This window comes from Anas platyrhynchos, chromosome 3 (assembly GCF_047663525.1).
Source record: "Anas platyrhynchos isolate ZD024472 breed Pekin duck chromosome 3, IASCAAS_PekinDuck_T2T, whole genome shotgun sequence".
Classification (NCBI taxonomy): domain Eukaryota; kingdom Metazoa; phylum Chordata; class Aves; order Anseriformes; family Anatidae; genus Anas; species Anas platyrhynchos.
In genome coordinates, this window is record NC_092589.1 from 35,398,256 (window position 1) to 35,515,730 (window position 117,475).

At 58.7% G+C, this 117,475-nt stretch overlaps 9 protein-coding genes across 23 annotated transcripts; 5 read left to right on the forward strand and 4 right to left on the reverse strand.

The window, feature by feature from the left end:
- The first annotated feature begins 1,902 nt into the window (after positions 1 to 1,902).
- On the forward strand, positions 1,903 to 15,750 carry LOC101804927 (uncharacterized). 4 transcript variants are annotated; one of them, XM_072035687.1, is made up of 31 exons: positions 1,904 to 2,695; positions 4,022 to 4,129; positions 4,996 to 5,130; positions 5,453 to 5,584; positions 5,671 to 5,862; positions 5,940 to 6,023; positions 6,138 to 6,256; positions 6,342 to 6,456; positions 6,627 to 6,713; positions 6,924 to 7,039; positions 7,290 to 7,443; positions 7,657 to 7,748; positions 7,826 to 7,916; positions 8,189 to 8,302; positions 8,389 to 8,645; positions 8,753 to 8,876; positions 9,034 to 9,219; positions 9,318 to 9,473; positions 9,822 to 10,042; positions 10,226 to 10,403; positions 10,493 to 10,621; positions 10,741 to 11,049; positions 11,292 to 11,414; positions 11,636 to 13,120; positions 13,328 to 13,408; positions 13,585 to 13,671; positions 13,789 to 13,880; positions 13,961 to 14,046; positions 14,542 to 14,733; positions 14,920 to 15,072; positions 15,309 to 15,750. In XM_072035687.1, the coding sequence occupies exons 1-31, from the start codon at positions 2,279 to 2,281 to the stop codon at positions 15,542 to 15,544; spliced, it is 6,051 nt and encodes a 2,016-aa protein (XP_071891788.1). In that variant the 5' UTR covers positions 1,904 to 2,278; the 3' UTR covers positions 15,545 to 15,750. The 4 variants fall into 4 exon arrangements, with proteins under 4 accessions (XP_071891789.1, XP_071891788.1, XP_071891790.1 ...); XM_072035688.1 differs by lacking the exon at positions 4,022 to 4,129 and having other exon boundaries at positions 1,903 to 2,695; XM_072035689.1 differs by lacking the exon at positions 11,292 to 11,414 and having other exon boundaries at positions 1,905 to 2,695.
- Positions 15,751 to 16,345: 595 nt separating this feature from the next.
- SLC29A1 (solute carrier family 29 member 1 (Augustine blood group)) lies at positions 16,346 to 36,982 on the forward strand. 9 transcript variants are annotated; one of them, XM_038176684.2, is made up of 14 exons: positions 16,346 to 16,879; positions 19,657 to 19,741; positions 32,552 to 32,607; positions 32,895 to 32,976; positions 33,110 to 33,282; positions 33,417 to 33,556; positions 33,697 to 33,831; positions 33,920 to 34,017; positions 34,285 to 34,375; positions 34,466 to 34,557; positions 34,670 to 34,778; positions 34,901 to 34,986; positions 35,858 to 36,057; positions 36,312 to 36,982. In XM_038176684.2, exons 3-14 carry the CDS (start codon positions 32,579 to 32,581, stop codon positions 36,421 to 36,423), a joined length of 1,347 nt encoding a protein of 448 aa, XP_038032612.1. In that variant the 5' UTR covers positions 16,346 to 16,879; positions 19,657 to 19,741; positions 32,552 to 32,578; the 3' UTR covers positions 36,424 to 36,982. The 9 variants fall into 9 exon arrangements, with proteins under 9 accessions (XP_038032612.1, XP_038032615.1, XP_038032613.1 ...); XM_038176685.2 differs by lacking the exon at positions 16,346 to 16,879 and adding an exon at positions 17,306 to 17,462; XM_038176687.2 differs by lacking the exon at positions 19,657 to 19,741.
- Positions 36,983 to 37,389: 407 nt separating this feature from the next.
- On the forward strand, positions 37,390 to 40,161 carry HSP90AB1 (heat shock protein 90 alpha family class B member 1). Its single transcript, XM_072035103.1, is given in 7 exon segments — positions 37,390 to 38,025; positions 38,305 to 38,361; positions 38,363 to 38,465; positions 38,670 to 38,803; positions 39,245 to 39,264; positions 39,266 to 39,480; positions 39,711 to 40,161. Coding segments are annotated over 6 exon segments (1,008 nt in total). The 3' UTR covers positions 39,324 to 39,480; positions 39,711 to 40,161.
- A 599-nt stretch (positions 40,162 to 40,760) lies between these two features.
- Positions 40,761 to 45,084, reverse strand: SLC35B2 (solute carrier family 35 member B2). The gene is made up of 4 exons (XM_038176682.2): positions 44,963 to 45,084; positions 44,167 to 44,360; positions 43,897 to 44,057; positions 40,761 to 42,844 (listed from the first exon to the last, which is right to left on the reverse strand). The coding sequence occupies exons 1-4, from the start codon at positions 45,028 to 45,030 to the stop codon at positions 41,906 to 41,908; spliced, it is 1,362 nt and encodes a 453-aa protein (XP_038032610.1). The 5' UTR covers positions 45,031 to 45,084; the 3' UTR covers positions 40,761 to 41,905.
- A 752-nt stretch (positions 45,085 to 45,836) lies between these two features.
- NFKBIE (NFKB inhibitor epsilon) lies at positions 45,837 to 53,754 on the reverse strand. The gene is made up of 6 exons (XM_038176692.2): positions 53,298 to 53,754; positions 47,474 to 47,576; positions 47,021 to 47,234; positions 46,838 to 46,926; positions 46,454 to 46,702; positions 45,837 to 46,329 (listed from the first exon to the last, which is right to left on the reverse strand). Exons 1-6 carry the CDS (start codon positions 53,630 to 53,632, stop codon positions 46,264 to 46,266), a joined length of 1,056 nt encoding a protein of 351 aa, XP_038032620.1. The 5' UTR covers positions 53,633 to 53,754; the 3' UTR covers positions 45,837 to 46,263.
- Positions 53,755 to 60,438: 6,684 nt separating this feature from the next.
- On the forward strand, positions 60,439 to 73,616 carry TMEM151B (transmembrane protein 151B). Its single transcript, XM_027454009.3, has 2 exons — positions 60,439 to 60,770; positions 65,280 to 73,616. The coding sequence occupies exons 1-2, from the start codon at positions 60,678 to 60,680 to the stop codon at positions 66,714 to 66,716; spliced, it is 1,530 nt and encodes a 509-aa protein (XP_027309810.1). The 5' UTR covers positions 60,439 to 60,677; the 3' UTR covers positions 66,717 to 73,616.
- Positions 73,088 to 85,968, reverse strand: TCTE1 (t-complex-associated-testis-expressed 1). Of its 3 annotated transcripts, XM_072035699.1 has the most exons (7): positions 81,470 to 85,968; positions 78,924 to 79,183; positions 77,507 to 77,649; positions 77,081 to 77,398; positions 76,219 to 76,668; positions 74,291 to 74,493; positions 73,088 to 73,693 (listed from the first exon to the last, which is right to left on the reverse strand). In XM_072035699.1, exons 2-6 carry the CDS (start codon positions 79,096 to 79,098, stop codon positions 74,317 to 74,319), a joined length of 1,263 nt encoding a protein of 420 aa, XP_071891800.1. In that variant the 5' UTR covers positions 79,099 to 79,183; positions 81,470 to 85,968; the 3' UTR covers positions 73,088 to 73,693; positions 74,291 to 74,316. The 3 variants fall into 3 exon arrangements, with proteins under 3 accessions (XP_071891800.1, XP_027309812.3, XP_038032517.2); XM_027454011.3 differs by having other exon boundaries at positions 77,081 to 77,649; positions 81,470 to 82,195; XM_038176589.2 differs by having other exon boundaries at positions 73,088 to 74,493; positions 77,081 to 77,649.
- A 124-nt stretch (positions 85,969 to 86,092) lies between these two features.
- Positions 86,093 to 102,370, reverse strand: AARS2 (alanyl-tRNA synthetase 2, mitochondrial). Its single transcript, XM_027454008.3, has 22 exons — positions 102,167 to 102,370; positions 101,864 to 102,052; positions 101,060 to 101,205; positions 100,255 to 100,449; positions 99,746 to 99,890; positions 99,195 to 99,340; positions 98,780 to 98,888; positions 98,127 to 98,165; positions 97,304 to 97,415; positions 96,562 to 96,689; positions 95,719 to 95,869; positions 93,797 to 93,966; positions 92,819 to 92,932; positions 92,275 to 92,415; positions 91,869 to 92,006; positions 91,369 to 91,478; positions 90,048 to 90,156; positions 88,474 to 88,596; positions 88,028 to 88,138; positions 87,133 to 87,216; positions 86,912 to 87,022; positions 86,093 to 86,628 (listed from the first exon to the last, which is right to left on the reverse strand). The coding sequence occupies exons 1-22, from the start codon at positions 102,329 to 102,331 to the stop codon at positions 86,464 to 86,466; spliced, it is 2,901 nt and encodes a 966-aa protein (XP_027309809.3). The 5' UTR covers positions 102,332 to 102,370; the 3' UTR covers positions 86,093 to 86,463.
- A 10-nt stretch (positions 102,371 to 102,380) lies between these two features.
- RNF8 (ring finger protein 8) lies at positions 102,381 to 114,968 on the forward strand. 2 transcript variants are annotated; one of them, XM_038176588.2, is made up of 8 exons: positions 102,381 to 102,509; positions 104,120 to 104,248; positions 105,831 to 106,571; positions 107,760 to 107,822; positions 109,487 to 109,576; positions 110,420 to 110,527; positions 111,466 to 111,677; positions 113,585 to 114,968. In XM_038176588.2, exons 1-8 carry the CDS (start codon positions 102,432 to 102,434, stop codon positions 113,622 to 113,624), a joined length of 1,461 nt encoding a protein of 486 aa, XP_038032516.2. In that variant the 5' UTR covers positions 102,381 to 102,431; the 3' UTR covers positions 113,625 to 114,968. The 2 variants fall into 2 exon arrangements, with proteins under 2 accessions (XP_038032516.2, XP_038032515.2); XM_038176587.2 differs by having other exon boundaries at positions 111,466 to 111,670.
- The last annotated feature ends 2,507 nt before the right edge of the window (positions 114,969 to 117,475 follow it).

The following is a 117,475-nucleotide window of genomic DNA, read 5'->3' on the forward strand; positions in this document are numbered from 1 at the left end:
TCCTCCCGCTCGCTGGTCACCCCTGCTGGCACAGCTGCCACCAAGAGAGGGATTTGATGAATTCCTGGGGCTCCGGGGCTGTCCCCGCAGCTGGCAGCAGGGGGAGGTGAGGAGGGGACGCAGCCATCCCCCCGCACCGTGGGCCACGGGATGGGGCCCTGCGTGTCCCCGCTGGTTACGTGGAGCACGGACGGGTGACAGCAGGGCTCTGCGTGTCCTCAGGGACCTGATCCAAGCCATAGGTGCCACCCTCTGTTCCAGAGGGGTTCTTCATTCCCCAACCTCCGTGCCACGTAATGTCCCCAGCGTCACCTCCGTGCCTGGTCGCTGCCTCCCTTTCTCCTGGGACTGAGCCCTGGGGATTGTCCCCGTGGGCACCGCTGATGGGAAGCTCCCCGTCCCCACCGGCTCCGTGTCCCGGGCTGATCCCAGCGATGGGCAAAGCTCCCCAGGGAGTGAGATCTCTGCTCTCTCCCCTCGCCACGTACCTGCTGGGGAAATCGGGGCACGGAGAGAGGAAGCAGCCCGGCTGGGGTCAGCCACGGAACAGCAGCCCCAGGAGCCTCACCACCAGGCCAGGCGCTGCACCCTCCGCTTCCCCGATAAAAATCGGGGCCGGGATCCCTCCCGAGGACACACAGACCCCATCGCAGCTGCAGTGAGGCTTCAGGTCCCGCGTCCTCCACCGGGGCTCCTCTTGCTGCTGGCGCAGGAGCCCTCGGAGCGCAGCGGAGGCTGGTCCCGGGGGCTGACGTCAGCCCCGGTCCGTGCGGCTCCGGGACCCGGAGCTGCTTCTGATTCAGGCACGTGGCATCTCTGCGCTGAGGCACGGCCAGCCCTCCTCCCTCATCCGTCCCCGGCTCCCCAGGAGGAATCTGTGGGGCTGGGAAAGGTCACCCTGCCTGCGCCGCCCGCATGGGGCTCTCCGGGCACAGGCTGGGGCACGGGGACAGCGTTCAGGGCCTCGCGTCTCCCCCTTCTCCTAAATTCCGCTTGACCGGGAGCCAAGAGCAGGGGCTTGCGGGCTGGGCTCTTGCAGGGAACAACGAGGGGAGGAAACGAAGCCAGGCAGCCACCAGGAACAAGACACAGGCGGGAAGGGGAAGGGCACGGACTGCTTGGTGCTCGCTGCCTCGTGCCGCCCCCTGCCCCGGCACTCCTGTCCCTGTGGGGATGGCAGAGGCGTCTTTTGGGGCCGGCTGCCAGCTCGGGGGTGAAACAGGAGCCGGGAGCCTGCCCCGCAGCCCACGTCGCTGCGGTGGGCAGATGTTGTCCCACCCCACCACTGCCACCCCGACAGATGGGGTCGGCGGTGTGGCTTGCAGGGAGGAGGGGGCGTTTAAATGGGCGGCCGGCTGCGGGGCTTTTTTGGGTGCTTTTTTTAATACCGTTGTTATCCCTCGAAGCAAAGGCATCCAAGCCACTCAGGCTGGCAGCAGGTCCGCGTGGGGGCTGCTGAGCGGCACGGGCTCCTCTGGGAAGCGAGGCAGAGCGGGGACACGAGGGGGGAAAGCTCCCCAGGACGCGGAGAGCCTCGGGGAGCCGGGGTGACCCCGCTCCGCGCTGCGCCCTGCTCCGAGCCGCCCCGGAGCGCAGCATCCCCGCCGGGCAGCGCTTCCCGGAGCCGCTCCCGGTGCCGCTCCCGGTGCCGGTGCCGGTGCCGAGGGCTCGCCGTGCCGCAGCCGGGGGGCAGCATGCCCGCCCCACCGCTCGCCGCCCCGCTGCTGCGCGCCCTGCTCGGCCGCCTGCTGCTGCTGGCCCGCAAGCGCCTCCTGCCGCCTCTCCGCCGCCTGGGCCGCCGGCTGCGCTCCGGGGAGAGCCGCCAGGCCCTGCTCACCTGCCTGCTCTGCATCCTCAACCTGCACAAGAAGGTGGACGGCTGAGCTCGGCACGGCCGAGGGGGGGCCGGGCGCGGAGCCGCCTCCCCTGCGCCGCCGCCGGAGGAGGGACCGGCACCGGCACCGGGGAGGGGAAGGGAAGGGAAGGGAAGCGAAGGGACGCGCCCCGCCGGGGGCGGAGGGGCCGGAGAAGCCCTCCCGAGCCCCGGGCCATGGGAGCCGGGTCCCCGGAGCCCCCCCCGGCCGCCGCGGGGCCGCCCCGCTGAGCGCCCCCCCGGCGAGGGGCGGCCCCGGCACCGCCGCGCCCGCTCCGGGGCGGGCTCCGGCAGCGGGGGAGCAGCGGCGCCGCTTCGCCCCGAGCAGCCCGAGCAGGATCCCCGGGACCCCCCCGGTTCCCCCGGGCCTCCTCCCCGTGCCGGAGCCCCGGCCGGAGCGGGAGGATGTCGGGCAGCACGGCGAGGAAGGTGCAGCCCTTCACCATCAGCACCAAGCTGTCCCTGCCCAAGTGCGCCGCCGAGTTCGCAGCCGACGCCTGCCCCGGCATCGCCCTGGCCTCGGCGCTGGACAACCACCGGGGCCTCCGGAGAGACCTCAACCAGCGCATCTCCCTCTACCTGGCCCAGGCCAGGGGGTCGTCCTCGGGGCCCCCCGGCCAGCCCCGCCGCGGGGAGGAAGGCGGCGAGGAGGAGAGGCTGAGCCGGGGCTCCCTGGCGCGCTCCATCAAGAAGATCACGCTCTCCAACTGGCACGGGCAGGCTGGCTCCGGGGATGCAGGGGGGTCCGGGGAGCCCGGGGGGGCCGGAGGGGAGAGGAACCACAACAACAACAACAGCAGGACCGGGAAGGCTCAGTTCAAGGTAAGCGCTCCCCTCAAACCCTGCTCCCCGTCCCGCTTTGGGGCCGGATCCCGGTTCAGCTCCCGCAGCGGGAGGGCTGCGGGGTGCTCGAGGGGATGGGCGAGCCCAGGGTGAGCGTGGGTGGGAAAGCTCGGCCCCACAGATTGAGTCCTGGGGGGCTCAGCCCTTTGGATGCTCACGGTCGCGTGTGGGGAGCTGGGAACTCGCCCCCCGCTCCTTTACCAGAGGGGAAACCGAGGCTGGGAAAAGGGAAGTGACTCACGAGGGGCCGTGCGGTGCGGCAGAGCCAAGACAAGGCTGCTGCCCGCCTGGCCCCCGCCACGGGACCCGGGAGCCCTGGCAGCCTGCCCTCTGCGTTTCGGCCCCGGCGGATGCGGGTGTCCCCAGAGACCCCCCTGTGGGGCCGGGCTGGGGAGCGGGGCGGCTGGGAGACCTCGCCAGCAGCTCCTTGTGCTTTAACCCCGAGCCGCAGCGGCTGCTTTCGCAGCGGGGTAGCGCCGGGGAGAGCCGCGCAGCAGGCTGCCAAAACCCTCTCCTTCATTGCCAATAAAGGCCAGGCGCAGCCTCGCAAGAGCTGCCGGGCCCTCGGGCACGCAGGCAGCTCCTCTCCTCGTGGCACGAGCAGCCTGCGCAGCCCGAGGGGCATCAGCCGGGGGGCTCCCCTCGTCCCTACAAGGAGCGCTGGAGGTGCTGCTCGGCCAGGAGCCTTTGCACCTCTGCTTCGCGTGGGAGGCGCCTTCAGCCTGCAGGGCAGCGAGAGGAAGGGTTTGTTCCTCCTGAGCGAGGACCCAGCTCCGGCCAGAGGGACCGGCCCCGTGCGGGAAGGATGAAGTCATCTCTGTGCCGCCGGCCCTATTTGCCTGCCGCCGGCGGGGCGCAGGACAGGGCCCTAAATACAGCTCCCCTGCCACCCGCAGGCTCGGCGAGGGGCTCACGGGGTCCCAAAAGGCATCCGATGGGCATAGAGGGTCAGAGGGACTGCCCTTGGGCACGGCCCGAGCTATCCCGCGTGCTTCTTGCCCTGGGTTTGGGCCACGGGGAGGCTAAGGGAACGCGGAGTTCATCCCAGGCCTCCTCGCCGTGCCTCTCCTGCTCACACCCCGGCCCCTCCATCCTGCGGGAGCCCTTCCCGGTGACTCAGCCGCCCTCTTAACTCTCGCCTCCCGGCCCCGGGTGCTTTCAGGTGCCGGCAGCCCGCGGGGCTCACGTTTTCCTCTGCCCTGCTGTGGCTGCTGCAGGGGGGGGTGCAGGAGCGCTGCCAGGCTCCCCGCCGCTGGCACCCAGCTCGCTGCCAGGCTGACGGGGCTGCGCCTTCCCCGCCTCCAGGTCTATCTCAGGAAGGATGTGGACGGGGAGGACGACAAGCAGGAGGCTGCGAGCCCCCAAGCCAGCGGGTTCTGCTCCCCGCTGGACAGAGGGTCCCCCTTGGAGGCGGTACGTCCCCGCGCACGCTGCCGGGAAGGGGTGGCCGAGGGCTTGAGGCTGAGCAAACGGGGCTGGAGGGGTTTGCACAGAGCCCGGGGGTGCACGAGGGCGTCTGCCCCAAAAAAACGGGGTGCAGCTATCGCCAGGGGGCACAGGGGCTGGGGTTTAGGGTTCGCAGGGGGCTGGGCACTTCCAGTGCTTGGCTGTGTCAAGAGGCTGGGGATGACGGAGTCGCGGGAGGGCCTGAGAATCTGTGTTGCTATTTAAAAAAAAAAAAAAGCAGGAAAAAAAAGAAAAAAAAAAAAGATTTCTCTAGTTCTTGTGGTTAGGCAGAGAGAGACTCTCATGTCATCAGCGGGGCAGCGCATGCCAGAGTGCTTAGAGAGCCTGACGCTTGCCCCAGCCCTGCAGCTCGGCACCCAGGAGGTGGCACCCTGCGGGTATGGGTGCGCCGAGCCCCCCCTCGGGACCCCTGCCCCCTGCCAGCCCCAGGGAGGGCAGCGGGGGGCATTTCGGGGCCCCGTGCTGGGAAGCAGCGCCTGGGAGAGGCCGCGCTCCCCCCGGGCTCTGTGCAGCTGGGCCCAGGGCTGCGTTTGGAGGGGGGCCAGCTCCTTGTGCTGGCTGACCTTCGCCGTGGCCCCCGGCGGAGCTGGAGCCCTGACAGAGCATTTCGTCAGCCCGGGGGCCATGCTGTGTTTCTCCCCCCCCCTCTGCCACCCCTTTTGCTTGGGCTGAGGGTCTCTCTGGCTCGCTCTGCGCCCTTCTGTCCCCCACGGGGTGACCCAGGGTGGCGAACACCGTGGGCACGTCCCCTCCTTGAAGCCCCCAGGCAGCAGGGGGGGTGACCCGCTGCCCCCCTGGCTCTGCCCCCCCAGCTGGCACCCCATAAAGACAGCCCCGGGAGCAAGGAGCCGGCGGCCCCCAGGAGCGTGGGGCGAAGCGTGCCGGGGGCACCCACCCTCCCGGACCCCAGCCCCCTGCTCGCCCAGTTCAACCGGGAGATGCTGCAGGTGAGCCCACCCGGGGGGAATAGGGCCGGGATGGGGGCCGGGAGCGGGAGCGGGACCCAGGCTGCCTTCCTTTGGGGCTGCGGGTGGGGTGCGCCGCGGGGAGGGCTGCGCGGCCGGCCTCGAGCCGAGCCATTGTTGCGGCGTGAGATCATCTTTGGCCGCCTCCGCCTGGCTGTCAGCCCCGGGGAGAGGGGGTCAGCCCGCACCGGGGCCCTGCTTCCTCCTCCTCCTCTTCCTCCTCCTCCTCCCGAGGGGGACGGCGACGGGAGAAGGGAGGAGATGGGGGCCGTCGGGGACGGACGCGGCTCCTGCCACCCCGCAGGCGGAGGGCTGGGTGCGAGGCAAGCTGCGGGACCTGAAGGACGGCTGCGAGCTGCAGGGCTGGGAGCAGGTGGCGCAGGCCCTGCAGAGGGAGATGAAGGACTTCGACAACACCCTCATCAAGCTCAGCCAGGTGAGGCTCGGGATAACCCGCGGACCCCCTCGCCGGGCGATCCGCGAGCCCCCCAGTGACCCGTTTCGGGGTCCCCATCCCCGCAGATGGGCGAGCAGCTGGCGGGCAGGCCCAGCCCCGGCGGCGAGGCGGTGCGGAGGCAGCTGCAGGCGCTGCGGGAGCAGTGGCAGCTCCTGAAGCAGACGGCCGCCAGCCAGAGCAGGGCCCTGGGGGGGCTGCGCAGCCTGCAGGACTTCAGCAGGAAGGCGGAGAGCCTGGAGGCGTGGATCCGCAGCAAGGTGAGGTGCTGGTGGGCGCAGTGCCCTAGGGACGGGCTGCCACGTCCCCACCTCGCTCACAGCATCCCGTTTTCCAGGAGGAGAAGCCCTGCCTGGCGGCACTCCTGCAGGAAAGCCCGGAGAAGATCCAGCTCACCCGCCGCATCCTCGACTTGAAGCAGGTGGGCACAGCTCGGCTCCATCTCGCAGCCCGTGCCCACCCCGGCTGCTCCCCGAAACCCAGCCGGAGCCCCCGGGGGTTTGGGGGTGCTGATTTCTGCCTCTGCCCGCCCCAGGAGGAGCAGCACTTCCAGAGCCTGCACGAGGAGCTCAACAGCCTGGCCCAGAAGCTGGAGAAGCAAGGCAAAAGCGAGAGCCGGAGTGTCTCGGCCCGGCGCAAGCACCTCAACAAAATGTGAGCGGGGCGGCGGGGCGATGGAGCAGGGGGGGCCGTGGTGGGCACGAGCCGCCCCTCACCGCCGCGATTCCCCCCCGGGCAGGTGGCTGCGGCTGCAGGGCACCCTGAAGGAGCACCACGAGGCCCTGCAGCTGGCCCTGGAGGTCACCGCCTTCCTGCAGCAGGCCGAGGCCCTGCTGGGCGCCATCCACGCCAAGGTAGCGGCCCCGGGCAGGGTGGCACGGCGGGGGGAGGGTCCTCGGGGTGCGAGAGCTGGGGGGCAGAGCCAGGGCAGCAAACGGGGCCGGGCTGGGGGGATTTGAGCATGGCAGAGCTGAGGGCAGGGCCCTGTCCCCCTCCCTGTGCTGAGCGCGGCCTCTTCTCGCAGTGGAGGAGCGTCTGCGGCGTGGGGAAGCACGGGGAGGCCGAGGCCAGCCGGGATCGGGATGTCAGGGACATAGCCAGCCAGGTGATGGTAAGTGATGGTGCCACCCTCGTCCTCTGAGCCCTGGGGGCACCCTGGGGACGGGGGCTTGCATGCTTTGTGGGGTCAGCACCGGCAGCGGGGGGCTGGGGGCTCGGCGTGCACCCCAAACCCACATGGGGCAGCTGGGGTTGAGGGTGGGGGCAGGCAGCCACCGCGTGTGGCTCGTCCCGGCCCTGCCACCGCTCCCCTGTCCCACAGATGCTGGACGTGACCGTGTCGCAGCTCCTCAGCCTGCAGCCCAGCCTGGCGGCCCGAGTCACCCCCAAGCACCGGGACGTGAAGGAGAGCTGGGCCCGGCTCCAGCAGGCGCTGAGGTGGGGCAGCCCCCGGCCAGGCTGTGGGGAAAAGGGGTTTGGGGTTGCAGCTTGGCTCTAGGCTCCTTGGTCAGGCTCACAGTGCCGTGACCTCAGAGGGTTCCCTCCTTTCTCCATTTCCTCGGTGGAAAATGGGGTGATCAGGACCACGAAAAGTGAGCTTTAGGGGCTCTCTCCACTTCGGGGCTCTCTTTTCTCCATCCTCTGCCCCCCCCCCCCGAGCCTCCCTTCACTCCCTGCCCCTTCCCAGGACCGAGAAGGCTCCGGCAGTGGCTGTGGGAAGCGGTTTCCCAGGGGGAGAAGCCTCGGCTGCGAGCCCTGAGCCCCGCGGAGACGGCAGCAGCCGGGAGCTGGTGGGAAAGGAGGCAGGAGACAAGCAGAAGAGAGATCCCGGCGGCAGCACGGTGAGCACGGCTCAGCCCTGCCTCCCCCCGGCCTCTCCGGGGCCTCCGTGGTAGGAAGGCGGCCGAGCTTGTGGGAATTTGGCCGCTGGCCCAAGCCCAAGCCCGGCGCCGTGCCGTGGCTGGGATGCAGCAAGGAGCCCTGCACCCGGCCCGCGGCGAGGCGAAGCCCTTTTGGGGCCGGGCGGAGGAGGCATGGGAGCCTTGGTGCCGCAGGTGCCGAGGGACGTGTCGAGGAGGCTGGTGGAGCACGTGCGAGGCGAGGAGAGCGGCCCTGGCTGTCCGGCAGCGGGAGGGGACGGCAGGAGGTACGGGCTTGCGGAGGAGGCTGCGGGGAGTGGGGCGGAGCGGGGGTCCCCGTGGCTGACCGCCCCCCTCTCCGCAGGAGGAGACAGGGTCCTGGAGAGGTGGAGGCTGAGAGGGGCACGCGGCCCCCCGAGGCCCTGGCGCAGGATGTCGGCCGGGTGCCAAGCACGGTAACGCCTCCCCGAGAGCCCAGCCGCGTCCCCCCTGCCCCTCTATTCCCAGTCCATTCATTTTTGGGGTCCCTTTTCCCACCCCCTGCGAATTTCGGGTCCCCGTGCTCCTCAGCAGGCTGCAGCCCCGCTCGAGGAGAGCCCCCCCAGCTCCCGGGGGGGATGCAGAGAGCTGGGAAGGGCGGGCTCCAGCATGGCTGTGCCCCCGCTGAGCCCCCTCCAGCCTGGGGACACGGGGTGGGAGCCACCCTGAGCGCTGCCCCTGCCTCCAGGAGGGCGCGGGAAGCCCCCAGGTGGAGGCCATGCTGCGGGAGCTGGGCGAGCTGTGGGAGGACCTGCAGAGGAAGCACCAGGAGAACGGTGCCGTGCTGAGGGAAATCGATAAGGTGAGTGGCCGGCGTCACCCTCACGCTGCTCCTGCCCCCCCTGGGGGGCCAATGGGGTCGGTCCCACCTCCCCGCTGTCCCCGCAGGCGCTGAGGCTGGTGGGGGAGCTGGACCGCGCCGAGCGGTGGCTGCAAGCCGTGGCGGGGTCGCTCTCGGAGCCAGCTGCCATGAGGAGCCCCGCGGAGCTGCGCAGGGACCTGGAGGGGACAGGCCAGCTGGAGAGGCAGCTCCTGCTGTGCGGCAGCAAGCTCCAGGCGCTGCGGGAGGAGGCGGCGGGCGGGATGCCCGCGGAGCGCGAGGGAGCGAGGAAGATGCAGAGGAAGGTGGAGATGGTGGAGGAGAAGTGAGTAGCAGGGGAGGCCGCCTCCTCTCCGGCCCCAGGGTGCATGGGGAGGAGGATGTTTCACCCAGGGAGGTGCCGGTGTCCACGAGGGCCGCCTGTCCCCGTAGGTTGGCACAGGTGCAGGCAGCCCTGCGGCGCCGAGCCGCCGACCTGCGCGACTCCCTGGTGCTGTCCGAGTTCCTGCAGAACCTGCAGGAGGAGGAGGAGCGGAGCCGGCAGGGAGCCAGGGAGGTGAGCAGCGGGGGTGGCAGCCTTTTGGGATCGCCCAGCGGCTGGGCACAACCCGAGGGTTGGTCTGAGGCTGGCAGGGGGGCTGCCCCTCTCCATCCCGGACGCTTTGGGGGTTGCTCCACACCTCCCTCACGCCCAGCGGCTCTGTTGGTTTCAGCCAGGGAGCGGGCACCGTGGCTCGCAGGGGGCTTTTCCCCTGCTCTCGGCCCAGGCTGAGGACGGCGAGGAGGCGAGCAGCCCCTTGGGAGAGCTGCAGGAGGCCGTGGAGATGCTGAACGACGCGGCCAAGGAGCGGGAGCGAGTGATGGAGGTGGCGGCGGAGACGGAGAGCCTGGAGCGCCTGGTAGGGGGGGCTTCGGGGACACGACCCGGGTGGCCCACCCACAGCCGTGAGGGGTCCCGTGGTGGGACTCACCTCTGCCCTCCCTCCCTCCTGCCCAGGTGGCAGCGGTGTCCCCGCGCCTGGAGGCCCTGCGGCGCAGCGCCGAGGCCCTGGCTCGCGACACGGCGCAGGCGGAGAGCGGCTTCACCACGGTGAAGAGCGAGAAGGACCTGCCGGGGCTGCAGGGCTTGCAGAGCCGCCAGCAGGAGATGGAGGTGAGCTCCGGGAGCCCCGCGGCCGGCCGGGCACGTGGCAGGGAGGTGCCCGGGCAGGATGGGGCCATCCCGGGGAGGCGCTGGCCCCCGGGGGCCCAGGTGTCGTCAGCCTTGGCACGCGGCGGTGTCTGGGCTGGAATTTTCCAGCCTGAGCCAGGGAAGGGGAGAGAGCTCGCCTCAGCCCCCCCGTGCCAGCGCCCGGCTGCCAGCACCTCGCTCATCTTTCCGCCGGCAGGGTGGTGACTCAGGCGGGCAGGCGGGGAAACCACGCGGGGAAAACTGCCCGGCCATGGCACCCGCGGCATCCTGAGGCTTTTTTTTTTTTCCCCCTCCCCTTTTGGTCTTCAGCGCGAGGTGTCGGAGAGCCTGCAGGGGCAGCTGGAGGAGCTGGAGCGGGGAGCTGCCCGCTTGCAGGAGCTCTGCCCTGCTCGCCTGTGCCCCATCAGCCGGGAGGTGCAGGACACGCTGCGGGCGTGGGCAGGGCTGCGGGAGCTGCTGCGGGAGACCCGTGGGCACGTGCAGCAGGCCGGCCGGCTGCGGCACTTCTTCAGGGATTACTTGGCCATGATGTAAGTGAGGAGCCGGCGGGGTTGTCTGGGGAAAGGATGTCGGGGAGACCTCAGGCCCTGCACAGCCATCAGGGACAAAGGGTGTCTTGGGGTCCCCGAGGTGCCACATCGCGTGGGACACAAGGGCAGGTTGGGAACAGCTTCCCTGGGCTGTCCCCGAGCCCGTCCTTCGTGCGCCCTCAGCTCCTGGACGGAAGACACGCGGGCTCAGATCTTCTCCGAGAGCCCGAGCGGCCCCGGCTTCCTGGAGACCCAGTGTGAGGAGCTGGAAAAGAAGATCGAGGGCAAGCTGCAGGAGTTCGAGGAGCTGGCGGCGGCGGGGCAGCAGCTGGTGGCGGAGGAGCACTACCTGAGCGCCACGGTAAGCGGCGGAGAGCCGGGACGAGCGGCACGGGGCCCTGGAGCCGCTGGGGTCCTGGCGGGGGCCACCCAGCATCTCCATCCCCATAGATCCAGGAGCGCCTGGAGGAGCTGCAGAGCATGCTGGGCTGGGTGCTGGTGCGCTGGCGAGCGCAGAGGCACCAGCGGGATGAGAGGAGGGACCCCGAGAGCCCGCGGAGAGCATCCCCTGCCGGCCAGGTGAGCACCCAGCTGGGCTGAGAGCCCCGACGGAGCAGGGGGCACACGCAACGGGGGACGTGTCTCATCCTGGCAAAGTGCAGCCCGTCCTCCAGCTCCCCTCCTGCCTCATTCCCCAGGAGCAGCGTGCCCCGTGCTCTCAGGAGAGCATCCTCAGCCCGGCGAGGCTCCCTCCCTGCTCCTTCCCCATGCCCGCACAAGGACCGGAGCCGCGGGTGCCGGCAGGGGCAGCGCTCTCCCCTCCAGCATCACCTCCCTGCAGCCCAGGAAGCCCCGAGCAGGCTCTGGCCTGGGATCCCTCCGAGACCTCCACGCTGCTGCTGCCGCCGCGGGGCCCCGGCGGGCTGGGGGGCACGGTCAACCTCATCCTGAGCATCGGCAAGAAGGGCGAGAAGAAGAAGGTGCAGATCGAGGAGACACCACGGACGGTACGTGGGGCTGGGCGGGGGGTTTGGAGGGCTCCTGGGTGTCCCCCGTGGTGGCACCCGGCCGGGCTGTCCTCAGGAGAGCTGCCCGGCCTGCGTAAAGCTCTGCTGGATGTCGAGCACCTCCCGAGGGCTAAGGACCAGCTTGTGCCACCCTTTTCCTGCACTTCCCTGGCTGCAGCTCCTCACCCCCGCGCATCCAACCCGCCCCCCATCTCTCTCTGTCTCTCTCTCCCCCTGCTCAGCTCCCTGCCACTAAACCCTCGGGCTGTAAAACCTTTTGGAAGCGTTGCCAGGGGCTTGTAGGAAACACTTGGGGTAGTTTAAGGCGCAAGAGAAAGCCGCCTCGCCAGCCAGCGGCGGAAGAGGTAACGGCCCCAGGGGCGGCCGCATGCGGGGCGGAGCGGCTGCATGGTGTGAACCCGCCTGCTGCATCCAGACCTGGGCTGCCACAGCCTCGCAGGGACACGGGAGGGCTGTGTGTGGGGCGGCCCCGAGGGCCAGGAGGTGCTCTTCCAGCTCGAGGGCTGGGGATGCCGGGCGAGGCATTTCCAGGAGCCGGGGGTCATCGCTCTCTCCGTGCCCGCAGGTGCTGCTGGAGGAGAGCTACGGGGAAGGGGCCGGGAGCAGCTCCGGCACGCCGCAGCCAGCGAAGAGGCCGCCTGCCGCGTCCTCCCGCCCTCCGGCACCCGGCTCCGGCACGCCGCCAGCCTCCCACACCCTGCCCAAGGCCAGCACGGGCTCCCTCTTCAACAGCCTGCAGAGGAGGGAGCGGGCCCGGGCCGAGCAGGCACGGCTGCTGACGCTTCAGGGGATCATGGGCGCCAGCTCGCTGCAGCCCCTGCCCGAGGAGCGGCACGGCCCCAGCAACACCTGGCCCCTCAAATGCGGCTGGAGGAAGGCGGCGGGGCCCCCCGGCCCCCAGCTCGGGGAGCTGCTGCTCTACGTGAAGAACCCCCTGGTGCGGGACATCGACGCCGAGTGCGGGGCGGCCCCCCGGCACCCCAAACCTCGCCTGGCTCCCCCCGGAGCCGCGCGGCGCCCGGGGCCCAAAGCCACGTGCCCTCACCTTGCCCTGGGCTCCGTGCTCAGCCTGGAGCTGCCCAAGGATGTGGCCGTGCTGGGGCGCCTCCGAGACACCGCGCCGCCAGAAGAGGAGGAGGAGGAGGAGAGGAAGGGCAGGGGGGTGAGGTGGTGGGAGCCCCCTGGAGAGGACACGGGCGGGCACGGTCCCCGGCAGCCCGGCAATGTCCTGGGGGCGTCCCCTAAAGCCGAGCGAGGAACGTGGCTCGAGGAGGTGAGCTTCAACCCCAGCTCCGGCCGGCACAAGGCGCGGGGCCCGCGGGCTGCCCACGGCACCGGGGAGGAGCGCAGGAGCCCGCGGCACCCCGGCAGCACCAGGCAGCACCTCCCGGACTCGAGGCCGGGCCGGCAGTCCCACGAGCAGGACCTGCTGCCCACCCTCCTGCAGCAGGGCGGCAGCCCCAGAGCCAGCTGCAGGGCCCGGCACCGTGAAGCCGCTCACCTGGAGATGGGGACGTCCCCCCCCGGCACCCCGCACAGGGCAGGAGCCATCCCAACTGCTCAGCACCCCCCCAGCAGCAGCACCCAGCCTGTGGGGTTCCCGGCTTCCCCCGCCGCTCCCACCCAGCTCTCCGTCTTCGAGTGGGCGCTGGGGTCCCCGCAGCCCCCCAGCCCTGTGCGGGGTGCCCAGGAGATTTGCCACCCTGCCCACGGGCAGTTCGAGGAGGAGGAGGAGGAGCTGCAGGCCATTTGGGATGGGGTGGGTGAGCGGCGTGCGCCCAGCCACCCGCCAGGGAGCCCCCCCAGCTCTGACACCACCGGTGGGCCCCTCATCCTCTCCTCGGCCAACAACGTGCTGGTGGCCAAATTCACCCTCCCCAGCGCTGCCCGGATCCTGCAGAGCCCGGCTGGAGGGAAGGGGCACGCGGGCAGCCCCCAGGGGCACGGGGCAGCCCCCTGCCTGGAGGGGACGGTGGCCGTGCCCCCCTCGGACAGCCCCGCTGCGTGGGATCGGCAGAGGCAGCGGGACGAGGAGAGAGAGGGCGGCCAGGTCAGTGTGGGGAGGAGCAGGGGGGAGGAATTTGGGTGTGCCAGCTGCACGGGGCTCCCCAAACTGCTCAGCCTTAGCAGGCAGAGCTTGACCCTAAAAAAAAAAAGGTGCCCTGATGTAGCCGCATTTGGTGCTGCCTCCTCGGGCAAACCTGCATGTCCTGGGGCTGATCCGGGGCTCCCTCCCTCACCTGCTGTCTGCTTGCAGGCTCCTGCTGGTAAAACGGAGTTCCAGATGATGGAGGGGACGCTGGAAAGGAAGCACGTGCTGCAGGCAGGAGGGAGGAAGGTACAGTCTGTGGGATCAGGGTGCTGGGCATGGGGCCGTGGGGGCTGCTGGAGCGGGGCGCAGCAAGGGGACACCTCCGTGCACCTGTGGGATCCTAATGGGGGCACCCCACAGCGTCTGACGGATGCTGACCCGCCATCCCCATGTCCCCTCTGTCCCCTGCTCGTGTCCTGCAGGCCAGCTGCCGTGCCTGGGGCCTCTTCCACGCCGTGCTGATGCGGCAGACGCTGTGCTTCTACCAGGACCGGAGGGACAGCCTCAAGGTACGGCGCCCTGAGGGGGGCTGTGTGTGACGGGGGGGGGTCCTCGTGGCCGGCTGGGGAAGGGGAAGCTGCAAACCCCGCCGTGCTTTTTGCTTTTTGCTCTTCCCCGTGCTGCAGAGCTCCGTGGTGGCCCTGCCCCTCAACCTCGCCGGGGCCGTGTGCGCTCCGGACAGCGAGTACACCAAGAAGACCAACTGCTTCAGGCTGCAGTGAGTTCTCCCGGGAGATGGGGAGTCACCCACAAGCCACGCTTTTCCTGCTGCTTCACCTCTTCTTCTTCCCCCGGCAGGCTGCGGGACGGCTCCGAGTACCTCCTGCGGGCCCCATCGCAGCCCCTGATGAACGAGTGGGTCTCCAAGCTGCAGCAAAACTCAGGTGAGCGGCCCTTGGAGCAGGCACCTCGGTGCCGCAGCCCCTTCGGAGCTGGGTATGGGATGGGTGAGCCAAAACACGGCTGCCTCCGGATTATGCAGGCTCCTGCCCTGCCCTGGGAGCTGCGTGTCCCCGCCAGCAGGATTTGGAGGCTTGGTTTTCGCACCGCGCACACACAGTTGGGAATCAGGAATAACAGGGCTGACGTCAGCCGAGGCTCAGCAGCAAAAAAAAAACAGCCTCAGGAAGATTATAAATGGGCTCTGGGCTTCCCATGCCCTTCATCTGCCATTCCTGTGGGGCTGGGAGCCCCTTCCTGGCGAGGGGATGTGCCAGAGCGGCGTCTCCCCGCTGCCACAGCCGTTCCCTGGGGGGCTGATTTGCAGGAGCCAGCCCATCTCCTGCAGACCATGGTTATGGGTGGTCACCCCACGGGCTCTTTGGGGTGTCCCATGTGCCCCCCCGTGCCACAGCGTGCCCCTCTGCCCCTCTGCCCAGGTTTCCCCGAAGTGGATTACTTCCAGGCGGCCGCGCAGTGCGTCGAGGGTGCCAGCTTCAGCCCCCTGCAGGGTCCCCACCAGGCTGTGACCGCCAAGAGCCCGGAGATCGTGGTGCTGCCCCGCTCCAACGCCCGCCTGCAGCTGCCCCAGGACGCGCAGGACGGCCCCGCCGATGGCACATCGGCAGCAGGTGACTTCTTCCTCGCCCCTGTGTCTCCGAGCCCTGTGGGGTTTCCCCTACTTGCTGCCCAAACGCAGCCCCAGCGGTGGCCATGGTGGTGTCTGTAGGACATCCTGACCCGGGGGCAAGGCAAGGCGCTGGTGGAGAGCCTTTCCACCTGGCCGTGTGTCCCTGTAACGCCTCCTTCTCCTTCAGAGGATGTCTGCGGGGCCGCCAGCCCCACAGCCGGGCGCAGGGAGCAGCAGCGGTCCCCCCGGACGCCCCCCGGGCTGTGGGACAACGGCTGCCCAGACGAGGACGACTGCGGGCTGGTGGCCAATAAGCGGCGCTCCTACTCCTTCACCTCAGGTACGGTGGGGTCGGGGCACACCTGTATGGGGCAGGAGGTGCTTCACCCACCGCTCTTTGTCCCGGTGGTGTGGTGGTGGCCGTGGGATATGTCCCAAGCCCCCCCAGGAGGCATCTCCCACCCCTTGTGCCATCCCTCCCCAAGCGCCCCGCGGGGTGGCCGTGCTCAGCACCCCGTGCCCGGCTCGGGGGGGGCTCTGGGGGTGCCTGCAACCTCTCCGTGCTCCCTCCCGCAGCCACCTACCAGAAGATCACCCCGCTGGCCGTGCCCCAGGAGCCGCGGGAGGCGGGGGGCAGCTACTCGGTGACGCTCTACATCGGGGAGCAAGCGGCGGCCGTGCCCAGGGCGCGCTGCCGCTCCTTCGTGGCCCGGCCGGGGAGCCCCCGGGACGCGCTGGGGGAGAAGCCCCCCGGCGCCCCCCGCCCCAAGAACAAGTCCGTCTTCAAGAAATTCTTCGGCAAGAAGGAGTGAGCCCCGGCCGAGGGCGAGGAGAGCCCCTCGCCTGCCCGTTTGCCTGCCCTCCTGGCACCGGCTGCGCCCCCAGCACCCGCTCACCGCTCGCCGCCTGCCCGGGGGGGGCTGCACCGCACCCTGCCTCCCCCCTGCCCCCCCCGGGCCTCCCCCCACACGCAGCACAGGCAGGGCCGGGGGTGTTTTTATTAAAAAACAGATCGACACGCCGGCTGGGAGCTCCTTCCTCCAGCCCCGAGGTGGGTGGGGGGCTCCGCTCAGGGACATGCTGCCTGCTGTGGGGGTCGGGGAGCGTGGCCGGCCCCTGGGGTGCTTCCCCTGTCCCCAAAATTTTGCGATAACTTCGCCAGGTTCCAGTCTGTGCCGGGAAGGGGAGGGAGCGCAAACCCTGGGCAAACAGGGCAGGGCTGTGAGGACGCTCCCGGCAGGCTCCAAGGCTCAGCCTCTCCTCCGCAGGCGCAGGATGGGGCTTAAAATAGCCGGGCTGGCGGCCGCCCAGATCCGCAGCGAGGGCTGGCAGCGCGCACAAACGCGAGCAGCGGGCACGGGGCTGCTCCCACCCCCCCCGTGTCCTGCCGCAACCCCCAGCTGGGGACGGGGACGTTGGTGTCACCCGGCGAGGGGCTTCGTGCTCCCGGAGGGGACCTGGGGGGGATTTGGGGCCGCAGATTTCTCTCGGCTCGGTGCCTTGGCTCAGGCACCTGTTTTCCTCCAGCACCCGTGGAGGAAATTCCTTAATGGGAAGAGAGGAGCGGGGCGGCTCTCCCGGGGCTGGGGGGGATGCCCTGGGAGGGGGCCAGCTCTGGTTGTGCCGTGGGGAGGCACTTTTAGCCCCAGCAGCCGCTGTGTCCGGAGCCGCCAGCTCATTCCCGAGCTGCTCGGGGGCCCACGGAGGGGCGGAGGGGCTGGGGCTGCACTGCTTGGGGTGCGGGACACGTGGAGCCACCGACCTGCCCAAAGTGTCCCACGCTGGCCCAAATCCAGCACAGCGGCGTGGGACGGGACGTGTAAAAGGCAGAGGGGCTGGGGGCACCTGGTGACCCCAGGCAGAGCCCCTGGCACGCTCCCCGTGCCGCGGGGTGCCGCGGGAGGGCTCCTTCCCCTCAGCCTCTCCCCCTCCTCGCCCTGGCAGCAGGCCCGCTGGCGGTCTGGGTGGCAGGCGCCGCTTCCCCCCGCTAATCCCCGCGTGCACGCAGCCTCCACCTGCTGAGCCAGCGGGAGCCAGCACCCGCTGAGGAGCTCGTGGTGTGGTGAGGGCTCCGCAGCCCCCATCCTCCCGCTCTTGGAGGATCCCCGGCACCAGGCACGGCGGCGGCGGGGAGCTGAGCCCCGGAGGTAACGAGCAGGGTGGCGAGAGGGAAAGGAGCCGGGCTGGGGGCTGGGGAGGGGACGTGGCTCTGAGACCCGTGTACAAGGTCACCCCGCAGCCAGGGGGGCTGCCACCCAGCGCCCCGTCCCTCTGCCCCCGGGGCTGAGCGGGGAGCTGGGGACAAGGACGATCCGGCTCCCGGCCACGCTGCGGGTGGCAGGGAAAGGGCTGGGGGGAGCGGGCTCTGCAGGGCCATGCCTATAGGGCAGGGCCCCCCGCTTCACAAGGCCTTTGTCCCCAGGAGGGCATCCCCGGGCGGGGGCCGAGGGCTGTCCTGCGGCCGGGTGTCCTTGGTGCGGCCGGCAGAGCGCTAGGACCTGCGGAGAGGCAGGCAGGCAGCGCTGGCAGCTCTCCCCCCGAGCAGCGCAGGATCCGGACCCGGCAGCCAGCAGCAGCACGGGGAGAAAAAAAAAAAAAATAACAAAACAACAAAAAAAATAAGCCAACAACATGTAAGCGTGCGTGGCCGTGCCCCGGGCTGGCACCGTGCGCCACGGACAGCCACCGAAACGAGGGCACGGGGCTGAGCGGCGGTGCCGGGGACAGCAGGTCAGAGCTGGGGCACGGGGACACCGGTGGCGGTGGCTTTGCTCTGCCTGCTGGCCCACAACGGGGCAGGGGTTGGGGTGCTGAGGGGGGGAAGGTGGTCCCATGGGGGTTTTTTGGCCCCAGGGTGCTCGTCCCCGCGCTCCTGGCCATACTGGGGTGGTGCCTGGTGCTTCTGTAGGGTCCTTGGGGTGCCTGCAGCGCAGGGGACGCAGCGGGGAGCCCTCGCTCGGTGCCTCCCCGTTGGGGTTTCTTCCCCAGCGCTGCCCAAACCTCGCCAGCCCTTTGTCCCCATAACCAGACTCTCCCCCGTGACCCTTCCAAGCTGTGGGCTGACCGCTGGGCGACCGCCCTCGGCCCTCGCTCCGCTCCCTCCCCAGCTCCTTCCTCCCCAGGCGCTGTCCCCGTGCTGCCCTCGGCCTGATTCGGCCGGGACGGGGTGGCCCCAGGTGCCCCTTGGCTTGTTTGCAGGGTCCTGACCCCACGCACGGGGCGCGGGGGCCGGGGCAGGGTCCGCAGCTTGGCCCTTGCCCCCAGGCTGCCTCTCGGCCTGGCTGCCCCGGCCAAAACCCCACAAAACGGGGACGCGGGGCGGGGTGGGCAGCCCTGGCTGCAGCCCCCGAGCTGCTCCGGGGGGCTCCTCGGGGAGCTCCTCCTGTTTTTTTGGGGCTCCCATCACCTCCACAACCCCATCCGTGACGCACCCATCCCGGCTGGGAGTAGCACCCCAAAATCTCGAGGGGAGGGCGCAGATTTGGGTTCTCGCCAACCCCCCAAAAAGCTGTTGCTTTGCTCCCCAAAACGCACAGCCCCGAGGCGCTGGGGACGGGCGCGCCGCCGGCTGCGGCCAGCAGAGGGGAGCACCGCGCTGCGCTCCCCGTGCCATGAGTTTGTCGGGGCTTGGGCACGGCCCCACGATCAGCACCGCTCGCCCCAACCCACCCCAAACCCAGGGAGAAGCAGGCGGTGCCCCTGAGACAGCCCCCTCTCCACGTCTGCGCCCCAAAGCCCGGTGGCACCCCAAATTTTTTCCTTTGCCCTGTTTTTTTAGCGCACCCCCTGCCCATGGGGTGGCTGGCACTCACTCGGGGTGCGCCCCATGGGGGGCTCAGGCTTTTTTTTCCTCCTCTCCTGGGCAGTCGGCGTGCCCGGCGGCCAGCTTTAGGTTTGGCTGGCCCTCGTGGTGATGCCTCATCGTTGCTTGGCCTCGGGGCCACGTCGCGGCTTGGGAAGGCGAGCAAACAGGGCTGGCAGGGAAGGGAAAATAATGAGCGGCTCGAGTGCTGGGAGCTGTGGGAAAGGGCCCTCCCGGCCGTCTCCCCGGGAGATGTTTGGGAGCATTCAGCCACAGCCCCGCTGCCGAATCGCCCGCGGGGGGAAAGCGTGACGGGGCAGGCTCCTCTCTCCAAACAGGATTCGGTCGGCCGTGCCAGGCGTTTACACAGAGCTGGATTCCTCCGCGCCAGCCGGCAGCTGGCAGGCTGGGCGCGCGTTTGGGCAGGCGCAGATTTGGGCAGGCAGCGCTGGGAAAGCTCCCGGGGCTGCGTGAGGTGCCCTCTCTGCCCGTGGCCCCATGGCAGGGTCCCCGTGGTGCCATCCCCGGGGTCCCCGTGGTGCCATCCCTCAAGGAGCGGGGTGCCCTTGGGGATTTATGTGGCTCCCTGCTGGCTCCTGCAGGGCCGGGAGCCCACGCCACGTGTCATGAGCTCCCCCAGGTCTCAGCCTGGCCCCTTGCAGGCAGAAGCAGCCTGTGGGTGTGGGGGGGGGAGAGGACAGCGCCGCACGGGACGTCTGGTGGCTGCCGCTGTCACTCAGTAACCAGCTGCCCTGCGGCCCCGCGCCAGGAGCTGTCATTAGGCAGTAAAAGCTTGTCGGAGGAGCAAAGGGGCAGCTGGGGGGGAGCAGGGGTGCAGGAAGGGAGGCAGCAGGGGTGGGAGACCCTCAGCAGTGGGTTTGGGCCCCTGAGCCCGCACCCGAGGGTGCCAAGGGGAGCACCGGTACCAGGTCCCAAAGATGCTGCTGTCCCCACGAGCACCCGGCCCTGCTGCCCCTTGGGACGATGGAGGGAACGGGAGGCCTGCGAGCACCCGGGCCCCTTGCTGAGCCCGTGGACAATGGGTTTTGTTCCTGCTTGCTGAGCTGGAAAGGCACCCACGGCCCCATTTCAACCGCGAGCAGCCTGGCTTTATCCCGGCAGGTCTGGCCGTGGGAGGAGGCGGAGGGACGGCGGCGTGCCGGCTGACGGGCACGGCCAGAGCTCCGGAGAGCATCACAGCACGCAGGTGAGCATCCCCTCCCGCCCCAAATCACAGGGCAGGCGTCCTTGGGGTCACCGCTGGGAGCCCCGTGAGTGATGGTGGGAGAGCCCTGTCCCCAAACGGGGCTGGCAGCCAGAGGCTGAGGACCTCTGCTGATTTTCAAAGCATCCGGGACTGCCGCAGCCTCATTACAACCGGCTCTCCAGGAGCCTGTAGGGTTTTTTTTTTCCCTCTGCCATTGACCGAGAGGTCCAGCATCTTCTGCGTTTCCTGATGGGGTGTGGCAGCAGGATGAGAGCTGGTTTCCCCCAGCCCCGCCGGGGGCCGAGCAGAGCAAACCAGCTCCGCACGTGCCCGGGGAGAGGGAGACCTCCACGCAGTGACACGCATGCCTGTGTTTTATGGCCCTGCCTTTCCGCACACGGGTGCTGCAGCTGGCCGGGGCTGCCCTCGCTGCTTGGCTTGGATTTGGGATGGCAACATGGCTTTGGGACGGGTTGGTGCACAGCCCCGTGTCCTCACGCTGCCTCCGTTCCTCCCCCCTCGTCTGCAGCAGAGGCAAATGAGGGGAAAAGGAAAATCTCAGTGCCGGAGGAGGAAGGCTCGTGGGTTAATTAAGGTATGGATGCAAAGTGCTTGCAAATCTCCGAGGGAAGCATTTGCCGTGGGTGCCAAGTGGCAAGGATGCTTGAAACACTGAGCGCATACAAATAGCACCTCACTCCTCGGGCTCTGAAAATCAAACGTTGCCCAAGAGGTGCAGAAAATATTTCCCCAGGTTATGCCCGGAGTAAATCTCACGTTTTGCTCTTGCTTTCCAAAAAATCAGCCGCTTGTTTGCCTTCCCCTTCTGGATTTAGTCGCTTTGGTGGATGCGGGGAATTGCTACAAGGAGAAAAAAGAAAAAAGAAAAAAAAGAAAAAAAACAGCTTTTGTGAAATGTTTGGCAGTGAGCGTATCTGAAAGTGGAGCCCTTCTGTTTGTTCTGCCTGTTACAAACCGGGGAGCGAGGCTGGAGGCCAGCCTACAAACTGGGCTCCAGGCGACGGCTTTGGCTTGCCTGTGGCACACACCTGAGGTTTCGGGAGGAAAAACTCAGCCAGCCTCTGCGGCAGGCCCCGGTGAGGGGACTCCCGGCGTTATATAAGGGAGAGGCTTTGCTGGCTGCCTTCCTCCGGGAAAGTACAAGCCTGCCTTCTCCCTTTGCTCTGGCGAGCGAAGCAAGCTGCCAGCAGCACTTTGGCAGCACGCTGCTGCTTCCCGAGCAGGAGGGTGGGAGAGCAGCAAGCCCCCGGGCTCGCTCCGGGCTGGCTTTTCCCAGCACGAGGGGGAGAAATCCTGCTCCGTGCGCCGTTTCAGGTTCGGGGCCGAAGAGGTTTCTGGAGCTGTTTGCTTCTTCTGGGTGGACTTGTTGTTGTGCTCGCAGGAATGAGCTTGATAACACACGAGCCGCTTGGGAGCAGAGGGCTCGGCAAAGGCCGTGCTTGGCCTGCACGAAGCAAAGAGCTCGGCCCTCCAGCTGGGGCGCAGATTTCTTTGCGGGGCGATGCGCGAGCCGTGAGCAGCTGAAGTTTCACAGCCCTGAGCCGCTCTCACGTCCAAGCACTGTGCCTTGCTCGCCCCGGGCCACCTGCTTGCCCGCAGGAGGACACCTCAAGACCCTGTCCTGCAAATTGGTGCCGGCTGGGTGAGGCTCTGTGCGCCGAGAAGCAGCCAGGCTGGGGCTGCCTTCCTCGCCGCGCCCCCCCGGGCACGCTGCCTGCGGTCACTGATGGCTGCGCTCGGTGCTAATGGGTTTTCAAGCTTCACCGAGAGAGATGGCTGGGAGCAGCCGTGCCAATTCCAGTCCTTGGGAGTGTCGTCAGGAGCAGCGCTGTGAATTAGGCAACATTTAATCCGGTAGGTTGGCGATGCTGAGCGCTGTGTACCCTGCTGCTGAAAGCTCCGGGGTGAGGCAGCAGCTACACCCACCTGCTCCTCAAGTGGAGGCTTACTGGAAAATCGGGTGGGAAGGAGATGTGCTGGTGGCTTTCCTCCCGGCAGGGCCGGGTCTCTTAATGGTGCCGAGAACCTTGCTACCGGCTCCTGGAAGCCCAGAGGTGGCTCGAGCGGGCACCCAGGGGGCCCTGGGGGATCGGTTCCCGTAGCGTTTAGCTAAAATTGGAGCTTATAAATAACAAGAACATCTTAATGAGGCTCGAATGCTGGCTTGTGCTGCTGAGCTGCGGATGTGACCTCTCCAGGGGAAACGCAGGGCCCAGGCCAACGCAGCACCAAGGTCCCCACGTCTTCCACGGGGGCTCGTAAGACTCCGCAGGTGGCAGCGTGGCCGATCTCACAGAGGGGTGACTGTAGGCGTCCCAAAGCAGGCGACGCTGCAGCCTGCCACTTGGCTTTCTGTTTTTCCCCTCCCTGTGTATTTTGAGGTGATCTCGGTGGGTGTTTTTCCCTCAGTGGGGGAGGGAAGGGAAGGGAGAGGAGCTCACCTGGAGCAAGACTTTCCAGACCGGAGACGTTTGGGGAAAGCAGGCTGGGGAAAGGCAGGCCCCTGGGCTCGGATCCGGCACCGCCTGCGAGACACAGCGGGAGCCTAATTGGAGACGGGAGCTTTGAAATTTAATTTGAGCCGATATGAATCTCACACTTAGTGCAGCAGCCTCCTGCCTGGTTGTCCAACAACGCTTTCTGCCGCTCGCTCCGTGCTCCCAGGGCTGCCCACGGGCAGATCCCAGCAGCACAGGGCTGTGATAAATGGGTTCCTCCGGCACCGGCAGGGCTCCTGCAGCACTGGTGTCACCGAGCAGGGCGGTGGAGAGGCCACCTCATCGGGGTGACACACTGCTGTGCTTCAGAAAGTTCAAGTAGCTGTCTCTCATGTGTCACTGCTGCCTTTTTTTTTTAAGGCTTTTTGATCGTTTTGCTTGCACACAGAAGTTCATAGTCGGGATGTGAAATAAAAGCGTGATCTTTGTGCCTGTTTCTGCTCGGGAGGCGTGTGGTAGAGCATCTTGTGAGCGTCACTGAGGATGGGGATCTGCACTCGGGGTCGTTTAGCTTCCAATTTTTGTTCCTAACCCAGCTGATGGCTGGCTGCAGGGTTTCCTGAGGAAGTTTATCAACGCAGAAAACACTCGAGCAGTCAAATAAGAGGAAAGTTTATAAGCTGCGGTCACCTCCTGGGGCTGTGACTTATAGGTGAAGAGATCCAGCAAGGAGGGTGGCGTGTTTGAACCAGTGGCCAAACAAAAAAGATCCCCAGCCGCCCAGATACGAGCTGGGGTTTGCGCCCACACCCCTTCGCCGTGGGACAAAGTACCCTTAGCGCCACCGTACCTTGGCACTTAAGCAAAAAAACAAGTAGCCTTTGAATGCCAGCTATCTATACCGATCGATTAATGTGAGCTGTGCAAAGAAAAAAAAAAAACAACAAATCACCTCCTGAAGCCGGTGCGAGCGGGGAAAGGCGCCCGCAGCCTCCCGCTGCTCGCCCTTTGGCCACCGGGCGCAAGGCGCACGGGCGCGCCCCGCATCCCGGGGAGCCGGGGGGGGGACCCCGCATCTCCGCGCCCCCCCGGGGCCGGGTGTGGGGCTGCGGGGCACGGCTCCCCCGCGTGTCCCCCCCGCCGTGGGGCGGAGCGGGAGGCGGGCCGGGGCGGTGCGGAGCGGCTCGGCGGGGAGCGGAGCGATTTGGAGCTGCGGAGCGGCGCCGGAGCCCGGCCCGGAGCGGGGTGCGCCGCAGGTGGGTGAGGCGTGGGGGGGCGCGGGGGTCCCCGTGGCCGTGGGCGCCGCGGTGGCCGTGGGGAAGAGGGGACACCCCGGAGTGTGGGGACCGCGTGGCGCATGGTGGCGCCCAGCCCGGCCCTCTGGGGGCTGGAGGCGGTAAAAGGAAGAGGCGGCAAAAATGACTTGGGGGGGGTGGGGAGGGGGGAAAAATTGGGGGGACGGCTTGCGAGCGGCTGGGGGGGCCGGGGATGGCGGGGGGGCGGCGGCAGAGGGCTGCCCGTCGGGGGGATGCGCTCCCCCGAGCGCTCCGGGGCTGCGCGTGGGGCGCGGAGCTGCCCCCCCCCGTAGGGATGCTGCGCCCCCCCCCTCGGGTGCTGCTTTTCTCGGGGTGTTTTCCACCCTCCCAGGCTCCCACGGCAGCTCCGAGCCCCTTCCCCTAACTTATGGTAGGAGTGCCAGCCGGTGCGTGGTTTTGGGGCCGCACACCCGGTTCCCGGACACGAGTGGGTGGGGTGCGGGGTTTCACCAGGGCACTGCGTGTCCCCCCCCCCCCCCCAGCCATGTGGCCATCCATCCACACATGGCACGGAGCTGCAGGAGGGCGCGCGGGCTGAGCCCCACGTGCCACCCAGCCCCACGTGCCACAGGGTCCCCTGGGCTGGTGGCCCTCCACCAGGAGCCCCCGGCCGTGGTGGCGGCGGGTCCCGCTCGGGGGAACGCTCCCGGCTGGCTGTGGGATGCAGCAGGAGGTTTCAACACGTGTTTGCCCGCTCCTCCCGAGCAGATCGGCCGCCTTAGCAGCACGGGGAGCTCGGCGTGGAGCCCGTGCCATCCTCCCCACCCCTGTGGCTCAACCCGAGTCTCTTTTTCGCCCCTGCTAAGCGCTGAGGCCAGCTGGGCTGACACAGCATCTGCCTGGGAGACGGGCTGTCGGCTCGTGGGAAGGCGGCGCGGTGGCCAAGCCCTGAGGCTGTGGGATCGCAGAGAAGCGAGGCTGTGTCCTTCGGCCCAGCGGGTTCCCCAGGGCTGCAGGCAGCAGGAGGAGTTCGTGCAGCTGGCGGCCGCAGCTGGATGCGCTTCCTCGCGGCTCCGGAGCAGGAAGCAGCTCGGCTGCCCCACAGTTGCCTGTTGCGAGCAGACACAATTGAGGAGACTTCTGTGGATGCCGACGTGGGAAATCCCACTCTCCTCTTGCACCCCAGCCCGGCCTGGCGGCATCGTTTCCGCTCCCCAGCCCCTTGCAAGCTGCTCCCTCGGGCCTGCCTTCGCCACAGAGCTCGGCTGCTGAGCTCTCCTGCTCCCCGCAAGGAGAGGTAGGCTCGCTCTCGGCTCCCTGAGGCTGCGTTTGAGGAGCAGAGGAGCTTTCGTGTGGCTCCGAGGGCTGTGGCGTAGGCTCCAGAAGGTGATTTGCAGAGTGGCTGCCCCCCAGGCTAGCGCGGATGAGAGGCAGGGGCTGTGCCAGGTGCCTGGAGCGAGGAGGAGGAGCGCAGAGGATGAAGATACCCACCTCAGCCTGGCCCAGCAGTCGTGGCCCCGGCACGCAGGGCAGTAGGGCACCTCCCCAAGCTGCATAGCTCGTTTCACCATCACGGCATCCCTGCGCCCATTATCACGGGGTGAGATGGCCTTAATGAATCCCGGCCGCTTTGAAGCTGAGCCCTGGGCTTCGTCCTTGACCCGTGATGACCGCGCTCCCTCCTTGTTGTGGCCAGGGAGGAAGCCAAGGTGCAGAGGCACCCGTCGGGCTGGCACGGCACCCTCCTCGCCTTGCCCTGCTCCTCGCAGCTCCCCGGGCAGAGGCAGGGCTGGATCCAGCCTGCAGCCATCCGGGAAGGTGCCGAGGCTGGAAGGCAGCGAGTCCTTGGGAGTTGTTAAGGAAACTGCGAAACCTGCCCTTATCAGCCACTGTTTGCTTGCCTTTGTTACCGGCTCAGCACTGACCCCAAAGTGCAAACTCCATGCATTGTCCCCCCAGCACCGAGCTCTTCCCCTCTCAACCCAGCACTAACCCATGCAGGGCAGCGAGAAAACCTCAAGCTCTCGTGGTGTTTTGGCCCTGCTGTGGCTGGGAGCAGGCTTTTCCCTGGTTTCCCCCCTCCCTGGGGAAGCAGAGGCTCAAAGAGGTCCAGCAGTGGCACAAACAGGTGACCTGGTGCCGTGCGTGCGGTGCTCGGGGCTGTTTGTCAGCTTTTAGCTGAGCTGTGGGTGCGCACAGCCGGGCTGTGCCTCCAGGAGAGCGCATTTCTCCGAGGCAGACGGGGAGCAGAGACTTGGAGTCTGCCTGCTGGGTGGCGGGGAGGCAGCGAGCAGGAAACGGGGCCGATCGCCTCGGCCTTGCCTTCTTCCCAGCAGTGCCGGGGGGGATTGATTTTCGTCCGTTTCCTCTCGGACTTGTCAGATGGGAAAGCACCTCGCTGCGAAATTGCCAGCGCCTCCGCCGACAGCTGGCAATGTGCTGAGCGAGCAGCCCGTGGAGCCGCAGAGGGAGGCACGTGGGGGACACGGCGGGGGCGTGCAGGGCTTTGGGGCGTGCAGCCCGCTTTAAAGTGTGCTTGTGGGACACCCCGGGGGCTCGGGGCCGCGATTAAGAAGCAATCCGCCCTCTCCTACAGCTTCTCCTTCCCGTCTTCACCTCTGCTCCTCGTGGCTTTTTGGGGTGACCGCGCGCCGAGCCACATCAGGAGGCGATCTGCCGGCACGCTGCCGGACAGGGCTGCTCCCTGGGGCAGCAGGAACGGGGTGCCAGGGCGTTGTGGGGCAGCAAGACACAGATCTAATCGCAAAACCCCAAAACAGATTGGGCTGCGCCTCGCACAGCAGCTCCTAGCGTTACTCTCCACACTGCTGGAGCAGGTAAGAGCTGTCCCCGAGGAGCAGCACGAGGTGCCTGGCTGCTTGAGCAAGGCCAAGAGATGTACCCAGCACCCGTGTCCCTGAGCCTCACCGGGGCTGCCAGCTGATTTTCGCATTAACGGTGTCCTGCCCCTTCTCCCCGCAGGGTTTTCTTGACTCAGGAGCGGAAACCTGGCTTCCTCCCATTGTGCCTCTTCCTGCTGTGGCCCCCGGGACGACCCCTTTCCCCCAGCATCCCTCCACGGCCCTTGGGACCTCCACGAGGGTGGACCTGGAGATGGCTTCCTTTAGGTTACGCGCTTTATTTTGGAGGTTTCCGCAAATGCGGTTGAGTAGAGCCCTGCGCAAATCTTTCATCCTGCCCTTGGGAGAAAGGGCCTTGATTTTTCCCATTTTCCAACCCACTTCTGGAAAACGGTGCCCTCCTCCTCCCGAGCCAGCTCAGGGCGGCGACGTGAGGCGGGGTGGCCTTCTCTGGAGGTCATCGCTGCCACCTCACGTCTTGAGCGCATCAGCCAGCTCTTGCCTTGTTGTCCCTTCCTTCTGGGGTGACAGCCCGGCTGCCAAAATCCCCGCGGGGCCCCTCTGCCCCGTGACGGCATGTAGGGGTGGGGGGGAGGCTTGTGCCTGCGGCGGTGTCACCTTATCTCAGCTTATCTCTGTCCCTCCGATGCTGGCTCTATCTGGGGAGCTCCCTCTCCCTGCGCAGCGGTGACGTCCCCCCCAAACTGCTGCCCTCTCCGGGCACCCTATCTCCTCTCCCGTCCCCAAACCGCCGGCCTCGGAGCCAAGGACAGCTCAGATACTTGTGGGACCAGGACCCGGGGGCTGGGACCACCCTGCCCTTCTGGTAAGCTTCTTGCCGTGACCTTAAAATGCTCTCCCTGGGAGCAAGGAGGGGAACGGCCACTGCCTTGGGGGTGCAGCGTTTGCTGGGATGCTGAGCAGCAGCGCCCATCTCTGCTGTGTGAAGGGCTCTGAGGGTGCCAGGGGCAGCCCATGCCCAGCGTGTTGGGGAGCGGTGTCCAGAGGGAGGGATTTGTGGGCAGCAGTGACCACGCGTGGTGTCAGCGCCGTGCCGCCGGGAGCTGCTGCTTGAGGCAGAGCGAGTGACCTGACGCCGGGCACGTAAAAGGGGCTTAATTGCCAGGTGCAGGGCAGCGCGTGGCTGGCTTGTCAAATTAAGGACGTAAGTGGAGGGTGTGAGAAGAGCCTTCCCGGATGAATTTACGCACCCGGGCGGCTCTACCTGCCGGGGGCCCCCGGGGGAGCCTCTCGGGACTCGGTGAACCCTGCAGATAAGGGGCTTGCAGCTGGCTGCTGTGCGCGGTTCAAAACACGCCGCAGGGCTGGACGAGATAAGGGCCGGGGCGGCTGCCGGCAGCGGGGACATCCCCTGTGTCTCCTGCTCAGAGCTGTGGGAATCCCGTGTAAGTGCCGCAAACCCGAAGGAGCAGGGCTCAGAGCCCACCTTTCCTTTCCTCGGCATGGGTAGCACGGTGAAGCCGGGTGCAGGCCAGAAGTGGAGGTGTGGAGGAGGCGTCACTGCTGCACGCCGGGCAAAAACCCGCGTGGGGTGAGGGTGCCTGAGCGGGGAGCCTCCCGGGAGCATTTTCTGCCTGCCAGCGCCTCGCGATGTGACGGGCAGCGAGGTGATGGGGAGGCCGAAATGCTTCGCCGAGCTCCCTCCTCCAGGGGCAGGGGCAGAGCGGCGGTGGGGGCTGCGGTGAGGTGGTTTGCATGTGGAGGCAGGGCTCAGGAAGCACAACAACAAGCGCAGTAGGAAGTGCCACCAGCTCGCTGGTGGAAACGGCGCGTAAAGCACACCGGGAGCAGAAAGCCAGCCACAGGCTGCTGGAGGGGATCGGAGAAGAGGATGCAGAAGAAAAGCCAAACAGAGCTTGCTTGTCCTCTGCCCTCCGGGAGAGCCCGAGCTGTGTCCTTCTGCCAGGGGGCTCAGCGAGCGCCCGAGGAGCCCGGAGGAAGGCTCATAAAGCCAACGTTGGTAACGTTCAGCGACAGGAAAGGGAGGGTGAAGCAGCCAAGCCTCGTGTGCGGCGTGCTCGCTCATCCACTGCTGCCCCAGCCCACCAGAGACCGGGAAGGGGGAAGATGTGACGCTGATTTCTAAGAAAGGCTGGGGGGAACTTCGGGGAAAAGCTGGCTGGGGAAGCTGCTGCATGTCGCGTCCCACCCACCTGCACTGCGACCCGAGAGGCCAACCCAGCCCGTGGGGAGCTGGAAAGTGCTGAGGGTCCTGCATGGGCACCCCGGGTCCCCAAGCTGGGAGAGTGCTTCGGAGGGAGCCTGGGCTCGCGGTGGCCGCACGGCTTGCCAAAACGCACCCAACGAGGTCTTTCAGCCCAGTTTTTCGGGAAGCTGGCGGGGCAAGAGGGAAGGTCCTTGCGTGGCCGGGTAATTGGTTCCAAAACAGGAAGCAGGGCGTAGGAGGCCGTGGTCAGTCCCTGCGGTGGCAGGAGATGGCTGCGTCCAGCTCCGTGCTTTTCCAGCGCCTTCAGGAGCGACCTGGAAAAGGGAGCGAGTGAGCAAGGAGCTGAGGGTTCGCCTGATGCTATCGAATTACGGTGCCTAAAGCACAGAAGAGCATTGCGACACCAGGCAGCTGAAATTCGGTTTAGATAAAAATCAAGTGATGCACGAGGGGGAAATAATAGTCCCAAATCTGCAGAGGAGATTACACGCTGAGCTGGCCGCTCACAGCGAGGCCTGGGGCTGTTTCAGATAGCTCGGTGTGCAGCCAGAGTCACTGAGTGCATCAAGTCGTTAAGAAAGAGCCTTTGTCACTCTTTGCAAGCCACCAGGAGCACCAAAGCAGGAAGGGCTGGTGCCATTGCTCAGATCCATGGCTCATCCACTCGTAATGCGGCCCCCTTACGGCCCCCTCATCTCCGAAAGGCTTCGGGAGAACGAGGGGAAAGATTTGGAGGAAAGCAAAGAGGAGGATCAAAGGCGCAGAGCTGTTGCTGTATGACTAAGTGAGCTAGAATTTTTCTGTTTGGAAAACATGATCGAGGGTGGCTAGGATCCACGCCTGGAAAGTCATGGCTGGCACGAGAAGGGGTCTAAAGTGTGTCCAGGCTTTGGATCCGAGGGCGAGGGAGCCTTGGCGATGCCGTGCGGCGGAGGAGTTCCTTGCCGCGGGACACTGCCCTTGCAAAAAAGGGCTGTTGAGTTGCAGGGGAAGTGGAAAGTTTCACAAAGCGAAACCCTCAGCGAGTTACAAAACACGTACCAAGGCTGTCTGACTGAGGGGCAGCAGTGCTCGGCGGCTGAGAGCGCACGCACGGAGCTGCTCTCCCTGCTCGTGCCGTGCCCCTTGTTGCCTTTGGCCCTCCTAGAGACCCCGTTTCAGGCTGGCCGGGCTCCGTGTCGCGCCGGGGCACCTGCCCTGCGTTTCTGAGGCCTCACGTTCATCCCAGCACCGTGGTGAGGTGCGCCGCCACGCACACTCATGCCTCTTGCAAAATGTGCCAGGTGTGCGCGCAGCTGAAGGCGGGGGCGCGTGGGACAGACACGACTGCAGACGGAGGCACGGCCGCAGCAAGGAAGGGGCACCCCGAGCGTGCGGGTGGCCTGGCTGGGGACGAGATCTCGACGCCTTTCCCATCCTCCAGCTGAGCCGAGGTTTCATGTGACTTGTTTTCACCGGACCTCCGTGCCCGTAGGTAAACTCCGGCGGCCCCAAGTCAGCCTTCCTGCTGGCGCAGGGGGGACAGGACGGAAGAGGGAAGGGGGCGATGGCTGGAGAGGCAGCTGGCCCTGCCCCGTCTTGGCTGCGGGGGCAGGAAGTGCTGACCTTATCCCTGCAAAGCGATCCGGCGCTGGCCGGCGGCAGGAGGATGCCAAGGTGCTCGCCAGAGAGCCTGCCAGCCGCCCCTTGGCTGGGGTGGCAGAAAGGGCTTCTCTTTAACGGGCTGGTGTTTGGGGACGAGGCTCATGGCATCCCCATCCCTCGCCCTGAAATGGCTCCGTGGAGCCGGACGCGCTCTTTGTTTGCTGTTGGCGAAGGCGGCAGGAGCCAAAGGGAAGGGGGTGAGTGGGAAGGGAGGGGTGAGGAAGCCTCCGAAGCGGGTGACAAAGTGCCGCCTGCAGGCGTGGCGCTCCTGCAGTGCCAGTTTTTCTGCAGAGCTTGGGCGTTTCGCTCACATCCCTGCCCTGGGCTGCCAGGCTCGGCCCGACACAATCGGTGTCGCCTAAGCGCGTGCCTGAGCCTTTGTGCCCAGCAAATGGGCAATTAAAATTGTGCTTCCTCTCATTCACGTGTGGTCAAAGGGGATAACTCCTCGCTTGCTGAGCCCGTCCGACTCCTCATCCTGCTCCTTTTGCTCACGCAGCACTTCAGAGGAGATGGGGAGGCCAGGAACAAGAGTCCTTACTCTTGCCCTGCGCCCTCCGTCGCACCGGTGGCCACGGTGAGGTCCCCAGGAGGTGGCAGAGGTTGGAGGTGGGCTCCATCCCTGGCTCATTGTCGTGGGGTTGCTCGCAATCTGCCGTCGGATCGCTCTCGCGTGGTTGCCACCTGTTGCTTGTGTTGCTTTGTTTGACCTCTCGTGTTTACTGGAGGGCCGTTTGGAAGAGTTGGCAGCTGGACGCGTTTCCTGCCGTAATGAGCTCTGACCCGCGCGCCCCTTGGCAGCCACCGGCTCTTTGTGGAAAAAAAAAAAAATAAATAAATGAGAAGGCGCTTAGCAAAGTGAGACAGAAAACAAACAGAGCAGGCAGGAGGCTGCGGCTGGGCATCACCCGCTGAGGTCAGGCTCCTGACGCAGGGATGCTGGCGCTCCGCGGACGGAAGCGGGAGGTGTCCGGGAAGGGGCAGCGTCACAGAAGCGTCCCCAAAACCCCGATCCCGCCCCCCCCCCGCATCCTCCCTGCCACCGGCAGCCCCATGCCACCTCGTGCACGGTGCCCTTTGCCTGCTGCCTTCTCCTGGGCAGCGGGACCCGGGCTGCCTGCCAGCCCCGGTACCCGACACCTCCGCCACGGGTGCCACCAGAGCCACATGGCCACGTCCCCGTGACATGAGCCGGGGCTGAGCACTCGCCCCCATTAGCAGGAGGAGCACGTGCTGCCTTCAAATAGGCTGGACCCGGGGGTAGGATCAGCAGCTGGGGCTCTGTCCTCCCCAGGTATGTGTGTGCCACTGGTTCCTTGGCTTCTTGGGACACCAGCATGACCCAAGGGAAGCTGGTGGGGTTTGTCTGGGGAAGGGGTGGCTTACTGGGGACCTGCTGGGCGAGCTGGGGCTCTGCTGCCTGTTTTTTGGGGTCAACCAGCCGCCTTGGTGGTGTTTCTGCACATGGGGGGTAGCAGCCACGCTCTCACCCCCCTGCTAATCCAGCGCCAGCCGTGCCCGGAGGCTCCCCTCCCGGTTGCCTTTAAGGCAGGCTGCCCTCGCAAGGACTACAGATCCCGGCATGCTGCTTCCCTGCCAGCCCCCGCGGCCGCCCTGGCTGGCAGGGTGCTGCAGGCAGGCAGGCAGGGAGGGATGCTGCAGCAGGACGGGAGGCAGGCGAGGCCGGGGGGCGGCGGGGGGCTGAGCTCCGGGAGCCCCGCTGCGGACCACGCGCCCCTGGAGAAGCGGCCGGGTGCCCCATGCGCCGCCCCGCCTGGAGAAGGACAAGGCAGGCCTGTGGGGGAACCCTCTCTGCCCCATTGAGAGGGAAAAGGGACGGGGGGCAGTGGATGGGGTTCAGTTTTCCCCCGCAGGGGCTGTACCCACAGCGGTGGGTGCCGGGGAGGGGAGGAGGGATGCCCTTGGCTCGCTCAGGAATGAACCGTGAGAGCCTTGGGGAAGGGGGGATTGGAAAAAGGGTTGTGGGGGCTGACCCGAGAGGCCACCATGTCCGAAACGTGCCCTGTGTCCTTTGTCCCTCCGCACCCCCGGCGCTGGAAGGATGCGGGGAGGGCGGGGGGAGCGGCCGCAGCCCAGTGCGCATACGCTTCGGGGATTCCTGGGGATTGGGGGCAGAGCTGCAGGCTCACAAATCCCTTAAGAGCCCGCAGCCGAGCGGCAGGCGGCCGGGGTGGAGCAGCGTGGGCATCTGGGGAGGGCAGCCCTCCCGTGGGAGGACAGGCGGTGCCCCCCGAGCAGCGGCACGGAGGTGGCACAGCGCTTGGGCTGCGGGCAGTCCCGAGGAGCCGCTCGGCCAGCGGCACGGCGCCGGGGTGAAAACCTGCAGCGGGAGGCCCCCGCCTGGCCTCACAGCCCCATAAAATCCTCTGTTTGCTTCCCAGGACCCGCGCTGAGCCTCGCTGCGGAAGATGACAGCAAGAGACGGGCCACAGGACAGGTAATGCTGAGCGGGCGCGGGGCGCGCGCAGGGGACCGGGACATTTTGGGGTGGGCAGCACGCAGGGGGGACCCTGGTCCTGCTATTTAGTGGGTTACGGAGCTGTAGGACGCCAAAGGGCCCGTACGGGCTGAGCCCCTGGGGAGTGCTGTGTCTCTGCTGGCCAGCAGTGGTTGTGGCAGAGGCTGGGAGCAGCAGGATCCCTCCCTGCCCGTGGAGACCGCTCCCTGAGGGGCTCCATCAGTTTTTCCACAGAAAAATGTTTTTTTCCCACACACCTTGTGCAGGTACAAGGCTGTCTGGCTGATCTTCTTCATCCTTGGGCTGGGAACGCTGCTGCCATGGAATTTCTTCATGACTGCCAGGGAGGTGAGGGCTTGCGGCACCGCGGGGGAGGCAGAAGCGGGGGTGAGGTGGCAGGAGGAGCCCTGGGCTGGCTGTGGGGCAGGAGGGGGGACAGGGATGGCCTGGGGAGGCACCTCATCCCCTCCTTCCCTGGCAGTATTTCATCGGCCGCCTGGAGGACGCGAAGAACATAAGCCAGCTCGGGAATCAGAGCACTGGGGCTGCCTTGTCCCACTCCTACCTGCACTCCATGTTTGACAACTTCATGACTCTCTGCGCCATGGTGCCCCTCCTCGTCTTCATGTGCCTCAACTCCTTCATCCACCAGCGGTGAGCACGGCCCCATCCTTGCCCCCGCCAGCCCCCTCCAGGGCCAAACTGCTGGGTTTTGGCTGGGACACCCCGGGGAGAGCTTTCAGGCCTCCAGGAGCTGGGCTTTCCTCACTCGAGGCCCTCTCTTGCAGGATTCCCCAGCAGATCCGCATCCTGGGCAGCCTGGTGGCCATCGGGCTGGTGTTCTTGATCACCGCCGTCATGGTGAAGGTCGCCATGGAGCCGCTGCCCTTCTTCATCTTCACCATGATCAGCATCGTCTTCATCAACTGTGAGCGAGGCCGCGGGGCTGGGACCGGGCTCTGTGGGAAGGATGAGGACCCTCCGTGGCCCTGCGGGGGCTCCCCACAGAAGCACAGCGTACCCTCGCCTTTGGTTTCTCACTCCTGCTTCTCGTTTTTCCCCTCGCAGCCTTCGGGGCCATCCTCCAGAGCAGCCTCTTCGGCCTGGCGGGGCTCCTGCCCGCCAACTACACGGCTCCCATCATGAGCGGGCAGGGCTTGGCGGGCATCTTCGCCGCCTTGGCCATGATCTTCAGCATCGCCAGTGAGTAACCCCTGCCCTGTGGCCCTGCGGGTCAGCAGGGTGCTGCTGGCTCCTCATCCTCATCCTTTTCTCCCCGTCCCTTCCCCAGTTGGCGCTCAGCAGCCAGAGAGCTACATTGGTTACTTCACCACGGCGTGCGTGGCCATCCTGCTGGCAATCTTCTCCTACATCCTCCTGCCCCGCACGGTAAGGCTTCGTCTGCTTGGTGGGGAACCTCGGCCCCATAGCACCCCTGCCTTGGTTCCTGCCAGCCTCCACCTCCTGGGGCACCTCCCCGTGGCACTTCCCACCTCAGATACCCTGGGGCTGCGTGGAAATGAGCCCCAGACACAAGAGGAAGAAAAACTTGGCCCATCTGGCACGATCTGCTGTTACCTCCCGGCCCCAGGTGCCGGTTCCCTGGCAGGCTTCTTTCTTCATGCCTGACCGAGCTCCCTGGCTGTGTCTCTGCAGGATTTCTTCAGGTACTACTCCATGAAGGACAAGACGGAGTACCACGTGTACAACGCGGAGCTGGAGACCAAGAGAGACCTGATTAAGAAAGGTGAGGGGCTGCGAGGAAAGACGAGGCAGGGCTAAACCAGGGCTGTGCTGTGTGGGGTCTGCCATGCCCTATTTTTGTCTCTCCCCGCAGATGAGCTCAACGGGATGGAGCAGAATAACTCAAAGATCATCCCCGTCCACAGCCCTGACGAGAAGTCCTCGGTCATCTCCATTTTTAAGAAGGTCTGCGAGCTGCCAGCAGCCCCTGCCCTGCCCCTCGTGTCAGGAGACGGGCGCAGGGCATGGAAAAAGAGAGCAGCCCAGCAGCACCAACCTCTTTCTTTCATCTCCCCAGCTCTGGCTCATGGCTGTGTCTGTCTGTGCAGTCTTCACTGTCACCATCGGGGTCTTCCCTGCCATCACAGCTAAGGTGCACACCAGCCTCGGAGAGGAAAACGAGTGGGGTAAGCGTGGCCGGGCTGGGAGGGAAGCGGCAGCAAGTTAAATGCCAGGAAGGGCAGTGGGGCTTGTGGAGGGGGGCACCCCGGGCACCACTGATCTGCTCCTCCTCCTCCTCCTCCTGCAGGGCTCTACTTCATCCCCGTCTCCTGCTTCCTGATGTTCAACGTCTTCGACTGGGCAGGACGGAGCCTCACTGCCCTCTTCACGTGGGTAAGCTCTCCATCACCCCGTGCCCACAGCCTGGGGGAGGAAGGAGGCACAGAGCTGCCTCCTGCCCTGGCTGGAGGTCCAAAGTAGAAATTTACGGGTTAGAAGCAAAAGCCACAGCGTTGTCCTGCCCTCCTCCCACCCCCTCTCGCAGCGGGGCTTGGATGAAGCTGTCTCCTCCGTTTCCAGCCTCTTTGTAAACAACCCTGCGCTCCAGCTATGCAAACAGCCGGGCAGGATGGCGGCGGTGGAAGAGGGTGAAAGGCAGGGCAGCCCAAAATAAAACCTCTGGCCCCCGCGCGGGGTGCAGCTGCTTTAAAGAGCCCGGTCCTGGGAGCGGAGCAGAGCCCTGCAGGTCCCCCCTGAGCTCTCCTCTCCTGGTGCCGGGGTTGAGCGGTGGGCGAGGAGGGGGCTGTCCTGCCTGCGTCCACCTCCCAAGTGCCGTTTCCCTTGCACGGTTTGGGCTGTTTGTTTGGAGAAGCTCCTCACAGCCTGGAGCTGCTTCTCCTTGGAGCTGCCTGGGCTGTGGCGGTGGGATGAGCCAGCAGGAGCCGTTTCCAAAACAGAGCTGTGTGGAAAGTCTGACTGACTGTGGTTTTGGGCCCCGCTTCCCTGGCTGGGGCCCTCCTCTCTGCTCTGCAAACAAAGCAGGCAGCTGCTCTTGCTGTTTGCCCGCGGGCACAACAGTTGGTATAGCACCCACCACGTTCAGGAAACATCCCTCAGCTGCACCAGCCCCAGAGTGCTGCCACCTCCAGGGTCTGCTCCGACCCCAGAGCATGAAGTCCTCTCCAGCTCGGTGTGGCTCCTCTGCAGCCCTTGCTGCTGTGCCAGCCACCTCGGAGCTGCTCAGCGCCCCGTGTTTCTCCCCCAGCCCGGCAAGGACAGCTGCCTCCTGCCAGTGCTGGTGTTCCTCCGCGTCGTCTTCATCCCCCTGTTCATGCTGTGCAACGTGCAGCCCCGGCACTACCTGCCCGTCTTCTTCTCCCATGACGCCTGGTACATCATCTTCATGATCTTCTTCTCCATCTCCAACGGCTACCTGGCCAGCCTCTGCATGTGCTTTGGGCCCAAGTGAGTACGAGCTGGGGATGGGGGAAGAGCCGGTTACAGCAGTGGGTGCCCCGTGCGCTCTGCCTCTCCTACCAGCCCGGGGTTTGGAGGTAGATGCTCGGAGCGAGGCAGGATTTGTTCTTGCTGGCCTCCTGCCGTGGAGGAGCACAGCCTCTGCCTCCTCGGTGGCCTCCTCTCAGCAGAGACGATGCCAGGGCACGGGGCATGCGTCCTGGGAAGGGGTCTGACACGTGTTTTCATGTTTTCTCCCCTAGGAAAGTGCTGGCCCACGAAGCAGAGACAGCCGGCGCGGTCATGGCCTTCTTCCTGGCGCTGGGCTTGGCCCTCGGAGCCGCCGTCTCCTTCCTGTTCCAAATCCTCATCTAGCAGAGGCACCCCGAGGGTGCAGGGACACCGCCACGGCTCCGCATCCTCCTCCTCCTCCTCCGAGGCCCTGGCCACCTGAGCGCTGCGGGGACAGAGCACCCCGCGCCTGCCCCTCGCCACGGCAGACGTGACACCGGGGGACGGTTCCACTCCTCCAGGGCTGGCCTGGCTCCTGCCACGCTCGGCCGTGCGCTGCCTTCAGGCCTCCGTGCCTTCGCCCCCCCCGTGCTGCGTGTAAGACTCTGGGACCTCAGCCGAGGTCCTGCTGCCTCCCGTGCCATGTAACTCCCCCAGCCTGACCCCGACAGCCGTGCTAAGCCTCCTGCACCTGTGCCAGGCGGCCTGGAAGGCTGGCACCCAGTGTTACCGCCCCTCCTGCCCCCACGCCTCGCCTCCTGCCCCGCTCCCTGCCTTGCTGCCCTCCCCACACACCCTGCACCCCCTTTCCAGCTCCCCCCGTGTACCACGCACCAGGTCCCCCCTGCAGAGAGGGCAGGGGGCAGCTCCCCGCCCCGTGACTCTCCGTGTACCCGTTTTCTATAAAAAAGACCAAAATCTGTGTCCGTCTGCATCACTGCGGGGGCTTTCCTCTACAGCACCCAGCGCTGGGGGGGGCTGCGAGCACCCCGAGCGCCCCCTGCCGACCCGGAGCCCCCCCTTACAGGGCCACAACCCCCCAGCCCGCCCCACATCGTGCCCGAGCCCCTCGCAGCCCCACGGGGGAGCCGAGCGCCCGCAGCAGCGAGACCCGACCGCCCCCCACGGCCGCCCGCGGCCGTCTGAAGGGCTCTGCGAGAGCCGCGCTGCTCTTATTCCGCCGCTGTGCTCCTCCGCCGCCGTCCGCGGGAAGTAGTCCCTCGCCCCCCGCCGGCTCGCCGCTGTTAAACAGGCACTGGGGGGGCCCACCGATAGCACTGCCGCGTCGAGCCGGGTGGGAGCGCGGAGAGGAGGGCAGCAGAGTATCTGATGAGATATGAAGAGGAGATAAGGATTGGGAGGCCGCGGCGAGGCTCCGCTGAGCGGCGGCTGGGAGCAGCGCGGTGCGTGGCCGCTTTAAGGCGGAGGGAGCCGGCGGCTGGGGCGGGCCGGAACCCAGTCTATAAAAGGGCGGCCGGGGGGCTCCGTTCGCTTTTCGCGGCGGGCAGTCGGGGCGGGCAGGTAAGGAGCGGGGAGAGGGGGGCGGGCTGGGCCTTACCCTTCCCGTCCCATTCCCCTCCCTATCCAGTTCTAGCGCCCCTTTTAGCCTGCGGGAGTTCATCTCCAACGCCTCCGACGCGAGTAGCCCCCTGTCGGCTGGGGGCCTCTGGGAGACGCCTGGGGCTTGTGGCGGTGAGGGCAGGGGGTGCTGAGCAGGGAGGCAGCAGGAGGAGCAGGAGGCACCGCCCTGGCCCCAAGGCGCTGGATGAGATCCGCTGTGAGAGCCTGACCGGCCCCTCAAAGCTCGGCAGCGGTGAGGACCTCACTACCGACATAGTGCCCAGCCCCTGGGAGTGCACGCTCACCCTGGTGAACATGGGTATCAGGGTGACAGAAGCCGATCTCATCAACAACCTGGCCACCAGCGCCAAATCCAGCACCAAGGCCTTCATGGAAGCCCTGCAGGTGGGTTGTTTGGGGCTGTCTGGGATCCCAAGGGCCTGGGCACAGTCTGGTGTTGTTGTATAACCCCAGCCCTGCTGCCTTTCTGGCTGTGGGAGCTGCTGGTCTCCTGCAGTGTTTCTCCGCCTCTACAGCAGCAGGGAGGTGCGGAGGGTAGGGCTGGCTGCCTGCTGGCACTTGCTCCTTAATGTGTGCATACTGATGCAGTTCTTTGTTGGTTTAATCAACTGCACACCTTTCCCATGTCCTCCCTGCTGCATTAGCATTCCTCTATCTCCACAGGCTGGTGCAGACATCTCCATGATTGGGCAGTTTAGTGTGGGTTTATATTCTGCCTACTCTGCCTACTGAGAAGGTGGTTGTCATTACCAAGCATGACAACAATGAGCAGTACGCTTGGGAGTCATCAGCTGGGGGTTCCTTCACTGTCTGGTCTGACCATGGTATGTGTCACACAAAGCCAAGTGCGTCTTGCTGCTAGGCATGACCCTTTTCTTAGTGCTCCATAGAGCTGGGCTGTCCTGTTAATCACCTGTGGTAATTTTGAGATATCAGGCAGTGGTTAGGCTCAAGGGGTTAGTCCCTGTTGTACTCTGCCCTTTAATGCAGTGCCCTGAAGCACAAATCTTTCTCCTCTCATGCTACAGGTGAGCCCATCAGACGAGGCACCAAAGTGATCTTGTATCTGAAGGAGGACCAGACAGAGTACTTGGAGGAGAGGCGGGTCAAAGAGGTGGTGAAGAAGCACTCCCAGTTCATCGGCTACCCCATCATGCTTCATGTATGTAAGAGAAGAACTGGGGGACCCCAGAAAGGCTGGAGGGAGGAGTGGAGTGAGGGGGGGTGAGAGGAGGGAGCAGCCATGAAAGAGCAGCTTCCAGCTTGTGTTGCTAGAGGTAGTATGAGGCTGGGGGCTAACTGGAAGTGACATGTACAGCCACACTGTTGGACTTGTATTGGTGCAGCTGGAGGTCATCCAGACCAGCCACAGAGAGAGGAGGGTTTCTTGCCTGCTATTCCCTTGAACAAGTTCTTGGTTATGTAGATCCTGGAAGGGCTGTGAGGGCTGCTTTGGTGATAAGCTCCATTTCCAGGTGTTACATGGGTTGGGCCCTGTATTGCACCCAGGAGAATACCTCACATGGAGAAGGATTCCTGGTGATGTTTGCTTGGTGCTAGACCTGGGTTTGTGGTGATGATTTTCTTGTCCCTTCCTCCACAGCTGGAGAAGGAGTGTGAGAAAGATCAGTGATGATGAGGTGGAGGAGGAGAAAGGCGAGAAGGAAGGAGTCCAAGGATGAGGAGAAACCCAAAATTGGGATGTGGGCTCTCACGAGGAGGAAGGAGACAAAGGCAAGAAGAAAAAGACCAAGAAAATTAAGGAGAAATATGTTGACCAGGAGGAGCTGAACAAGACCAAGCTTCACATGCCACATCAATGTGCATTGATGGGAGAGGGTAAGTGTGGGGAACGCGCGGTGGGTGCTGGAGGTGCTGGCTGAGCTGTCCAGGCAGTTCTGTATGGCAATCCTGGAGCTGCTCTGAGAATCCCTGCTTATCCTCAGCACTGAGGAGAAGCTCAGTGTTGAGCTTATTGCGGGTCTCCTCATAATGGGGTCTTCTTAACCTGCTGCCAGTCACTCTGAAGGTGCTGACCCCCCTCTCCTGTCCCTCTCCTCTCCTTTTAGGTACTGATGAAGATGAGGTGACTGCAGAGGAGCCCAGCGCAGCTCCCCCCGATGAAATCCCTGCTCTCAAGGGAGAGGCAGACGTGTCCTGTGTGGAAGAGGTGGACTAAAGTAGGGGCAAACCTCCTGTGTCTCCTGCCAGGCCTCCACCCCACCTCACCGCTGGGAAGGGGGCTGATTCCCCCTGGCTGCTGCTGACCCCTTGGGGGTGTCTTTGGATTCCCTTTGATTTGGGGGGGGAGGAAGGGAGACACGGTTCCCTGTCTGAGTGAGTGCCTCGGGCAGCTCTAGGCTGTTTGTCCTTGGGGCTTTCAGCCCGTCAGCTGGGGAGAGCCCTTCTGAGCTGCTGCCTCCCCGGAGCAGGATGTCTTTTGGTCGGCTTGGTTCTCTCTCATGTATTTTTCTGATGTTGTTCTACTGGAATTAAAGTACCAAATGGGCTGGGTTTACAGAGGGGCCCCTTGTGTTTGGTGTTGGTGCCCGAGCCCTGCGGGGCGTGCCATGCAGGTAGGTGACACAGGCCCTGCTGTGCAGGGCTCATCCCCAGCTGGGCAGCAGCTCGGCCAGAGCCCTGCAGCCTAGGAACAAACATTTTCAAGCTGTGCCTGCCAGCTGGGCACACTGAGCCAGGCTGTGAGCGCATGCTGCTGCAGGCTGGCCTCCAGCTTCCCTCCCACCCGTGTCCTGCTGCTCCTGGGCTCGGCATCTCGCTGCTCCGTGTCTTTTTCCAGTTTCAAGAGGCAGCACCTCCGGTTCACGTGCCCTTCGCACTGCCCCCACTGCTGGGCCAGCTTCTGGTTTTGGCAGGGGAAGGGACACCAAGTCCCAGGGCTTTCGCAAGGCATGCGCTGGGCAGGTGGATGGGGTGTGTGGAGCTGGTGTTGGTGCGTGTGTACCCTGTAAATTCTGTTCCCTGACAGTGCTGCCCAGCTGTGCCTGCAGGGATCTCTCTCTGTGGTCCCAGAGAGACTTGGGGAGGGTTGCTCCCCTCCTTCCAGGTAGAGAGAATAAAAATAATTAAAAAAAAATAAAGAACATTTACCCCCAGGGTACTATATGCAGCATATCTTTAATTTAATAAAATAGAGGAAAAAAAGTTGCCTTTCAAAAGTACCAAAACCTGCTGGCTTCTCAGTCAGCTCATGTGGGGGAGGCCGGGGGCAGCCACAAAATGCCGGGCTCCTGGGGAGAAAAGAGCGCTGGGAGTGGCCCCCCTGCCCCTTCCCTGCTGGTGCCCGTGTGCTCCGTCCCCTGCGGCGCGGGGACAAGGCACTGCAGCGGGCTCTGCCCCCTCCTGCAGGCCTCCAGGCACTGGGGGGGCTCTGGCAAGACCCTAAGAAAGCCGGGGTCAGTGCCTCCAGTTGGCAGGGAAAAGAAAAAATGATGAAAAATGATGAGGAGGGTGGGTGGTGGTTGTGCTTCTCCGAAGGGCAATGACGCAGCCCAGAAGCAGCCTGGAGGTGCCCCCAGGCTTCTGGGCGCTGCGGCCTTTGGCCTGTAACAGCAGCGGCTGGAACCGAAAAGTAACCTACAGGGCTCAGCAAGCCTGGGCAGCTGCGAAAAGGGACGTGGAGCTGGGGCGAGGGACTGCCGAACCCAAACTCTGAGGTCCTGGCCTCGACTCCAGCTCTCCCGGAGCAGATCCCAGGCCTGGGGTAGGACGGGCTGCCTCAGAGCTGCGCCTGTCCTACCTGGAGCACCTCCTGGGAAGGGGGCTGGAGGGGCTGGCAGCTTCTGTCCTCTGCTCCCAGCCCCAGCACAGGCTCAGCTCGGTGCTTCCCTCGTCGTAGGGATGTCCCCAAGGCAGCGCTAGTGTTTTGCTTCCTCCTGCTGAGCCCTGGAGTAGTGACCGAAATGTGGAGACGTGCCAGCCAGAGGCAAGACGGGGCTGGGGAAAAAAAGCTCCCTTGTTCAATCTGACCTTGGAGGGACGCCACGAGGCGCGGGCGGGGCAGGAGCACCAGCAGCTCCGCGCTGGTTTCCCCCTGTGCCTCGGCTGGAAGCCTCTGACCCATTAAGGCAAAGAAAAAGGGTTGGGGCTGTGGCAGCCTGGCCTCGCCGCAGCCCCTTCCCTGGGAAAAGCAGTTGGAAAAGCGAGTCACTGGTCCCGCCTGCCCCTACCCCAACCCTGCTCCTCGGCGGGGTCCCCCGGTGGAGGTGGGACAGCGGGCACAGCTCGGAGGGACCCCGGCTGCCTAAACCTTCTGCGCGGGGGTCTCGCCGGCGGGCAGCTTCTTGCTGCGCTTCTTCATGCGGCTGCGGGCGTAGACGCGGAGGAAGAGGGCCAGGAAGACGACGGCGACGCCCAGCCCGCCCACCACGGTGACGGTGTGGCCGTAGATGAGGCAGGAGAGGAGGATGGCGAAGGCCTGGCGGAGCGTCATGATGATGGTGAAGACGGCGGCGCCGAACTGGTTGATGGTGTAGAAAATGAAGAGCTGGCCGCAGGCCGAGCACACCGACAGCAGCACGGCGTGCGCCGCGAACTCCGAGTGGCGGGCCATGAAGCGCAGCGACTCCAGCAGGGCGCCCTGCTCCAGCAGCGAGCCCACCGTGAAGAGGCAGGAGAAGACGTTGACGCCGAACATCATCTGCACGGGGGACATCTTGTAGGTGAAGAGGGCGTCCTGCCAGTTGGAGGTGAAGCTGTCGAAGACGATGTAGCCGGCCAGCAGCACCACGCCCGAGAAAGTGGTGACGGTGGAGGCGTGCCGGTGGGGAGCGCTGGACAGCAGGAACATGCTGACCCCCACGGAGATGAGGGCGGCCGTCAGGTACTCCCAGTACTCGTAACTCTTGCGGGACACCAGTTTGCCCATCATCATCACCGGGATCACCTTGGAGGCCTTGGCCAGCACCTGGGTGGGGAAGCTGATGTACTTGAGCGCCTCGTACTGGCACCAGCTGCTGAGGATGTTGGAGAGGGAGGCGAAGGAGTACTTGTACATGGGCGCCCCGTGGCGCGGCTGCTTGGTCAGGGCGCAGTACAGCCCGGCCACCGTGAAGGCCAGGATGCGGTTCATGAAGACGAGGAACTGGGAGTCCTTGAACTTCTCACCGGGGTCCGTTTCGGTGGCGCCGTACGTCCTCGTCATCACGCGCTCCTGGAGGACGCCCCACGTCAGGTAGGAGGCCTGCAAAGCGGGAGGAGCACGGACTCAGGGTCCTGCTGGGGCAGGAAGGACGGAGCCAGCCCGCTGTTCCTTGTGGTCACAGCTGGGAACAACCAGTCCCAACCTGAACCAGCCCTGCCCCGTTTTCAGCCTCCTCCCGGGAAGAGAAGCCCACAGAGCGACACCCCAGCGCACAAGGAGCGGTTGTTCCGAGCTGCCTGCTGAACCAGGTGGGCAGGGCTGGGGGACGTTACCGATGCCTTGCCGTGGGTTCGGTGCCAGCTCCCTGCAGTAGGGCCTGGCGCTTCTCCCAGTGGCCTCCGCATCGATTTTCACTTCCAACTGCCCAGGCCCATCCAAATCAAACCGAGTTTCAAACCCAGCAGATGAGATGTTCCTCTGGGGATGATCACTGGCTGGCACCTCTGCTATTTGTGCAGCCCTGGTGCCACAGCCCCTCCCAAAAGGAGCACAGACCTCTCCCATCATCCATCCCCTCCCGAGAAACCGCGCTGCAGAGACACGAAATGACTTGGGGGTGTCCTCGCAGCACGGCTGCGTGGGCACCGAACGGGAGGCCAGGATGTGGGTGTCTTCTGCTGGCTGCAGGTTTCGTAGCACAGAAATTATTTTTAGTCCTCACAGACCCAAAAAGCTTTGGCTGTAGATGAGACCTGAGGAAGCTAAAATTAAAAATTCCTCTTTTTTTTTTTTCTGTAGCTGGAGGGCAGCAGTACGAAGCAGCCCCCAAAGTGACCCTGGGAATTAAGCGGGCTCAAGCTACCTGCTGCTCTGATAAGGGCCAGAACAAAAGCAGCCCTAATAACTCCGCTGACACTCAGAATTTTCCCTATTCATGGCTCAGACAGACGAGTTGTCCCAATGCAGATGATGCCAGCTGAACAGCTCTGAGGTGATGCAGCAGCCCCGCAGGAGAGGCTGTGCCCCAGCCTCCAGCCCAGCCATCAAGGACAGCGCTGCATCCTTGGCCTTCAAAGGGCTGGGGGCACAAACCCAGTGTCCAGCTGCCCCTCCCGGAGCAGGAAGGCCATACAAACATGCAGAACCCTTACCTGCAGCCCAGCAGCACAGAAGAGCAGCTTCAGGACCTGTCGGGCTGTGGAGGACTCCGCGGGCTCTGCTCGGGGCGGCAGGGAGCCATCGTCCGGGTGTGCGGACTTCACCTCGGAGCCGAACACACACGACTTGATGACAGGGAAGCAAATGCCTCGGCCTGGAGGGGGTAAGAGAAGAGAATTCACCACCAGAGCCGGAGAGGCACAGCCTCCCTCCTTGCTGACCTCGGGGGAGGCAGGAGGTGGAAGGGAAGCCGCTGCCCTTACCTGTCTCCAGGTAGTTCTTTCTCTTGAAGTACTGGATGAGGAGGAACCCTGGCACCACGATACTCGCGTAGCCAGCAGCGTTGACGAAGAAACGGAAGAGCCAGAAGTCCCCCCAGGCGTCCTGCAGGGCAGGGGGGAACCCTTCCCCTGCAGCCATGGCGGGGAGCGCAGCCAGCACGAGGGGAACGCAAAATCTGCGGGCACGGAGAGGCAGGCGGTGGGCTGCCAGCACCCAGATCCCACCCCAGAGATGTCGGGCAGGAAAAGGTCCCTGGGGCTTCGTTAGCAGCTGTTAATTGTGTTTGCTCTGGCTCGGCAGCACTCGGACTGGGAAGCCTGGGCTCCCAGGATGGGAGAGGGTGTTTGAAGATAAAGGGCTGCTTTGGGGCAGAAAGCAGCTCCGAGCCCAGCCTCCCCAAGGGCAGCCCCTCAGGAATCCAGCAGGGCTGGGCGAGGCTGGGGTTGGGATTTTACCAACCCCCCGAAATCCTGCAGCTTTAGCCCAGCCCGGGGGGAGCTCACCCTTTCTCCGTCCCATCTCCCAGCCAGACCAGGACCCCCCCAAACACCCCCCTGCCAGCCCCGCCGCCAACCTCAGCGCCTTGGGGTTGGAAATTTGGGGTTGGAAAGCCGAGAAAAGCCCCACACCCTCCCCGCCGGCCACGTCTCCCTTCCCCACACCGGGGCTGGCAGCCGCCGGGCCCCGCTCGGCTCCGCCGTGCTGCCGCCACCCCCTCGGGTCCCGGAGGAGGAGGAGAAGCGGCCCCGGCCCCCGGGCTCGCCCCCCGCTGCCCACCTGCGGCCCGCTGCGGCCCGGCCCCGCTCCCGGCCGCCTGCCCTCGGCCCGCTCCCGGCGGCGGCCATGGCCCTGCCGCCCGCCCCACACCGCCCCCTGCCGCCGCGGAGGGGCCGGGCACCGCCATGGGGAGGCCTCGGGCCGCCCGTCAGGCCCCACAGCCCCAAATCCCCCCCAAATCCCCACACCCCCACACCCCAAACACCCCAAACACCCAGCACACAGGTAGAGGTGGCCCCCACGAGGCCGCCCAGAAGCATCTTGTGACACTCGTTTAAAAAAAACACCACACTTTTATTAAAAAAAAAAAAGAAAATTCTAAGTGCAGATGGCTTGATTCTGGGTTTTTCCGCCTCCCTCCCTCCCCCCCACCCCAAGCTGGTGCCGAGCCATCTCCCCCATGGCTGCTGAAGCGCCCTGGGCAGCTGTGGGGAGGTGCTGCTGTTCCCAGCCACGTTCCCTCACACCCATGGGGGACAGGGGAGGGAGGCGAGCAGCTGGAGGGATGTGGGAATCAGCCTGCCATGGGGGAACGCAAAGCTTTTAGACAACCTCCTGTGCCAGGAGATGGGTCGGGATCTTTCACACTGGGTCCAGAAGAGGAACCGTGGCAGCGGGACGTCAGGCGTGGCAGCAGAAGCAAGGATCCGTCACCCCATTTCTGGCACCTCCCGTGCTCTGTGCCTTCAGCCCCCATGGCGAGTGCTTGGTGGGGGGACAGAGCACCAAGCAGCGGGCTGGGCCCCCCCGTGAACCCAAAACAGGCTCTGCAGGCGGGGATCCCCCCTCCTCCCCGCTCCTCTCTGCTGCCCGCTGCCCCTCACCGTGCTGCCAGGCGGGGAGCGGGGTGGGTTGGATCACACGAGACCTGGGGTGCCCGCAGTCAGAACAAAATTTATTAGAGCGAGGGGTTCCTGCTCACCCCACACTTGTTCTGCTGGTGTTTGGGGTGCCAGGGGACGCTCTGTCCCCCGTGCGGTGTGATAAAGGAGTCCTCTCCTGCTCCATCCAGGAGCCTGCAGAGCCCAGCAATTCACACCTGTGGCAGGGAGGGGAAATTCAGTCCTGCTGGGCACGAAGCCTAGAAAAAAAAAGCCTTCCCCATGTGTAGTGCTCATGGTGCCGCCTCCCACCGTCCAGGAAGGCAGCCTGAGGCCAACAAAACTTCTCTCCCGGGAGGGTGAAACATCTCCCAGCATGGCTCCGCGCCCCCGGCACTGCGGGCAGGCAGGGTCCCGGCGGGCATCAGGGCAACAGCGCGGGGCGAGGAGGCTGCCCGCCGGGCCAAGGAGTCCAGCCGCTCACTCAGAGCACACCACGGGCTTCCCCGAGATCTTCAGGTCGTCGAAGGGCAGCAAGGCGAGGAGCTGCAGAGACCAAAGGTTTTTTTGTGTCAGCATCCAGGCTGCTTCTCCGCCGGTCCCCTCCAGCCACCCGCCTCCCCGGGGAGGTGCCGCCCCACGAGGGGCTGGCAGCGCTGCCCGCACTCACGTCGTCGTTGCCGTCAGCCAGGTCCTGCGCCGTCTCGTTCTCCATGTTCCTCAGTAGGGTGTCAGCCCCGGAGTGCGAGAGGATGGAGGCGATGGCAGCATCCCTGTGGCACACGGCCAGGTGCAGCGGGGTGCAGCCGTTGTACATCTGGGCGTCCACGTAGGCCCCGTTGAGCAGCAGGAACTGCACGGCCCTGCGGTTGCAGCACTCCACTGCCAGGTGCAGCGGGGTCTTGCCGCTCGTGCCCTCCTGCGGACAACAAGGACGTGGGTGTAGGGTCCCCAGAGCCCCCCATCTGCCCTGATCCTTCCTCTCCACCCCATCCAAGCGGAGCGCTTCCCTGCCCCAAAGCCGGGGGACGTCCTCTTGGCAGCCCGTCCTCACCTGAACGTCGATGTTGGCACCGCTCTGCAGCAGCAGCGACATCATCTCGATGTTCCCCTTCAAGGTGCTGATGTGCAGACAAGCCAAGCCTGGGGTGGGGAGACAGGAGAGAGCCACCCTCAGCACCCTGCGCGGCCGGCTTCGCGCGTAGGCGACGCAGAGCCGTCACCATCTAGGTCTCACCTTGCCAATTCTGCAGCTGCAGGTCCTGGTGGTGCTCGGGGGGCTCGGCCGTGCCCTGCAGCAGCTGCTGGGCGCAGTAGAGGCACTGCTGCTCGCAGGCCAGGTGCAGGGGGGTGTTGCCGTTGCGGTCCTGCAGCCCCAGGTTGACTCCCTTGCGCATCAGCGCCTCGACCACAACGGGCTGCTCCAGGTACACGGCCAGGTGCAGCGGGGTCTGGCGAGGAGCAGGGGGCAGAATTAGGGGGCTGGAGGGGCATCCCTTCACCCTCGGTGCTGGGAGATGCCGATTCCCTCCCCCTGGGTTTTCTCCTCCCTGGAAAGGGACTGCTCACACGGGACCGTCGCCGTGCTCTGTGGCGTGTGGGTGGGCAACCCCCGGGGAAAGGGCAGGTGGATTGGGTGCCTGCTCGGGGTGGCACCCGCCCTCCTCTTCTGCCCATCACAGCCACATACCTGGAAAAGGTCATTCTGGGTCTCCAGCATCTCTGTGGGCAGGTGAGCAATGCAGAAGAGAGCCACATCGGGGGCGCAGTGGATAATGGCCAGGTGAACCAACCTGCAGCGGGGAAAGAGGTGGAAAAAGAAAGGAAAAATCAGTCCCATGTGACCCATCTGTCCGCTCTGAGCACCGGTGGCTCCTCTCCCTGGCCCCATCACGCAGACGGGCCTCCAGCCCTGGGAGGATGGAAGAGGCCAGGAGGTGTAACGGAGAGCCTGAGGGCTGGCTTTGGCCACTGGGTGGGAGGCTTGGAGCCGGGTGGCTGCCAGGGGAATTCCAGCTCCCCGCTGCTGGCCATGCAGGACAACACTTCTGTTTTCCCCTGCACCAGGGTGGTCAGCAAAAGCCAGGCAGGAACCCGGCAGCGATCCAACTCCACCTGTGTGGCACAATCCCCGCGCCAGCCCACGCCGATTTCCTCTTCTCCCTTCCACATCCTTCCCCTTTGGCAACGCCGGCACCGGGCAGAGGGACACCAGAGCTCCCCGCAGAGCTTGGTGGCCGGCAGAGAGCCCCAGTCCCCGGCACCCATGGCTGTTCGACGCCCCGGCAGCCTGGGCTGCCCCAACCTGCGGGCAGATTTCCTTCCCATCCCACTCGTCCCTTCCCCTTCCTGCCGTGATGCTCGTGCGGGTTTCGCCCCGGTCCTCGCTGTCCACGCGCAGTCAGAACAGAAGTGAGAGCAGCAGCAGCGAGCCCGGAGGGAGTTTCCAGCCCGGCAGCGCTAACCTGCTGCGCCCCAACCCCTCCTGCACAGGGGTCTGGGCCCCTGGAGGGTGTGGGGTGGAGGTGCAGGACAGCTCTTGAAGGCAGGAGGGAGGTGGAAGGGCGCAGGGCCCAAGCAGCCCAGCAAAGCCACCTCCTCCACAGGCCAAACCAGCACCTGGCACCCCGGGCACCCTCAGGCGAGCCCCATTTTTGGTGGCGAAACAAGCAAGTTCCTCTTCGCCCCACTGCCTGCGGAGAGGCTGTGCCCAAAGGGCTGCGTCCCCGGGGAAGCCCCGGGTCACGACGCAGCAGGGAATTCCCCGTGGGAAGCAGAGGACACCCACGTTTTGCCTCCACGAGGCCACCGAGTGCACCCTGCACCCCCGATGCTCATGGGGAGGGCAGGGGGCTGGTGGAGTCCACCCCAGGACCAGCTGCAGGTGCCCACCCTGCCCTCAGCAGGGCTCCCACGGCCCTGAGGGAGCAATTAGGGCAGGGAGATGCCCCGATGGGTTTGCACCTGCACGAGGGTGGCCTCTGCCCGCTGCCGGGGACAGCCCCTGCTTCTCCAAACCCGCTCCCGGGCGCCACGTGCGAGGGGAGGGCAGGATGTGTCGCTCGCAGGTACGGAGCCCTCAGCTCAGCCCGGGGACTTTCCGAAGCCATTCAGGTTGAACTTTAAACCCCTGCTGCTTTCACTTTCCAGAGCCCAACTTGGCTCCCGGGGGAGAGAGCTGTGCCCAGAGGCGACGTGCCGGAGGGGGGGGAGCACCCCTTAGGAATCCCCCGCGCCCCACGCCACCCCGTCCCCACGTGGGCACAGGTGGGGCGGCCACACGGGGGAGGTGGAAACCCCAGCCCTGCACCAGCAGCACCTCCCTCGCCCCGGGACAGGCAGCCCTGCAGCTCCACGTGAGCCCAGCGTGGAAGCTGACGCCAAAATTTGGACATCTTTGCTGCAGGGGGGTCAGAGGCTGCACCGCCAGCGACCCTTCCCGGAGCTCAGCCTTTCACCTCGACGCTGGGACGTGCCCGCTTCGCAGGATTGCCATTAATTATTTTTATTTTCCACCCTCTGTGTCTTCCTTCTCCACCCAGGCACAGCCTCCTCCCGTGCTTTCGTTTCTGCATTCGTTCCCCTCTTTCCTCATCCGCCGGGCCTCAACTTCCCGAAACGGCTGCAGGGGCCGCGAGCTGCTGGGGGAGCACCCAGCAGCACCGGGTCCCAGGAGGTCCCCATTTAGGTGCACCCGTGCTGTCCACGGGAACAATTTGCTCCCAGCTCCTCGTTTCGCCTGAGCAGAGGAGTAGGAAGCCGTGCAGGCGTTTTTTGGTTTTTTTTTTGCACAAGGGGAGCTCGTTAGCAGGAGGAAATGGCATCAGCAGCAAGGCAGGGGAGCGCGAGCGGGGAGGAAAACAGCGGGGGAATTCCACGCTTGCCCCGCTCCCCTGCTCCTTCATCCTGCCCTGCTAAGCGCTTCCTCGGGCAGCAGCAGGAACCTCTGCCAGGAGGAGCAGCGCGGGCAGCCCAGCGCCGAGGTGAGCCTGTGCGGGCGGAAAGCCTGAGGAGGCATCCTCGAGGGCAGGCTGAAGTCATCCGAGCAGGGAAAAACCTCTCGCCAGCACGGCCTCGAGAGGCCTTCACTGCGTCAAGTCAGGTTTGCAAGCGTGTGAGCCCTGCAGACGCCAGGAACTTTGGGGGAAAAGTGGTTAAAAGAGGCAAGAGGAGACCTCGTGCTTGATGGCTGCCCCAGCAGGCGAGGCTCAGCAGGGAAGACCCCCCCGGGCTACCACAGTCACGGGGAGCCCAGTACATCACCAAATTTACCCAAATTTACTCCCCCAGCCCTTGCTAACGCAGCTCAGCCCGCGAGTCACCGGCACGTGATTTCTTATCAGCAGACGGGGCAGCACTTGCCGCTGCTGGAAGGAGGAAGTCGGGCTTCCTCTGCTCCCCCCTGCCCCGAGGTGCTGCTCCCCACCGCGCACGCACGCCTGCCCAGAAGGGCTCCGTCCCCGCTTCCAGGAGGTGCACGCTGAGATCTGCCTGCCAGGAGCCAGCCAGGGACCCCCGAGCAGCGGTGCCACCAGCTGGCCCACCACCGCCCGGGGAACGTCGCCGTGGCTTGGGGTACCCGTGGCAGAAGCCCTAAGAAAGGGAAATGCTCCAGGCAGAAGGCGCAGCCCTGGAGAGAGGAAGAGCTGCCTGCTTTCCTGCGCTGACACCTCGCAATCCTGCCTCTCCCGAGCTCGCCGGGGCTGCCACGGACCCAAGCAAACGGGGAGGTCTTCCCAAGTGCTGGAACGCTACAGACCATCCCCTCACGTCCCATCCCGCCCCAAAGGAGCCATCCCACACCCACCCCTTTCCCAGGACGCCGGGCTCACGCGTCTGGCCGGCGAGGCCAGGCAGGAGGGGGTTTTCCTCGGTGAAACTCCTAACAAAGGGTGAGCTTGTTCGGAGGCCAGGCCACGCCAACAGCGCTGCCTGCTCCTCGCAGCTCGCCACCCCTGCTGCTGGAAAGCCCCGCTCCTCGCTTCCACGCGGAGCAATCCCAGCGGGATGCAGCGCAGCACAAAGAGGAGCCGGGCTGCGAGGAAGAGACGGAGTTTGCAAAACTCCTCGGAGGAGACTGCTTGGGGAGGACAGGAGCAGCCCTGGCTGGGCTCGCGCTCTGACCCTAAGCACACCCCAGCCATCAGCCCTGCCCCTGCCTGCCTCTCTGCGCCCTTGCCCAGCTACTACAGCCCTGACTTCCCCAGGGCAGAGGGCTGCTGGTCACACGGGGGCGGTTTGGGTGAGGGCTTTTGAGGCTTCTGCAAAGGTTTCTTGGAAGCCGGCTGCTGGCGTAGGGGCGCCCACGCGTTTTGCCGGCCGTCACGCCCCCCATCTCCTGCGTTAGCCAACTTCCTTCCCACGCAAGCAGGCCCCCTGCTAATTTTGAGCGAGAAACCCTTGGGTTTAGCCCCGTGCCTTCGCCCTGCATCCACCGGCGCTCTCCTCGTGCAGGAGGCCATCCCGGGAAGATCCTGCTGGCTCTCTAGCTGGTGTAGCACGCCCCTCGCCTCTGCCACCCCCTTGTGTGCTTCTGCCACAAGTGCCAGGCTGAAAGACACAGCCCCTGGCACGCACGGCTCACTGCCCGCGACATCCCTGCCGTGCAGGTGGGAGGGCAGGGCTGTGGGCAGCTGATAATTTCGCCAGATCCTTCTGGGCAAGCACGGTGCCCTTCTGGGTGCTGCTGGGTACCAAGCCGGGGCAGCTGGGGAAACAGGAACTGCTCAGCCCAAGGCCTGAACTCGTTGTGTTTTCAGAATTACAGCGTTACAGAGAAGCGTGATTGCCCAAGGCTTCTGGGGTGTAATGGTGGGACTGGTCTCGCTCAGCCTGGGGCCGCTTTGGGGCAGATGGTGGAGCACGGCGGGCGAGGTGACCGAGGTGACAAGAAGCTGCCTGGTTTGGCTGGCTATATGGAGGGGATGCAGCCCGTGGGCATCTCATCCCATTCCTCTGGGAACCCTCTGCCACCCTGACAGGCCTCTGTTCCCTGGACTTTCACAGCATTTTGCTCCCAGCCCCGGTTTCCTTTTGCACACAAAACCGACGGCAGCTCGAGGCTGTGCTGGATGCTCAGCACTGCTAAATATAACCGCCACCCACCTCTCCCGCAGGGTCAGGAGGAGAGCCAGGAATAGAAGAGGCTGGAGCCCACAGCCTGGCCGCCCCGACCACAAGAATACAGTTTCTTTCCAGCACTGGCAGCAGGCTCCCTGCGCTGACCCCTCCGGCCCCGAGCTGTGCGAGCAGCCCCAGCAGGCTTTTTGCTCCCTCCCTTGCCCTTTGCAGATTTCCTGTTCCGAGCTGCACCCTAAAGAGAGAAAACAGAAGAGCAACTGCAGCCATTCGGAGAGTGCTGGGAGAGCCTCTCCTGCCTGGGGCAACTCGGGCGCCACCGATTCACGTTTCCCCAGTTAATGACAAGCCTGCGTGAGCTTGGCTCTGGCCGAGCAAGTCTGACAAGCGGCGGGCTCGGCCCCCTGGCAGCACAGACCCGAACCATGTCCCCAAACAGCCGCATCCGCTGATGAACGCCGCCGCCGGGTAAGCCCCGGGCTGCTCTTCTGCCGCGGTATTTCCGCAGGCCTGCCTAAAATACCCGTGGCTCTCCCTGCGGGCACGCTGGCCGTGGTGTTACGGCCGGGACAGAGGGTGAAGTACCATGCAGGGGAGCTCCGGGTTGGTCTGCAGCAGCCAGCACCATCTCTGCGCCCGCTGCGGAGCATGGGCAGCCGCGCGCGGGCAAAGCTTGCTCGCTGCCAGGCTCCCAGCCAGTGCTCGGAGCAGATCCCACAGGGAGCGTTAATGAACTCATTAGCAGCCGTGCAGGTTCCTTCCTAAGCAGGAAGTAAACACCCGGGCTCGCTCCCGGCTCGCCAAGGCCAGCCTCCCTGCAGCTCCAGCAGCAGCCCGCTCGCTGCACGGGCACGACTCGAGGCGTTTGTTCCCTCGCTTCTGCCAGTGCCTCGGAGTTTCTCTTCCTCCTGCACCATTACTCAGTGTTAAATGCCAGCCGGGGCTCGGGGCAAGGCTCCTGAACTGCGAGCACACTGCGTGCACTTGCGATGGAAGCCATCCATCGAGGGGGATGTAGGAGAGGAGAGCCGTGGCTAGCTGAACGCAGTCACCAGGAGCCAAAGCGAGTAGCCCCGGTGAAAGGCTTTTGCCCTTGAGGAGGGCACTGCAGCCGCGGGAAGCCCCCTGCCCTGAAAGGAGCCAGGCCCCCTCTGAAAGGAGCCAGCCCCCTCCGTCACGGCGTGGTGCCCATCACAGCGCTGCCGCTGCACAAGGCCACCTCCAGCGGAGAGCCACCATCCATCCACGGCCCTCGGGGTGTCGCGCCATGCACACGGGCGACCTTTTGGGTCTCTGCCACCCACCAGGTTGGGCAGCCCAGCTCTCCCCGTGGCTCGGGGAGCTCCGTACCCCTGGCTGCTGCGCTCCCACCCCAGCTCCCTGGTGAGCACCCCGTGCCGTGCCGTGCCGTGCCGTGCCACCCTGCGCTCACTCACGTGTCGCCATCCTCCGAGACGAAGTTGAGCGCCTCCAGCTGCCTCCTGCTCAGCCCCTTGGCTACCGGTGGTGGCTCCTCGGTCCCGCAGGCTGGTGGCAGCCGGGGCAGCGCCTCGGGGAGGGCTCCAGAGCCGTAGCTGGAGTCCAGGCGCTCCTCGGCGGGCGGCTCCTCTCCGGGGCGCTTCTCCTCGGGGGGCTCCTCGGCGGGCACCGGGGGCTCGACGCCAGCCGGGGCGTCCCGGCCGCCGGGCAGCGAGCGCAGGGACTCGATGCCGGAGTCGCACTGCCCCTCGTCGCCCTCCCAGCCCGCAGCCTCCTTGCGGCACCTCGCCATCGCTCCGCGCTCAGCGCCCACCGCCCGCCCGCCCCGGGCCCCCCGGCAGCGGGGGGCTCATGGCCACAAAGCCAGCGAACGGCGGCCGGCGCACAGGCAAAGCGCTGCGGCTCCTCCTCCTCCTCCTCCTCCTCCTCCTTCTCCTCCTCCTCCCCTGCCCGCACTGACTCAGCCGCACCCGGCTCCGCCTGCCCGGGATTCCCCCAGCGCCGGGGGTGCCCGGGCGGGTGGCTCCTGCGTCCCCGAGCCCCGGGGTGCTCGCTGGCAGCGCCCCGAGAGGGTTTTGTCCGCCCTCTGTGCACGCTGCAGCTCGTTGCTTTGCAGCAGGCAGGTGGCGAGGGTGGCTGCTGTGCTGCTGAGCTGGGGTGGCTGCAGGGGCAAGAGCAGGCGGCATGCAAGGACCAAGCTGAAACAGCAGCTGGGCCCATCAGCTGCTGACCAGGTCTCTCCTGACTCAGCGCTCTCCTCCCGAGAGCAAAACTGTCCCTGTTGTTCATGGATCTGCTTTATCCAGCTGCTTTCCAGTGCCCCAGGCAACAGGCTGTCCTCAGAAGGCTGCCTAGATGCAGGTGACCCTTTGCAATTGATGTCCCTCTCGCCCTCTGCAAGGCGCACGCCTCCCCAGCTGGACCCAGCAGCAGGGGATGGCCCCGCTCGTGCCCCGCACCTGCACGGGAGCTCACCTGGGCACAGCTCGGCGGTGGCTGCGGGGCAGAGTTCGCAGCAGCCGCATGCAAAGTGCCGAGGACTTCCCCTCCTGGGCTGCAGCTGCCGCTTCGGCTCTGCGTCACCAGCCAGCCCTCCGACCGCAGGCTCGCTGCCAGCAAGCTGCCCGTGAAAAGTGCCTCCGGGCGGGCAGGAAGGGAGGTTTAGGGCCACGAGGACAGGGGCAGCGCAGCAGGAGGCGGGCGGAGGAAGTCTCCGTGGGCATCAGTAGCCTCCTGTCACAAGTTTGTCCTCCCACGCTCAGGTTCTCTTTCGGTTTCGCTGGTCGTGCTGCGCTGCCTGGGTGCAAGATGCTAAGGGCAAGAAGCTCCTGCACCTCACCATGCCCATTGCAGGGCACAGATCTGGGTCATGCCTTCACGCCACCCCCTCCTGCACCTTGCCAGCGCCTGCATCTCTGTGCCTGCAGCTGCCACTCCTCATCCTGCTGCTTGCAGCTGATAACCCGCGGAGCCTCACGCGGGGCAGAGTCAGGCTGGGTCTGGCTGGGGCCTGGGATGGGGACCGGGCCATCACAGCCGACCCGCGCGCAGCTCAGAAGTCTCACACGTCCTGTGGGATCCAGAGTGAAGCCAAAAGGTGCCCCCTTTCTTCCCACACCCAGAGTTCCTGCTCTTTCAACTTTTCATACCCAGCTGCTGCTGGGTTACCCAGCGAGAGCCTTCCCAAATGCCTTTCCTGTTTTCTGTTCTGTTTTGCGCAGGTAGTGGTGGAGAGACTGTGCGCATTTAAATATAAGGAGAGGCCAAATCTGAGCGTGATTTGCTTCTGAGGATTTAAAAAATGCAGCCCTAACTCTGGGCTCTCTCCAGCCCCCTTGAAGCTGGCACTCCAGTGCCTAAAATCGCAGGGAGAAACCCAGAGGAAAGACTCCATTCCCACTAGAGGTCAGTGTCAGCACATGGCGCTCCGAGCTGCTCCGGGTGACCTCTCCGGCACCAAACTCAGCCCAAAAAGAGTGGCCCAGAGGCTGGCCCCTGAGCAGCTGGGGGCATGGGGGCACAACCCTACAATTTCCTGCAATTTCCACACACCAGCTGCAGCCTGAGCCTGGCACCGTCCCCTTATCTTCTCCACCTCTCCTTGGGCTGTTTGCTGGGTGAGGTGAGCGCAAGGAGCCTGAAAAAGATGGAGAGAGATGAAGCCTGTGTCTGCTCTGAGGGCAGAAGGCCAGAAAGGTGCCAGACCCCAAAGCTCCTACCTCATTTCCAACACCAGGGATATCTTCAGGTACCCTGAGCAGCGGCCCAGACCTCTGCCTGGGGCTCCAACACCACACGCACCAGGCTCCTAACGTAGAGCAGAGGCCCCAGGAGTGCAAGGGAAGCCGCAGGAGAAGTGACAGGGCTTCTCCTCGGGCTGCTGCTCCGTGCATCTCGCTGCAAACCAGCTCTGTGGTGCACCAAACAGGGTCACCTGGCTTTGTGGCCCAACAGGGTAAGGCAGGAGCGTGCCTCTCAGAGGAATCCATGCCCCAAGGCGAGGACATTTCCTCGCTGACCAGGACAGATGGGGTGGGGTGCTCCTCCGGCACCCACTTTTTGGAAACGGGCCTAGCAAACGCTGCCTGCCCTCTTGTGGTGGCTGGGGCTGAGATCACAGTGTCGCCGCGTGTCCCCGAGGACGCCACTCGGGGCTCCTGCCCCACTTCTGCCCCAGTTCTGCAGGGTTTTCCCCACTCGGAGTTTTCCTCCTTGCTGTCCACGGTGGTTGCCTCCTTTCCTTTTGGTCTGCACTCCCGTAATGTCACAGGAACCGTGGCTCCAATAAGCGACGCAGAGGTCATCCTGCGGTGTCCTTGCCGGGCAGGAGGTCAGCAAGGCCCCAGCCGATGCTCTCCCCGACAGGGAAGCACAATTCCCGCTGCCACACCAAGTCGTGCAGTGCAGAGGGCAGCTTCCAGCTCCTCCTGTCCTTCGTGCCATGGGTAATTGGGTGTGTGATGGGAAGGAAGGAAGGCGGATCGATGTACTCCTCGCATGGGGCTCGCACCTAGCTCACCCTGCTCCCAGCCCCTGCCTGCGCCTCCAAAAGCCCAGTGCTGGGTAGAAAGGTGCACGACGGAGATAAAGGGGCAGGGAAATCCTCGCAAAGCGAGTGAACAAAAAAACCTCAGGCGCCTTAACAAAATTTCATCCTTAATTTCATTCTTAATGTCATTCCCTCTCCTCATGTGACCCTCCACAGTGATGCTCTCCGTTCACCTCTGTGCGAACGCGCGGATGGCAGCGCCTCGCTGCGCACTCCTCTGTGCGCTCTGCGGCTCTCCCAGGGGAGACGGCAGATGTGGCTAGGAACGGGGAGGGGGTGGCAGATGGCCTGGGAGCACAGATAATCAAAACCACGCATAATTAGCTGGTGAAACGCCGCCCGAGGTGAGAGATCTTGTCACCTGGGGCTCCCTTTGTAGGCAGTGGGAAGCTGACTGCCTTCCAGAGGGTCACCGGCGCCTGGCCGCCCCGCCGAGAGGAGACATCTCCTCCCTCCCCGGGGATGACTGTGGGGCAGGGGCTCCCCTCCCTGCTGTCTCAGCCCCCCGTCCCAGCAGCGCTCCAGGTGGCTGCTCTGGTCCCCGGCAGGGCGCTGCCCGAGGTATTACTCATACACGCTCAGCTCCGCTCCCCGGAGAGCGAAACCTCTGAGCTGCCAGGCCGAATTAGGGCTTGCGGCTCTCCGCGCTTGCAGCAGGGTGCTTTGGGAATAGGCTTGGGCGAGGCACGCTGCTGTAAGCAGCCGAGGAACCCAGGAAGGGGTTGGGAGAGGTGGGTGAGCAGGGAGGGGGGAAAGCTCACACCGCTGCCACTCTCCGGGCACTTGGAGAGGTCGCCGCTGCTCCGGAGTTGTGTCAGACCCGATGGATGTCCTGAGGGCTGTCAGGCAGCATGTGGGTAGCCGTGAACCCCCTTTTCATTGCTGAGGGAGGCACCAGATTGCCTGCCAGGCAGCCGCAGGGAGGAAAGCCATTTAACCTGAGCCTGAAACCTCTGTGGAGCCTCACGGATAATTGCGGTGATGGAGAAATAGCCTCTCGTGGGGCTGGGTGGAGAATAAACAAACTGCACACAGGCAGCTCGTTGGAAAGGGAAGGAGGAGAGCACGAATCTGAGGGTTTCCAGGGACAGCAATAATCCCCAAGCGTGAAATGTACCGTCGAGCACAAGCAGCAAAACCACCTGCCCCTCCATCCCAAAATCGGCACATCTGTGGGCCGCCAGCATCCTGATGGTGGAGGTGTGGGGCCTGTCTGCTGATGCCGAACGGGATGGCTTTTTCGGGCTGCACCTCACTTCTGCTCATCAGAAACCCCCTTTTCATCAGAAATTTCCCTCTCGCAAATCCGTGATTTGGCTGGTGGCAAAGACCCCCGCGGGTTTCAGCGAGTTTCCCTCACACAGAAAAAAAAAAACAAACAGCAAAGAAAGATGGAAAAAAAAGGGGGGGGAAATAAAATACACGCCCTTGGATCTCCTGCCAGCAGACATGCAGTCTGAGTGTAGTCGAGAAAAAATGTGACTAATGGCACAGATTTCCTGTGAGGACAGCGATCACAGAGGTAAATGGCAGCAGAGCAGTCAATATGGCCAAGCAGCAGCAGCTAAGGGATATGGTTTAACTGGAGCAAGGAGCGCATCCCATCACCCACACTCCCCTCGTTGCGTTTTTAAAGAGTAACTTAATTGGAGCGACACATTCAGGAAGGCTCACGCAGCCTGCACAAAATATCTTGGATATTTCTAAATATAATAGGCTGCTGTTTCCAGGCTCAGACAACCCCGTGTCCAACGCAAGGGGATTTTCTCTTACACATCTTCTTGAGACAGGGGAAGGAGCACACCACTAGCTGTTGTTGACTGCTTAGGAACAAAAGGTTAAGGCTTGATCATCCTTGACCTTTTGGACATAATAAAGCTAGAACCAGTATTATATATATGTATATATATGATGCTACAGAAGTTTGTGGCAAATGCAGCTTTCCAAGTTGTTTATGGTGCAGTGTGCTAGAATTAGGACTCCTGGCTTCTCTCTCTGATGGTGACACAGAGCACAGCCTCGGTCGTTGCCCCTCTTCCTTCAGTTTTCTCCGGAAAAGTTAATTCCCAGGAATTGAGCCGTGTGAGCTTTGGGGAGAGAGGGTATCTGAAGGAGCTGCAGTGCAGGGCCGTCGCAGCAAGTTGTGGTGTGGGGTTCTGGACACCGAGGGCAACGTTTTAGAGCCCTGTGTTTGCATTTCAAGGAGAAAGAGTGTAGGGAAGGAATAGTGCCAGGAAATCAGGCAAAACCTCTCCTGCTGGTCTGCAGAAAGGTGAACCAGGTGGAAGAGACCTACACACCCTATAGCCTTCTCTCTCCCATTCTCTGTGGGGCGGCTTTGCTCTTTTCAGCACGTTACCAGCTGTGCCCTTGGATTCATCTCCGAGGATATAAACCCACCACATGCCTCTTTCGTGCAGAAGGTGGCTGAGAACTTGCATAATTTCAGTTTGGATGGAGCAGGGCACAGAACTTCCCTGTGACACCTCGCTCAGAAATAGCACCGCTGACGATGTGCTTGGTACTGTCGTCTCCAAGGCACAGAAAACGTTCTGCCAGGGCCACAATCCAAGATGCTCGATACAAAAAAGCCTCCTTCTGGCTCACCGGTAGCCGTGGAAGGAACCCACCGGTAGGAGATCCGTGGCGTGGATGGCTCCAAAGGGTTGGTGGCAGCACGCATCCCAAGGCTCAGTCTGAGCCCGTAATGGGCCTGAAATGGGTAAAGTGTAGCGAGAGTTTGTGGTGGTGCTGGGCACCCCTCTGAAGCATTGCAAAGTCAAAGGTTACCATGAATTCAAAAGTGCAGGGACAAATTCACCTTTTCTTCCTTCACCATCCTTGGGGACAGCGCCGCTCCTCCGGGATGCTGACCCCACACACACCCCTGTGGCCACGAAGAACAGAAATGCATCCATGGATGCAAATTGTTTGCAAATGCCTGCTGGTGTGCGTCTGATAGCAGACAGTGCTGCTGTGGGAATCCCAGCAGGTGAGGGCTCGTGCCCCTTCACCTTGCCCTGCCACGGTGCACACACCGAGGATGGGTCCGAAACCCCTGAGAGCCCAAATCTGCCTATAGGGTCGGGAAGGGGGTGCCTGAGCAGCAGGCAGTGAAATTCAGAGCAGGCTGTTCCTGCTTGCTGCTGTTCCCATGGAAACAGGGGAAAGGAGAGAGGAAATCCATCCCCAGCCTCTTTGGAAGAGGAGCTCCTCCAGCAGCACCCCGCCTGCCACGCCTCTTTCCATAGGAGGCAGTGGCTGCATCATTTCCCCCTAGACGTGTGTCTCCTTGGGCCTGCTGCCCTTCCCTTCCCTTCCCTTCCCTTCCCTTCCCTTCCCTTCCCTTCCCTTCCCTTCCCTTCCCTTCCCTTCCCTTCCCTTCCCTTCCCTTCCCTTCCCTTCCCTTCCCTTCCCTTCCCTTCCCTTCCCTTCCCTTCCCTTCCCTTCCCTTCCCTTCCCTTCCCTTCCCTTCCCTTCCCTTCCCTTCCCTTCCCTTCCCTTCCCTTCCCTTCCCTTTTTTGAGCCCACTGCCCATGCTGAGGCCTTCCTCAGACTCCCCCACCACAGGGCTGGCAGAGAATCCCCCAAAGACGTTCTGTGCCCTGCTGGAGCTGCTGCTACCCACGGGAACATCCCACAGCCCCCTCCCCAGCCAGCGGGGCCGAGCTTTTACAGCCCCCTGGAGGTCCCCAGCGTGGTGGGGATGAGCTGGGGAGAGGCGCAGCGGGGTGTCCGTCCTGGGTGGTGTGTCCCACGGTGGTGTGTCCATCCTGGGGCAGTGTGTCCCATGGCAGTGTGTCCATCCCCTGGCCGTGTGTCCATCCTGGGCCGTGCGTCCATCCCGCAGTGGCGCATCCATCCCAGGACACCCCACCCACCCCTCAGCCGTGCGCCCCAGCGCAGCGCATCCCTCCGGGGGCTGCGCGCCCCGCGCCGCGCCCCCTCCCTCCCCTTCCCCTCCCTCCTCAAGGTGACCCCCGGCCCCCCGCCCCCTCCCGCGCCCCCTCCCCGCCGTCCCTCCTCCCCCCGCGGCTCCGCCCGCCGCCCTCCGCCGCACCGGGCGCGGGTGCGGGCGCGGGTGCGGGTGCGGGCGCTGCGCTGCGGCGGGGGCCGGGAGCCGCGGGGGGGGCCCGGTGCTCGGCCGGTGCCATGCCGCCCCGCCGCCCCGCCGCCTCCCGGGGGGGCAGCGCCCGGCGGCGGCCGGGATAATGCGGCTGCGGGGCCGCGCCGCCCAGCCCGGAGGCATCGCCAGCGGGGCGCCCCCGCCGCCTCCAGCGCCACCACCATGTCCCCCCCGGCCTCGGCGGCCGCGGCCGGCGAGGGAGGAGGCAGCAGCGCGTCGGGGCCGCCGGAGGAGGCGGAGGGGGGCCGAGAGGAGGTGAGGTGCCCCCCACAACCACCAACCCTAGCCGGCTGCACGGGGCCGGCTGTGCGCGGCGCGCCCGGCGGAGGCTAGCCGCGCCGCGCCCGCACAGGTACGGACCCCCCCGGGCCGGGAGCCCCCCTCCCCTGACGGCCCGGAGACGGGTGGGTGCCTCGGGGACCCCCCCCGGGACTCGCCGCCGGGCTCCGAGGGGCAGCGCAGCCCTCTGCGGGGTGGTGCGGTGCGGTGCGGGGCTCGCTTCCCCGCCGGAGCCCGCAGGTGGGGAGAGGCGGGCAGGGGGCTGCGAGCCCCCCTCCCCGCCCGCGCCCCCCTTTTCCATCGCTCGGGTTGCGCTCGGAGTGCGCTCGGGGGTCGTGGGGGGGCTGGAGATGTGGATGGGGTCTGGGTGGCAGGCGGCTGGGGATGGGGAACGAAAAGGGGAGATGCCAAAAGGAAAGCGAGGAGGAGGTTGCTGTGCTTGGGAAGGATGCGCCGATACCCCCCTTTCGCCCCTCGGGTGCGGGGGGATGCCAGGAGGTGGCACAAATGCGGGGTGGCTGCGAGGGAAGCCCTGCGGAGGGACGTGGGGACTGCTCTCAGGCCCAGGCTGGCTCAGGGCAGCCCCCGGGCACGCTGCAGTCCCCCCGGCTGGTGGCTTTCTGGAGCCCAGGCCGCGGGTGCCAGGGGGCAGGGATTGGGGTGCTTTGGGAACAGGGAGCAGCACGGGGCAGGCTGGGCTGCGTGCCCCCCAAATTGTGCGTCCTAAGGGAGAAGCAGCAACCACGCAGAGAGGAGCCCCCGTGTGCTGTGGGGCCGGTGGTCCTGGAGGGCAGGTAGGCAGTGTGGGGTGGGCAGTGTTGTCCTTGTACCCCACGGTGTCCCAGCTCGGTGGGGTGCCCAGGAGCTGGCACATCGCTTGTCCTCTGCTGCTGCTGGGGAGCTGCCGCTAGCAAGTGCTGCATAACCCCGGTGTTCTCTGCCTCCTCGGCTCCAGGAGAACATCCATGCAGACGCGTAGTTGTTCTATATATACAGACTTATATTTAGATGGAAATAATTGTGGGAGAGGAAAACTGGAGTGCAAGGACTGGGAAGCTGTACAAACGCCGTATGCTCCGCTCTGCGGCTCTGCCTCAGCTCCCGTCTCCTGCTGCCGCTCGGCCACCCCCAGACCCCAACAGGGCTCCCAGCAGACCCCGTGAGAGGCTTTTTTAGCACAAGGACATGCTTGTGCCACTCTGGGACGTGGCCCCTCACCTTCTGTGCCCCGGCTGGTTGTGTGAATCAGCGCAGGGTCCAAGTGGAGTGGCTCATGAGAGGTGCCAGCGCTGAGCCGGTTTGGATGACACAAGCGCAGCAGGGGCAGTGCCCGGCTGGGTGTCCCTCGCTGAGGGTGTCCCCTGCCTTGCAGGGCTTACGAGAAGATCGTCTGGGCTTTGATTGCTCTGCTGGTGGCTGCCAGCTGGGGTGTCAGTGTAATCGCACCCCCTGGGAGCAGACAGAAGGGCTGGAGTCCGTGACCCGCACGGTTTAGGCTAAGGGCACGCTTCCCTCAGCCAGCAGCTATCACAGACTGGCATGAAGCAGCCTGTGGGGGAGAGGGAAGCGGCATCTCCTGCTCACAGAGATGTCTGGGGACTGCAAAATGGGAACTGAGATCTGTCCTGATTGAAGGTGCCTCAACTCGACACGCCTCAGGTCACCTCGGAGCCCTGTAAGGCTTCGGCAAGTGGCAAGTGGCAAGCCAGCGCGGGCTGGAGACGAGCTGCTTTGCTGTCTGAGCTCCTGCTTCCTTTTGGCATCACATGCATACACCTACACTTAGCAGCGCTGAGCTGAATCTCACTCAGCAACTCATTTCCACTTCGGAGGGGATGAAATGCCAAGGGACTAGCCCCTCAGCCTGGGGACAAGCTTAAAAAACCCCCTTGTCCTGCAGCCCCGGGGGGATGCGGCGGAGGGAAGCGGTCCTGTTCCCAGCTGCTGTGTAAAATGGAGCCCTCGGTACCGTCGCAGGCGCGGAGTGCTGGCAGGCTTCCCTGGCTCCTAGATGCTCTGCCTTCCCCTTTCCTCTGCAGTTGGCAGCGCTGCCAGGCTGGGGCCGAGCCAGCTGCTGCTTCTAGGCAGGTAGTTCCCAAACCTGGGCCGTGGGCACGCGGGGGTGAGCCGGGACCCTCCTGACCACGAGTGGCCTTGGGAGTTGTTTTGTTTTGTTTTGTTTTGTTTTTCTCAGCCCTATAGAGAGGTGTCTCCGGGACACCTACCCCTGTGTCCCCCAGGCCACCATGTAAAGTCAGGAGGTCAGCGGGAATCGGAGAGCTCAGGCTGTTACGGAGAGGAGCTTTGTGGACCTTGAAGGGCTGATGGAGTTTGGTCACAGGATCAAAAAGGTGCGGGCAACGAAGGGATTTTTGCCCACGTGCTTGGCTACCGTGGTCCTGGGCAGGTTTGTCCCCTTGAGGGATGATTGAGAGGTGGATTGCCCAGCTCTCCACAGCAGGAGATGCTCAAAGGGTCTGGGCTCTAGCAGTGACGGGGGCCTGCTCTTCTGCTTCCCTGTGTGTTGTGGACATTTCTACTTCATGGCTGCTCACAAATCATCACCTCCATCCTTTCCTCTCCACCCCAGAGCAGCAGCTGCGGGTGTGGGGCTCCCACCTCCCTTCACCTCAGGGGCAATTTCCGAAGCAAACACCGCGTGTGAGGCCCAGCAGGGCCTTTCCCAAACGTGCCTTCCACACGCACTCAGAAAACAGCAGCTCCAGGTGAGGCTGTCCAACACCTTCTATGTGACAATTTGGGCAAGCCTCGTGCCCTATTACTCCATCAGACTGCAGCAGGCAGGCGGCGGTGGCGTTTGTGCCACAGCCCCCGCTCCTCCGAGTGGCACCGTTCTGGGACAGAAAGGATTTCCCCGTCCCCTTGTGTGGGCTCCTCCAAGGCTGGGGAAGAGCTCGAGGAGGTGACCTTCTTCGGCTGTTCCTGCAGGGGAAGCCTTGGTGCTGCTTGTTTGCTCCCGAGAGCCCCGTGCAGCCCGGGAGAGGAGCAGGGATGCTGCATTTCCTACCGGGATTAGCCTCTGCAGCTGGCTCCTCCTCCGCCTCTGCTGTGGTTGTGTCCCCTGTTATTGGCACTCGAACGGCTCTCAGAAACCCCACCGGCGCAGCCGATGTCTGCGTGTTTTACCTCAAAAGCCTGGGACGAAACGGGCTTGTAAACAGTTTTACGGTAGGGGTTAGCGTGACCCCGGGGAAGCGCTGCAGTGTCTGAGTGCCGCGTAGCCTCAGGAGGAGACTGGAGCGTGGACTGGAGCCCTGCTAACACAGTTCCTGGAAGCGAGCCGCGGCTGCATCATCCTCCCTGCTGCCGTGCCCCGGCTCCCTGCCTGCGGCGGGCTCTGCCGGGATCCCTGCAGAGCCACCCCACAGAGCCCCCGTGTCTTCCCCAGCTCTGCCACCAGCTCCTGCCCTCAGCTGGTTGCCACAGAGCAGGGCCTCAGTGCCACCTGGGACCCCCAGAGCGCCGTGCCATCGTTCCCCCCCGGTGTCACCGTCCCTTTTGACGTGCTGCTCACCCAAGACTGGCTGCTGGGGGCAGCAGGGAGGGGAATTGTGCTGCCTCCGGGAGAAAAAAACCTCTGCTGGAGGCTTGGGCTGGGTCCAGCCCCACTCAGCACCGTGGCAGAAGTCCCACTGGCATGGGGTGGGCCAGGCTTTGGCACGGAGCAGGGAGGAAAGGTTGGCATGTGGGACTCTACGGGACCAAGCCAAGGGGTGGGGGGCTTTTTAAGGAGAGCGAGGGGGACTTTTTAGAGGGAAGAAGAGGCCCAGATCACTTCCTAGGCAAAGGCAGCACGGCCTCTGATGAGAGAAGGGAGCCCGAAGGCATGGCACATGCAGATGGAGATGGGACACAAAGCTGAAACCCTCTGAGGGACCTTTGTGGCAAGGCTGGGGTTCCCACCTCCTCTCTTTTTGGAGCTTGCTGTGTTGGATGGCGTCTGTGCTGGAGGAAGTCTCGTGTATAAAAAAAAAAAAAACAAATAACCTCTTTGCATGTCCTCCCTTGGGGTTTGGTAATTGACCAAACAAGCACCTGCTGGATCAATACTCGAGACTTCAGGGTGTTGCAGAGCGTGACAAAGGTTTCCTTAAGAGGAGGGTTCCCCAGGTTTTTATGAAACCCTGCACAGTTGCTGTGGCGAACGCACCGGTATGGTCCCTCTAAGAAGTCCCGTGGCTGAAGTCCTGCCCCTTGGCCATCACTATAGCCCTGAGAGCAGTTCTTAGAGAAAAAGGCACGAGCTTTCACACCCACGCCCCAGGACGTGGGACATGTCCCCCACCAGGGCTGCGGAGGAGGGGTGGTCTCCCTTTGGGGTGGCACTGTGCCACCTGCACCTCGGCTCGCTCCGTTCCCCGTCCAGAGCATCCCGCCTCCTGCTCGCCTTCCTCCCGCTGCTTCATCCCACTGACCTCTCCTCTTGTTTTCTCTCCCCCTCTCCCCGGCCCCCCCCGGGAGCAGCAGCGGCCGGTGAAGCAGTCTCTGAGCAAGTCTCTGTGCCGGGAGTCCCACTGGAAATGCCTGCTGCTGTCGCTGCTGATGTACGGCTGCATGGGGGCCATGACGTGGTGCCACGTCACCAAGGTGACCCGCCTGACCTTTGACAGCGCCTACAAGGGCAAGTCCATGATGTACCACGACAGCCCCTGCTCCAACGGCTACGTCTACATCCCGCTGGCCTTCCTGGTGATGCTCTACGTGGTGTACCTGGTGGAGTGCTGGCACTGCTACACCCGCAACGAGCTGCAGTACAAGGTGGACGTGGAAAGCGTGCACGAGCGAGTGCAGCGGATGCAGCAGGCCACCCCCTGCATCTGGTGGAAGGCCATCAGCTACCACTATGTCCGCAGGACCCGGCAGGTGACCCGCTACCGCAACGGGGACGCCTACACCACCACCCAGGTGTACCACGAGCGGGTCAACACCCACGTGGCGGAGGCCGAGTTTGACTACTCCAACTGCGGGGTTAAGGACATCTCCAAGGACCTCATTGACCTGGAGAGCTACCCGGCCACGCGGCTCCGCTTCACCAAGTGTTTCAGCTTCGCCAACGTGGAGTCGGAGAACTCCTACCTGACCCAGCGGGCCCGCTTCTTCACGGAGAACGAGGGCCTGGATGACTACATGGAGGCCAGGGAGGGCATGCACCTCAAAAACGTGGACTTCAAGGAATACATGGTGGCCTTTTCCGACCCGGACAACCTGCCTTGGTACGTATCCCACTACGTCTTCTGGGTGGCTGCTCTGCTGACCCTCTCCTGGCCCCTGCGGGTGCTAAACGAGTACCGCACCTCCTACGTCCACTACCACGTGGAGAAACTCTTTGGGTTTGACTACGTGGCGGTGACGCCGGCCGAGGAGCGCTCCTTCTGCCGGAGGATGCCCCGCGTCAACACGGTGGACAGCACCGAGCTGGAGTGGCACATCCGATCCAACCAGCAGCTGGTGCCCAGCTACTCGGAAGCCGTCCTGATGGACTTGGTGGGGCTCTCGGGCTGCACCAGCTACTCGGCGTGCCGCTACGGGGGCTACCGGCAGAACTGCGAGCGGTGCCACAGGACTATAAGCAGCTCGTCCATCTTCTCCCGCAGCGCCCTGAGCATCTGCAACGGCAGCCCCCGCATCCCCTTCAGCAGCAGCCGCTTCTCGCTGGGCCGCCTCTACGGCTCGCGGCGCAGCTGCCTGTGGCAGAGCCGGAGCGGGAGCCTGAACGAGCAGAGCTGCCCCACGGAGCAGACCCGCCTCTCCAGCCAGGTCACGGTGGAGGAGGAAGACCCCCCTCCTTACCAGGACGCCCTCTACTTCCCCATCCTCATCGTGCACCGCAACGAAGGCTGCCTGAACCACGACCACCGTCACCTCCACCGCAACGGGTCCTGCGTGGAGACCTCACTGTGAAGGCAGGGGGGGGCACTGGGATCTCGTTGCCCATGGCCTGGCCCGAGCCAGCGCAGGATTTGGGGAGAAGAGCGCCGGGGAGGGAGACGGCCCGGGAGGATGAGGCGGGACGGAGCGGTGGCTCTGACCTCCTGGGGGGGTGAGTGATGGATGGTGCTCTCCCTGACGTGGCACAGGACTCCAGACCGACCACCACATGCAAAAAAAAAGAAACCCCAAAACCATAATCCAGCAGCGTCGAGACCCAAAGGGGGGAATGAAAAGACGGGCCTGTTGCAGGGAGGGGGATGCTTCGGCTCCCAGCTCCGTCTGCAGGCTGGAAGCAGCGACCTCCAGGCACCCTGTCGCACCTCTCGCCACCCCTGCTCCCACTGGCACCAGAGCCAGAGCCCTGGCAGGGTGCAGGGAGCAACCTTACCTGCCTGTGGGGTGCCCAGGAGCTGACGGGCAGGTCAGAGAGAAGGCTGAGCGCCACGAATCCAGCTTCCCCCTGCCCCAACCACTCCCCACCTTCCCCGTTTGTTTTTTAGACCGTGCTCCGACTGTTAGGTGCTCTCGCTGCTGGGAACGGCATCGTCTGTAGAAGACCCCGGGCATGGCTCCCGGGGAAGCTTTGGGATGCCAGCTCTGAGGGTCAGCATCCCAGGGGCGAAGGGCTGTGTGCTCGGGGAGGCAGCAGTGGGGAAGGGATGGAGGTGTGGACACAGAGGGAGCAGAGAGAGGCAGCAACACCGACCTGCCGGCTGGAGGAGGGCTCAGCTGGAAGGAGCGCAGGAGGCCCCTGGTGAGCTGGGGAAGGGGACGGGGCTGGCGCTGGGACAGCATCGTGTTAAGAGCTTGTGTGTCCCTTGGCAGGGGTCCCCAGCCTCGAAGCGGGTCCTAATTGCTTCAGGCGCAGGGAGGTTCAGCTGCAGCTCACCCACTGATAGAAGGCCAGCAGGGTGGTGCATGTCTGCAGGAGGGTGTTGTGCACCAAATCAGGCTGATTTCTGGCTGCAGGCGGAGCCGCAGACTTCTGGCAGCTTGGCTTTGGCAGAGAGCTCTGAGGGGCAATGAGGGAGAAAGGCAAAAACACGCTGGAGAGTTGGGAACCCCGGGCTGGGGACGTGGGGAGCACAGCAGGGAGGCGTCCGCCACCAGAACAGAGCCTGGGGAGGTGTTAGAGGGGAACCTGCTTAAAACCAGGCAGCTTTTGCTATGGGGGTATTTCCAGGGAGGCGTCAGGGGAGCTCTGTGCAGCTCCCCGGCTTCTCTGCCTTGCTCTGGTCGGGGCACGCTGGCCTGCACTGAGCTCCGTGCTGTCCCCTGCTAGGAAGGAGCCTTCGTGTCACCGAGCCTGCAGCACAAGGGCATCCGGCTCTTCTTCTCCGTCAGCACGTCCCCAGGTCTCTCGTGTCACTGCTCTCAGAAAAGCTGTCTCCTTTTCCATCAGCTCTTTTGGGAGGTGGATGCCAAGGCAGCCAGTGACGTCTCCTGCCAGCGCTCCTCAGCCTCACCACGCTTCCCTCATCTGCTGGGGCAGAAGAAATCCAAGAGCAACGTGTCATGGGTCACACGAGCAAGTCCATTTCTCGAGCTTGGTGTCTCCACATCCGTATTGGAAGGGCAAGACACAGAAAACAGCGAGGCACTGTGTGTAATCCAGCCACAACTCCTCCTCCTCCCAACTTGTTGATGAAGGATCTGGTTCTCTAGGCACGCCACTGCATTGCTGCACCGACCGGGTCTCGGGGACCACGCCGCCTGGCTTTTGAAAATCATCTCCAGTGGATTAAGTTTGGAACTGCAGGATCCTTCTCTGCTGCATCTCTGCAGGATGCACAGACAAACAAGGCTGGGCTTGGCTTTGCCCCCAGGGTTGTTCCTTCTGCTGCTCTTTGTGCCTGCATGCCCTGGACAGCGTCTCTTGCCCTCCCGGATTGATTTGTCCTCCTGGGTCTCAAGGGCTGGACTCCAAACAACGGTGATTTGAACACAAAGTCCCTTAAAATCTCACTGTTATGCTTCTGTCTTGTAATCTACCCTTTCTCTCGCTGCCAGACCTAGATGTCAGCTTAAACAAGAGGGCCCCTGTGGAAACAGGGAAGCACAAGGTCTCCGGTGTGGGTACATCCTCCTCTGCTTTTTGTTCTCGTTGGCACAAATTCAGGCCGGGTAGCAGTGCCCTGCTGGCTGTCCTGGAGTTTCCTTGCTCAGTGATTACATTTGGCTTGCTGGGCGCTTGTGCTTCTCTCTCCGAGGGCCCGACGTAAGCTCAGGCCAATGCTGAGGATCCTGGTGAGTCTCTCACGAGAATCCCCTCACGAGGTTTCTCCAGGAGCACACAGGCCCAGGCTCCGGAAGGCTCTGCTTTTTTCCACCTGCCCTTCACCCCTCGCAGCTTTCCATGGCCGTGGAGTCAGACTCGGCACGGCGCTTGCCAGTGGGTTTTCCTCTCACGCCAGGGCAGGGGCAGTGGGAGCACGGCCAGCTGCTTTGGGCTAGAGAGGACTAATGTGTGAGAGGAGAGGGCTTTTGGGCTGAAAAACGGTGGGTTCATTAGCACAAGGGGAAGGAGTCAGCCTGTGGCCTGCCCCAAGCCTTCCAGAATCACACTCCAGGCAAATACTCAGGGTTAGCGCTGGGGAAGCTGCTGTTTGACCTCAAACAAGCACAACCCCTTCTTCCTCTTCCCCCAAAAATGCACACTGGAGACCCACCCCACCTCTCCTTCCAGCCTCTCAGTTATGGCTTCAGTTCTGCAGGACGCTGCCTTTCCTCTCGCAGGGCAGAGCAGTGCGCTCCTACACTGCTGCAGCAGCTGCAGGGTCCGTGTCTGTGAGAATACAAAGTTGGGATCGGGATCTGCATGATCACAGAAACGTGGCATGGTTTAAGCACAGCATTAATGGGCCATGGTCGTCCCTGGTGTAATGCCACTGAAGCCAGTGGTGCCGTGCCAGTGCCAGCATGGCTTAGCAACTCCCCAGGGCCATTGCTCCTTGAAGCCAAACTGATCTGCCGCAGTGGTGCTCTGATGCACAGAGTTCGTGTTGGGGTTGGCCAGCGTGGGTGAATGGTGGATATCTGCTGGCTCTTCAAGCCATGGGTTGAATTGTTCTGCTCTGCTGCCTCCGCCACAGCTGCTCTGCAAAGGGAGATGTTATGCCCGTGGATGTGATCCCAAAAGCAAGCTAAAATGAGCAAATTGACCTCTACCGCACTGGGAGAGCAGCCTTCTTCCACAGCACCGCAGCCACACACGAGGGAAAAGAGGTCCCAAGGTCGGAACTGAACCTGCAAGACCCATGGCCTCCAGGACTGCCTTTCCTCCTTCCCTCCTCGCTTTCTTTGTCTTACCTGGGGGAGGGACAGCTTCCTCGCGGAGGTGAGCCAGCTCCTCGTCCTGCAGCCCCAAGGCAGGCCCTACAAGCAGGTACATCCTCCACCTATGCAACACTCCCAGGATCTGCTGTGTTTTCAGGAGCCCATGACGACGTGCAGCACATCCATCCAGCACTGAGAACAAGCACAGCTGCTGCTAAATGGGTTTTATTCCTCCCCTCCTAACGAGGACTGCTTTTGTTGGGGCCTTTCGCTCATTCGTTTGGGTTTTGTAAACTCTGGACTCCTGGGTAAACGAAGCTTGCAAGAAATCGGTGCCCATCCCGACCCGTCCCCATCCCTCTGAACTTTGGGAACGGGTGGATCAGCTGCTGTGACTGTCGTTTCGTGGGCTTCGTAGAGCAAAGTAACTTCAGGCACAGCCACACAAGGGTCTTTCACTCCCCATCAGCGCAAGCTGCTTCTGCAACCGGAGCTACTCGCATTAGCGAGAGGAAAAAAGCCTCGCTAGGCTGCGTGGAGATGACTTAGTGTTTTGCATCCGTCCCACGGTCCCAGTGGCCATTAGCAGCGCTGTCAGCTGCCGTGCCGTGAGTTCGGGCTCTGGATGGCAGCCCACGAAGCGGGCAGGGTGAAGAGGTTTGGAAGACCCAGAGTCTGTACGCGTCTGCAGAGCACACGCAGGGAGAGGCCTTGAGAGCGTTTCGGGTTGCTGCTCCTTGCTTTAGAAATGGAATCGCTGAGGATGGTGTGGGTTTAAGCACCCTGCTCCAGCCAGCTCTGCTAGAAATGTGCAGTGCTCGTGGAAAAGGGGTGCCAGAGGAAGGCTTGGATAGTGCCACAGGGGCTTTGCCGTGGGGTAGGGTGATCAGGAATGGAGGCTGGAGCTTAAAATCCTCCTCTGCACCTAGATAGAGGTCTGAGCTTGGCATCCAAATGTGTATTGATGAGGGGCAGGGCATGCTGCTGGGTGCCCACGTGCAGTGCTGGGGGATGCTGCCCCACAGAGGAGCTCGTGTTGGTGGCTTTGGTCTGGTACGGCCCCTCTGTTCCCATAGGGAGTGTTTTTTGGGGTGGCAGGGCACTGCTCGTGGCTTGTGGGAGGAAACTCCTGACCTGGATTTTGCAGGAGGATGGCGCGAAGTGTCACATTTGCTGCAGTGACTGGCAGGGAGCCGGGATCAGAGCACGGAGCAAGCTGTGTTGGAGATGAAGCCCATCCCCTGCCGGCTGCCTCAAGTGCGAGAGCTGTTGGATCTGCTCCCTGGCCAGTGCGCTGCGGCTCCGCTCGCCCTCCCCAAACCTGGTGTGAAAACGGTCTCTCGTGGCTGTGCGGGACCAGGGGGGGCGCAGAGAGGGTGTATGGGGTCAGCCCTCAGAGGCTGTGCAGGTGGGGTGATTTTAGTGGGAGACGCGAGGCTGGGCAGGGCCAGGCTGTGCTGGAGCAGCGGTGTTTGGGGGCAAGGAGAGGGAGCAGGGCAGCGGGTGGAGAAGGCCTGGGATCTATCAGGCTTTTGGGGCAGGCTGTGCGTGCCCCAGGGGACGTGCAGGAGGCATTTCCCAGCCGAGGTGCCCATCCCAGGCCTCGCTGCATCATCAGAGCAGCGCTGCTGCCTCCGAGCCCCGCGCTGACAGCTGGGGCACGTGGCAGCGAGCCGCAACGGCTGATGCAGCCACAAGGTGTAAATGTCACTAATGAACAAATTGCCTCGTGCCTGGGAGAGCCTAATCCATCACGGCTGGGGACAGGGATCTGACAGGGCCGGCTATTTCGGGTGCAGCCTGTGGGGAGGAACCGCTGCACGTCTCAGCTGTCCCCTCTCGCCCAGGGAGGCCGGTGCAGGGCTTGGCTCCGCGCTGCTCCCCACCACACCAGCTCCGTGCCACCACAGGAGGGACCAGGGGGGCATTTGGGCTGGCAGAAAGCTGTGCCCAGCCACCTGGAGGGCTTGTGTCGCTGGTCCGGGGTGCAGGGCTGTGGCCAGGAGTGCTTGCTGTGGTGCTTTACAACAGGAAATTTGCTCCCCAGTTCAATCCCATAGTTTGCCCCTACATGAGGTGCCCTCAAGGCGATGCTCCAAGCCAAGCCCCTCTGTCAGGGGACACAGCCGGCTGTACTATGCTGTCTCAGTGCCGTGCACAGCCCCAGGATGGATTTTGGTGTGAACAGACCCAGCCCTGTCGAAGCAGAGGGATGCCGAACGCAGCACCAATCCCCCGCACCCCCTCCTGCTCCTCCACCCCCAGCTGGTGCCCGAAATCAGCCCGCCGTCCCGCTGACACCATATGCCAGCGCGACACCTTGCAAATCGCTGCCTCTGCGGCTGCGAGCAGAAGCCGAGAGGCTGGGGGAGCTCCTGCCCCCCTGCACGAAGCACGGCTCGCCATCTGCCACAGCCAGCAGCCAGCCCGCGGCACCCGCCGCTGCGTGCGCACAGTGGAAGCCCCCGTGTCGCTCCCCCCCTTTTTTTCCTTTTTTCTCCCCGTCCTCCCCCCGTCGGTCTGGCACAGACCCACGCACACCCCACGGGCGACCCGCTGGAGAAGCTGCTGGTGGGTGCTGTCAGCTGCTGGGCTTTGATTTTTAATGGTGCTTGGAATGGTTTGAAGCCTTGCAGAGCGGTGTGGCGGCCAAGGGGCTCCCGGGAGGGAAGGCAGGGGGTCTCCAGGCCCCAGGAGGGGGGCCTGTGCTTGGATGGGGGTTAGAAGGTGTTGGCGATCCTGGCTGTGCACATCGAGAGGAGCTGGGAGGATCCTGGAAAGCAATTCAGCATTTTTTCCAGTGATAAATTTTCCATGAGCCCTTTCCTTTCCGCCCTGCTCCTCGCCGGCTGTGCTGGCTGCTTACTCCTCGGCGTGCTGGAGGGATCCCACTGCTGCCCTCCTGGCACCAGCCCTGTGCCTGGAGCTATGCACAGGCTTTCCCCGGACCAGGACAGCCCCATTAAGCCCCCCCCATTACTGCTGGAGCCGCTCCTTCTTCAGTCTGAACCTGAGCTGGGTCTTTTCTGCTGTTTCTGAACACGAGTCCTCATCTCATTCAGGTGTGTCATTCAGTGGAAATATTTTGTAAATGCAAACAAAAAAAAAAAGAAACAAAATCTTTTCAATACCTCGCTCTCGAGGGTGGGAAACAAGGCGTTGGAGATGCCCGGGTGGGAAGGGCTCGCAGCGGCTGCCACTGGCTGCGTTTTCTTGCAGACGTAGCCCCTGGGAGCATCCACGAGTGGTTTGGAAGGGGGCTACCTGCAAGGCTTTGGGGTGACCCACACGGGCACCCCTCATGTGGCCGCTGCTGCCAGTGACAGCCCCGTGCTCGACCCTTTCTGATCCATCCGGTGGGTGTCCGTGTCCGTCAGGCAGAGCAAGGCAGGAGCGGGTAGGTGGCGAACAAATTCTCTGGTGAGCACTGGGAACAGTTTTTACTTTTCAGCTATGTCAGTACGATCTAGCTCTCTCCGTCTCTCTATATATGTACAAACAGTATATCACAATGTTGCCTTTTTTGTTGGAAATATCAAAGTACAAAGATTGTAAACCAAATCGGTGTAATAAAAGTTTCAGATGATTCACGGAGGCGGCTGTCAGCGGCGGGTCTATGGGCACAGGTCGCGGTCAGAGCCGGAGCCCCCGCGCTGCTCCGAGGGCAGGGGCTGACAGGGGGGAAAGGCAGCCATAAGGGGAGTGTTTTTCCCAAAAATGCAAATAAAGCCAAGCCTCTGAAGGACAGGCTGACTTCCCAAGGAGCACTACAGCACTGCTGATCCTAGCACTAAAGCGCTGCGAGCAGATGCCGTTCTGCAGCAAATGAAGGATGACAAACAGCACCCCATGACGAGGCTTTGGACAAAGCGGGATATTTAGACCACGGGAGGCTGAGCAGGTGAGTGTCTTTGCTACCATCAGGTACTGGTGACATTTCAGAGGCTGCCCCTTTTCCTGTCACAGCAGAAGACCCTGCAGCCCCGGGCAGCAGCTGTACCGTGGTGTCCACCATGCGACCTTTCCTCCCAACTCCAGGCAATACTGCCTGTTTGGGGGGAGCAGGATTTCTCTGCACGGACACGCACTGGATGCTTTGACCCCTGGGGGACAGCAGGGATGGGGGGGCAGCTGGGGAAGCAGCCCCAGAGCCCTCCCCTGGGGGTTGAGGGGCTGGATTGCCGACCCCAGGTGCTCTACTGGAAGCCCTCCACTTGTGCAGGGGAGGTTTGTCAGCCTGGATCCTATGTGGGGAGCAAAACTGGTACCTGGGGAGCTTTCTGCAGCGTCCTGGTCAGAGGGGCTCGGCTGGTGGCTGCGGCTGAGGTGCCAGCCGGGCGGCATGCCGGTTGGCCCACAGCATCTGCCCGATGAGGAACTCGTTCTCCTGGCCCACCTCTGCCAGGCGGAGGTCAAACTCGGTCAGCGTCTTGTTGCCCGCCAGCCCTTCCAGCAGCTGCTTGCCACCGTCCTGCAGCGGGTAGAGGAAAGGAGCCCAAAAGTGAGTGAGGCTTCACCCAATCCTGAAACCTTGCTCCCAAGAGAAGGACGGGGCTGGAGCGTAACCTTCTGCAGCGCTCAGCGCTATGACACGTGCTAATGGCTCCCTCTGGGTATCGTGTCAGGAGTCCTCAAGCTCAGGCTGCTTAATGGCACGGACACAGAGGATAACCTGCCAGGAGTCTGCTCTAGCAGCTCACCTGGTGCATTTCCTTCCCTTGCCTGAAATATGGTCATTAGGGATGCAACCATTTGGCTTTTTCTTCCCACAGCTCTTCTCTTTCCCATACCCAACGCACTTCCCAAGCCCATCACCTCCATGCAGGCAGCCCCCTCTCCCCAGCACCCTGCCCGTTAGACCTCTTGCTAAAAAGGACAAAATGTGAGAAGGGAGAGAAACCTCTCTTTAAAGGGGCACAGAGGATTTGATGCATCCCTAGCGAAGACCTCCGTTTTCCCATATGTAAAACAAAGACGAAAACAGCAGCCCACTTCTTGGGGTGCTACAGAGCTGCACAAACGGGTACCAGGGGAGCTCATCAGATGGAAAATGCCAGGCACAAAGATTATTGTTTACTAAGCAAAAATCCTGCTATCCTTTCCAACGCTTGTCCCCTTCTATCGTTACACTCAGATGGTTATCCATGTCCAGAACCATAAAAATGAGGGCTCACAAAAGGTTTTCTGCCATCAAATCCTTTTAAAACCGTTGTCAAACATATTGATGCCAATATTCCTGCCAGCAGGGACAGCTGGTCTTGCTGTCTCTTTATTGTGACAGCGAGAAAAATTGAGGCAGCACAGAAAGTTTAAAAGCCAGCATGATTGCATTTAGCTGTCTAGTTTCAGATTTCTAAAGCTCCTTTTTTTAATCAGCAGAAGAGAAGTGGTCGGCTTTGTGGGCATGCTGCACACTGCAGCTCTGAGGGATGCGCTAAGATTTGTGGATGCTCCTCTGCCTAGAAAACGTGCGCCTGTGGCTCAGGAGCCACAAAGAAGCATCCAGATGTGACACTTTTGACCTGCCACACCGCACCAGAGCTGCGGGGGGAATTACAGGAGCTGAACAGCAGAGCCAATTTTCTAACTATGTCCTCCTGACAGACAGGAGAGATTCTGGGAAGGGCGAAAACTGCCTGTGTGCCACTGCGTGACAGATGGCACAGCAGATCCGAAGTACAGAGGATATGAATAAGGCCCTCATCTTATGCCACCTATCATTTTTATCTACTCCCACGTGGGTAAAGTGGCTGTGATTCCCGCAGGCACACTCCCTGGATTTCAGTCTCCTGTGGGGAAAATCCCTCTCTGCCCAGAAGCCTGGGAGCCGGCGTCTGCCTGAGAGCCCCGTGAGAAGAGCTGGGCATGAGTGAGATAAATGTGTGTGTCCCCACAGAAGACGTTCTCCTTTTTGCTGTCTGTTGTAGTCTCTTCACTGCTTGCAACTGATTGTTATCCCAGCAAGACTGAAACGTGAGGGATGCCTCTGCCCTGTGGCTTTGAGGCGGACCAGGCTCAGCATCTCCTTCACAACCAAACCACGCGCTCACAGGATGCCTGAGGTGGGACGGGACCTCTGGAGGCCACCTGCTGCAACCCCCTGCTCAAGCAGGGACACCGAGGGCAGGTTGGGACCGCATCCCAGCATCAAACCTCACAACCACGTCCAGCTGCAGGGAGCGGGGCTTTCTCTTACCGGCCCGATGTGGTTGCACGACAAGTTGATGGACGTCAGGGTGGCGTTCTGAGCAAGGACCTGGGACAGCAGCACAGCACTGGGCTCCGACAGCATGTTGCTTCCCAGGTGGATGGACTTCAGGGTGGCGTTGGCCAGCAGGGCACGGCCCATCGCCTCCCCGCCCTCGTCCCCCAGGTAGTTGAGGCGCAGGTTCAGGGAGGTCAGGATGCAGTTCTGGGCCAGCGCCTGGGCCAGGGCCTGAGCCCCCGCCTGATGGATCTTGTTGTTACACAGATCCAGGGTTTCTAGCTTGCTGCGGTTGATCAGCTTGCCCACAGCTTGTGCCCCCGTGTCCCCGATGAGGTTGTGGGACAGGTTCAGCTCCACCAGGGCGGGGTGATCCAGCAAGCTGCGGACCAGCAGCTTGGTCTTGTCGTCATCCACGTTGCTGCGCGTCAGCTTGAAAACCTGTGGGGTAAAGGACAGGGATGCTGAAACAGGCGCTTTGGATGGAGCTTTGCATGAGTCCTCAAGCCTGTGGCTCACCAGAGATGAGATTCATCTCCCTTTGCTTTAGATGCATTTAGCTAGTGGGGCAAAGTAGCTATTTTTTATTGTGGAGAGGGCAGGGCATGACACTGAGGTCCTCTGCCTGCCCCAGGGTTCACCTCTTGGAAACTCCCATTCCTCTCCTCTGACTCTGTGGGATCTCTAACATATAGGGCAAGTTCGCCTCTCTTTGCTCAGGCAGACAGGAACCTGCAAAGGGAAGGGTGCTGCCAGCAGGGAAAACTGAGCCTAGGTTTCTCCCCCTCCTCCCCCTCCAAAGGCAATCTGAAGATCGAGCTGAGGAAGAAAGATTGATTTTGGGATGCATTACCTTCAATTTGTGGCACTTCTTCACGGCACCAGCCAGGTTGCAGCAGTCCTGGTAGGTGAACTTGAAGAGGTTCCACTCGAAGTTCATGCCGCAGTCCTTCACGCCGTAAGTAAGATGAAGCTCTTCAAGGTAAGGGAGAGCAGTAACGAGGGCTCCCAGGTCATAGTGATGTACGGGGACCTCGCCAAGCCCCAAATCACTCTCTGAATCAGAGATGTCATCTGCCTCCTCCTCTGGATCCACCTTCAGCGGCGGCAGGAACTGGTCAACCTCCAGTTTCCGCACGTAGTCTTTGCAGAGCGGGATGAGCTCCAGAACCTGGTTGGGGTCCGTGGTGTTGGGGACAAAACTTTTCAGGATGTTCTCCAGGTGACGTTCGAAGAACATCCTTTTCCAGCTGTCCCCGTAGCCGGAGATGTCACACACCTGCCAGCGCTCGGTGCAGCACCGCTTCCAGTAGTCCTCGTCACTCACTAGGTTGGCAGTGACCGCGAGCGGAAGGGCAGTGGGGAGCCTGTCCAGCACCTTCCTTTGGTGCTCAGGCAGGAGGCGGTCTAAAATAGGGTTTTCTGGAGGGAAAGGAGAGAGGAGAAGTTGGTCTGGGCTGTAGGAAGTGGGGCTGGCCCTCTGGTTCTGCCCGGCCCCCCAGCGGCTGATACTGGCTCCCCTCTCACTTGCCATCAGCTGGTGCAGGGAGCTAAGCTGGCAGAAAATGACTCATTTTTGTGTAGGATTTCTTACTTTTATAACAAAGCACCAACATAATTGGGTTTACCCTCATAATATTTGGGATCTGCACCAGAACCTTGGCTCCCGGTTTAAATTTGGGTTTAATGCGGTTGATATTCAGAGCAGGACTGCTGCTGCCAACAGAGCTGCGCCAGGCTTACAGTGACGGAAGAGCTCGGCTTGCCAGTTGCTGAACTTACTCCCTTTGGTTCCTAAACATATTAAAGGACAATATTTGAGAACTGAGTTACCTGCATGCTTTGCATGCAAGTCCTCATGACTTTTTATCTGAGGTCAGGTGTCTGTCTTACCCGTGCGCCTATCTGCACATAGGGAATCAGATTTTGAGGCACAAAGTGGGGTTAATCTTATATTTTCTCTGTCTCTGTGGCATTCCCTCCCTAAGGACACCCAGAGTCCTGCCACAGGCTCCTCCTGGAGTCTCTTCTCCGTGTCCCACAGCCGGCACTGCAGGACTCTGCAGAGTCCCACAGCACAACCAGAGGTGGGACAGAAGCAGGATAGCTTCCCTCGGGGTCACATTTGGCATCAGATTGATCAGGCTGGTAGGACCATGAGGTCTCTGAGCTCAGCCCCGAGGCACCACACCATTTTACAGCCCCCATGTGGGCACATCCTTGGGCTTTGCTGCAGCCCCGCTGAGTGACGGCTAGGCCCTTTCTCTCCCGTTCCCAGATGAGATGTGCTTTTTATATTTTACTCTGCTTCACCCGTCCACCTGCTTCAAAAGCACATTCCCTGCCCGAGGGTGTAGCTTGTCACATCGCCACCAAGAGCTGTGGAGGAAGCCTGAAGCCGTGAGCACCACCACGTGTGTTTGGAGGCTCCTGGCAGCAGGGCCCCTTTCTGCGTCCCTCGTACAGCACTCCATCCCCGTGCTGGGAACCAGGCCCGTGCGTGACCCACGAGAAGGGACCAGAGTGTGAAAGTACATACTCAACAACTAAATATTATGTTTAACTAGCTGCCTGGGGAGACATTTCCCCCACTGCTCCTTTGGGCTGGGTGCCACACCGTGCCTTTCAGCTGCCTCTGTGCCTTGCTGGCCCTCTGCTCCCACACACCCCGGGGAGAAGCTCTCCGTCCCGCTTACGGGTGAAATTGTGGACGATGTGCTGGAGGCAGAGCTCGGTGAGCTGGGGGACGGCGGCGAGGGACCACTCGGGGTCCTCGATGATGCGGTGTATGCAGTAGGAGTCGGCAGTCAGCCTGCTCTGGGAGCGCCGCAGCGAGGGAACGGGCCTGCTCCTGCCAGCAGCTTGCTGCATCCTGCTCACCGCCCACAGCTCCGTCACGGGAGGCACGAGGGAAATTGCTCGGGGTCAGGAGAACCACGTTTTCCAGCTGGGCTGCCTGGAAAAGAAAAAGGCAACCTTGGAAAGAGACCGGCTGTAAGGGTGTCCAGCTCACACAGCTCTTCTGTCATGTGGTTTCCCCCACCCTTCTTCTGCTTCCTCTGCTCGCACCGGAGGCACTGCAGCAAAGCAACTATTATTTACCCTTATCTTCATCCACTGCCTTGCACAAAGAGGTCTCCAAACACTACATGTAATAAAAGATAACAGGGTGGTGTTCATTCAGTGTGCCGTTGAAGAGGATGGACAGGAATTGAGAGCTCCCTGTCTTTTCCAATAAAATAAATAGGCGAAGCTGGCAGGAGCTGGGCTTAAAACAAAGGGGAAAGGTGGTTCTTCATGCCGCCTACGGTTAAGCTGGGGAACTCCTTGCTGCGGGTGCTGACAGCCGGTGGAGGCTCCGGGACAAGTTCAGGGAAGAGAAACCCTTCGGAAATGATTCAGTGCCCAGAAACCACACCTGTCAGAGTCTGAAAATGGTTGGAGGTGGGAGAGTGCAGGTGGAAACAAACACATGCACTTGCATCTGTTTCCCACTCCTCTGGGGGAACCTGCTGCTGTCAGAGAGGGATACTGGGCCAGATCACCCCCCAGTTTGATCCACAGGGCCTGCCTGCCCTCATGGCTTTTCACAGGCAGATGCTTACTATAAGTGCATTCATTTTTTTCTGCTTTGCTCAATTATTCTCCAGCTGAACTCTTTCCAAACATCCATTAACCGATGAGGCGGGTCAGACCTGTGCAGACCCACACAGAGCAGATATGAGCTAAGAGAACCAGCCTGGAGCAGAAGGCAGGATGCCCATCCCTATTAGCTCTGCAGAGCTTTCCCAGACCAAATGTTCCCATTTGCTGCTTCCCACCCCAACCTCAGTTCCAGTGCCTCAGTCAGCATAAGTCCCTCATTCTCTGAAAGCCCTGTAAGGCTTTGTGAGCTTGCCTGCCTCTGCTCCTTCCCCCTCCAAAAGAGATGTGAGGAAGGGCCTGTAAAAGGAACCTACAAAAGGGGAAGAGAGGAGATCTGTGAAATGCCAAGAGCTAAAGGTCAGAAACAAAACGATCCATGTTGTACTGCAGCAAAAGTGTCAGCAAATGCTTCTTCCAATGTGCTTGTAGCAGATCCTGGATGAGAAGAACCATTTTGGGATGAGAGTCAGGAGACGGGGTGAGGGAGAGAGCAGCAGCAGGGAATCCTCCAATGCAAAGCAGGAGGACACAGGTGCCAAGGGGAGCTGCATTTCCTGGCAGGCACTGCTGCAAAGATGGCAAAAGCAAAGGCTGTAGAAGAAAAAGAAGCCTGGCCTGAAGAAGGGTGGGTGTGGGAGGAGAAGGAACGGGCCACGTGCAAATGAGAGAGCTGGGAGTCCTTCCTCTGACCTCCTCGGCCCAGCTGAAAACCCAGCTCATGGGGCTTGTTGGGTTTCAGCAGGCAGGCACAGCACAGCCAACGCTGGCAGAGGAGAGGTGACCGGGAAAAAGGCTTTCTCCTTGCTCAGCCCTTCATCCCATTCAAAAAGCATCTGTGTCACTCTGCCCCCCAGGCCACTCACAGCTAACTGGGGCTTCTGATGGCTTTTCTGACCGTGGCTGTGTCCCCTCGCCTGGGCTGCAGGAGGCTCATCGAGCCCGTCCTCATAGCTGGGGTGCTGAGCATGTATTTAAACAGCAAACCAACATTTCGCTGGCTCCTCCTGTGATCTGGAGATGGGACATCTGCTCAAACCTAAATTTCTCTGCTCGTTAGATTCACCCCAAAGCCCAGAGCCTGACCAGGAGTCGTGTGGGAAGCGGTGACCTCTGGCTGGTGCCTCGTACCAGCTCTCACAGCGTTGCTGCAGCAAACGCCGGCTGTCCTGCAGAGGAGGCATCAGCCAGGGGTCCTGGTGCTGGTGCCGGCTGCTGGTGCCACCAGCGCTGCTCCCTGCCCTGAGGCTGATGCTAAGGACCCATTAGGGCAGCGTATCGCACACCGCCTCTCTGCAGTGGGCCTTAAGTAAAGGAAAAAAAAAAAAAAGGATGCCAGACGAGGAATCTATTTAGCTTCACACATAATGAAATTTGTCTGTAAGGGGATAGCAGGCAGAATTAGGCCAGCTGGCCACTTGGGAACATGGCTCATGATGTCGCCACCGCCCTCCAGCTGGTGCTGAGGGCCAACACCGCGGTCCTGCACGGCCAGACCCCTGCCCGCTGAGGGGCTTCAGCGGCAGAAAAAGCCCTTTAGGGCCTGAGTATCGCTCCCACACCCCCTGTGGCTATCTACGACAGCCCCCGAGCCCCTCACCTGCCAGCGAGGCGGCCGCTGTTGCCCGGTCACCGATGTGTATCCGGGGCACACGGCTCCGGGGCGGGACTTGGGCACCCGGGTAACCCAAACACATCACCCTCTGGGTGTCACCCGTGGGGATCCCAGCCACAATCACACGTGGAGCCCCCCCGGGGAGGCTCCTGCAGCACTGGGGGGCTCACGGTGCTGCTGGCACGGCCAGGTGCCACAGCCACACTGCACAAAGGGATGTAAACGTGCGTCTCATTTTCCCCCTTCCTCAGACCCAGGCGTTTTGGTATTCGCCAGTAGCTTTCCAGGCTGAAAGGCGACTTCTGCTCTTTCAAAATGCTGACGTGCTCGGCAGCGGGGACATCGCAGTGTGTGCCCTGTGGGAGCACGCATAGCGCTGTTGCCAGCCCTCCTGATATCCCTGCGAGTCCCCAGACAACTGGCATTTTTGGGGAGCCGCACCGCCTCTCAGTTAAAATATATCCCCTGGTTGTGAAGACGAGGTTACAAATGTGATCTGGGAAGGATTAAAAAATGAAGCTTTTGAGGCCTACTTCGTGACTTTCGGTGATGTGCAGCTTGACTCCAGCAGTAGTGTAGGAGTGGCCTGATGCTGCATCTCCAGCTCCGGAGAAGAGTGTGAGGCAGCCTGGGATTCAGGCTGGTGTTTAATCAGAGGGGATGCCAGAGCCCTTCCCAAAAGCTGGCCCCACACTAGCCGTTTTATTTCTGGAAGCACTTTAAGATCTTGCTTTTCAAAAAAAAAAAAATATCATGGAGATGACGTGGCCCAAGTATTGCAGTCAGTTGTGGAGCTGGGTGCAAGCAGGTGTTGAATCTGATGAAAACAAGCAGTGGTACCTTCAAAATGGCCAGGTTAACGCGTTTATTTCCAAGCACACAGACATCAGCATGTGCTTCCAGCAGCGTTTGCAGCGGTAGGTGCTTCAGATGCCAGCTCAAATGCAGCTGGCTAAGTGTGGAGGGCAAAACACCCCTCCCATTCCCATTCCCATTCCCATTCCCCTTCACATCTGGGCTCACAGCCATTCCCAAGTGCCTACGGCTCAGCAAGATGAGGACCCCAAGGAGCAGGAAGAACCTCCCGAGCTCCTTCTCCAGGCCCCCCTCCTGTTGCCTTCTGCTAGAGAGCACTGCTAGAAAGCAGCCAGCACCTGCCAGCAGTGGCAAAAGGCTCAGGAGGAGGAAAAAGCCCCTGCAAAGCCAGCACTGAAGGGACGGGGAGCATCCCACACGCTGCCTCTCCTCCCAAAGCCTTCCGCTCTCCCCAGGTCCCAGCAGGAGCCGTGCAGCTGCTGGCAGCTATTAATAGAGGTGTTGTTGATCGTGAGTTGTGTCTCCTACCGCTCCCTGGGATGAGCACTAATTACCCTTCGTTAGCTTGGGTTTGGTTCCAGCTCCCGCCTTCCAGCCCCCTGCCCAGGCAGTGCAGGGGCCAGCGCGGTGGGGAGTGGTACCTGGTTCTCGGGGCACCCCATGGCCTCGTCCCTGGGTGCCGAGGGCAGCAAGGAGTTTTTCTCGGCCTGGCCTTTCAGACGTGCCCCAGGAGCTAAGCAGGTGGTGAGGCGAACATCAGCACCGAAGCCTGAGGATGCTGGCGGGTGGGATGCTCCCTGCTTAAAATTAATGAAAGAAACAAGGTGGGGAATAAATTATATGCAGCAGATCTGGTCTGCTCTTGTAGCTGGTGCCCCCACAACCACCCGTCACACCCAGGTCTGTGAGAAGCAGCATCCTTCCTCTGTGGCTGGCTTAAGGCCACCCCAGCATGCGGCTTGATTTGGGATCTGTGCTCAGGGCCCCAGCGGCTGCTGCTCGCAGCCCCCTCTCTCATTTCCTCTCACCGAGATCTCTCCAGCGCCAGGCCAGAAGATTCAGGCCCCTCTGCCGACTCCCACTCAGCCCCTGGCATCGCATCCCAGTGCCAGATGGCAAAGCAGCTCTGGCAGGAGCCGTGCCAGGCTCCCCTCCCTCCCTTGCCACCCTTGGAGCTACAGAAAAAGGCTGAGGGACCAGCAGAGCTCTTCCAGTGGGAGCAGACTTCGTGCTGCCCTGCTTTCCCCCGCCATGGTGGGCATCCCCATGGCTCCCAGCTGCCATCAGCCCCCCTCTGGTGATGGGTGCCAGAGCCCCAGCCCCTTGTCACCTCCTTTTGTCCACCTCTGCCTGCCTGACACCGCAGGGGCTTCCCTCAGCATCTGGGGGTCGCTCATCCCCATAGGGCCAGCTTGGGCTGGCTCCTGGTGGGCGACCTGGGGGCTTCAACCAAAGCAGGGGGGAAAATTAGAAGCCCAAAAGAGCAACGCAGCCAGGCTGAGGCAGGAAACGTCAGCGGTGCTTCTGTCAACGCCGCAGCCGAGGCAGGCAGGCGGCTCCTTAATTATTGATAGTGCTTATAAATAAATGCTGGGACGGGGAAGGGAAGGTTATGGCAGAGCCCGCGAGCTGCTCCCAGGTGGGGGAGGGAACCCGAGAGCTGGGTTGTTTTAAAGGTCAGGCCGTTTTGCATCTCCTTCCCCCTTTTCTGTGTAACACTCAGTGATATTGGAGTCGAGGGCTTGTCTTCCTTGGGTGTCTTCCCCGTGCACCTGCCGAAATCGGCTGGCAGACAGCGAGGGAAGGGAGCGGGGAGGGAACGCTGCCTGCAATGTGGGGCGAACGAGGAGACAACAAAATTAGTAGAGCAGCAAATCCCAACCCGAGTGTAAATAATTCACCATGTGAAAAGAAGGTCTACGGAGCCTACGATTTTATCCTCCTCTTCCTGGAGCTCCAGCCTGCGCCACCTCTGATGCGAAGGAAGAGGGGAGGGTGTGAAACAAGGCTGGGCAAGGAGCAGGGGATGCCAGGACCTCGGTCAGGGATGAGGGCAGAAACCCTGTGCCCGTGCAAGCCTCTCCTTGCTGCTCCCAGTGACAGGCACAGAAACACCGGCTGCAATTCCAAGTGTTAGAGCTGGCTGCAGAGCATGGCACAGGAGGGACGTGGTGGAGGCAGTTCATAGGAGGTGACCCCATCTCCGATCCAGCGTGACACTGGTCCTCGGCTTCTGCTGGCCTCTCTCTGCAGCCCAGGCGACCCAGAGCAAAGCTCCTGCAGCAAAGCAGGCCAGGAGAGACAAGCAAGGGCTTCCAGCTCCCCTGCTGCCAACGCCAGATAGCTGCCTGGGGTTGGGGCTGGCAAGCCCTGGCATTGCAGGGGCCTTGGGGGGCCATCTGGACTTAGAGCGCCGTTGCCAACTCGATAGCACCTGCTCATGGCTAAAACCACCTTGCTTCTTAATTAGTTTCCCGCTTCCCACTGGCCCGTGTGTGCCTGCAGCCTTTGCTGGTCGGAGCTGCAACGTGTGCCCAAGGAACTGCTTGCACCTCTGATCCCTCATGGATGAATGCAGGCAGCTATCTGGCTGGAGAGCTCCATTTAAAACCCACGTTACGTGCCCTCGAGCCCTTGCAGCTGAGCATTGCTCTAAACTGCTTTTTGGTTGGATGAAACCTTCTGCACACACTGGATGCCAAACTGGCCCTCAGACAGCTCGCCATGAAGCTGCTCTCCCTGCTGGATAGGACAGCTAGAAGAACTGGGTAAACTTATTTTGTCTGCAGTGGTGTCCTGAGCTGTTGCAGCCTTGCTCCTGAGAAACCCAAGCAGCAGCTGATACAGCAGTGGATGCCAAACTGACAGGGAGACAGACCGGCCTGATTCCACGTTGCATTTGGCTGCTGCAAAGGATCCCTGCACTGTAAGGGGCTGGGAAAGAGTTTACAGGGGTTCAGCAGCTTTTAAGCTAAAAAGCAGGCCAAAGGGGGTTAATTTTGTAAGGCTGCTACTGCTGGCAAGCTCAGGCTCTGCTTTTGGAGCATGATGCAGGAGCAGCTCAGGCTCTTCTCTCCTCCTCTTCACACCTACTCTCCAATACCGACAGCAGACATCATCTCCAGCAGCAGCTATTAATATAGCAACACGAATGCACTCAGAAGGACCTGGGAAAAGCATTTTCCCAGTCAGACAGAGCATCCTTCCCCTCCCCACAGCCCGTACTGCTGTGGCTGGAGCAAAACACAGCAGCTGTTCAGCACCAGGCACTAACAGCATGAACTGTCCCCATCATCCCTGCCCCATGCACCCCCTCCAGCACCCCTCTGGCCACGTCACAAGCTCCTGAAGCACCAGGCCAGCTGTTCCAGCCCTCCCTGCCACGCTCAGGTGTCCTGCAGATATGATACAAGCACCAGCAGAATCCCTGCCTCCAAGAGATCACCAACAACACAGCTCCCACCTCTTCCCATCGTGCTGAAGATATGCTCTGCCTTCCAGCACCGGAGGCTACTAACACTAGTCAGGAAAGAGCCTGTGAGAGGTTGGCTGGAGGAAGGGAAGAGGTTTGAGACAGCTCTGAGCTGCAACACAGCATAAAGTACGGGGCAGGGTGACGTAAAGTCCCTGTGCACTCTGCTGACAGCTGAAATCTCTTGGCAGCAAAGGCAGATGCTCAAGGACATAGGCTTGCAACCCCTTTGCAACAAGTTTTGCCTTAGTTCCAAGGCTGGAAGTAGCATTTGCTGAATGAAAGGTGCAGATAAAAAAAAAATCAACACAGGAGATCAAACATTCTCGGCCATTTAATAGTGTTGGGATAACACTGTGCCATCCCCCCATGCTCTCACAGAGCTTCCCAGTGCCAGTCTTGTAGCAAGAACTGCGCTGTTCCAGAAGAAGTTGGAACTTTCTGAGGATCTATCCCCAAACACCCATGCTGAGAACAGGCAGCATTATTCTGTCGGTGGTATCAGGAGCAGACTCTGCTCATCCCTGATAGCCAGAAGCTGAGTGCTCCAGCGCAGCATTTACAGCAATATTCAGTGTGGGAGCTGCTAATCCTCTCAGATCAAAGTCTAACGCGTGCTCTGGATCAAGTATCCACGCACCTTGCATTGGGGGGCATGCAGCTGTCCTGCCACCAAAGCTCCACAGTTATTTCAGAGTTTACTCCGAGCAAACTCCAGCGCAGTAGTCAGGGCTCCCTGAATGCCTTTGGCATTTCCACTGCCCTTAGCGACGACAGGAGAGCCTCCTGCCTTGCCCTCCATCTGCGTACAGACAGCCATGGCCCAGTCAGCAGCAGAGAACACTGGGATGCAGTCCTGGGGAAGAGACACAGAGCAGAGTGGCTTGGGATGCGGAGCACTCCACAGTTTAGTGAAGGAAGGTGGACATGACCTGGAGGATAGAGTGTTATCTGTGCCCAGCAAAGGCTGAAAGCTCATCTGGTCCCAGTATGGTCATCTCAGGTCCTACCCCAGCAAGATTAACCAGCAACATTGGGTAGAATCCCACAAAAAAAACTCATCTGGGACTTACTGAGCAGTCAGCCCCAGTCTCTTTTTGCAGGCAGGTTCCCTGTGACTCTGCCAGGGTTCTGCTTACCTTGGACACCTGGCAGGCACAGAGCACCTCTCCAGAAGCCTGAGGGCTGAGCAGCAGGACTGATGTGCCTGGAGACTTGTCACACAGCTGGTTCACTACCTTCATCAGGATCTAGGAGAAGCAGGGAGAGGAGGGGTCAGGCTGGAGAGTGGGGTGCAGCAGAAAACATGGCCTACAGCTCTCCTTGACTGCTGGACCAACACACAACATGGTTTACTCACAGACAGGGAGTCAGCTGGGACAGTGTCTATGATGACAGGTTGGTTGCAGTGCTTTGTTAGCAGGCTTTGTACCTTCTCTTCAGCCTGGAGGAGGAAACACACAGCACTTGAGGGGCTACAGGTGGCACGGGTGAGCAGGATGGGTATATGTGCATGTAACACGTACATGGGGAGTGAAAGTACTGCTCTGTGGGGTAGAGGAGAGGTATATGCTAGCTGAGATCAAAGTAAGGCTGTCAGACTAAAATCTCAGCATGTACAACCCCAAAGAGATGAACCCCTTTCAAAAGCGGGACAGAGACCCACGCTGTTCTCAGCCTCTTTCCTCTGCCTACTCATTGCCACATCTCAGGCAGGATCTTGTAGCACGATGCTGCTACTTTAAGGACAGGATAGATCTTACTGAGAATATTAAGTCACCAATAAGCATTTCCTAAGGGCTTTTAACGTAATCATGTAAATTAGCAAGACAAATGCAGCGGGGAAGCAGAGCAACATCCATGTGGCTGAGAGAAAGGCTCTGTCTGGCCACTCTCCTACTGCAGGACCTTGTAAAGCTCATTTTCAGGGCCACTTTATCTTCTCCACATATTAAGGAGGCGGCAATGCCTACGTGCCTGTTGCTGTTTGATAAAAGCACTGATAGGGGGTTCTCTATCCTCAGAGAGAGGGAGCTGTGGGCATTTGGGTGTGCCAAAACCAGTCAGTCCTTCAGCCCTGGTTAATGCCAGTGAAATCAACCCAACAGAGGGCTTGTGCTGTACTGCATGTGACTGTACCTGCTTTCCCTTGCCTTCTGAGGGGACCCCAGTCACTGAGTTGCTGTGAACTGTGCCAAAGACACCAGGTTCACTGCTACCAGCAGGCTGCAGGGAGCGTGCTGCTGCCACAGTACCTGCTGCATCTCCAGTTTCTTGATGGCTGTGTTGGCAGTTCGCTGCAGCGCTTTGAGGATGGTCTGTAGTTCTTTCCTTTGCCACTGGGGCATTGCAGTGCTAGCCACCACCTGCAAGACAATTTGCTGTGTAAAGACACTGAATAGTACCTACAAATCAACTACTCGTTCTCTGGGAGGACAGAAGATTTTTCAGCTGGGCATCTAAAGCCTGGGGAGAAGCCTGGAAACCCTTTTTCGCTGCTTTACCCTCCCCACCACTTCCTCCTCTCATATTCCCTCTGGCAACAAAGGCACCTAGACTCTGGTTGAAATCTTTGTGACCAACGAGGCACCAGCAAGTAGCAACTTCTCCTTGCTATTGACCACAGGGTAAAACGTGAGCCTACTGGGGACCTCAGGAGAGCCTACGCCAGGATCCTTCTGTACAGGAAAGTAATCCTTACTTTGGTCAGCTGGCCCACTTCTTTGGAGAGGTTCTGCATCTCAGCAACAGAACTGCTCCTCTGCTTCATCCGTATGGAGACGGAGTCCACTTCCACAGCCAAGCACTGGCCTACCTCTCGGGCCTGCAGAGAGGGAGAGAAAACACTTCAGGTGCGCCAACAGAAAGAAGGAGCAGGGACGGAGGACGTGGGGAGGTGGCAGGGTCATAACCACTGAAGTGCTGCTCAGCAACCAGAGGGAAGACACCTACAGATAGGCTTTAAAAACGATTGTCCCCATGAGACTGCAATGCACAGCTCCTCCCTACATTTGCAACCAGTGCTAGAGGTTCACACCCACAGGACCAAGCTGTCACCTCATTATATATCCTCAGTATCTCACACCCAACCATCATGATTTCAATGCAAAAAACTCGGGCACCCATTTACTTTTTAGTGCATTAGCAAGCGCACTCTTGAAACTAACTGAAGTTAAACACAAAGACTGAAGAAACACTAAACCAAGATTAAAGAAACCTCATCAGCTGACGTTTCCCTGAGGATGAGTTCAGCTGGTCTTGGTGCATTTCTTATTGCTTTTGCCAACACCAACGCTACTATTAATAATAAAAAGCTAATACAAGCTTTTTGCCACCAGTGAAAATCTTTAGTGTTTGGACCATTTCTGCCCTGCCAGATCTTTGTGCTCGTGATGGTCCTGGGAGATTATACACCAGAAAAGCAGAGACAATATAGGAAAACCTGGGGGCAGAAAGAACTATTCTGCCTAGCTAAATACCCATTCCTTGTTCCACGTTACTCCCCCCTGCCTGCAGTCTCCTTTGTCTGAATAACACATCCACAGCTCCTCCCGGGGGCTCCTCAGGATGTGCCCTGCAGCTTATCATTCGTCTGCATCAAGACAAACTGGTGGGAACACAGCTGTGCATGGGACACAGCCAGCCAAAAAGCAACAGATTTGAGGGGGGAGCTTTGCTTCCAGTTTTCCCAGTTGTGATGGCAGCGGGTCACTCTCCTCTGTCTGCAGCCTTTAAGGAAGCAGTCAGGGTGCATGGCCCCTGGCGCTTCCAGATACTCAAGAACAGAGATCTCACAGACACACTAATAGGTTGATTGCTTCTTATAAAGACCTTATCAGACCAGAACTACACCTTGGCAAGAAAGAGACTAAAGAAAGAAGCCAAAAGGCTGTAAGAACGAGGACAGAGCCCTGTAATCATAAAGTACAAATCCAACTGTGATAGGTAGGAGGTAGAAGCAAAGCACAAAGGATCACACCTTTAAATACCTACCTGGAGACTGAAATTTCTATTCCAGAGGCTTCCTGATATTTTGTGCCAAGTTCCTATCTTGGAAAAGGGGGGTCTGAAGGGAGGAATGAAGGTCATGGAGACAGGAGTGTGGGACAAGGGGGAATGGATGTGAAGAGTGAGGTACAGCAGCAGAGCTGGCCCCAGGGTAAAGAAGGAAATAAGATCAGGTGTAGCAGGGAGGCTCCAGCAGAGGGAATCTGCTTGTCTAAGCAGGAACCTGTAAAATTGGGTGCATCTGAAATCTCAGTACCACTTTCTTACCTGCTTGGCCTGTCTCCCTGTGACTGCAATGACACGGCTAACCCCTTTCACAAGCTGGCGCTCGCTGACGATGGCCAGGTCCTCCATAGCTCCTGTTTGGAGAAGGTGCCTGCAAAGTTGACGGAGAACAGGAAAGAAACAAGTTGCTCTCTGGGACCAGAAATCAGGGAGCCTACTTCCATTTCAGACATATCTTGAGTAGAGCAGCCCCTCCCCAGTCCCAACAGCTTCAGTCCTTTCCATCCCTAAAATCCTGGTGGCACCTGGTCAGGCAAGAGACAGCAGCGCTGAGGCTACTCCAGAAGAACCTCTGTGCCACCAGCTCAGCAGGCTGCTGCCAAACGTACCTAAGAGCCAAGTTCTGCCTTGCTTTCCTTTCTTTCAGCAGTAGGACGGATTGGAATTTTTCCCTTGCTACTCAGCCACTGCTGAAGCTTGCAGAAAACAATTTTTTCCTTCAACTCCCCCACTCCTTTGTCAGACCAGCTCGCAGAAAGGCCAGTCATCTCCAGACACATTGCAGCCATGCAGACAGAGGGCACCGATGACTTTCCCCTTTCATATCCAATGTTGAATAGCCAAGAAGGAAAACAACCACAGCGTCTCAGGTTCTCTGTTACCACAAGTAATCATTTCAGACAGCTTCGCTAGAATTGATCATCTCCACTCCCCTGCAGTTTCTTGTCCCACTCCTCCCACATGAATGTTCTCATGACTAGAAACTTGCTCATTTCCAGCTGTATCGGCTCAAAGGCCAATTTGTTCCTTTTTGTTTTCACGTTATCACTGTCCTAAGATTATTAACTCTTCTTTTACTCTCATTAGCGCTAAAAGGGCTAAAATAATTAAAATAATCAGACTGGCCCCTAGTTCTGACAACCATCACAGAGTGTCATGTTGGGTTTCCTGCCCTCCTGCAACCCCAAAACCAAAGCTCCCTAGCTCTGTTTAGCATGAGAGGACACGTACCCTGCTCACACTGCTGGAGCCCTGCAGCTTCCAGGCGGGCTTCAAAGTGTGAAACAAGGTAAAATGCTTTGCATTTCGTTAACGTTTTGGTATTTCTAACCAAATTTCTCTACAACCAGCCTACTCTGCGCCCATCTCAGATGAGGAAACCCAGTCACGAGGGATCAGAGAGTGGGACTTGGAATTATGCCTTTACCTCAGCCACTGGTGCTCACACACAAACCTTGCAGAGCATACAAGGATCCTCACACAGGCTGATCCCCGGGTCAGGGCGGGGAAGCAGCTCAAGAAAATCAGAAGGACACAGTCTGCACACAAACACACCGTCTGACCGTAGGTAAAAGACACTTACGTCCCACAGCAGAGCTCCACAGAGGTCTGCCTTGCAGCCTCAGAGTCACAGGTCAGCACAGTTTCCACAGGAACCCCGAGGGACACTATCCTCACCGGGTCTGGATACTCCTGACAGAGGAGACAGGGATCAGCAGCTAACCATGCAGTCCTTCAGGGGCACTTACAGGCAGCTTCAGGTCCCTGCCTTACCTTACCCCTCTTCTAAAGCACCCCCAGAGTTAGGGGCAGCTCTGCTGCTCCCCCACAAACAGCCACCATGGGAGAAACAATGGGCTGACACCATACGCTGTAGGTCCAGATAAATGAGCAGAAAGCCTATGCACCACCAGTCGCCACATATCACAAAACAGTGCTCCTGAGATCTTATCCCATTTTCCCTCCTGAGTTTTGAGAGTCATTTCCCCTACAGAAACCTGTTGCTTCAACTTCTCTTATGGCCCAGATGATTCCTGCTGAAGGAGCAGGCTCAGAGAAACACACCCTATGTTCCTGTCATACCTCATCCATAGCACGAAGTCCCTGAACTCTTCTTGCCAGCGCAAGGGGAACCTCAGCCATATGCACAGCCTCATTTCGTTTGATCACATCCTGGACCACCTGCTCAACTCGCTGCAGCTGCTCCACAGTCACAGGACCCTGAGGAACCAAATCAGCCTTCAGGAGAAGCCTCCCAAAAGGCACAGAACAAAGGAGGGAGAACTCTGGGCTCACAGACAACTCAGCTTGGACACACCACTTTCCCCATGACTCACCTTCCCTGCTTGTAAAAGGGAATAGCGAGCATCACGACCCTCCCACCTCTCTATAGAAGTGACTACAGCGAGAGGAGAAAAATCCCCGAAGAGAGGCCAGTACCGGGGTGCTGGTACTGCTGAGAAGCAAGGAGACACGAATCCAGAGTCACCTGGATATCGAAGTCGAAGCGCAGCCGCTCTGCTGTCACGTGGGACCCTCGCTGCTCCGTCCTGTCACCCAGGACGTGGCGGAGCGCAAAGTTCAGCAGGTGGGTAGCGGTGTGGTTGGTCATGCAGGCCAGCCGTCGGGCCTGAAAGCACAGACAATTTCCCCTGGTGGGCTGCTTCTGCACAGCCTGGGGGAGCAGAGAATGGCGTAAGGAGGGAAGTGAAAGGCTGCATGCAAGGGGATAGGGGGTGATGGTGACAGAAAAACAGGTAGCACAGCTACTGGATGAATTTATGTCAGAGGGCAGATCTCACTTCTTTTCCCCATGGGATTGCCTCTGTAAAACAGCAAGGGTAGGCTGAACGCTTCTGGACAGACCTGTAGCTCATAGAAGACTACAGACAAACTCACTTGTGAGTCCTCCTTCCCACTGCAATAAAGAAGTCTCAGGAACTCAAGGAACCGCTGCTGTGCCCAGGTTACTCACGGCATTAAAAGACTTTCAAAGAAAGGCTGGAAAAGGGTTAAGAGCACTGAGTTATTACCTCATCCACGAAAAGCTGAACTTGATCTCCAGCACGCAGGGTTTCCACAGCAGTGACCTCATGCACCACGTAACCACCACAGAGATGAACTGACTCCACAGGGAAAAGGATGTCCTGAACAGAGAGACACAGAAAGATGAGTTATGGCACAGGGAACATCCAAAGACCCGTTCTACACATCTGCTTGATCCTACTGGGAAACACAACCCCTGTTGGTCCCAAAGCGACAGCAATGGGGCGTGAAAAGCAGAGGCAAGCTTCCAGCCAGCATAACCAGCAAGCCTCAGCCCTTCCTTGCAGCCAGCCACTCACTGCATAACAGGTCGAGGCTGCCAGTTTGCAGTGGAGGGGCAACAATGCCAACTGTGCTAATGAATTTTCCTAGCGGGGATGTCTGTCCAAGAGAAATTGGACAGCAGCTGCCAAGGCACCTGCATCAGGCATCCACGGTGCCTCTTCTGCTTCACAAGGTTGGCAAGAAAAACTTGATCCCCCTTTCATCTTGGGGAGACATGCTAAGCAAGGCACTATCACATTCTGCAAGGCTAAAAAGGCAGCATCGTTGCCCAAAGGTGACTGTCAGGAGCTGGAACATGGGAGGGAGAAAAAGCTGCACCCCTTCTTCTTAGAAAAGCTTTCTAAGAGTCAAAGCTTTCTCTCTGTCAGTGTAGAAAGAACTCGCTGCAGAGGCAGATGCCACCCTACTTGTGAAGAACACAGCACACTGAAGAGTTCCCCATCATCCCCAGCAAGAAGAAATTGCAAAAGGCCAAGAGAGACAACCAGAGCAGCAGGTCCACCTCCACGAGGTTAGTGCTGCTTCTTCCTCACCCCACCAGCCCCAACACAAAGCCAAGGATGCTGTCAAGAGCTAGCAGCCTGCTAATTAATACAGCAAAGTAGCTCATCATTTGGGGAGGTCTGCCTGGCCTCGATATCCAGGACTGCCTTGGGTTCAGGCAGCAAAAAGTCTCTCACCTGCTGTCCTAAGCGTATCAGGTAGCCTTGGTCAGAGGCTTGCCCACCCTGCTCTGCATAAAAGTTAGTCCTGTCCAAGATGACACCACAGCGCTGCCCTGCCCCAACCTCCTTCTGGAGAGACTGATCTCTGTACAGCATCAGGACGGTGGCCTGGCACGGGCTGAACTCTGCCAAGGGGAAGAAGATGGCAGCAATCAGTGTGAGCACCCTGGCAGATCACACCATGAAAGGGGGCACCACATGCCAACCCTGCCAACACCCATCCTATAATGAAAGCTGGCACTTGTCTTTGTAGGATAGGAACAGCTATTGGCAGAAAAGACAAAGGATCTGTTATCTGGAAGCAAGCCACCCCTCATTTACCCAGTGAGGCACTTGCCGGGTAGTAGCTAACCAGACAGGGTCCATGTGAGTCTGACAGAGCAAGATGTGGCACAGACACAGCTCTATCATGCTATGCTGTGTGCTTGGCCAGCCTGACTGCCTTTGACAGAGATGACTGGCTTGGTGGACAAGGGAAGGCAGCAAAGTCACGTGCCTTGACTTAGCAAGCTTCTGACACGCTCTGCCTGAGCATTCTTGAAGCCAAATGCAGGCCAGATAGCTGGGCCCCACAGAAAACTGCTCAAAGTTTCCAAGTTCAGCTGACATTCAGTTACTAGCAGAGCTACTTGTAGGCTGATATTAGGGCCAATGCCTTTCAACAGCTTCATTAACAACAATCCATGACAGGAGGGGATGTACGCTCATCCTGCTTGTGTCTGGCAGCAAGTGGCCAGGACCAGACAATACACTGACGAGCCCGGCTGCTTTTCAGAGGGATCTGGCAGGCTGCAGAAATGGACTGAGAGAAACCTTCAGGTTCTCAAGGACAGTTGAACATAAAGTCAGCACGGTGCCCCTGCAGCAAGAAGACCGCTACCTGCTGGGCTGTGTGAATGCAAACGTAGTCAGCAGGCCAAAGAAAGTGGTTATTCACCTCTGTGTGGCATTTGTGACACTATGTCTAGAGCTGGGGAAATTCTGGTTGTACATAAGGAAAAAAACTTCACACCGTGATAAAGAACTGGAACAGGGACCAGAGAGGCAGGGGTATCTTCATCCTTAAAGATACTGAAAACTTACCCGGAGAAGGCCCTGAGCAGCCTGATCTGACTGCGAAGCAGATCTTTTCTTCATCAAGAGATGGGACATCCAGAAGTCCCCTCTAACCTGAATTACTCCATGATTCAGTGACTGAGAAGGTGGGATAATACTAGCTTGGAAATTTCAGCCAATGCCTATGATGGGCTAATTTTCCTTCACTGTGCTCTTGCTGTAGTACTTGTAGTTAGAACTGCCTCACTTTTCACTTACTGTGGGTTGCCACCAGCACTCTGGGTAAGATGGAGCTGGCTGTACACAGCGATCTAATTGTTTGTGACAGCCACATCACCTCTTACTCTCTGTGGTTTAGCTTTATGCTTCCCCTGGAGCATCAGCAACCCCAGTTAGCCCAAACGACAAAAAGCCTGCACTGTCATCTAGTGGCCTGCCAAGGAAATAGCAAGTCCCTGGCTTTAAGCAGCTACCTCAACTGGCCTAATCTTCATTCTCCCTAGCACTCACATTCAGGAGCCTGATTGTTGGGGACAGACTCACCTCTGGCAGAAATCAAGTCACTGCTTCAGCACAGTAATACCAACCCAGATCTCACAGCCTTGTCACTAGCCTGAGCTTTCCTGGGGACACACCACCAGAACAGCAAATACCTTTGAAAAAAGTATAGGGGCAAAGAAGGGATGTAGAAGTGAAGTGGACAGGTTTGAACCACAAGATCCCTGTCCTCCTGCGTGCACCAGGCCAGTAAAAGCAGTCTGATGAGGGATTCCTGCACCCTTAGGCAGAGTTTGTCCTACATACAGGACATGGCCACTTACCGTACTGCCCGTGCTGCCCAAGCTTGTAGGAGTATTTCGGAGAGTCATCAGTAGCAGGCACGTTGTCATTCCGCAGCTGAGCCAGCGAGTGCACATCCAGGTGCATATCTGTGCCCTCCAGCTGTCCTGCCTGCACGCCCTCAGCCTTCCGCTGCAGGAGAGCAAAGGCAGGGTTAGAAGGGAGGTACCCAGGGGATTGGATTCCCCAGTAACTGGAGTGTTATGGCTAGAAGCAACTGCTTTTACCTTCCTGGAAATGACTCCTTTATGTCTGTGCTGATGCTAAACCAAACCCATTCCTTCCAGCCCCACAAGCACTCAACACCACCCATAGGGGCAAGCAACTGCTAACACAGCCCAGCTTGCTGCATAGCTTTGGAACTTCCAGGCCATTAAAGCCTAGAAGAGCACAGCCTTGATCTGATTACTGCGCAAGGTGGGCAGTGCGAGTCTTCCAGCACTACAGAGGCTGAAAGGATTACGTCAGCTCTTCACAAATCACTTGCTGTTTGGGCTGTCTACGCTGGCTCTGCTTTGCGTGGAGCGTTGGACTACACGACTGCCAGAGGTCACCCCTAATGCGTGTAATTCTACAACTGCCACTCCAGCCAGTATCGTAAAACACTGCTACTGATCTGACAGGGATCACCAGCCAGTACTCCTCAGTCCCACACCCACAGATGAAGTCAGTATGACCCAGCTACTGTTTCAGACCCGCTTCCACTCCAGGGAAAAAGCACGTGGCCCTGTGGTGCATCTGAGGAGCAGTGAAAGGAATTCTGCCTCCATTACCACAGGAAAGCACAGGCTCTGAATTATCCTCATGAGGAGAGCCTCTCTTACCTTCGCATCCTCCAGAACAAGTTCATTGAAAGCATCAGAATCCAAACGGATTCCCTTTTCTTCAAGCATCAAGTCAATCAGATCCAGAGGAAACCCCAAATTCCCATAGAGAGACCAGGCTACATCGGCTGTAGGACAAAAAAGAAGCACATGAACTCCACGTGAACATGGAATGCAAAGTCATCTCCAAAGTTGCTTGGATGAGACTAATCTCATGTGTGCTTTGGCAGCCAAGTTCACTTTTACTGTGTGCAACTGCACTGATAATGGGGAAGGGAAGAGAAGCCACGCAGTTCTTTTCGTACAGGACTAAATGTTAGCGGTGCCCCAAAGCCACATCCTGTCAAAATTCAGCGCAGCACAGCTAGATAGGCAGCTGCTCCGGGTGGGTCCTCCTTTTGGCTACATCTTGTAAAGACCCATTTCGTCAGTAAATAAAGCAGCAACAGAATGCTTCTGACTTTCCCAGTACCTAGTCTGTCGTGAGAATGATGCTCTAGGAAACGATCAAGACCTGGAGAAAGGAGCAGTATCTACTTTTAAATTTGGCATTGGAGTGCCCAGGGCTGGAATGTTCTTGAGGGCATGTGGGGGAAGCAGACAGACACTCACAAGAACAGAATAGTTCAGTTGGAAGGGACCTTCAAAGACCTTCAAGTCCAAAAGAGTTTTGACTTAAATGCTGGCCATGACATGGATCAAACCAGCTTTAAGTGCAGCTTGGCTGAGGGAGGAGACTCACCTGGGAAATTTGTGGAGGGCTGCATCTGCTGCACTGTCCGCTCAATGACGCGCCTCCCCCGCTCGAGGGAGGACAGGAAAGCAGCTTCATTCTCGTTGATGATATTCATGACCTGCCCAAGGAGCAGAAAAAGAGTTGGCCAGAACACCTCAGGGAGCTCCCCAGCTCAGCTCAGCCCAAGCGGGTGTATAATTGGTGCTGTCTGCTTGAACCAGCCCTCTTGTTCTGTAAGCAGCCATCACAACGTGGCTCCGGCGCGCTATTAAACAGCGCCAAAGTCACTGCGACTCCGATCACCGTTCCTGTTACGGAAATATTGACCATCCACCTGGGGAAGGCTGGATGCTGACAAATGCTCCTTGTCATCCATTTGTTACCCGTGACCCAATTACAGTTGCATGGCTGGAACAGCCAGAGAAATTGCTTGTCACAGCTGCTGTCAGCTGAAGCCAGGAGGGACTAGCCCTAAATCCCCAAGCCACTTTGGACAAAGGGTACCCGAGCTAGGACAGGCCGTACTTGGATTCAGCAAAAGAGCTGCCCTAGCTTTTTCAGAGCAATGCCTGCCTGATATTAGAACAAGGCGTCCCTGCTAAGGATTTAATAGAGCTCCCACAAAGAAATCTGCCACAGATTTTCGTGTCCAGGCAGTGCCCACGATGCAGATGTGCTCCCCTCACATCAAGGCCTACCCACAAGAACCCAGCTAGGGAAATTCCATCAGCTAAGTCCCGAGACAGGGCTGCCTTCTGCCTCTGAGAGCTGTGTCTCCCAAAGACAATAAGAAAAGGGGTTTCTCTCCAGGGGTTTTCACATCACTCACCTGGTCTGTGCTCTTCCTCAGCTCTGGGTAGGCATCGCCCTGTGAAGTGAGCCTCAGTTAGAGATAACATCCTCAGCAGCTTCCTCAGGAGATCTCACAGTGTCACAACCATTATAGAGGTTTTTCAGGCACGTAAATGTGAAGGGAGCCCCAGCGCACAGCCTCAACGACAGCATCACAGCAGGAGAATCACACCTGGACTTAGAGCTGCTGTCTCCTGGCTACCTCCCCATGACCCTCCTCTGCCAGCCCCTGCAAAGCATCTCTGTGGCAAATGCGTCAGTTCACAATGGGAAGCAAGCCCTGCCATTTAGGATGCTGTTAGTAACCACGGGGACCGATTTCAGAAGGCTTTAACCAGATATGACAGCTTGGAAGCTGCTGCCCTCAGGAAAGAAGCGTGCCCTTGCATACACTTACACACTCACGCTGACTGTTAGCACTGGCCCCTTTAGGCACCCCATGGCCCCTATTCCCCCATCAGAAACGATCAGGAGACAAGAGATTTTTATTGTTGCAATGCACAGCACCACGCATCCCCTCCTGGAGCTCCTTTCCATCCCAGATTGCCTCCTGATGGCGTACAGGAACGGAACACGGGGCTGAATAGGACATGTGATCAATCCTTCCCCAGTGCAGCAGTTTTTACTCACCAGCACTTGCACTACAGTAGGCACGAGGGAAGCCAAGAGCCCAGGTGGAGCGCGAAGGACTTCAGAGCAGAAGCGGACAGCCCGGCGCAGGATCCGACGCAGCACCAGTCTGAAAGCAGGGCAGAATGTCCCGGGCAGCACATGAGCATCCCTGCTCAGCTCCCGCATCCAGCACACCCCACGTGCAGCCCCTCTCGAGCCTGACCTATTGCCAAAGAGCTGCTCCACGCGCTCTACGCCTACCCAAGGATGAGTTATTGCAGGTCTGAACCTCCTCCAGGCTCTCACCTTCCTGTCTCCCCAAAGACAGGGGGCACCCCTTACTTTGGCTCACACCAGAACCACTCCCCTACCTGCTCACGTTCCCTTCTGGACCTAATTCCCACCACACTGTGCCATTTCCACACATCCTTACTCTGCTCCGGAGAGGCCTGGGTAGATGCCATCAGTGATGCACACGCACAACGTCCTCACGTGATCTGCCACTACGCGGTAGGCCATATTCACACGCCCAGCGTCAGCATCCCCGATCAGACCCTGGTACCTGGGCGCGCCACAGCCCTAAAAACAAAAAGGGGAGAGACAGATCAGCACGGCTGAATGGCTGCAGAAGGAAAAGTTGCAATCCTAGAGGCAGCCAGCTACGCTTGACATCATGCTTCTCAACTACTTTGTGCATCTAGGATGTACTCATTAAATCCTTACAGAACATTACAGACTGGCCAGCCAATGCCTTGGCCCTGAGGAATTTAGGAAAACTTGAAGGAAAAATGAACTGGCAGTGCTGATATACCAGTGGAATTTTCCCTCAGCTCCCTTAGATGCTGCCGTGGGCCTGGCCAGACAAACCTCCCCTCTCAAAATACAGCACGGTACCACGTGTAGAGAAGGCTGTACTATGGTACCAGGCAGTCTGCACTCGAGGAGCTTTTTCTTAGCTGTAACTCTGAGCAGGAGCACTGTCACCTTGTGAATGGCGTCCAAGATGGGTGTGAAGAGATCCGTGTCGTAGTTGGAGCGTTTGTTCTGCAGAACGGCCACCAGCCTTTCCAAGCCCATTCCTGTATCCACATGGTGCTGAGGCAAGGGAAGCAAATTCCCTTCCACCTCTCTGTCAGCGAGCCAGGAAAAAAAGGCAAAAGAGAACCAAGGGTCAGGTCAGGGGCAAAGAAAAGGTGCAGGTGAATCACAGAGACTGGGAGAGTGATGGGGGATGGAAACAGGAGGTGACCCAACAGAAAGATGCTCAGGGATGAGACTAACAGCAGCCTGCCTTGGCACTGCCAGGCAGCCAGGCTCTAAGGGTCAGATAGTCAGGTACACTGTGACATGCAGAAAAGGGGCTTCCTTCAACAGGGGCCCCAGGCCTTCTCCTTATTCTCAGGTTTTCTCTGAGATGTCTGAGGACATACACATACAGTTCTGATGTTATATGAAGGGGAAAGGCTCTGGAGCTTAGTCAAAGCGCCTGGTACCTGTTATATTGCATGAAGACCAGGTTCCAGATCTCCACCACGTCAGGGCTGCCCTGGTTCACCAGTGCTGCAGCATTTCTGCCACCACCCACGTGGTCGTAGTGGATCTCTGTGCAGGGACCGCAGGGACCTGTGTCACCCATCTCCCAGAAGTTGTCCTTCAATGGAAAAGGCAGCACGCGACTGGCAGGCACCCTGGAAAGGCAGACAACAGAAGTGGCAGTGCTGGGGCATGCATGAAAAGCACACAGTAGCCTATGTATCAGGGAAATCTGGAAGAAGGGATCCTTTCTGACTGTTGCAACTCCCTATCCAAACACATTAACACTTGTTTTCTTCAGTTCCTGCAGAATTATGCTCCTTAGCAGGAACAGACTGGCCCAAACCAAACAGGACCCTAGTCACTGCTCCGAATAGCTAGCAAACTGAATCTGGCTCCTGCTGATGGAGACAGGCGCTCCACCAGGTCAGTGGGGCCACTTCTCTCCTTGGAAAAAAATCTAGCAGAGCTAAGATGTGATCAGGATGGAAGGAAAGGACAAAGACATTCTTCAAGCGCTTCACCTAGGTCAGACAGGCTTGGGTGTATGGCCCCAAACTGACAGCATCTGAGCAGCAGCTTAAAGGTGAAGTGCCCCAGGGTGCTCAGACTTTTAGCAGCCCAAACAAAGCAGAAACTAGACGTGTTTAAAACCCAGTTTTTGACTCCTGCATTTGCTTCCCATCAACTAAAGAGCAAATGAGAGGCTACGGAGGGTGGAACGTCAGTACCTGCTGCTCAGGACCTTTTCTCTAACACACTCACCCCAGCTGGAGCCATACGTCCCTGCACTCCTCGTCAGCGCTCAGCCCCAGTGAGGAGTCTCCGCCAAAGTACGTGACGTAGAGACGATCTTTGGGGATCTCGTAGACCTCCGTCAAGAGCTCCCAGGCCATGCTGCATGCTTCCTCCTGAGCAGATAAGGGACACAGGGGTAGCACAGGAATTCAAGGTGTGGAGTGAGACAGAAGGTTCTTCAGGACGGGAGTCAGATGCCAAAGAAGCACATTTCAGCCACTCTCATTTTGTGATTTTAAAGTGTGTTCGGAGAGCAGCATGATGGTCAGACAAGCGACACAGCTCATCTCTATCACGTAAACGTGACATTCCTAAATTACTGGGAGACCTTCAGGATCTCAGCGTGGCCGACACTCACCTGTTTACCACCATAACCGTTTCAGTTTATTTAACATTCCTGTTTACTTAGCTGGTTATTTCTTCCCAAGGCAAATCGTATTTGCGAGCAAAACTACTAGCATCTTTCGTCCTTCTTCCCTTTTCCCACCTTTACAGCAAAAAGCACCAGGCGAACTGGAAACCTCTCTTAACCCACACGAAGGGTCAACAGTGGCGTTCACCTGGAGAACTTTGCTTTGTACACACTGAAGCTTTTAAAGGCTGAGTATTTTGAGAGAAACGAGCTCTCTGCGGGAACACCCAGTGCTCCAGCACGCCGCCCTCCAACCATAGGGCTGCCAAGGAGGAATATGCCGCTTGCCATGCCACCTAGCGCAAATAAATTTATTTTTCAGGCCTGCAGCAGCCGGCAGAGCTGCGTCCCGGCCTCACCTTGAAGTAGTCCCCGAAGGACCAGTTGCCCAGCATCTCGAAGAAGGTGTGATGGCAGCCGTCCCGGCCCACGTCCTCCAGGTCGTTGTGCTTGCCCCCGGCGCGCACACACTTCTGGCTGTTCACCACCCGCCGGTACCGCGACAGCTCGCTGCGGGGGTGCGCCGTGCCCAGGAAAATGGGCTTAAACTGCGAGATAACGGGGAAAGAGAGAGAGATGGAAGGGAAGGGGAGAGGAGGGGGTGGGGGGGGGGGTGCAGTCAGCGCTGCCACCCGGAGGGGACGGGGCGGGCTGTGGCGCACCTGGTTCATGCCCGCATTGACGAAGAGGAGGCTGGGGTCCCCGCGGGGCCGCACGGGGGCGGAGGGCAGGCGGCGGTGGCCGTGCTGCTGCTGGAAGAAGCTCAGAAAGGCGGCGCGGACCCGGGCTGCGGGCAGCGCTGAGGGCAGGCGGCCGCCCGCCGCCATCTTAGGGCGAGGGGCGGAAACAGGAAGGGCGCCATGGCAGGGGCAGGGGGCAGGGGGAGGAGGAGGAGGAGGAGGAGGAGGAGAAGGAGGAGGAGGAGGCATGGCGGCGCGGCGGGCATGGTGCCTCAGGCGGCTGGGGGCCAGCGGCGGGTGGCTGCTGCTGGAGGCCGGCACGCAGGTCAGCCGGGGGGAGGCCCGCAAGCAGCCCCGGGGTGCCGGTGGTGGGAAACGAGGGGGGAAAATGGGGTTTGGGGGGGTCCTTTGGGGGGAGTGGTAGCATGGGGGGGGTGTTGGGGTCGGTTTGTTATGACTCTCATTGCTCTTTTCAGGTGTGTGTGTTTTTCTAATTGGGAAGCCCAGGGAGGTCCTTGCACCCTTGCCCTGCAGCTCAGCCCTGTGGAGGGGGAGCTGCACAAACACCCACCGCCCACATCAATGCTAGGGGTCTGTGATGCACCGAGCACCTTTGGGCTCTGCCTTGCGAAGGGAACCCCTCTTAAAGCCCCTTTTACCCCTAGGAAGCTCTTGGAGCAAGTGCACAGCTTTATTGCTCTATCTGTATTGCTCTGGAGCTAGGGGTTGTGCAGGTGTGCTCAGCTCTGGACCTGAATTAGGGAACCCACGGGGACTCGGTTGGTTGAGTGGGGAGTCTTGGCTGAGCTGGCTCTGCTTGTTGCCTGCCTGGTGTCACGGTGTCACTGCCTCTCTTGGATGAGACCCGCTCAGGTAATGTGCGGGGAGTGGGCCTTCCTTCAGCACAACACCTTGCCGTCACAGAAAGTGGAAGGCGTGATGCCAGTGAGTCGAGATTGCAGCCTTAATAAAAGGTGCACTTTATAAAGAGTGCACTTTTAGACCAGTGAAACCAGTGCATCTGGTTTAACTTGTGGGCTTCTGCCAAAAGGTGTTTTGGCCTGCTTTTTTGGCTACATGCTCTTGTTGCATTGGAGCCACACAATTGTCCAACTCCATGGCAAGCTGGCTGGAAACTTGTGCAGCATGCAGATGAATAATAGAAATGTGTGCAATAATCAAATCATGCAAAGCAGGCAGCGGAGAGAGGGAGAACAGAGCCGTGCTTTAAATGGCAGCCTGCAAATAGATCAGATTTAATAAGATACTGTGAAACTGTACCATTAAATTATATCTCCTTCCAGAAGATGCTGTTGGGTTCTAATCAGGTTATTTAGATCACTTTCACTGCTGGCTACGAACTGCATGTAGTGTAGTTTCTGGGCCTTGAGATGATGGTGTGATTTACTAAAGTACCATGCTTTAAGGCAACGATTACATATGCATTTTTTCGATGCCAGTTTTCTGGGCTATTTTTTCCCGTGTCTTTCCTGGTTACAGAGAGTTGAACAGGTGCTGCTAGCTAAAGAAGAGGATAAGAAATAACCTTGAGGTCCATACGATTGTGCTGGTTTGAAGAAGTATTGTTCAGTTAGGTCATGAATAAGGTGGGGTATGGATGGAGTGAGAGCTGCTTAGAGCAGCTTTACTACTGAGGAAAATTTCCATTAAACCAAGGCTGTAACCTGCTTAAGAGCAATTAAACTTTTGTCAACATGAGAGAAAGAGACTGCTTCAAATTTTTGTACAGGCTTCCATTTTCTAATTACTCTTAAATTTATATGCAAAAAAACGCCACCCAACATTATCCTAAATTCTTGGGAAATGCCTATAAGGTGCTAATCCGGATAGATTTGTGCTGTACTTAGATTGAAACCATATGATCTGAATTTACCATGTTGTTGCTGATTTTAATTTCAATGACTTTATTCTTAGGTGACTATCGGCCGAGGATTAGATCTCACGTACCAGCTGGTGTCAAAAACCTGTCCCTTGATGATCTCTCGTAACCACTGTGTTTTCCAGCAAAATGCAGAAGGGCAGTGGACTGTCAAGGATAACAAGGTACAGAGGCTGACCAAAGACCTTGTACTCTCACTTTGTCTGTAAACAATGCCCTGTTTGGGTTCGAACAATGTCTTTGACTATAATATAAGTGTGATGGATGGTCCATGGGAGCGTGTCTTACCTGTTGTACACTTGTAGAAGGAAGCTTCAGTCTGCTGCAGCTGGGATGCAGACCTTAGTGCTTTGTGTACGTAGGCTTGTCTCTTGGTATAGCATTTTTCAGACAATTACAGTCCCACACAGGCACTTTGCTGTCTGTGAACCTGTTTTTTGTTGCTGTTTTTTAAAGGAAAAGAAAAGAAACAACTATGATTTTTGGCAGCATTCAGAAAGGTAACGTTCTTGTGTAGCTAATAAAATGGTAAACTGATGTTCTTCATTGCAGTGACAAAATTGCTTTCATTATAATAAACTACAATGAAAATCTGCTGTTGGAAAAAATAATATTTTGTGTGATCATCAAATGCATTTCTGCTAAACTCCTCCTCAGCTGATTAGAACACAGAATAAAGCGTTGAGAGCAGTCTTTTGTTAGGTCTCACTTTGACTTCAGTAGCGATCTCTTCTGAAACGTGATCTTTGCTCTTTCTCATTCATGCTGAAAAATGCAGAATCAGCAACTTAATGTAGAACAAGTTTTCAATACGTCATACAGACATGAAGGATGTTTGGGTCAATGACAGATACTGCAGAAAGAAATGGAGTGGCTACTGAAATTACACTACTCTTAAACAAAACTCTATTGCAGTAACTGTATCATCTTGAGAACTTAGTGTTCATATGATTGAAAACATCAGTGGCAGATCAACTATTAACACCTTCTGTGTTATCACTGCTACCATTTTGTCAAGTTGTTTTATTGAATCCCTGGGATATCTCAGTTCCTAATGATTCTGCAGTTCATCTTGAGCACAGTTCAGTTTCTCTGTCTTTCAAAACCATTTCTTGAGCTAGTGCCTAATTAAAGAAAGAAACAAACAAACGAAAAAAAAAAAAAAGCAAAACTCCTGATGGGAACATCAGCTCTTGAAGACAATTTTCCCTCTTGTTTATATTAATCTTTTATGTATGGAGAACTGTTTTTTTTCTTTTTTTTTTTTTCCCTTGCATTCAGCAGTGCAAGCTATGCTCATTTTTACTTTCTAGTTTCTTCTTGGATTTCAGGTGTCATTAATTGTCAAAAAGAATTACATCAACAAGAACATAGGACGTTCCAGTGCTGTGCAGTCTTTTCTGTTGGATAGTTCTTGCCTCTGAAGCTTTTGAGTGGTTTCTTTCCCTTAGGCTTCATTCTTTTCTGTCTGCACAAGTACATATATTAGTATTGTTCTTAGTGCTTGTAAGTAAAAATCTGTAATGTAGTAATAATACAAGGTAAATATTATAACACAGTAACTGCAATAAACAGGACACTGAGGCAATAAATTGGATGTTGCAATGCTTATTTCAAGAGTTAGCTTGTTTCTATTGCAGTACTGCAAAGACTGGATATGTTTACAGTTGCCAGAAATAACTTGCAGATGGCTTTGTATGTTGAACCTTGCATATTGAATCTTGCCGATTCTTTGTTTGTTTGCAGAGTCTGAATGGAGTGTGGCTTAATAAACAGCGCCTGGATCCTTCAAAGACCTATCCTATAACTGAAGGAGACCGTATCCAGTTGGGAGTGCCTTTGGAAAACAGAGAGACTGCCGAATATGAGTATGAAGTAATTAAAGAGGAGTGGGAGAAAATCAGACCCTATTTAGCCCAAAGGAATGACCTGGGGAAAGCTAAGAGTTCAAGAACTAAACGTAAATTTAGTTTGGAGGAATCAGAGACATCTGGATCAGAAGGCCCTTCAAATTCCAGATCCAAAAGAGACAGAGTGTCCTATGACAGTGAACCTTTGGGGAAACCATGTGGAAGGGTAGAAGAGGTAGAGGAGTTGGCAGAGAAGATGGATGTTGAGCTGCCTTCTCCTGGCTCAAGTGAGGAGGACGGTGGTCCAGTGCGTAGCAGTCCTATGCAAGCCGAGAAAGCTGTGTCTGTCGCACCAAAGGACCAGAAGGGCTCTGTTCTTTCTCAGTCGTGGAGTGGCCTGGAAAAGCTGAGGAAAACTCTTGGAGATATAAAGGAGTTAAAAGTGAAAGTGCAGGATAAACAGACAGCAGTTCTGAACGCGAAGCAAAAGCGCAGGAAGGCTGCTCAGAAGTCAATCCTAGCAATGGAACAGGAGCTGCAGGAATTGCAGGAGCAGCTGTGCACAGAACAAGAGCAGCATCAACAGCAGATGGAAGAGCTGGAGAAGACATTCTCCAAAGAGCAGCAGAATCTAGAGGTATGATGGCGGTGATCTTTTTGGTCTGTGTGCTTTGGGTTTCGTAGAATGCCTAATATGACACTGATCTTGATCTTGCACTACACAAAAGATCTTGAACAATACAAAAATAGCAACAGAAACAATGTTCCTGTTAATTAATCCAGTGTAAACTGTTACAGAAGTATTTTACTATTAGGAATGTGTACCAAAAGAACGTGAGAGACAAAGGATTGGGTTACAAACGGAAAAGATGCGAAATTAAAAAACAAAACAAAACAAAAAAACAGCAGGTTAAAAAAGCATTTTTTTTTAATTTAAAAACCAACTTTTTTTTTAATACAAAATCAAAAATCTCTGCCTCATCTGTGGCTACAAGGAGGACAAGTAGAAAATTATTCACCTTAAGAGGGAATTTCTCTGGTATATGGCTGTTTCAGAATCAACGCTAAATTCACGTGGGAAATCTATTCCCTTTCCAAGAGCTTTATCATATTCCTTTACCTCTTAATTCAGAGTTTGAGGAAGGGAATGTTTTTCTTACTTAAAAACAAAACAAAAAAACCTTTCTTGGAACTGCACATTCCTTCAAGCAGTATGTGTGTGCTGATAACTTTTTTTTAAGCTAAGAAGATACAAGCCTACCTTTCTGTTTGTATTTACTTGAAATCTGGTTTAAAGGAAGTAGGAATTCATTGGGGTTACTTTCATAATTTATCAGTTACTTCCTTTAAAGTCTGCTGCTAAAGGAGAAACATCTGTAATAGAAATACAGGAGGTCTGAAGCTGTGTGCTTAGGCACAAAGAGCAGTTCAGCTGAAGCTGTAGATATGTTTAACCTCTCTAAATGCATTTAGAGATACAGGTGCAGCTTTTTCTCATGTTTAAGCTGTTGCTGACCTCTTGGCTTTTGTGAACATTCCAGTGCCTTTGGATCTGGAATAACATGGAGGAGTTCCAAGTATGTAACTGTAAATGATACCTTCATTTTAACTCTTTGCAGTAAATGATAGCTCTAATTTCAGTAGTGCTTATGAAGCACGAGAGTGAGCCTTCTCAGCTTTCACCTAAAATCAGTGCTGTTCCTTTCAGTATATTCTCTAAGGGAATGTGCAAAAGAGTCATTTTTATTCCCATGCTTTCTTTGAGTATTTCTTACTTCCTCCAGTATTTTCTTTCCAGCAAAAATGTCTTTTTGTTTTTTCTCAGGGAGTAAAGTGGCAACAAGGAGAAGAGAATCTGAAGGAGCAGCTGACCCAGGTCCTGCAAGAGGCAAGTAGTTACGAGTCTAAGTTCGGTCTTGCTGTGTAACTCATACATTTAAATCTTTCTTATTGCTGTGGCCTCGTGGTGGAAGACTAGGACTGTGGCTCAAGTGCAGATCAGGTGGTCTGCATCTTCTACAGAGCAATTTGCTGTTAGTAAGTGACAGGCTTCCCTTCTTGGGAGTAGCTGTTTGCCAGCTGATAACACACGAGTGTGCTCATTGAAAGCATTCAGTAGCTGTAATGAATTTGTTGAATTTGTTCCCTAAGTTGGTGGGCTGCTTTGCGAGGTCTTTCTGCTGGGTACCTGTTCTGGGAAAGCTGCTTTGACAGTTTTAACTAGAAGAAAAAAAAATCAGAGAAGTTCCTATCCTACTGTCTGGAGGGCAGGATCATTCTGTAGTGGCACTGGCAATGCCTCTTACGTGCCATCTACTGTCAGATTTTCATTTTTACTTCTGTGTTCTACGGTGAGTTTTACTGTGAACTGCATGAGCTCATTTGCTGTACAATTTAAGCCTTTCTCTCCTCATTCATGATTGCATGGCATATGTATATATATATCTTGTTTAGTGCTGCTAGCTTCTATTTTATAAAACCGTAGGAGTTTACATGTCATTTGTGTCACTGCAAAAAGGGAGTTGACTCATGGTACACAGAAAAAGAGTAACCTGGGAGAGGGGATGAGAGGTGCTATGACACGAGGAAGGTCATAAATGACTGACAGCATGTCCCAGTTTGAAGTTTGTGGCAGTCAGGTGAAGTCCCTGGTGACTGGAAAAAGGGAAACATCACTTCCATTTGTAAAATGGGTAGAAAGGAGGAGCCAGGGAACTAAAAACCAGTGAGCCTCACCTCTGTGCCTGGAAAGATAATGGAACAGATCTTCCTGGAAGCAATGTCAAGGCACGAGCAAGACAAGGAGGTGATCTGAGACAGCTTCAGATGGCAAACTGTGCCTGACCAACCTGGTGGCCTTCTGTGATGGTGACTGCATCAGTTGATAGAAGAAGACCGACTGATATATCTGCCTGGACTTCTGTAGGGCCTTTGACACAGTTTTACATGACAGCCTGATCTCCAAATTGGGGAGATACAGATTTGATGGGTGGACCATTCAGTGGATAAGGAGTTGGTTTGAAGGTTGCACCTGGAGAGTGGTGGTCAATGGCTCTGTGTCCAGGTGGAGGTCTGTAGGCGTCTTATAAAAAATGGAGATCAACTTTATGCTTGGACAGATAGCGATAGGACAAGGAAGAATGGCTTTAAACTAAAAGAGGGGAGATTTAGGTTAAAGTTAGGGGGAAATTCTTCACTCAGAGGGTGGTGAGGCCCTGGCACAGGCTGCCCGGAGAAGCTGTGGATGCCCCATCCCTGGAATTGCTCAAGGCCAGGCTGGATGGGGCTTTGGGCAACCTGATCTGGTGGGAGGTGTCCCTGCCCATGGCGGGGGGATTGGAACCAGGTGGTCTTTAAGGTCCTTCTAACCCAAGCTGTTCTATGGTTCTGTGTAAACTGCCTTAACTTAATGCCCCAGCTCATACAGGCACGTTTCGCTCTTCTAGGAGAAGACAGGAGAAATGAGTATGCTGAACCTCATGATTAAAGCTGTGTATATTTAATAGGGTAGTTTATAATGACAGTTTTATTTCTGGGATGGTGTCATTACAGCATCATGCTTTGATGGAAGAACTGAACCGTAATAAAAAAGATTTCGAAGAGATAATTCGAGCCAAGAATAAAGAACTGGAAGAAACCAAGGTAAGGAATAAAATTGAGCTTTCCATAAGTGAAATGAGATGCTGCAGCAGCAGAAATGGTTTATTTAATGTTTGCCTTGACTGTGTTGTCTCTTATGTGTGGAGGGTGCATGGGAAGATACTCCGCCTTGTTCATAAAGTACTATTGAAGAGTCATTACCAGATCTTTCCCAGTCATACAGAAAACAGGGCACTTGAATTATGTGGTATGCAGGAGAAGTAGACCCATTCTGTCCTTCATTTAAGGAAAAAAAGAAGCGGGTGCTTCATTTTCAGTTAAATGTTTCAGTTTAAGTAAAACTGCAGTGTGTTCCTGCCATCCTACAAGGGCTGTAGGACCGAAACATGACATTTTAATAATTCATGTGATAAGCCATGTTTCTTTCTGCCCGTGTCACAAGGTGATGAGTGGAAGATAATTAAGGGATCCAGTGCTGTGCCTTACCTATAGATATTATGATGTTTCATACCTCTGGCTGTTGGCTTTGTTTTTGTTTATTTTGGGCATCTTTGCAACTGTTGTTTAATGTATAGCTTCAGCTGGAATAATTTTTGTTGTTTTTAGAAGATGGAACAGATAGGAGCCTAATTAACTGCAAACAAAACAAAAATGCAAGTAAATGTTTTACATTCTCAATTTATTTTTTTTTAATATTTGAGGTATTTTGTCTGTTGGGTTTCTGGCTCAGGCATCAAAAGAATCATTCTGTTAACTTAAGCCAAACTCATGTCACAAAGGGATTTCTACCTGTACTACATTCCCCCCACACACACACACACTTCCCACCAATATTATATTGAGTAAAACCTTGTTAGTAAGTGACCATATTTGTTTTTCCGACAGGAAGAGAAGGAAAAGGTGAGAGCCCAAAAAGAGGAAGTGTTGAATCAGATGAATGACGTGTTGGAGAATGAGCTGCAGTGCACAATCTGTTCTGAACACTTCATTGAGGTATGTTTAAGCCAGCGTGGCTTTGCCAGCAGAGAACAGAGTTGAGAAGCTTTCACTAGCTCTGCTAAAGCAATAGTCTAGTTTTTTTTTCTTTTCTTCTTCAGTTTAACAGACTAAACAGGTGACTTGTGGTAAGGGTTGGTCCAGAGTCCCATTCTGTCTGCCTTAATGTTCTGCTGGACAGCAGGTTCAGCCTTAATGTCTCTGCCTGCATAGAGATGAACACTTAATCCTAAGGTGCATACAGGCTTGGAGAAGTCATTTTGTAGTGGACCTTGCTTTAAGTTGACTAGGATTGGACAGCTTCAGGGTTAGATACAGGAAGAGGTTAGTAAAGGAAGGGAGGATGCAGTGTTCATCAAGTTCTGAATCATTTATATTGTTCAGATAAAAACTTCTGAGAAGTTGGCCAGCTTTATTTAATCAAATAAAGTTTATATGTTGACTGCTGCCTGTGCTATGTCTGAAATACCAACTTCTGTTCATATTGTGCTAGTATTTCAGTTGCCTTACGTTCAGTTCTACTACAGGAAGACTGCTGCTAGCCTTCTTATAATGACTTAAGAGCTAGCTAAAATTTCAGTTTCTGATTTCAGTAATTTAAGTTACTATTTCATAGTACCTGATTTTTTTCCATAATTTGACCCTTTCAAATAAATTTATTCGTTCTCTCTGTCTCTGCTGTAGCTACAGACTTGCTATGATTTACTGTGAACACACTCACCAACTCTTAAAACCTGTCTGTACTCTGGCATAGGAGTGTTATTTTATATGCGACCCCTGTAAAAGGTCAAGGAAGGGCCCTTGTGCTTCCTCCCCACCCTTACCTTATAAGAAGTGTTCATCTAAAATTTTTGTGACCTTGATGTTATTTTAATTTTGCAATGCTTGTGTGAGTGAGCACACTCTGAGAAGTATCCTTCCCTTAAATTCCACAGGCAGTCACTCTGAACTGTGCGCACAGTTTCTGCTCCTACTGTATCAATGAGTGGACAAAACGTAAAGTGGAGTGCCCTATCTGCAGGCAGGAGATCAAGTCAAAGACGCGCTCTCTGGTGCTGGATAACTGCATTGATAGGATGGTAGAAAACCTGGATGTGGAGATGAGAGAGCATCGCCTGTCGCTGATCAGAGAGCGGAAAGGTGAGAGGTGGGTGGATGTGGCATGATGAGTACAATCTCTCATTTCACCTATTTTCTACACCTTTCTTTGGCACCTATATACTAAGGAGATGCTCAGAGAATGCAGCAGAAATACTGGAAAATGACTTCCTATTGTGAATGAGGATAAATATTCATTATTGGCAGAATCAGCAACATTTGAGATGGGGAAATGATTTTAAGATATGTTGCATAACCAGCTTTATCGCGCAGTAGAACAGAATAAAAAGCTTGGAAAAAGACTTCAGTACGAATTGCACAGTCCAGCTGCAAGACTTAACCATCAGATAGGTTGTTCTGTTTCAAAGACATCACTAAAGAAAAGTGAAACTACATAGGGTGGGCCTTGGCAAATTTACCAGGTGCCTTTTGATCAAACTACTGACTACACCATTACAGAAACTCAGGAGAGTGATGCTTCACGAGAAACTGAATTCTCTTCCATGTGCTAGACTTCCACAGGAATCTCTGAAGAGAACGTTGGTACGTGGATGAAATGGCAGCTGCTTTCCCATACTTGTTCTTACAGAGTTTACCTCTGTGGCCTTAACGCAAAACCTTGTGTCTAGTTGTAGCTAAAAGACTGTGTATGACAGTAAGGGCTGTAGGTAAAATTCCAGTATAGGAGTATTCCTATTCTGCTGCCCCCTTCCAATTTTATTTCTAGAGCACTTGACACTGGTATCTAGGTGCCGAAACATAGAAGTCTTTTCTTTCTTGCTACCCCTTAATGAATTCCTGTTGCTGTGTTCCCTTAAGTAATTGTCCTGATTTCCCATTGTAGCCATAAGTGCATGATCCTTTCTTTTGCAAAGTGTTGAGCCTTTTGAAGTCCTTCATAATGAGAGGTGCTTTCGAAATATTTCAGATCCTCCATGGTGACATAGAATGACATCGCTAAGCAGGGTTAATTCTAACCTGAAATCACCACCTGTTTAACCAATGTAGCCTGATTCTCTCAGGAGGTGCTGTGCTGCTTGGAGGCTGTCCAGCATGGCTTTGTGATTTGCTTTCACCTCTGCAGAGCTGACACCACTCTTGCATTATGTGCACATCTGCAGAGTGTGCTGTAGCATGGCTGAAGTGCCTCATCAGCTACCTAGTAGTGATTGGATGAAGTGTCGCCTTTGTTGGAGCACACTTCATTTCCATATGGTGGAAAATTGTCCCGTAGCGTACCTTCACATGTGATAGATGCTGTAACTATAAAATAATCAGTTGCAGGAAGTCGTGTAGATTTGCCATGACACCCTTCAGGTGAAAGGAAGAATTGCTTTATGTGGCCATCTTATTCAGTGATGGAAACATTACTATCCAAATGAAGGTAGCCATATGTCTAATTAAAGATGAAATCGTGAGAAAGAATCAGCTGACATGGAAATAATGATTCAGGTAGCACTTGAGAAGCCTTGTCAGATAATAAACTGTAGTATAAGGGACACCAGTTTACTGCTCTTAAATGTGTGGAGATTTTCATGAGGCCTTCGGTGTCCCTCGAGAAGTAATGGCTGTTCACTGCCATTACTTACTGAGAGCTCCTTACCTTGTTTTGCCGCTTCTTCCTTTCTTACCTGGCAACGTGCTGTAACAGCTGGCTGCTACCTTCTGCCAATTGTGGGCCACTGAAGGGATGCAGAATGCCTCCCCGTACATGCTATATTAACAGAAAGAGCCTTGTAGGAAACTTAACAAGCAAAACAGAAAGAGCCTTGTAGGAAACTTAACAAGCAAAAAAGAATTCTTTAATACTGAAAGTTGAAATGAAAAATACTTATGTCCTGTAGCTTGAATGATCTAATATAAACTGACAGTGGGAGGCTATAAGACTCAAAGAAAACTGTGTGCATTTGTGGGTACAGTGGTTGGTGCTAATTTTTGTGTCTGTTTTGAATGCAGAGAAATGGAAGATGTTGGTGAACCCAGCCGAGGACAATGACAGCAGCGTCATTCCTTCCATCTACCCCATCTTGTCGGTGAGCAGCTGTGACAGTGAAGACTCTGAGGAGGATTCTTACCATGGTGAAAGCAACTGCATTAGCTAAACACTAACTTTAGACTGGTTTGCCTGTGTGCTGCCAAGAACCAACCTCATGCTATTTGGTTTACTACTGCTGGATGAATGGATTGGACATCTGGAAGGAGAGATTCCGTGAAGAGGCCGTAACTGAGCTGAAAAGTAGCAGCGTTTGGAAGAAGGACTTTATTTTTTAAATGAATGTACAGAAGCTTAATCTCTAAAACGGAATTTGGATTGTGGAAGAGCAAGCTGGTGTTATGCTAGATAGTTGACATAAAACCCAGGTTACCACAATCACTTGTGACCTCCTGGTTAGCGTGGTATATATGTTTGAGTGCATTGCTGCCCTTTCCTGAGTGAATGGAGTGTCTTAAATGTGTACACCAGGTCCCCTTATTCAGCCAGCAGAGGAAATGGCACAAGCTACTTGAGAACTTGGTCATTCCCACCACCTAACAGGAGAGGTATATCGGAAAAACATGCCAACATGGGTTTTCCTCTTGAACTTTTTGTCAGCTCCAGTCATCCTAGGACTTTCTGGCACTAAAGTTAACAAAGAGTGGGTTATGGGTCATATCAGCTTTAAGTGCTTACATGCATCATAAGCTAAACTGCTGGCTTGTTTGTTCAGATGATGTTACTCATTTTCTGTTGGGTAGCGATGGAGAAGATTAAATCTTCCAGAATTCCTTAGCTTGTGCCCTTTTCATATAGCATCTTTGGTTTGTTCCCTTTCAGGCTTTTGCATAAAGAGTTGTAGAATTTTGAAGCAGCACATCCAGAAGTTATTAGCAGTGACTTCTAAAAGATATTTAGTTCTTGTCGGTACCAGAGAGGAATTTTGGCCTCTTCAGAAGTACTGCTAGCTGAATGAGCAAAATGTTCCATTGGCAGGGTAGGAGAGCAGCATCTGTAGTCAGCCACAGACAGAAGGAAGTGCTTAGGTCAATTGTTTACAAAACGTTGCTGTTGAGCTGTGTCTTGTATTGCCCTCACAGCAGATAATGCGTCCCTAAGACTGAGCAAGTCTTGCCTCATCCTATCGCCTATGTGAAATAATACAAAATTGTCTATGAAATTCATTTCTCAGAGGTGTATGCTTTTGACTTAGCTTTTAGTTGGAAAGCTTTTACCATTACATCAATGAGAGGAGGATGAAGAAAGCTTTTCTCATCTGTAGTATTTCTTTGGCTATTTGTATGTATTTCTTGTTTCTATGTCCATTTTGTTTAAGATGGAAAATATAAACCCATTTGTGCATTAGCCTTCCTCGGTGCAACCCTTGAGATGTGTCTTTCTCCTAGTTACCTTAGAATTTTTTAGAAAACCCAGATTGTCTCATTTTTATGACCTTGTTTGCTTCATGTTTTGATTGCTTTAAGCAGTTTGACAATTCTAAATTTATTTGAAAGACTGTTGTATGCAGGAGTTGATAAAAGACATCCCAGCTCTTTAAGCCTGTGTTAGCAGTGGCTATCATAATGGTAATTTAGTAGGTACAATCATATCTTCCACTGAAGAAATACAACATTAAAAAGGTGCATGAATGATGATGCTATTCTAAGAAAGTAGTGCATTCTGGCAAGTTTGAATGGTAGCACAGGGGAAAAATATGTGATCTGTGGGCCAGGTACCTTTCTTAAAGCCTTAATGTAAGGTTGTTCCTGTGAAGAAGCTATTACATCTTGAATTTTCTTCTTGTCCTTTTAATGTTAGAAAATATATGGGCTGTTGAAAGTTTATTTTCTAAATATATGCTCTCTAGAATGTCAGATAGAAGAGGGCTCCCTGAAACACTTATGAAACATCCTGACCTTGAAACAGGCATTACTGTTGAAGAGGAGTAGCAGGAAAATATTCTGGTTACCTCAAACTGCAAATTCTTGTATACTGTATCTCTTCCATGGTGCTTTGCTTTTTTTTTTTTTTTTTTGGTTGTTTCATTTTGCTAAATATATTTATTTTTGTTATGTTGGTGTTTATGAATATTCTAGAAGAAGATGGTACTTCTAGTAACAGAGCAGCTCTTTGGTATGCTTTCTCAGTGTGTCCCCCTTTTCACTAGAATATAGAGAATATTCTTCATATTCTGGTGAAAAGGGATGTGCTCAGAATACAAGTGATACACTAAACTGTTGCAACTGTTACCAGCAGGTGCCCCAAAATGCAAGTGGACTACTAAACTTTTTCCACTGTTACCAATAGCAGCATGGAATGTAAAGGTCCAAGGAGAGACGCTAAGTAGTAATACTGTTTACTTGTGAAAGCAAGATAATAATCATCAAATGAGCGAGATGAAATGAGCTCAGTGTGACTTCCTTTTTTCCTTCACTGAGGTTGATTTTAATTACATAGCTTATAAATACCGGTGGGTGACCAAAGAGCAAAACTGTAACCCTAGGCTACTGGCTAGAACAGTGGAAGAACACATTAGACGGTACACAGACTAGGTATTTCCATATGAATTGAGCAAGATGAAAAGAATACTAGAATGCTTTGAGTGATCGTTATACTCATCAGAGAATTAGCAGAGAATGGCTAAGGCACTAGAATTCTGAAAATAGATGCATCTGCCTATCTTTAGAGAAGGAAAAGTAAGAAAGATATTGTAGGCTTGCCAGCTTAGTTTGAATTCTGTATCTTCCACCATCCACTCATTATTGAAATAAACTTTTTTTGGTATGCATACAGAAGCTAAAATGATTAATGATGAGAGTGTTCCGCTATTCTATGTCAGGCACAAAACATGCTAAAATAGTGTCCTTTTGATAGAGAACAAGTTAAGCTGTAACTATCTTAAATTTTTGGCACCTTTTGATAGTGCTTCATACAAGCTGTGGAAAGGTGTGTGGGTGAGGCTATTTTAAGATCTGTTCACAACTTCGTATATTTCATAAATGAGGTTTTGGTGGTAAAAGGATTTAAAGTGCAGATGTTTCTCTTCCCCTCTGCATTATGATCAAGCATAAGATTCTACACTTGTGCTCTTCTGTAGTCAAATACAGATTTGAAAAATTTGGCCACAATTGGCCAGTTGCAGAGAGTGGGATAAGGGAGGTATTAGACAATCTCCTGCTGCAAACAAAGGTATGTATCTGAATGCATAAGTGAGTATAAGTTGTGTACCATTAAGTGTTCCTTCATCTATTCAGCACTAGGAAGACCCTAGCAATGCTTTCTCTGATCTTAAGGACTGTGCTTCAAAGTGCATTTGGAACAGTTGGAGAAACAAAGACGTGAAAACTCCAGTTCTCCCTCTCTTTCTGAAGAAAAAAAAAAAGGTGAGGCAGCTGTGAGTCTTCAAATGCATCAAAAGCTGTTTCGAAGACAGAGTAATCTTTTTTCCAGACTTATAGTGACTAGGACAAAAAGTAATCAGACTTAAAATTGCTATAAGGAGAGTCCTGGTAGCATTTTTTTCTACCTAAATGTTTCAGCAATACAGATAATAAAAAAACTGCAATACTTTGGGGAGATATTTTATGGTGCAGAATATTCAGCCCTTAAAAACAGGTCAGGCACACATTTGAGTGAGTGTTTTTCCGTAAGTTTTTCGCAGCCGCACAACCTACGAAATCTGTAGTTCATGAAGTACTTTTTTTTTGTTGTTGTTGTTTTCAGAAACTTTGTTAATCTGTAAAGGTGGTGTCTACCCTACTGGAAACTATTTTAGAATTTAATTGAAAAATGCTGTTCACCTGTATTTGGGGGAAGTAGGTGACGTCCCAAAGTCCCTTTTCCTATGATTCTTTGGAGCGAGTCATTTCCCC

Excerpts from the sequence above, each read along its gene's own strand:
- LOC101804927 (XM_072035687.1), top strand. The coding sequence starts at position 2,279 with ATGTCGGGCAGCACGGCGAGGAAGGTGCAGCCCTTCACCATCAGCACC. Across the intron at positions 6,457-6,626 it reads TGGGCGCCATCCACGCCAAG|TGGAGGAGCGTCTGCGGCGT; the intron begins GTAGCGGCCCCG and ends CTCTTCTCGCAG. Across the intron at positions 13,121-13,327 it reads AGGAGAGAGAGGGCGGCCAG|GCTCCTGCTGGTAAAACGGA; the intron begins GTCAGTGTGGGG and ends GTCTGCTTGCAG.
- SLC29A1 (XM_038176684.2), top strand. The coding sequence starts at position 32,579 with ATGACAGCAAGAGACGGGCCACAGGACAG. Across the intron at positions 32,608-32,894 it reads AGAGACGGGCCACAGGACAG|GTACAAGGCTGTCTGGCTGA; the intron begins GTAATGCTGAGC and ends CACCTTGTGCAG. Across the intron at positions 32,977-33,109 it reads TCTTCATGACTGCCAGGGAG|TATTTCATCGGCCGCCTGGA; the intron begins GTGAGGGCTTGC and ends CTTCCCTGGCAG.
- SLC35B2 (XM_038176682.2), bottom strand. The coding sequence starts at position 45,030 with ATGGCCGCCGCCGGGAGCGGGCCGAGGGCAGGCGGCCGGGAGCGGGGC. Across the intron at positions 44,058-44,166 it reads AAAGAACTACCTGGAGACAG|GCCGAGGCATTTGCTTCCCT; the intron begins GTAAGGGCAGCG and ends TACCCCCTCCAG. Across the intron at positions 42,845-43,896 it reads TCTGTGCTGCTGGGCTGCAG|GCCTCCTACCTGACGTGGGG; the intron begins GTAAGGGTTCTG and ends CCCGCTTTGCAG.
- NFKBIE (XM_038176692.2), bottom strand. The coding sequence starts at position 53,632 with ATGGCGAGGTGCCGCAAGGAGGCTGCGGGCTGGGAGGGCGACGAGGGG. Across the intron at positions 47,577-53,297 it reads GTCTCGGAGGATGGCGACAC|GTTGGTTCACCTGGCCATTA; the intron begins GTGAGTGAGCGC and ends TCCCCGCTGCAG. Across the intron at positions 46,703-46,837 it reads GTGCCAACATCGACGTTCAG|GAGGGCACGAGCGGCAAGAC; the intron begins GTGAGGACGGGC and ends TGTTGTCCGCAG.
- TMEM151B (XM_027454009.3), top strand. The coding sequence starts at position 60,678 with ATGTCCCCCCCGGCCTCGGCGGCCGCGGCCGGCGAGGGAGGAGGCAGC. Across the intron at positions 60,771-65,279 it reads CGGAGGGGGGCCGAGAGGAG|CAGCGGCCGGTGAAGCAGTC; the intron begins GTGAGGTGCCCC and ends CCCCGGGAGCAG.
- TCTE1 (XM_038176589.2), bottom strand. The coding sequence starts at position 79,098 with ATGCAGCAAGCTGCTGGCAGGAGCAGGCCCGTTCCCTCGCTGCGGCGC. Across the intron at positions 77,650-78,923 it reads CATCGTCCACAATTTCACCC|AAAACCCTATTTTAGACCGC; the intron begins GTAAGCGGGACG and ends CTTTCCCTCCAG. Across the intron at positions 74,494-76,218 it reads CGTGCAACCACATCGGGCCG|GACGGTGGCAAGCAGCTGCT; the intron begins GTAAGAGAAAGC and ends TACCCGCTGCAG.
- AARS2 (XM_027454008.3), bottom strand. The coding sequence starts at position 102,331 with ATGGCGGCGGGCGGCCGCCTGCCCTCAGCGCTGCCCGCAGCCCGGGTC. Across the intron at positions 95,870-96,561 it reads TTGTTCTGGAGGATGCGAAG|CGGAAGGCTGAGGGCGTGCA; the intron begins GTAAGAGAGGCT and ends GCTCTCCTGCAG. Across the intron at positions 93,967-95,718 it reads TGGGCAGCACGGGCAGTACG|AGTTCAGCCCGTGCCAGGCC; the intron begins GTAAGTGGCCAT and ends TCCCCTTGGCAG.
- RNF8 (XM_038176587.2), top strand. The coding sequence starts at position 102,432 with ATGGCGGCGCGGCGGGCATGGTGCCTCAGGCGGCTGGGGGCCAGCGGC. Across the intron at positions 102,510-104,119 it reads TGCTGGAGGCCGGCACGCAG|GTGACTATCGGCCGAGGATT; the intron begins GTCAGCCGGGGG and ends CTTTATTCTTAG. Across the intron at positions 111,671-113,584 it reads GCTGATCAGAGAGCGGAAAG|AGAAATGGAAGATGTTGGTG; the intron begins GTGAGAGGTGGG and ends TTTTGAATGCAG.